The sequence below is a fragment of the Carcharodon carcharias genome, chromosome 15 (genome assembly GCF_017639515.1).
Source record: "Carcharodon carcharias isolate sCarCar2 chromosome 15, sCarCar2.pri, whole genome shotgun sequence".
NCBI classification, from domain to species: domain Eukaryota; kingdom Metazoa; phylum Chordata; class Chondrichthyes; order Lamniformes; family Lamnidae; genus Carcharodon; species Carcharodon carcharias.
The window spans coordinates 12029472-12173650 of NC_054481.1; the positions used below are offsets into that span (position 1 = coordinate 12029472).

Consider the following 144179-nt stretch of genomic DNA (forward strand, 5'->3'; position numbering starts at 1 on the left):
ATTCAACTTTTTTAGACTTATTAAAGTAGATTATCTGGTCACTTAGGAACACAAGAAATAGAAGCAAGTGTTATGACCATTGTATAAGAACATGGTCAATCTTCTTCTACAGCCCCATTTTCCCTCCCAATCCCCATATTCCTTGATTCCCAAAAATATATCAATTTCGGCCTTGAATGTGTGTGTAAACCACAGCCCTCTGATGCAGACAATTCCAAAGATTCACACATTACTTCTCATTTCAATCCTATTCAACCTACCCCTTATCCTGAGGCTATGAACTCTAGTTCTAGACTCTTTAGCCAGGGGAAACAGCAGCTACCCTGTCAAGCCCTCATAAGAATTTTGACATCTCATTGACATAACCTCTCATTCTTCTAAGCTCTAGAGAATATAGACCCACTCCACTCAATCTCTCCTCATAGGACACCTCTCTCATACCAGCAATCACTCTAGTGAATCTCCATGGCATTCTCCCTAAGGCAAATATATCCTTCCTTGGTTATAGACCAATCTATACACAGTACTCCAGGTGTGGTCTCACCAAAGTCTTGCAGCAAGACTTCCTTATTCTCATACTCTTATTCCTTATTACAAGGGAATTACTTGCTTTCCTAATTGCTTGCTTGATATTTTTTTTATTCATTCATGGGATGTGGGCTTCGTTCACCATCCTGACTTAGAAATATATCGTTCTTCCTTCACCGACGCTGGGTCAAAATCCTGGAACTCCCTTCCTAATAGCACTGTGGGTGTACCTACACCACATGGACTGCAGCAGTTCAAGGCGGCAGCTCACCACCAGCTTCTCAAGGGCAACTAGGGTTGGGCAATAAATTCTGGCCCAGCCAGCAAAGCCCACATCCCACGGATGAATTTTTAAAAATTCCTCCAGAACATTTTTTTCCTTCCTACCAATCACTTAAAAGTTTCTCGCTGTCATTCGATGCATACTTCCTGTATGTTTTTTGTGTCTTCTACTTGAAGATGGATACAAAATCTCTGCCATTTTCTTAGTTCTCTTCCTGCCTCTGGCTCAACATTAACTTTCACTAATCTTTTATTTACATACTTGCAATTTGTTTTTATATTTCCTCTTCGTTTATTCACATTGGTTTCTCCTTTATGTTAATGCTCTTTGGGAGAGCTTGTGTGTAAGTTAGCCGTTGTGTTTCCCTTACTTTACAATCGTGACTACATTTCCAAGCACTTAAATGGTTGTGAAACACTTTGGTACATCCTGAGTTCATGGCATAAATGCAAATTCTCTCTTTCAATAACATTTTTATTTGAAAATTTGATCTCTCCTAACAGTCTGGGCTCAAACGTGATATTTTTGACCAAAAGTTGTGCTTCTTTGAGCTGAAGGTTGATGCTGCCGTCTGAGTATGTACAGTGTCAAGTTTCCCAGGCTATAACAGTAGCATTTAGTTTAGCAAATTTTGAGATATTTCTCTTCAATCTCTACTTAATTTATTGTACTTTAAGACTGGAAGAAAAGTGAAAGGGCAGGTTTCAGATAAAGTTTTTTTTTAAAAAAAAAGAGGCAGCAGACACTTGGGAACACCACTGCTTGGAGGATCCCCTCCAAGCCATTCACTATCGAGACTTGGAAATATATTGTCGCTCCTTCACAGTCTCTAGGTCAAAACCCTAAAACTCCCTCCCTAACAGCACTGTGGATGGTTCAAGAAGATAACTCACCACAATCTTCTCAAGGGCCCTTGGGGATGGGCAATAAATGCTGGTCTAGCCGGTGATGCTCACATCCCAAGATCAAATAACTTAAAAAGAAAATGTTCATGAGGGAAGAATAAAAAGCATGCCAGATTGCACTGATTACACACGTAGCACTTGGTTATGTGTTAGAAAAATGTTGGCATAGTATTTGCAAATACTAACAAAAGCTCCAGTAACAGAGACAGGCAGTAGAACAGATTTTTTTTTTAATTTCTCTAATATAAATAAACAGATCCCTTTCAATTATTCTATTCCCTGAAAGAAAAGATACCATAAATGCAAGTTATAGTACACCGAAATGTTGTTCTTACAAAAAGGACTACAAAAATTGCTTGTCACTTCCATTCTCTGTGATGGGGTTATTTTTAAAGCAGAGTTAGACCACAATATTTCATCCCTTGGAAAATGAAATTCAGGTTTGAGGCCTTCCAATCAAACTCACTTATTCATATATTCTTGTTCTGCTGCATTCTCCCATATGAAAGCATCTTTGATTCCTAAAACAGAATGAATAAATTTGCTCAAGTTTTTTTGTTCCCCATTTGGTTTTTGGGTCTTGCAGACTCGGCTCATCATTGTTAAATTCTTTAATTTCTTGTGGGCAAAAACAAACCTCTTTTGGAAACGAAAAGCGGTGTTTGTTTCTCTTCGGTGTCCAATACAACATATTGTGTAAAAGGGTTTTCTGGGGTGGAGCATCATGTCATAAAATCTCTTTTCTAGATTTGCTTTAACTTTCTTAATAAGCTTAGCGCAAAAGTTAAAGGCCTCAAAAGTCCTGGAGCAGAAAATGGAAAAACTTGATATCGGCCGAGTGGGGAGTCGGAGTTTAGGGTGGAATCTGCCTCTGATGAAATTCTGCCCTGGCTTTTGAAATTCCACTGGGGGTAGCACCACGGGTAAATCTTCTGCCTGGTCCCCGTTATATCAATGGTTTCCTCAACGAATTCTCTTCCCAGCCTTGAAAAGCCTCGGTGGAGCTCACACCCATGAAGGTCTTCCGAAAGGCCCTGATGCTTTACCAGACTATAGTAACTGACCTTCAGACTGGATGAGACCAATAACCCTGCCTGAAAGCTAAGTGACTCCTTTGGGAGCTGAAAACTGTAGATGAATCATTTCTTCAGCTCCATTGCTCCTTGGGGGAACCACAAGGCTGGATCCAGTCAGGCCTGGCTAGGGCAGTGCAGCTCGTACACAAGCGATTAGAAGCCCACCCCAGCAATGAAAACTGAAGAAACTCCTTCCAAGCATTAGGTGGGGTGGATAGGGACTTCACACCAGCAAATGCATGCGCAGAACAGGGACCAACTTGTGTGTAATATTTGCCAACAAGGTTCAACTGTGACATGGGCCAATTTAATTTCTTCTTTTTACATACGTTAGCTGCATTTAATACACCTACAGCAAAAAATTAGAAAGAAATGTCCTTTACGATATAAAAGCTTCTGGAAAAAAAATTGAAATAGTAGTAATAGCTGCTTACATTAACATTGGCATAAATTCAGGTAGCTTGCCCCCAACCCAAATAAATTCAACTTGTTTCATCCAATAGTTCCAATGCAGTGTTCTTCTGTTTTCGAGTGGGTCCATATGTTGATAGCTGTAGTTGATTGTGCTCTGGCCTTTGCTTGAAGGAAAAGGGATTAGGAAGACCTGGAGGAGACAGGTAGCAGCGGCAGCCCAGTTTGCTGGTCAACAATGGATATATCCAAAGCTTCCTTGTAGTTAATGTGATGTTTGCTAATCGGATCCACCAGATCTTTAGGATAAGAGCTCTCATCTTTGAGTTTTTGGGCCATACTTTCATCTATTAGACCAGATGATTTTGCTCTTGTTAGTGAAGTTTTCTCAGATGTTTCAGGATCAATCAGACCTCCGGTTAGGTATTGTGCTTCCAAATACCGCTCTGCAGCCTCGGGGTAAAGCCAGCCACGTTCTGCTGCCTTCGCAGCTGAAAGCAGTTTCTTGGTTTTAGGATCCTCAATACCTTTGTAAGCGCCCTCGGCATTGGATAGCTTCTGTACAAGTGCACCATCGATCAGGCCAAGCTCTGCAGCCTTCTTCACATCATATTTACTGCCATCATCCAGGTAGATAATTCCCCCAGTTGCAGCTTGGGCTTCGAGAAGCCTCAGAGTGGTGTCTGTGTCAATGAGATTTCGGTTAGCTGCATTGGTGATGGACATTTTCCGATCTGTGTCTACGTCAAATATACCTCCAATTGGCTGCTGTTTTGGTTCAGTCGAAGAGAAGGAATGTTGTTGGCTAGAGCTGGTGGAAGTATTTGGATGATAATTATCTGCTTTACTGATGTTGTTGAACACTGCTGGAGATGGCGAATGTGTCTCTTCAGATTTTCCTGACACCAGGACTGCAAATTCATGGATGGGAATTTCCTTATTGATGTACTGTTTAAACTGTTTGTCGGTAATCTTTCCCTTCTGTAAAGCCTTATCAATGGAATACTTCTCCCCAGATTTTCTGTCATGGAGAACTGAGGAAGTTCCAGAAGGACCTTTCACTGTTATCTCCTCCCAGTCACATTCCTGACTTTGAAGATTGATAAACATGTTCCAGTCGATGAGGCCAAGCCTATAGGCCTCTTGTGGGGACATTTCTTTGCCAGTATCTGGATCTATTACTACGATGTGACGCTTTAAACTGTTCTCCCGCTGTTCTCTCTTTGTTTTCATTGCCGCTAATTGCTTCTCCAATTTTGAAATTTCATTATCCTTGGATGTTGTTGTCCGTTTTAGATCATCCAACTCCCTTTGTAGGGATGCTAACTGTGACTCCATAATGCCTGAGTTACCAGCAGGTGACATTGACTTTTCTGATTTGACTTCTTGGGTTTGTTGAATGGTTACCTGGATGTCAGATTGCAGTCGTCTGCATTCATTTACCAGATTTTGGTTTTCCCTCTGTAGTTTGTTATTCTCCTCTCTCAAATGCTCCAAGTCCTTCTGACCCCTTGTGTCCTTGAATTCAGAGTCTGACAGTTTAGCGTTCAGGTGGTCAAGTTCATTCTGCAGCTCATGCTTCAGTTTTCCCTCTTCCTCCAAATTTTTCCGAAGGCGTTCAACTTCCAACTCTGTCTCAGGGTCTCTCTCTACTTGGACTTTCTCTGTAACAATATTTTTTTCTTTGACTTTCGTTGTTTCAAGTTCTATCTGTCTAAGTTTTAGGGCCTGGAGGTTATTTTCAAGTGCATTTCGATTTATTTTTTCATCTTCCACATGCAATTTGAGCAGCGAAACTTCTTTCTCTTGCATAGGATCTTGCTGCAGAACCACCTTTTGCTTTACTGTCACTTTATCTCGGACCTCCTTCTCTTTCTTCTCAAGGTCAGTGAGCTTTATTCTTAATCTCTTGACCTCCAGCTCAGCATTTCGCCGAGACTGCCTCTCTGCCTCAAGCTCTTGCAGCTGTTCCTCCAAGTCAGATTTTCGAAGTTGCAACGTATGGATCTGGGCTTTCAAATTTTCCTTCTGCCTCCTTTCCTGCTCAATTTCGCTTGCCAATGTACCACATTCTGCCTTTAAGGCTGGATCTTGTTCTACCTTCACCACCTCTTGGTGCACCACTTTCTCTCTTACTTCTGCCAGATCTTTCTTCTTCAGCTGGATGTTTTCCTCATGTAATGTTCTTTCTCTCTCTTGCTCCAGTTGTTTTTTCTGTTCTTCTGTTAGTTTGGCCTTAAGGAATGTCACTTCCTCTTTGGTCTTTGGATTTTCACGGTACTGAAGGACCTCATTGACAACTTCCTTTGTTTGAACTTGAGGTTTACTATTCTTCAACATCACAATCTCTTTTTCTAACTGACTTATTTCTACCTCAGCTCTTTCCACTTGTCGTGATTTGTCCACTACCTCGTCTCTTAGTCTCTCCAATTCCTGCTCAGTTTCAGGATCTGGTTTGTACTTTGTGACTTCTTTTATGTTGTCCTTTATCTCAACTTCTGGACCTTTGTCTTTTAAATGTGTGATTTCATCATGGATACTCTTCAGCTGCTGTTCAGCATCTTTGTATCTTCTCTGCTGCTCAATCAGATCGGTCCTCAGGTTAGCCACCTGAGTTTCAGCATTCGGATCAGGTCGGACAATCTCGCGCACCTTCTCTTGAACAACAGGTTTTGCCTTTTCTTCTTCAAGAATCTTGATCCTTTTCACAAGATCAGTAATCTCTCGATCATGGGAACGTTTTTTGGCCATTTCATCTTCATGTTGGAGTCGAAGATTATTAACCTCTCTCTCCAAATTCACATCTTTCTCCATCTTCAGCACTTCCTTCACTGTCACTTTCTCCTCCTCCTTGGCTTTTTCCGTTTCCAGTCGCAGCAGCTTTTCCTGAAGCACACTTAACTCCTCCTCTTTCTGCTGCCGTAAGAGGTTTTCATGTTGCTTGTTATCCTGGAGGTGTTTAAACTCTGTCTCTAACCGTGGATCATTTTTTACTTTGAACACCTCCTTTTCTGTGATCTTTTCATGCTCCTTGCTTTTCTCTTCGGTCAAAACGTGGAGACGTTTCTGAAGCAGCAAAATTTCACTTTGCTTTGTCGCCTTTTGCCTTTTGATCCCTTCAAGCTCTTCCTTCAGTCTCAGTATCTCATTTTCCTGATCCTTGTCTTGCTCAATTCGAAGAACCTCCTTGACCACGTATTGCTTGGCAGGGTCTTTCTTTCCTTGCTCCAGAGAAAGTAGCTTACGGCGCAAGACCTCCAGCTCATTGTCTAAGGATTTGCTTTGCAACTGTTCATCTGCTAATGCCACCTCAACCCTATGCATCTCCTCATCTAGCTGCGGGTCAGCAATCTTTTTGACGACCTCTTTCTTGACCAATGACCCCTTGAGCTTTTGACCTTCCAGGGCTGCAATTTCTTGCTGTACTTTCTTAACTTCATTCTCCATTTCTTGCCTGCGTTGCATCTCATCTTTCAATTGCTTATCATGCCTGAAGGAATCATTAGGCGCCGCAGCATAGTTTCTTGATTGAACCTGTTGCTGGACCTGTTCCATTTCTGGTTGCTACAAAGGAAAGAAAAGGTCAGCTATGGTTTTTAAACTACAGAAATGTTAAGAAGTAATTTTTTTTTTTTAATTTAATATAATGAGCTCAAGGCATATTTTATACTGACTCCAATTGTGTATTTCATGGAATATTAGACACTAGTGCCTTTTTGATGGATGATGATTCTGGAGGACATTTTTGGCAAACTCTTCAGTCTAATATCAACTTTAGTAATCAATGTAGGAAGTTGTGGATTTTTGCACCATCAATTTTCATTCATCTTTTTCATGTATTAACAAGAACTGTTACCTGTTTCAACAAGCCTTGTGCAAACTCTAAGTTCCGCATGCGTTGATCGTTCACAGATTTCACTGCTATAAATTTGGTGGCTAAGGCAGTTTCCTGTGGATTGACAACACAACATTTTCTTAGTAGTCAGATATACAAACAGTCAGACACTTTCTTAGTTATAAGAAACAGCTCTGCTGATATAATACAGGCTGCATTCTAGAAGAAGGCTGGCATGAATGCTAACTTATAAAATGTCATATCAGAACATAAGTAGGAGGAGCTGGAGTAATCCAGTCAGTCCCAGGAGCCAGTTCCGCCATTCAACAAGATCATGGCTGATCTTCCAACTCAACTCCACCTTCCTGTACTATCCCATATCTCTTAATTCCCTTTGTTTCCAAAAATCTATCGACCGCTGTCTTGAATATATTCATCTGAGCATCCACAGCTCCCTGGGTTCGGAATTTCCTGAGATTCATAACCACTTGAGTGAAGAAATCTTTCATTCCAATGTTTGACTCTGTGTTCTAAATTCCCCAGCTATATGAAGTATATTTTAAAATACTGAGTTCATTACAATACATTGTTTTTAAAAAGTTACTTCCTGTTGGTTTCTTCAGACTTGGAGCTGGGGGAATTCAGAAGCTCCTCCCAGTCTGTAGCTAACCTATTTGTAGCAATCTGTGGCGTTAAGTGACAGGCCAAGATAAACACAGCTACATCTTACCAGCAACATAATACATTGTGCATTAAATAGCATTACAATTCAGTATGAGCAACACCATAAGAAGCTCCCCAACTTCAACAATCTCTTTTGCTCCAAGGAGAACAAGCCCAGCTTTTCCAACCTAACCTTTTAACTAAACCCCCCCCATTCTGGGAACCATTCTGGTAAATCTCTTCTGCACAATCTCAGGCACCCTCACATCGTTCCTAAAGCGTGGTGACCAGAACAGGACATAAAAAAAGAGTTCAGCTAGAGCCAAACCAGGGCTCTACAAAGGTTCAGCCTAACTTTTCATCTTTTATACTCAACGCTTCTAATTATGAAGCTCAAGATCCCATATGCTTTGCTAATCACTCTCTCAAAATGTTCTGCAACCTTCAAAGATCGACGTACGTGCACCTGCAGGTCTCTCTGTTCTTGCACACTCTTCAGGATTTTGTCATTAAGTCTATACTACCTCTCCCCATCCCTTCCACAAAAATGCATCGCCTCACAACTTTTCTATATTAAATTCCATCTGCCACTTGCCTGCCCATTCTGCTAGCCTATCTATGTCATGTTGCAGGTGATTTGTATCATCCTTACTATTTACTATTCCTCCAAGTTTAGAATCATTGGCAAATTTTGAAATTCTACTCTGTATTCCAAGATCGAAGTCTTTTATATATAACAAAAAAAAAGCAGTGGTCCTGGCAGTGACCCTGGGGGAACTCCAATGTCTACCAACCTCCTGTCTGAAAAACAAACACTTACAACTCGCTATTTTCTGTCCTTTAGTCAACTTTATATCCAATTGGACATTGACCCTTCTATTCCAAGAACCTCAATTTTGTTAATCAACCTTTTATTTGACCTTTGTCAAATGCTTTCTTAAAATCCACATAGGCAACATCCACTGCATTCCCTTCATTAACCTTCTCTGTTGCTTCATCAAAAAATTCAATGGCCCAGATCTTCTGGTCTCTGGATCATTGGAGACCAGATGGACAACCCTGGGTTCGTGTTGGGACTCTGCAGAAGTCCTGACACGCTGAGCTCCATGGAAATTTCCTGGGAAGCTTGAACTTCTGAAGGGCAATTCCTCTGCTTCCCTAAACCCTCAGCGAATGTTTGTGATTCTGAGTTAGAGTCAAAGACTACAGATAGTTCCATGGTACTTACCTGGATAGTTACCCAGGAAGTGTTAGACAGATTAAAATCTAGTGTAACTCCTGGATAAGTACAGAATTGACCCCCCCCCAAAACACTCAAACTGGCCCTCCGACTACCCCTCTGACACCCCGCCAACCCCAAATGCCCCCCCCACCACTTGTCTAACCCACTGACCTGACCCGACTAGCCCCCAATCTGACTATCCCTCCCAAACTGACCCAAGTACCCCTCAACCCATCGGCCACCCTACCTTGCTGCCACCCTACCCTCCTGTCATCTCACCCACCTACCCATTCACATATTCATCCACTCACGCGTTCACTAACATTCACAATGGGCCTTTAAACTTACCATTCGGCAGCTAGTGCAGTGAAAAAGGGGGCATGAGCTGTCTTGGCCCCCGATGCTACTGCGTTGGGATGGAATCCTCCCAGGGACACGGTGGTCCACATTTTGGAGAAGCCGGGCTTGGAAAACCCAGTAAGAAATGCAGAGCAGCGTCCGGGCATGGATACGTTGGGGCAGAGTGGCAGCCTGACCTTGGCTGCTGCTCCACGGAAGACCCAGGCCAATTAGTTTAGTCGAGTACGATCTGCCTTTTACAAATCCATGCTGGGTTAATTAATTAAGCTTAATTAAACTCCTTAAGTAAACTCAAACCTCTCCAAGTGCCTGTCGATTTTTTCTGTTGCAGTTTTTTTTTGTGACCACAAAACACAATTTTCTACTGATGCTTTTCATTTCCAGAAATAACTCACTATAAAACTGTAGGACTGTAGCTATGAGGATAGGTTGGAGGGGTTGGGACTGTTTTCCTTGGAGAAAAGGCGGCTCAGAGGAGACTTGATAGAGGTATTCATGATCCTGAGGGCTATGGACAGGGTAAATAGTGAGAAACTGTTCCCGCTCAAGAGAACATCAAGAACTAGAGGGCACACATTCATTCAAAATAATTGGCAAAAGGAGTAAATGAGGAAAATATTTTTCACCCAGAGGGCGGTTGGAGCCTGGAACAAACTTCCTGAAAAGGGTAGTGGAGGCAGATTCGATCGAGGTATTCAAAAGGGAATTGGATTGCTACCTGAAAAGAGAGAATGTGCAAGGTTACGAGGATAAAGCAGGGGAGTGGGACTAGGTGGAATGCTCTTTCAGAGGGCCAGGTGCAGACTCAGTGGGCTGAATGGCCTCCTCCTGCAGTGTAAAGATGTTGTGATACTGTGATACTAAACACAGCTTAATGCATAAGCACTAACCAATTTAAAATACCTTCAGTTGCCATACCTGAGAATAAACTGTCTATTCCGTTTCTATCTCCAATTATTAAATATACAATTTAAGCAATTCAATCAATACAGTTTGCATCAGGGTTTCCACATGAAGTATATTTTTGATACACAGGCAATATCCTAAAATAATTACCTCGTCTTTAATCTTGTTAGCTGGTGATGTGAATTTTGGTTTTTTGGAGGTCACTTGTGCATCATCTGGGTTGATCAGTGATTTAAACATCTCAGCCTCAAGTTCGTAATCCTGTGATCAGAGACCAAGACAGAAATTTTAGAAAGGGGGAAGAAAAAAGTGTGCGAATGATATTCCTTCTTGCATTTGTTAATTGTGAAGAATTGAATAACCCTCCCAGAAAATTATGAAGCCATTATGAATCAAATGTCCATGGCCTAGAAATTTGGGAGTACCCATGATTGGATCACCCCATATTGAAGAGAGCTGCACCCCTCTTTCACAAAGACTGCACACTCCCTGCCCACCGCATTGAGGGCTTGAAACTACTTAAGTCCAAAATAAGATGGTGTGTGAGCAAATTTCTAGACCAATAAATCAATTCTCCCCCTGCAGCTTTTTTTTTTAAATTCATTCCTAGGACATAGGCATCACTGGCTGGGCCAGCATTTATTGCCCATCCCTAATTACTCTTGCTCAGCAGGCATTTAAAAGTCAACCACATTGATGGGGCCTGGAGTCACAGGACGGAAGATTTCCTTCCCTATTAGTGAACCAGATGGGTTTTTACGACAACCAGCAATGGTTTCATGGTCATCATTAGACTTTTAATTCCAGATTTTTACTGAATTCAAATTTCACCATCTGCTGTGGTGGAATTTGAACCCTGGTCCCCAGAGCATTATCCTGGGTCTCTGGAACACTAGTTCAGTGATAATACCACTATACCACCACCTCCCCCATCTGTATCCTATGTTCTGGAAACCATCAAATGGAAAGTCTGGATTAAACCCATGATCCCACCCACTGCCTCAGCCATATCCTGACCCTCGTCTAGTTTCAGACTCGGGGAAAAGATAATGCGCGTTGTGCATAATCTACTGACGATAAGAAGTAACTAAGATTCCAAACAACAGGCCCAATATTTGCAGCCATCAAACATCAGTTTTCTATTTATTTTCATACCTTAGCTGCCTGTTGATATTGCTGTGCATTATTGGATACTTTTGCAAGTTCGGGCTCCTTGTTGGTAATATCCGTTAAAACACGCTGTTAAAAAGGGGAGAATAAAATTAAGGTTAACACAAAGAATAATACAACTCACTGGACACCAACTATAAATTATTGCCTTCATTAACTGAGAGACTTAATAAGCTGTGTGCTAGGATTTGTTTTCAAAATAAACTGTGTGTGAAAGAGGAAACCCCTCAAATCAGAGTCTCTGATGTTCCATTCCCCTTCTGATCAAATTTTCCAACTAAGTTTCTCCAAAACATATGTTGTGAAATCATTAAGAATCCAATTCTATATAACAACTTCCTGGTCTTTAAATGCTTCAATATTTGAATGTACAACTACAGGAATTGTACCCGGAGCCATCAAGCCGAATTGTTTTTGCATTTCTCTTACAATTGAAATAGAAACTGAAGTGAATAAAGATTCTGAAATATTTTCACTATCCAACATTGATATTAGTTGAAAATTATTCAAGTATATGTGCAGTTACACACTGATCCAGCTCTGTACCATTTGATTCTTCAGTTTATTGTCAATAGTTTTAGCACTATCCGTTTCCCGAGGTTCGTAGTTAGGTACATTGGAGAGCCAGCTGTCTAAAGCATCACTGCCACTCCGGAAATCCGTGTATGCGTTCTTGGCCTTCTGTAGACTTTCAGACCTGTTTAATGGAGAACAAGAACATGAAGGGATCACAATACACTATTAACTATATTTATTTCTTCTGAATTAACTCATTAAAGAAGTAATGAGAAAATGGCACTTAAAGTAAAGTTTTAAAACCAGATCTGTCAACTACTCCACGTAATAAGAACACAAGAGATTGGAGTCGGATTAGGCCATTCGGCCCCTCAAGCCTGCCCCACCATTCAATAAGATCGTGGCTGATCTGATCGTGGGTTCAAATCCACTCTCCTCCCTACCCCCCACCAGCCTCCAACCACCTCCGGCCCCACCCATCCCATGATGAAGCTCCGTCATTAAGTTTACATTTGAAAAAAGTGTAGTCAGCAGAAATGTTAGTCATGGTGCTACAAAAATAATTTGCCAAATACAGGCTGGGTCCTGCATGCAACTTCCTCTAAGGATGCAAAATGAAGAGGAAGAGGGAGAGGTGACAACAAAATAACAATGGTCTCTGTCCTTAGCTGTTAATTGGCATTTGACTATATTGCAGCCCATGACAGTAATGGGATTAAAATGTTCCCTCATGTCCAATCATCCCAATTAAAGTATACTTAAGTATAGAAATCTGTCCAGATTTGCTAAGTATTTTTTTAAAGCACACATTGCCATTAACAGGATGTTCACCACTTGGTACTGACTGCTTCTATTAAGGAGCACATAATGTATGCTGACACTCCAGTGCAGTACTGAGGGAGTGCTGCATCATCAGAGATGCTATATTTTGATGAAACACTGGACCAACATACTGTCCATAATGGATCCCATGGCGCTATTTCAAAGAAGAGCAGGGAAATTATCCCCAGTGCCCTGGCCATTACTTATCCCTCAAAGAAACAGATTATCTGGCCATTTTCACATGGCTGTTCATGGGATCTTGCTTTGCACAAACTGGCTGCTGAGTTTCCTACAATACCAGAGTGGTTACACTTCAGAAATACTTTGTGGGCAGCAAAGGTCTTAGTGGTGTGCTGAGGTCGCGATCGGTGCTGTTTCTGCACTTTGTTCAAGCCTCAGATCAATTGCCAGCAAGCCTGATTATTGAGATACAACAGTGCAGGGGGGAAAACTGGAGACCAACCGGATGTCCAGTTGCTTGTTGAGGTTGTCATAGCGTTGGTTGAGCTTCTTGACCTCGGCAGCCTGTCGCTCGACATCTGGGCAATGCTCCTGAAAATTGTCAGTCAGCACATTGCAGGTTCTCTTCACAGTATTCAAATTCTGCTCAGCCTCCTGTAGAATTGGTTTCTTGGATTTGAGCTCTGAGCGCATGGCCTATTAGAAAAGAAAAATACTGGATTATATAAAAGAACCAAAGTACAATGATAGGTCAGGAAATGTTTTTCCTACCTGTGACACCGCTCCCATTCCTTAACCCTAGTTTAAACCTGAAGTGTTGACATAATTACGCAGCATTAAGTCTCGTATAGCAGAAGCCAGCCAGTCTCCAAGTAATTAGTCTGGATTAATTTTGGAAGGGAAATTAAGTTCTTGGTGCGTGTACAATAAGGAAACTGAAAGCTTGAAACATGACAAACGGGACAAGAGGCTGAAAATGAAAATAAAATATTAGGAACAAAAACAAAAATACCTGGAAAAACTCAGGTCTGGCAGCATCTGCAGAGAGGAGCACAGTTAACGTTTCAAATCCGTATGACCCTTCAGCAGAACTAAGTAAAAATAGAAAAGAGGTGAAATATAAACTGGTTTAAGGGGTGTAGGACAAGTAGAGCTGGATAAAGGGCCAGTGATAGGTGGAGATTGCCAAAAGATGTCACAGACAAAAGGACAAAGAGGTGTTGAAGGTGGTGATATTATCTAAAGGAATGTGCTAATTAAGGATAGAAAGCAGGACAAGCAAGGTACAGATAGCCCTGGTGGGGGTGGGGTGGGGTGAAGGAATCAAAAAAGGCCGAAAGGTAGAGATAAAATGACCTTTTAGCCTTTTTCAATTCCTTCCCCCCACCCCACCCCCACCAGGGCTATCTGTACCTTCCTCGTCCTGCTTTCTACCCTTAATTAGCACATTCCTTAGATAATATCACCACCTTCAACACCTCTTTGTCCTTTTGTCTGTGACATCTTTTGGTTATCTCCACCTATCACTGGCCCTTAATCCAGCTCTACTTGTCCCACACCCCTTAAACCAGTTTATATTTCACCTCTTTTATAATTTTACTTAGTTCTGTTGAAGGGTCATTCGGACTTGAAACGTTAACTGTGCTTCTCTCAGCAGATGATGCCAGACCTGCTGAGCTTTTCCAGGTACTTTTGTTCCCGTTTTGGATTTCCAGCATCCGCAATTTTTTGCTTTTATAAAATATTAGGATGTGGGAAAGCAATAAAGGAAAAATTGCAGATCAAAATCAGTCAGTGTATTTATATTAACGCCCAAATTACCCTCCTCCAGCTACCATGCCCTAACAGGACATTGACTTCCATTGGACTGGTTGATGATTATGTTCAGCAAAGTACTGCAGTGGTTTGCTGTTGCCTTCTGCAGCCTGGCTGACCAAGAAACTCTCTCTGCCTGCCATCGGGCATATTGGAAGGATTTACAGGCTGATAAATCAGCTTGCTGGGCCATGTTATGAATGCACCTTCCTTGGCCGTCAGGTCATGAAGTGGGACTTGAACCAGGAGCTTCTGGCCCAGAGGTAGGGTCGCTACCCACTGAGCCACAAGACCTCCCCATCCAGGGCAAAAGGAAATTAAATTGGGAGCTAGAATCATTGATGAAAGCAGACAGTGATAGCATAACAGCAGTAACTGAAACATGCTGCAGCTGGATCAGGGTCGACAAATGTACCTTTTTAAACCTTAAAACATTCTCAGGAAGGATAGAGAAGGTAGAAGGGAGGACAACAATTAGTGGCATTAATTAGAAGCACTAAAACACAAGGATTTAAATTGAGATGGGTGCCAAACAGAGTGCTTTTGGATTGATTTGAGGGATGGCAATAAAGAGATTGGTCATATTACAGGTGACTAAAAGGGGGTTAGAAAGGCTCTTTCCTGGGTTTAAACTCCTTTGCAGAGCAGCCCATCAGGGGCTATGTTGTATTTGAGCATTGTACTTTAGGAGATAGCACTCACTTCAAGCTCCTGCTTCTTGGTATCCAGTCCCCAGGTACTATCCGGAACAGTCTGATCCTTTAGCAATTTGTTTTCATATTCTGACAAAGTGTTTCTGGCTTTCTGGAGGGTGTTCTCCAACTTGTTAGCAGCCTGAGCCCTGGGGAGATTTGCATATGTTAGTGTGCCTGTCAGTCATTGAATCTGGGGCAAAGGCTCACATAACAAAAGCAAAAACCAGCATCAAGTACAAAGGTAAGCGAAAAGCTAAGCATGCAGTACATATCTGGATGAATTCACCAATTTCACCCTCTCAGCAGGAGCATTGCTCAACGGGATCATACGTTTGAGACAGGGCTGCAGCACTATCGCCCAGACCCTGCAACCTGGGATCCTTCTGTGCTGTAACCCTTCTATGATTCTAAGATACAAGCAGGATATTGGCGAATTGATCCTGCAGATGTGAGCGACAACACTGGTTCAAATATAAGCAGGTATACATACTAAATGAACATGTTTGATTGTACCAAATGCAGAAGAAGTTAACTTCAGCCAACCTATAATACAGTAACGTACCATTTTTTTTTTAAGGGAGGGGAAAAAGGCTGGGAGGTACTTTGCAATTTTTATCATGATTTCAATGAGAAAGGAAACTGAGCGGGTGCACAGTGGGCTGCAGACTTGTTATTGCCTGTTTTACACCCAGTGTGTCCTTGTAAACAAATTTAAAAAAAAGGTTAGTTAGACGGAATCCTTTTCGTAACTGCCCTAGAGCCCACAGTATCCAGATTTGGCAGGGCCTGAAAATTTTCACTTGGGTTATTCCTACCCAACATGGAGCTCTCTCTCCCCGGATTTCCCTGAAGAGAGATTATGTTATGCAATCATCCTCGGGCTCTAACTAACTCTGAGGTTGTGCTTCAGGGTCTGTCCCCTATGCTATGAAAATTCCCACAATGTAAAAGGTTAATGTTACTTACTTCTCCTCAGAGCAGTTGAGCAGGAGGCTGACCTGGTCAAACTTGTTGTTTGTGTCGTCCAGTTTGGTGCGAAGCTGAGGTGCACCAGCGACTTGTGGGTACTGTGAAAGAAAACCCTGGCATTCTCTTTCCTTCGACATCTTTGCTATTTCAATTTGGCTGATGGAACCACTGATGTTCTAGGCAGGAAAAAGATTTTAAAAAGAGCAGGTTCAATATTATTTGCATTTCAAAAAAAAAAGTGTTTGTCCGTTTAAAATGACCTATTCTTTCCAACAACAGCAGCAATAAAAAACAAACTTCTAAAATCCATCTAACTTTCACCAAAACTACTTAGCACACAGCAGGTTTCCTTTTAGCAGGGAGGTAGGCTGGCCTAGGTCAATGAGGGGTCACTAACGCCCATCGATGATGCTGTAACACTCAAGGATTTGTGAAGATAGTACAGTGAGCTAACTGTCCATTCAACAGTGAGCCACCAAACAATCAGAGAGCTTTCTAATAGACCAACAAACTAGGGAGTCAAAGGTTATCAGGGGTAGGTGGGAATGTGGAGTTGAGGCCACAATCAGATCAGCCATGATCTTATTGAATGGCAGAGCAGGCTCGAGGAGTAGAATGGCCTACTCCTGTTCCTAATTCGTATGTTTGTATGTAACAACTTGCACAGCACTTGGTCAAGAGGTGTCTCCTCTACTGAATCATCAAGTTTAACGTGATGGCAAACACAAGATAACTTGTCCAAGCATTCAGCAATATGACCAGACCAGCATAAAATATCTACAAGATTTTTAAAATAAGTAACTAAAATTGGATTTTGTATTTGTAAACCACAATATTTTTCTTTATAATTTGAGTTTAAATGCACCAAGTGATCCAGTGATCACTATTTCTAAACAATCAAGAAGCTCGACATCATCCAGGACAAAGCAGCCCGCTTGATTGGCACCCTCTCTACAAATCTTCACTCCCTCCACCAATGCACAGTGGCAGCAGTGTGCACCATACACAAGATGCACTGCAGGAATTCACCAAGGCTCCTTAGACTGCACCTTCCAAACCCATGACCTCTACCATCTAGAAGGAGGGGGGCAGCAGACACATGGGAACACCACCACCTGGAAGTTCCCCTCCAAGTCCCTCACCATCCTGACTTGGAAATATATCGGCCATTTCTTCACTGTCGCTGGGTCAAAATCCTGGAACTCCCTCCCTAACAGCACGGTGGCTGTACCTACATCACATGGACTGCAGCTGTTCAAGAAGGCGGCTCACCGCCACCTTCTCAAGGGCAATTGGGGATGGGCAATAAATGCTGGCCCAGCCAGCGACACGACACCCACATCCCATGAATGAATTTTTAAAAAAGTTTAGGAAGTGACTGAACCTTTTCCCGCCCCACCTTAAAAATTGGTTGTATGATATTGGCATCAGAACATTAATGGCTGTGAGTATCTCAACGGCACTCATCCCTGACAATTCATGTTGACGAGAAGAAACGGTCATTGATTTACACCTAGGGCGGGATTTCCCGACCCCGTCCGCCAATGGGGTTGTCCGGTTCCGCCAAAAGTCCCATGGTGGGTTCTGCCACGATGGGGCTGGAAAAAATCCCGGCCCTAGTCCCACACATCCCAACAGAACGCATAATTTATGCGAATCAGCTTTGGCTCAGTGGTAGCAGTCTTGCCTCTGAGTCAGAAGATTGTAAGTTCAAGCTTTACTCTATGATTTAAGTGCATGATCCAGGCAGATCATTCAGTGTTACATTATTGCAAGGTGTTGTCTTTTGAGTAATATATGTCCGCCCTCTCACAAGATCACATCGCAATATTTGAGTGCTTCTTGTGTGCTTGCCAACATTTATCCCTCAACTAACAACACCAAAACAGACGATCTCGTCAATTATCCCAATTCCATTATGCAAACTGGCTGCTGCTTTTTCTACAATACTACATTGTGAAAGTAGTTTGTTAGCTATGTTTCTGGCCATCCTGGGGGTTATGAAAAATTGCTATAAATATGCAAGTTCTCTCTTTATCGTTAATTCCAACAACTGAGTTTACCTTTAGGTCCTGAATGCGCTCTTTGCTGTCCTGGATAGGCTTTTTGTGCTCCAGTGGCGGCCGTGTACAGGACTGAATTGCCTTCTCCTGTTTGGTCACACTGTTCTGAATTTTATCCAAGTCTGACAGCAGTTTCAGGCATAGGGTATCTTGGGAATCTGACCACGTGTAACGAAATACAGTTAGAATGTTAAACTTAGAGATTTGCCGCATCAATCTCTCTGTTACTTCCCCACTTTCTGAATATGATGCAACCCACTTCAAACCATCTCAATTTTTACAGTCTCAGCTCAGTTGGTTAATGCCAGTTCTTCTCTGGCGGTTTTGCTCATTAATACCAGTTTCTTCCCAATAATCTAGTCCATTAAGATTTCACCTACTTCATTCTGTCTTTGACCTCAACAGGTAAGGTGCATCAAAACATTATAGGATGTCAGTGTTTTTGTGGGAGGGGGAAGAAACCTTGTGGCAAACACCTGGAGAACATTTAATCCCATTCATCAAAGGAACTAAAGTGAAGCTAAAGCAAATTCAAATATGATTGACAATACTCAGCTTCGATAGTCCTGAATCTGTAGTTCACACAGTTGATATGTGGCTCTAGTCTATAGAAGGGGATTTGGATCACTTCCCAATCTTTTCCATTTGGCCAAAGGAAGAAATTCCTAAGTGACCACTGAATCACTGGTAAATTATAATCAGTACCTTTAATACTAACTAAAGCTGATACTTACATAATGCCCATTAAAACACTGTTACTTCCCAATACCTCATAAAGGATTAGAATAGAGAATGTGTTGGCACAGCTACCACATTCATTTTGTAACTAGTGCTGTAGGAAAATGGTTTACTCTGAAGGCCCATTCTTTTCGTTAAAACTACATTTGAATTTAACAATGATGCATTTCTTTACTTTACAAAAGACCCTTGTAGTTTGTATAGATTAAGTTTTGATTTTACCTGAGATGACAGGTGAATCAATTCACTCACATTTAAGGCTTGCTGCCCCATCCTTTAAATCATTCACAACCTGAAGTCATACTTCAACCAGAAGGAGCAGAATATTTTGGGTCATAACATCGGCAACACCCTAAAAATCTGGAAGGAATCTAAGCTCAACTGGGTTGAGATAAATTTCATTTTCGTCAATCGACCAGATTTACCAAAAACCAATCATTTCAAGAAATCACTCGGTACATAGTTTGTGATAAATGGTTACCCAGACATGAATAAATTGTAAGATAAAAGCAAAACACTGCAGATGCTGAATAAATTGAGAGACTATCTTCTCGAAACAGTAAGCATTTATAAAAATGTGAATCATAATTTCCTTTCAATTAAACATTGGGAAGATCATGGCTATTGTTTTCAGCTACTGCCATGAAACAATTTCACTTGTCCCTGAATCTATCCCCCTCTCTAGCCACTGTCTCAGGTTGAACCAGAATGCTTGCAAACATATAGTGTTTGACCCTGAGCTGAATTTCTGACCCCTGTGTTCTCTTCATCACAATGACCATCTATTTCCAGCTCCATAACACTGTCTATCTCTGCCTCTGCCTCAAGCCCATCTGTTGTTGAATCCCTTGTGCATGCTTTTATTATTTCCATTTTACATTGTTCGAATACTCTTCTGGCCACCCTTCCATCTTTCAATTTCCACACTGAATTCAGCCAGAACTCCCACCCATACCACTCACCCATCATCCCTGTGCTCCATGACCTTTGTTTACTCCTGGTCAACTGTACTCCTCAATTTCAATCTCACCCTCCAATCACTCCATGGCCTCACCTTTCATTAACTCTGTAACTTCCAGCTCAATAATCCTCCAAGAACTATGTGATCCTCAAACACCCATCCCTTGTGCATCCCCACTCCATTCTCCTCACCACTGTCAGCAGTGCCTTCAACTATCTAGGCCCTAAGTTCTGGAATCCCCTCCATAAACCTCCTCATCTCTCTATCCTCCTTAAAGACTCTCCTTACATCCCACCTCCACTTCCAAGCTTTTAGTCACCATCTCAATGTCTCCATCTTTGACTTGGTGCCAATATTTGTTCAGCTACATTCCTGTGAAGCACCTTGATACGGTTTCCTGTGATAAAAGGTGCTGCATAATTGCAAGTCGTTGTTATTAAGATAAATCTAAAGTGCAAAAGTCAAAAAACTGCACTGTGTATTGTCCACTGGTGTAATGAGAAAATATTACTTACTTGACACGGGCACCTGGGGGATCTTCACCGCTGTGAAGAAACAAGAAGAAAAATAACTAAATCAATTGAATTAGTGAGCGAGCCAAGTCAATGCCATCTACAGTCAGCCTGAAATACTCCAGACCTTACCCAGAACCAGCAAATGTTGGTATGCAGAGGAATTTGGTGATTCTGGTACACAATGCACAGAAAGTTAACAGGCAGGTGCAGCAAGCAATTAGGAAGGCAAATGAAATGTTAGATTTTATTGCAAGGGGTTTGAATATAAGAGTAATGAAGTCTTACTGTAATTATACAAGGCTTTGGGATACCACACCTGGAGCGCTGTATATAGTTTTTGGACTCTTTACCTAAGGAGGGGTATAATTCCCTTAGAGACAATCCACTAGATTGATTCATGGGAAGAGAGGGCTGACCTGTGAGGAGAGATCGAGTAGAATGGGCCTATTTTTTCTTATTCGTTCTTTCATGGGATGTGAGTGTCACTGGCATGGCCAGCATTTGGTGCCCGTCTCTAATTTCCCTTGAGAAACTGGTGGTGATCCACCTACTTGAGCCAATCCACCTGCTGCATGTACACTGCTGTTAGGAAGGGATTCTCTGGAGTTTAGAAAAATGAGAGAAGGGATCTCAATGAAACATATACAATTCTTTGAGGGCTCGACAGGTTAGATGCTGAGAGGCTGTTTCCCTTGGATGGAGAGTCTAGAACGAGGGGTCATGGTCTCAGGATAAGGGGGCAGGCCATTTAGAACAGAGAGAAATTTCTTCACTCAAAGGGTTGTGAACCTTTGGAAGTGTCTGCCACAGAGTTGTAAATGCTCAGTCATTGAGCACACTCAGGACTGAGGTCAATGGATTTTTGGATACTAAAGGGAGTTAAGGGATATGAGGATTGGCCGGGAAGGCGGTTGATATAGAACTTCAGCCATGACCATTCTGAATAGCGGAGCAGGCTAAAGGGGTCGTTAAGGTCTACCCTTGCTCTTATTTCTTATGTTCTTACAAACCTGCAGATTTGAGCAAACACTGATGTGCATTGAAAGTAACCATTTTAATAATATTTGTAGTTCAATATGATCATGGAGAATTTCCAGTGACCCTCCTATTCTACGGTCAGTGTTTGAGTCTCAGTGTTAGTGAATGCTTTAACACCATTGCTACAAATGCTATTCCTGCAGCTGTAAGACAGGCAGCCAAACTGCTGTAATAAAAACAAAAAAGCTAGAAAGTGAACAGCAGGACAATTAGTATTCAGGATAGAAAGGCAGGTTAGTCTTCAAGCGGGACCCAACATGTTCCCTCTTCATTTCAGAATTCCAACGTTCAACATTTTTTTTTAAAATGCTCTGATATTCAGTTTTAATTTGCAACACTCAATCTTAAGCATTCACAGGGACTGTTGTCTCCCATTGTCCTGGACACTCCCCCTTACCTCCTTGTGTTGGTGGAGATAATCAAGGCCTGCACAGCATCCAGCTTCTTAGGTTAGGATTGCCAGTGCACCGACCTCCTCCCACCCCACTAAACCCCAGATGAAATTCCAATCTGTTTTTTTCAAAAAAGGTATAAAAAAGTCTTTTCCAAAAAAAAGTGAGGAAGGGCCTTTTTTTTGGGAAAAAAAAAGAGCAAAAGTATGTTATGCAGAAGAGATGAGTAGTTTTAGAAAGAAACTTCATACATTTAGACCAGGGGTGGGGACACTACAGCCCCTGGGCCAAATCAAGCCCATTGCTCAATTTCATCTGGCCTGCAGCAAGATTTCTAAAAATATAGACCTATGACAGTAGCGTCTTCAAAATAGCATTTATCATCAGGGTTATGAATTTGCTTTGGATAAAAAAGTGTCAGCTAATTTACTATAATAACACTTAACAAGATAATATTCAAATTCAGCCATCGCATTAAAACAGCGGGTGAGTCGAACGTTTCTGTATTCTCTCTCTAAAAGAAAAATTACTTTAAGTTGATGTGTGAGAGTGTGAGAACGAGTGAGAGCAAGTGTGAGCGAGTGTGTGTGTGGCCCACGAATGATTTTGTCTACGTGTGAGCGGCCCCCGGATAAGAAAAAGGTTCCCTGCCCCTAATTTAGAGAAACTAATCCAAGTGGAGACAGCTTGGCTGCCTGTCTAACCTGAGATTACTTGACGCTGAAACCGATGCAAAGAGGAAAAGCTGTTTAATTGTCCAGTGCCCTTTGAAAATTGCTTCTCTTTACCCGCAGTGGATTAAAACACAAACCTGGCTTGTTAGGTTGCTTCATCTCATTGTAGTGTTTCTGGAGCACATTCTTGGTGGTGCTGCTCTTCTGCTTGACGCTATTGTACTGATTGCTGATGCTGGGGGGGTAGATGTAACATAGGCAAGTACATGAACCACCGAACACAAGTAAGGACATTGCTCAATTTAAAACTCCCTGGAAGGAAAAACCAGGGTAAAAAAAAACTTGGGAAATGGCTGGTACTGGCCTGAACTGGAGGAGTTCCATTTAAGGCATACAAGACCAGTTCGGACCAGTACCAGGTCATTTCCCAAGCTTTACTAGCGAATATACCAACTCACTACCAGAAAGAGTGATCAGAAAATTGGCGGATTGCTGAGTACGGATTGATCCGGCAGGAGAGAGCAATTAATCAACTTGAGACAACCTTCCTTGCCCTGTCACTTTCGGTCATCTCTTCCTTTTTGCTTTTACTCATGTGAGCCCCAGAACGACAAAATAGTAAAAACTGGGAAATAGGAATGCTGGTCCAAACTGGTCTTGCATGTCTTAAAATGGAACACCAGTTAAAAAAGTTGGGAAATTGGGAAGTACCATCTCAGTCAGGAAACAGGCGACCGACTGGAGAGAGAAATCTAGCTGAGATCGCCACCTTGAGGTGCATGTCAGTACCATCATTATTCAGCACCAGTGGTGAGCAGCCATTGTACTAACTAATGTACATTGTACCATGGGGGCTGGATTATTCCAGAGACGCGGGCGTCCCACCCATCGGTTGCAGAAGTGGCGGGAACCCCGCCTTGCTTCCAGTGGGGAGACCCAACGCCATTAAGTGCCCAGCAGCCACTTAATTGGCCAGTGTCAGGGCCTCCCCCCCCCCCACCCCGAGACTTAGGATCTTAGAGGCAGAAATCCCGCTCCACAGAACTGCCAGCCAATCAAACGCAGGCAGCTCCGCCGCACTGGCAGTACCACTGGGAGTGGTGACTGCTGTTGATAATGCTCTGAAGCCTAGTCTCCAAGACACAGGTGACTGAGGGCTGGATTTGGGTCGCCGGAAAGGGCAGGATTAGGGTCGCCGGAGAGGGCAGGATTAGGGTCGCCGGAGAAGGGTGGGGGCAGCAAGGGGCAGCGGGGGGCCAGAGGCAATGGTAAGGGGTTAACTTTCAGCAACCACCCCCCACCCCCTTCCCGACGCTGGGTTCCCCCAGTCAGCATCTGACAACGAGGGACCCCCCCCCCCACCTCCCCCATGTGGTCACAGGCAAACTCAGGTTTGCTGGTCAGCCTTTGGGAGGCACCAGAAAGAGCCGTGTGGGTCCCACTTAATCCCCCGGCGGCTCTGTGCCTCAGAGAGATTTTCAAGCGCATGCACGAAGTTCGTGCTCGCTCTCCTCTCCCCCCTCCCACCCCCCCCCCCAAACACAGACAGCAACTTGTGTTTCACACTCCGCCAGCGTGAAATTGTGGTCTGGCCCCAATCGTGGGCGGTGGTCGGCTTCCCCTGACCCCCGCCCAACAAGGGCAAAATTCTGCCCACGGGTTCCATTGAGCTTAATAGAATAACTCCATTCACCGTCTTCTCTGAAAGCTGACCTCTCCTGGAATAGACTGGGGCTGCCAACATTCAAACACATTTTGCAGATAAAGAACGAGTTAGGTTCCTTTTTCCAAACCTTTAGGATATGCACCAGGAGGACAGTTTTCAGACTTACTCGTCTCCAATTGCCACTGCCTCAGGATCAGTCGGAGGGATTATAAAACAAACAGCGGGAGCCTTCTGCTTGTGACCGGCTGTATCAGACACCTCCCAGTGAGTTCCATTGATGTTCTTATTCAGTGTGTACCTCTCCCCTCGCTGGATATGTGTCTGTCAGATGGGAAGAGAAAAGATTTGCTAACACATTCACTTTCCAGGCCAATTAACATTTCACAGGGGCAATGCTTTTGCCTCCCTGTTCTCCACACTGCATGGAATTTATCAGTCAAAACGCTGGGACACAATCTGAGGCTTCCAATGGCAAATCTGTCACACAAAAATATAAATGGCTGAAAAAAAAAAAGTGACAGCCATTCGCTGACTCATTCCTCAGTGAAATGCCATGACCAATCAGGGTCAAGCTTCCTGGTTTAAATTTCAAACAATGCTTGGCAGTTAACTGTCAGTCACCATCACTGCTGCATTCTCCATGGCAATGCAACTTGCCAACCAATCAGTACTCTCTTCACATACAGTATAAATTGTTGGTTTTCCCCTTATTCTTGCTGAAGTGTCCTGATGAGTGCAAGACACAAAACTTCAACCTGTCTCTATTTTCAGCCTGAACTACCAAACAACTGAAAACGTAAATCTTTAAGCATGAAATTGATAGATTTTGCTACACATGCGTATTAAAGAATATGGAACTGAGACAGGTGGATGGAGCTAAGACAGGCCTGACGTGGTCTCACTGAATGGCGGAACAGGCTTGAGGTGCTGAATGGCCAACTCTAAAATTCTCCTACAAGACGCACTGAATATCTCTAATGCTGAAGTCTAGGTGATTCTCTCTGGTGGCATATTCCTGCCTTTTGCAACTTAGTTCTGCTCACCAACAGACTGGCCTCGTGGTCTGCCTGCACCATGAGTTTTTAGCATGGCTGCTCCCATACAGCCTTGACTGGAACTCCCATTCCTGTCTTCTTGCAAATTTCCTGTTTGTCCATTCCTGCCAAGTCCACATCGCTGTTTAAACAGGGCAGATTTGACACCAATGGAATACAGACTTCATTTTATGAACCATTTCCAATTACAGTTGCTCCTGTAATACCAAGAGAGCCACATATCTCACCCTGATGGTCAGCCGACTGGGTTTTTCAGGTTCATAGCCTAACAAACAAAATACGCAATTTGGTGTTCAGAGTTCCTGCCTGGCATTCTATGACTATAATTACACTAGGTGGTGCAGCTTTTGACAGTAATGAGTTCCACCTTGGAAAGCGGATGTGAAAGGCCACGCCCAGAACTTCCTGCCAGATGATTGCATAACCTCCTTTGTTCAGAACGCCACTGTCAACTCACAACCAGGGTCACATCAAATGAAGGGATATAGTTGAAATTGAGTATATTCCAGTAGAAGCAGTAATTTCCACCCATTAGAAGTAAAACTGCAGAATTTATTTATTCTTTCATGGGATGTGGGTTTCGCTGGCTGGGTCAGCCTTTTTTTGGCCCATCCCTAATTGCCCTCGCAAAGGTGGTGGTGAGTCACCTTCTTTTGAACGCTGCACTCCATGTGGTGTAGGTACACCCACTGTGCTGTTTGGGAGGAAGTTCCAGGATTTTGACCCAGCGACAGTGAAGGAACGGCGATATATTTCCAAGTCAGGGTGGTGAATGACTTCGAGGGAAAACATCCAGGTGGTGATGGTGATGTTCCCATCTATCTGCTGCCCCTTGTCCTTCAAGGTGGCAGTGGTCGTGGGTTTGGAAGGCGCTGTCTAAGGAGCCTTGGTGAGTTCCTGCAGTGCATCTTGTAGATGGCACACACTGCTGCCACTGTGCATCAGTGGTGGAGCAAGTGAATGTTTGTGGATGGGGTGCCACTCAAGTGGGCTGCTTTGTCCCTGGATGGTGTCAAGCTTCTTGAATGTTGTGGGAGATGCACTCACCCAGGCAAGTGGAGAGTATTCTATCACACTCCTGACTTGTGCCTTGTAGATGGTGGACAGGATTTGGGGAAATCAGGAGGTGAGTTACTCACTGCAGGATTCCCAGTTTCTGACCTGTTCTTGTAGCCACAGTATTCATATGGCTGGTCCAATTCAGTTTCTGGCCAATGGTAACCCCCCAGGATGTTGATAGGGAATAGCAAAAAAACAACAATGGAGAACACCACAGTTAGGCTCATTTAGGATGATCACAGTGAACCTTCATCTATGCAACCATGTTAATTCAGTTTGTAATGTGGGCAGAGGGTGAAGTTACGGGCATTCCATGCCAGGACATACAACAGCTGCATCCACACAGAAACATTCTGCAACAGCAGGTTGTAGTTAAAAGTGTGCTCTTATGCAATTACATTTCCACCTGAACTCAAGTGACTATGGTTTTCAGCTGAACCCAGATAAGCCTATATTTGATAAGGCAAAGAAACATCAACATTCTTTGGAGGTTAACTGTACATTCAGATGAAAACTCTATCAGGGAGAGTGTGTTCAAAATGATAGCTATGTAAATCTATTATTTTCCTCAATCGGGTAAACTTTTGAATACAAGAGTGTCGCTAACCTACACACAAATAAGTCAGTTAGTACATCTGCCATTCAGCTGATATTAAACTATTTTCTGAATTATTTTGGGTACTCACTTCTGAACGCTTGCCTTAACCGGTCAATTTATTTATTTCGAGTCCAAAATAAGGAAATCAGGCAGCAAAACCAAACTATTTACTAAGATGGCAACAGATAAATGTTTGGCAAAAGCAAAGATAAACTACTGCGGATGCTGAAAATCTGAAATAAAAACAGAAAGCGCTGGGGAAAAACTCAGCAGGTCTGGCAGCGTCTGTGAAGAGAGAAACAGAGTTAATGTTTCAGGTCCATATGACTCTTCTTCAGACCTCAAATCATGTTTGGTTGGATATGATTACATGCCTGATTTATAAGATAGATAAAAAAAAAACACTGTGGCTCGAATAGGAGTGAGCTCAACCATCAGTTAGCGCAGCAGGATATCGTTTGCCTTCACCATGTCAGTCAGCGTAAACGCACACTGTTTTAGTGTGGGGAGGTTTTAAGTGGTCACACAAACTCAAGCGAGTTTCTTACTTCTTCTGCGTCAAAGTCACAAAGCGCTTCCACTGGGACGGGCTTGGCAGGGTTTGCACGGCGATATTTGAGAGGCAGCACCTGCTGGCTGCGTTTCTTCAGGGTTTTCACCGCATCATCGTACTTGTCCAGAGCCCGGTCCTGGTCCTGCAGAGGGTGAAGCAGAAGCCATCATTAACATGGATAAGATTTGAAGTGCTAACAATGTCCTGAGCGTGGCTGTGAAGTGGCTTCTGCTTTAGGCTAATATGAAAGTTGTTAACGGGCCCGATTTTAACCCAGTGGAAGTGGTTATGTAATTGTACAGCAAATACTGTATTTCTGTGTCCGCGATATTAACTTACACTTGCACAACACACTGAATGAGCCTGAACTGCGAGGAGTCGTCATTTAAAGGAGTTTCCTTACAGCCTCTTGTGGCTTCCTGGATACACTGACTCATGAAGCAAATCAGTGGAAGTGAGCTTTGAGTGAGTTGAAATCTTGCCCATTTTTGTTAATGGGGTGCTGGAAAATTGAATTGATCACCATAGACGTGACTTTTTAAATCCTCAGTATCTCTACTGGCTTCAGACTCTCAATGTCAATCACAGCCTGCTGCAGCGGAGACACAGCTTGCTGCAGCTCAGGCTCAATGTAGGTAGATCTACCAGGCCCCAGAATGTTAACGCCAAAAAAGAACCCCCAATTGTTTGCACTCCTGGTGATAAAGTAACAATTTTAAACGAAATAAAATAAACGGCAATTTTCGTTGTGTACGCATTGCAATGTCACAACGTCGCTGCCAAATAAGTCACGAGGGGACACAAGTTCAAGGTGAGGGGCAGGAGGTTTAGGGGGGGATGTGAGGAAAAACTTTTTTACCCAGAGGGTGGTGAGGGTCTGGAATGCGCTGCCTGGGAGGGTGGTGGAGGCGGGTTGCCTCACATCCTTTAAAAAGTACCTGGATGAGCACTTGGCACATCATAACATTCAAGGCTATGGGCCAAGTGCTGGTAAATGGGATTAGGTAGGTAGGTCAGGTGTTTCTCACGTGTCGGTGCAGGCTCGATGGGCCGAAGGGCCTCTTCTGCACTGTGTGATTCTGTGACATGAGAAAAATTGGCTTTACGCCTTTTATTGTAGTGTTGAATCCCAAAAAACAGTGCACACTTTTGACTGCTGCCTTAAATCAATTCATACAGGGGTCGGTGTAATGGTAACATTGCTAGACTAGTAAACCAGAGGCCCAGGCTAATACACTAGGGTCATGGGTTCAAATCCCATCATAGCAGTTGAGAGGCTTTAAATTCAGTAAATTCTATTGATTAATTAAAATACCTTGAGTTAAATATAATGGTATCATGAAACTATTATCAATTGGGGAAATGGGAAAACACTGGCCTTGCCAGAGGTGGCCACACCCCATGAAAAAAACATAGAAATAAAAGCACCAGCCATCCCACATTCCTGAAACCAAAGGGCATCGTGTCACTACAAAAAACGTCTGTATGGACACACCACTGAAGTTCTGCTTCTGTAGGTTCACCGTGTCTCTCAGAGTAAAAATAATTGTGTTTAACAGTTTCTGTTTGGCTCTGATGGTGTGTCTGTGGTTGATAAAATGTGGGTCACCCATTGTCAGGTCCCGGCACTTTGCAACAATAGAGACAGTTCCACTTACTTCGAGGTCACGGAGCATGGTTTGAAGCTGGAATTCATCCTTAAATTCTGGATTGTACTTATGATCCAGATCATCGTCAACTTTCTTGAGGAGATCCTGCATATCCTTTGAATCTTTGTAAAACTAGCGGATTGAGAAAAAAAAGGATAAAGATGTTAATTTACACAGTTGTATGTGTCAGATTCAGATAGGATAGCTTCAGCATTTTATTGGCTAGAAAGCACGAGATTTTAGGCATTAATACTATATAAAGTAATAACTTATGGCATCTCAGTTAACACTGGTGTTCTTCCTCTCAACTCTGTCTCAGTGCATAGGGCACTCTCACCCTCCACTCCATTAGTTCATGCTGGCAGTCGCCTATCTCCTCGATTCCCAAAGCACCACTCCCGGCTTCTGCCCCCTTCATCACCTCCATTTCAGCCTTTTCTCTCCTCCCTTTCGTGCCATCTATTTTCTTCCTTTTCTCTTTCCCTCCTCCTTGCCCTCGACTGCCAGGAACAGGCACCCGTCACCTCATGGCTGCTCGCCCAGTGCTGCCACTAGTGGAGTTGGGCTCCACTTTGAGGACTCTAGATGGAGTGTCCTCTTTCCCTACTGCCAGTGGGGGAGAAGCACAACCTGTGGTTTAGAGGAGCTGGAAAGTAGGCATACGTTTCTCTCCCGAAATTGAAATTGGGTATACGGCACATCTCCATCATATAAACAGACGGGAGACAGCTGCACTAACATGTTGTACATAGGAACTTCAGAGCAGCAGTGGGCCCTTCAGCCAACCGAGCTGCTCCGCCATTCAATTAGATCATGGCTGATCATCTACCTCAGTGCCAATTGCTCGCGCTATCTCCATTTCCCTTGATGTCATTAGTCTCCAGAAATCTATTGATTTCAGTTTTGAAACATGCTCAATGACTGAGCCTCCACAGCCCTCTGCGGTAGAGAATTCCAAAGATTCCCCTTCCTCTGTGCGAAGAAATCCCTCCTGTTGTAGCTACCTGCATGGGACTTACTTGTTTGCCGCGTATGTACCTTCTCTGTTATTCAGGTCACTGGCCTGATACGCTAACTGTGTGTGTCTCTCTCTCTCTCTACAGATGCTGCCTGACTTGCCAGCATGTTCTTTACTTACTTCAGATTTCCAGGGTCTGCTGTGCTTTGCTTTTGTATCGTATTACACTTGTTTGCAAGTGTTCCTTTACCAGGGTACTGGACCATTGTGCTATCCAGCAAAACTGATCTGCTGAAGGATTCAAAGGGAGTGGAACTGGCAGCTATAAAACTAAACTTCAAGTGGCAAACATCAAAAGAGGACAGGTACTTTTTTTTTTATTGTTAATACCCGGCCCAATTTTCCAGTCATTTCTCGAACCTGACACCACAGCAATGGGGTTTTGCCAGGTTGTAATGCAACCCTGGCAACAGAGGAGCCGTGTGTTTAATAATCGTATTAACTGCTGACCCAGAATTTTCTCGTTCCTTGTTGAGGTCTAGTTGTTATAGTCAGACGGCAGGTGTAGACTGGACGGTGTGGTCGCTTTTACCTCTGGGACCTGAGCTGCAACCCAGTCCAGGTAAAGGACACTAAAGGCTCTTCTTTCCGATAGGTAGAACAATCCCAGTTTAAAATAGGTTTGCACATTGTCTCAGCCCTGTTGGGTGCGGGTTCAAGGTACAAAGTCACACAAATTGCACCTGGCCAAAAAAAATAAAGTACAATGGCTACATTTACCTTACCACAGTGCTATCAACTCCCAAAGTCGAAAGAACTGACCTCGATACACATTAGCAGTGATCACTTGATCTGCCAGTGGGATTAAGATGTCAGCTCAGCACACTTAGTGTTCCCGCATCATGATGCACTGCTGCTTGGGAGCAGCTCTGCATCAAGTTCCTTTCTTCACCCCCTGGTATAAGTGGCATTCTTTACCTTTGCGCACAACGTCAGATAATTGCCATTTTGATGAAGCTCAGAATGTGCCTCTTTGTTTGGATTAATTGAAGGGAAAAAATAGAATCTTTTGCAATTTAAATTACATCTCAGCAAATATTATTCCAAACTGTTCCACCTTCTCTGAGAACACTCTGAGGCTTGGAAATATATCGGCCATTCCTTCACTGTCACCGGGTCAAAATCCTGGAAATCCCTCCCTAACAGCGCTGTGGGTGTACCTACACTACCTTATACCCGCCTCCACCCCCATACCTCCTCCACGCACCCTTATATCTCCCATGCCTCCAGTCAATCAAGTAACTGTTGCTGATTCCCGAACATCTTCTCAAGTCAGGTTACTTGTCACAAAGACAGTACAAGATAAAAATAAGAGCCTACCTCAGGAATTTTTTAATATATTATTCATTCATGGGATGTGGGCTTCGCTGGCTGGGCTGCAGCGGTTCAAGAAGGCAGCTCACCACCACCTTCTCAAGGACAACTAGGGTTGGGCAATAAATGCTGGCCCAGCCAGCGAAGCCCACATCCCATGAATGATTAATATATTAAAAAATTCTCGAGCTAGGCTCTTATTTTTATTTTGAACTGTCTATGTGACAAGTAACCTGATTTGAGAAGATGTTCTGGAATCAGCAACAGTTACTTGATTAACTGGAGGCATGGGGGATATAAGGGTGCATGGAGGGGATATGGGAGGATATAAGGGTCTATGGAGGGGGTATGGGGGTGGAGGCAGGTATAAGGGTGTATGGAGGAAGTATGGGGGCGGATGGGGGATTTAAGGGTGCATGGAGGTGGGGGGGGATATAAGGGTGTATGGGTGATGAGAGGTGAAGTTTAGTGGGTATATAAAACAATGTTGGGAGCTGGGCTGTTAACCCCAAGAACCGAGGCAGACCTTCTAATCAACTGACCTCAGCACCCGCAGTCATCCCACACTCCACTGCGGTTCACTAAACCCAACCCCTGTCCATACAAGTCTCTCAGGGACAAAGAAGTATAGTGGGAGTGGGACTTGGAGGAGGTGGGGAGCTGCAAATAAAGCACAATTCGTTTTTGTAATCCCCGAGAGGAAAATCCGGGCCAATGTCTTTACCTCCTAGGTAGAATAACACTTATGGCGTTCAGTTTTTTGAGAGTTTTTTCTCCTCAGAGCTGGAGATCCCTTTTACCTTGTGGTAGTCGTCCATATTTTTGAGATGGTTCTCCTCACAGATCAGCAGGTTGAGGTATTCCTTCCAGTCGGCATGTACAGCTTCCATGTGTGCCTGAGGAACAGAGTTAAAATAATGTAATTGGCACCCATATTACTGTTGAGCAAGACCTCAAAATCCAATCCTAGTTTTTCTGATCCCTCTGGAATTAGGATTATGAATTAGGAACAAAGGAACAGGTGAAGATCAAATCAGCCCCTCGAGCCTGTTCTACCATTCAACAAGATCATGGCTGTTTATTTACCTCAACCCCATTTTCCCTGTGCTGTCCCCATATTCCTTGATGCCATTAACATCTAGAAATCTATTGATCTCTGTCTTGAGCATACTCAATGGTTGAGTTTCCACCATCCTTTGGGGTAGATAATTCCAAAGATTTACCATCCCCTGAGTGAAGAGATTCCTCTTCATCTCAGTCCTAGATGGCCTGCCCCTTATTCTGAGACTGTGTCCCCTGGTTCTGGACCCCCCCCACCCCCACCCCTCCCAGCCAGGGGAACCATCCTTTCTGCATCTATCCAGTCTAGCCCCTTAGGAATTTTCTAAGTTTCAATGAGATCACCTCTCATTCTTCTAAACTCTTGAGAACACAGGCTCAGACTCCTCAATCTCTCCTCAAAGGACAGTCCCACCATCCCAGGAATTAGTCCGATGAACCAGAAGTAATGTAAGTTCACAAGAATTTTTTTTTTTTAAAAGTAACTCTTATTAAACAAAGAAAAAGAGAGCATTACAACAATAAAAATATTGATCTTTCACTTAACCCATCTAAGAAATAGTTTAACATTCTTAGTGACATTTAATGGCTCATTGCATAACGCATCGTACGGAAGTTATTATTTCAGAAACATTTCTAGTCTGTTGTACAACACAATATCAGGGCTGCCCTACTGACTTTGTAAAGCTGGGTAGCTGATCAGTCACAAACATAGTTTTAAGAGTATCACTGAGGCTCCCCCCAATTACCTCAATCGCGTTCCTTCCCGGGTGATTTGCCTGTAACAGTTTGTTACCATCATCATGAAGCTTGTTAATGGCAGCTTCCTTAGCCTCCAAATGTCGGTTCACAAAGCTCTGTAACACACAAGCAAAGGGTCGGGCTGGTTATCTTTTATGCCAAGCTTCTCCCTTACCCTTCTAGTAGTGCTGATTCTTACAGAGGTACGATTCCACTCTTACTGAATTAACGGAACTGTACTTCTGCGTTACGGGCTGAAATTTTACCCACCCCGTCACCGTCCCCCTACTTCCTCCGCCAGGCGGGAGGGACATAAAACCGGGTGCCATGCCCGCCGCTTACCTGCCCCACTTCCACCCCCAACAGCAGGCTCGCCCACCCGCCAATTGAGGCCTTATTAATGGCCACATAAAGGACTCCTCCCACCCACCACCAGGATTTTACCCATGGCAAAGGAGGCCAACGCCAAGCTCGCCAGGTGAAATCTGGCGGACTGGTGGCCAGGCAGGGTGAAGTGTCTCCTCTTCAGGCATCCTGTGCCCTTTCGGAGGTCACACCCACCCCCTCTCCGGGTTTCCTCTCCTCCGCAACCTGGTGATTCTGGCCCTCCGCCCACCTCACTGGGGCCTGCCGGCCTATCCCCAGGAAGACTCTGGACTTAACTGAAAGTCTGGGCTCCATCAGCGTCTCCTCTTTGGGAGTGCCTTCAATCCCAGCTGTGGCCACCACTCCTGGTGGCGCTGCTGGAACAAGAGAGAGAGTTGCCGGCCCTCTGAATGGTCAGCATTTCTGAGGCGCAACCTCCTCGCCGATGGAAGTGAAAGGTCCACCTTGAGCCAATTAGTGGCCAACAGCCGTAAAATGGCTGCAGGTTGAGCTAGCCAGGAGCAGACGGGCTTGCCACCTACTGTTATGTTGCGGGCCAAGATGCCAGAGTAAAATTCAGCCCTCGGCTCCTGGAGCGCTGGAAGTGATCTATCATCTTCCTGGAATTGTTCATTTTTCATGTCTGGCCCTGAACTGAGAGTGTTATGAAGCTGTTAAACCATGAAGAACATTACAGCAGGGAATGAGCCTGTTTTCACATCTACATGCTTGTCCATTGCCACCTGACTCAGTTCAAATTGATCAGAAGTGAAGTGGAAACCTTGGCCGACTTTCTCTCGGGGGGTCCTGAGGCCAATTCAGGTATCCAACTGGTTTGCACCCTGGGGTCCAGTAACTCACGTACAAACTGGAGAATCTAAAGTTTGACTGAAACTTAAATATCTGTCTGGATTAGAACGCTATTGCTTTGAGTTTTGTATCTTTTCTATTCTGCTCTTCAAGGTGGTGGTTAAATCACAATACTGTATCAGTAATTCTACCACCAATATATTAATTAAATTTAAACCCTACTGCAACTGATGCCGGCAATCCGTCACGTAGTGAGTTACCTGCCTCACTATTTCTCCGCGGAGACACACAAAGATGAGGCCAGTGCTTTCCACAGAGTGGGAGGAACATTATAAAATGAACATCCCAGGCCGCTCTCAGTAACTGGTCAGCTTCAGACCAGTACTGGTCAATGCATGTGAGCAGCTCGCTTTATGACCTCTCAGCCAAGGGAAGGGATGTGACCTACAGATATTGAAGAGAGGGACGGAGGAGATAAAATAAATTTGAGTAATTAAAGGTTTTGAACCTAGTTATGGTAACTGTTTTTAACGTGTTTAGATTAAGCTGCTTTTGGCACCCACCTGTTGCCTTCCCATATTTTATAGGTTGTCCCACAGTTGTTAGCTGAGCTAACCTTGAGAGAGATCTATTAATCTGAGCTAAGTCAAAACAACCCTTAACAAGTTTAAGACTGAAAAGTATTGGACAGTCTTCACAGATAAGCTGCAATAATAAATTACAATCCATTTGTGTCAGCTATTTACTTACTGAGTGTTCTCTACAATCACTTGTCACTGAATAGAGGGATAGAGTTTTAGCTCAGCACTTCAGTATCAGATTAGTAAATAAATAAATATATTGACTGCAGCAACTCGTCAAGGTTCCTTTAACAGTACCTTCCAAACCCTTAGGCCAGGATTTTCCAGCCCAGCCCTGCCACTGGGATGGTGCGGTCCTGCCGAAAGTCAATGGGCTTTTGACTGGGCCACCGAATGTCCCGTGGCAGGTCCTGCTACGATGGGGCCAGAAAACCCGGCCTTGATCTCCACTGCCTAGAAGGACAAGGGCAGCAGGCATATGGGAACACCACCACCTCCAAAGTTCCAAGTCATACACCATCCTGACTAGGAAGTACATCACCATTACTTCAGCATCGCTTGGTCAAAATCCTGGGAAACTCTCTTTAAAGAGCACTGTGGGTGCATCTTCACCACAGGGACTGCAGCGGTTCGAGAAGGTGGCTCACCACCACCTTCTCAAGGGGCAATTAGGGATGGGGTTTGGCCTTTCCAGCAATGACCGCGTCCCAAGAATAAATTTGTAAAAATACTCTGTAGTCATGGTTACCTCATACTGACGGTGGCGGCTTTTGTAGTCTAAGTTCTGGTCACTCCAGTCATTACGTATGCGGTCTTCCTCCTGGGTGTCCATCCAGTACAGCTCATTGGTGCAATTCTGCATGTAGTCACGGAGGCTTCCCAAGTCCTTCTGCCGCTGCTGCGACCCTTTCTGTAGAACAAATGAATTCCTTACAACCAGTGTCTCGTAATGATAAGAATTGTAACGACTGTGTATGCTATCAGTTTCATTTTGTAAAAAAAAAACAAGCTCTTTACATTATTAAGAAAAATGGTTAAAGATGTGAGACTCTCTCCGGATGTTAAAATCACAGCTGAGATATCACCTTCTTACTTCTTGATAATATGGTGATTTGCAATCTTATGCAATTATAAAGCACGAGGGATATGTGGGCTGAGACAACTTAGAACACGTTTGCCATTCTCATACTCACCAATAGTTTGTTGTACTTCAGCTGGATGTTGCTGATATATTCCTGTTGAAATTAGAAAGGAAAGCATTTAAAGAGATAAGTGTACTTTCTGGGAGAGGGACCTCATTTGCAAATATGCCATTTCCCCAATAAAAGCTTTAAATGGGGAGGCATTCTATTGTGAATAATTACACAATTTAAGGGTGGAGAACATATCTGGGTATTTGGCACTGCGAGAGTAAAGCTCACGCAATATAACCACCGGCTGAACCCCCGAGGTGAGATTACTTTTCTTGAAACGAATCCTGAAACAGTGACTCAATTTCTCTCTCCATAGATACTGCCTGACCAGCTCTATGCTTGCAATATTTTCTGTTTTTATTTCAGATTTTGTGGTCTTTTGTTCCTGTTTTAAATTTTATTTCATGTTATTTTAAATAACATTACAAAACAACCCTGAAGGATCACTCTCGATGCATATGAGGGCTCGGTCTGTTTCAGCAGACCAGGAACATCTTTTTAAAAATTTGTTCTGAGGGATGCGGACATGATTGGCAAGGCCAGCATTTATTGTCCATCCCTAATCGATCTTGAACAGGTGGTGATGTGCCACCTACAACCAAGTGGCTTGTTAGGCTATATAAGGGCAGTTAAGAGCCAATCATATTGCTGTGGGTCTGCAGAGCAGATTTCCTCCCCTGTGTTAATGTTGCAAATCTTGTTACAGTTAAGCACATGTGCTAGTTGAGCATTCCATTCCAGGTTTACTAATTAATTGAATTTAAATTGCTCCAGCTTCTGTGGTGGGATTTGAACTCATATCTCTAGAGCATTCATCCAGGCCTCTGGGTTACTGGTCCAGCTCTGCTCCCATCCATTTATACTGCTGTCCACATGAATATTTACTTTACAATGTGACACCTTATGGATTATCAAACACGCTGGATGTCCTGTAACGACATACAGTAAGAGATTTCCACTGCACCAATGCCTTTCACCTGCTGAATGCCGGCTTTACCTGGTCTTCATTCTTGTTGATATGATCCCCAATTGTTTCAACCTCTTTAGTGAAGAGCTTGTGGTGTTCCAATTGCTGATCGACAAATGGCAGCTCATTGCCAAAGCCTTGGTTGTTCAGTTCTGCCTGAAGGAGTAAATGGACATAGGTAAGAAGGGAAGGGAGTTCCATTTCTACAAAGTTACAGGGACTGAGCAGGAGGACGCCCAAGGGAATCCATCACCACTGAGTACATTTCAATATGAACTCACTTTTCTCTACTCCATGCTCCTGCACATATGAAACCTCTTGGATAGGCATCTGAGAAACAACTTCCAATACTCACTGTGTGTACATAGTACGCTTCCAGTTTACATTGTGACAGTACAGCAGCAATTTCAGAATGGGAAGCTAGCAACCTTCCCAACACCACCCTCCAACTACAACGTTGTGGCCTTCATGTTCCATACATAGGATAGGACATGAGAACTTGGGGCAATGTTAACCTAACCAACCTATTGGGAAACTGAAGGGGTCAGGTACAGTGCTGCTTTTAAACCTTGTTCTCACTGGTGAGTAATGTTGGACCGAGTGTAAAACTGGCATTCCACCAGATGCAGTGTGTTCCCCACACATCAATTGTCTCCAGAAATACTCAAAAACATGTACAAGATCCACAACCTAGGAATTAGGTCAAAATGTTCTTCTTTAAACCTTAGGAAATCCATCTGATTCTAATCCCCAATAACAATAGGTGCTACTCTTGGAAACAAACCAGTTTAGATTCACGGAGATTCTGCAATCTGTGTTTATCCTGCTCCAAACAATAACACACGTTACTCACAATGCTTCTAACACCCACTTTTATGATGAAATCTTAACAAGAGGGAGTCTAGAGATGTATGAGAGATGATTTTTGTGCCTACTTGTTTCTCCTCGATCATTTTGACCCAGTTAATAGTAGGAATTCCATCTGTTCGGGTGAGGTTGTAGACCTTATTATGTTCGCCTCGCAGCTTATTTATTCTTTCTTTCAACTGCTTGATACTGAAAAGAAACAAACAGTCTTTTTTACTGAGAGTTCACAACCCAAGGAGACATTGCCCTGTGCTCCACTTTCATTTTCTCAAATGGTAGAAATCAGCATTCCTCAATGATTGAAACTATTTAAGTAAAGTGTGTTTTAGCTCCCCTAATAACTTCGTATAGCAACAGGTTATATTGGCCAAATGCTGCTGGATATTAGTCTAGATGCATTGTAGCATCCAAAAGTAATCCAAAAGTGAGAATCAGCGAGGATTCCTGTTTCTATGACAAATTTGCTGTCCAGGCTTATATCAAGTTTTTTTTTTTATTCATTCATGGGATGTGGGTGTTGCTTGGCCAGCATTTATTGTTCCTATTTCCAGTATCCGCAGTTTTTTTGTTTTTGTCTCTGGATTTATTGTTCATCCCTAATTGCCTTTGAGAAGGTGGTGGTGAGCTGCCTTCTTGAACCGCTGCAGTCCATGTGGTGTAGGTACACCCACAGTACTGTTAGGGATTTTGACCCAGCGACAGTGAAGGAACGGCGATATATTTCCAAGTCAGGATAGTGTGTAGCTTAGAGGGGAACTTGAGGGTGATGGTGTTCCCATGCATCTTCTGCCCTAGTCCTGCTAGATGGCAGAGACTGTGGGTTTGGAAGATGCTGTCTCAGGAGCATTGGTGAATTCCTGCAATATGTCACGTAGATGGTACACACTGATGCCACTGTGCATCAGTGGTGGAAGGAGTGAATGTTTGTTGGTGGGGTGCCAATCAAGCAGGCTGCTTTGTCCTGGGTGGCATGCAGCTTCTTGAATAATGCACTCATCCAGGCAAGTGGAGAATATTCCATTACACTCCTGACTTGTGCCTTGTAGATAGTGGACCGGCTTTAAGGAGTCCTGGCAGTTGTGGAGTCGTGCCTCAGCAAGAACTGCCCCCTTCAGGAAAATAAGTCCAATAAGGAACTCAGGAGAAACTTTGCCTTATGGAGTAGTTGAAGTGAACAGCAGAGATGCATTTAAGGGGAAACTAGATACGTTAATGAGGGGGAAGGAACAGACTGAGATGTCGATAGGGCACGATGAAACAGATTGGGAGGAGTCTTGTGTGGAGCATAAATACTGGCACAGACCTTTTGGTCAGAATGGCCTGTCTCTGTGCTGTAACTCTGATGTAATTCTACATAATTAAGGAAGAAACCAATGTAAGGAACAATGGTCTACATTCACTTGAGTTGAATTTGTATGATCGATTTATGCCTTTACCTCTAATGTGAATTGACCATAACAATAATGGATGCACTTACTCTTCAACAATCATGTCAGACTGTGGATGTTTCTCAGCAACCGCTGTTTGTGCATCACCCTGAAGGTCCGCTAGTATTGTATCTGAATCATCCATTAACTTGGTAGTTTCCTCACGGAATATGAAGTCCTTCCCTTCCTCTATCCGCCTGACATCCTAGAAGGATAAATAAAAGAGCAAGGCAATAAATCTAAAACAAAAACAAAAATTGCTGGAAAAACTCAGATCTGACAGCATCTGTGGAGAGAAAGACAGAGTTAATGTTTCGAGTCCGTATGACTCTTCATCTTTGCTTTTATTTTAAGGAAATAAATCTATTCAAGGTAAGGCTTCTAATTCTCAAAAATAGATTCTTCATCAAGAGAGAAGTGAATCACATTTGGGAATATCTTTCTGTCAAGGATACTTAATTCTGCAATCTTCTTTCATGAGAAAATGGCTAATTTCAACAAAAACCTTTTGTAGTTTGTGCACAAACAGCTGCTGCAATCAGCTTTCTCTTTTGCGATCCTTAACAGAATTTCTTATTCTGGTCTTCAATCAATTGAGTAAAGACTAGTTTGAATAAATTTGAGACTTTTTTTTGCTTCAAACACAGGAAGGTGCGTCCACCAGTGCACTGCCAGGATTATGGGTAATGAACTATGACCTTTTCAAATGTACTCCATGATTGGTCATTGGGAGATCCACAAACCAATAATCAAGGTGCACCGTCATGGCCTAAAAAAAACACCGAGGTGTGATGAAAAGACTAAGGCTTTCTAAAAGCAAATTAAGATTTTCATCAAGGTAAAGGAAGGGCCACCATGAGATTTAGAAGGCCAGTTTGTAGTAAGAGAGTAAGGTGATAGCAAAGAGTAGCAATTTACTTCAGTTTTCCTAGATGAAGTGGTGATTGAGATTGAGATTATACAGACACCGGAAATGGATGGAGAAGAGTTGGTGAAAGTTTTTGACCAGTTTAAAGGAATTACTCAAATGTAAAAGAATCACTGGGGCCTAATGCTTTGGGTCAAATGGTTTTCATCCAAAGATCCTGCAGGAAACTAGGGAAGAAATAGTGAAAGCTCTAACTATAATTGTCCAATATTCTGTTCAAGGAAAATTGTGTTACCAAAGAGGAAAAGACAGTAAAAACTGGGAAATAAGTGTACTGGCCCGAACAGGTCTTGCATACCTTAAAACGGAACACCAGTAAAACTGGGAAATACGAGAGTACTGTTCCGAACTGTTTCTTTCCTTCTGGGCAGAGGATTGATGGCTGGCAAACGTGATCCCACACTCCAAAAAACAGCCACAGGGATAAACCAGGAAATGATATATGTCAGTAAACTGCTAGAATTTATTATACAGTTCAAATTACTATTGGGGTGGTTGAAGCAGTTAGTATTGTTGCATTTAAGGGGAGGCTTGATGCACGCATGAGGGAGAAGAGAATTGAGGTATATGGGGGACAGGGTAGGAAGGAGGGCCATGTGGAGTATAAACATTGGCATAGACCAGTTGGGCCAAATGGAATCTAAGCATAGAATCATATTACGTGGCCTGTTCTTATGTAATCTCTTTGGTTTTGGCAAAGGGTCTGCCCGTACTTAATGTTAACTCATCAATTCTCTCTGCAGGTGCTGCCTGGTCCATTGAATGTTTTCAGCACTTTTTTTTGTGTAAGTTCAATATTCTTTGGCCCAGTTAAGCCACTATGTTATATTCACCTGTAATTAAGTGCCTTTTAAAAGATTCCTTAACCCATTTAAAATAATGGACATTAAAAATAGCAACAAAAGAATTGTACCCAAATGTGCTTCCAAAGAGAATGAGTCTCCGCCCACGTAGGTTCTGAAGAATCATATCATTGTGAAATGGTTGAAATGTGTGTTTCAGTTACTCCCCAAAGAATTACTGGAATTACGTTGGGGTTAACTTTAAATCTGCACATGCATCATATACAGATTATTGGCTGACTCATTTTTAATTTATGAAACTGACCTGATTGGAACAAGCAATTGGTTGATAAGAGCTAAAGCTACCAAACCAATAACTCAAGTCCTCTCTGAATGCCTCACCGTGCTAGAATTAACACAATGCAGGGTGGGGCTTCATATATACAACAAGATAATGAGTGAAAGAAAAACATAGGCACACACACACACAAACCTACCCCCATGCCAACTAACACAAAGCTTTAAAACCTGGGTGTAACTTATGAAAACTGTAGACAGCAAAAATATGGTTTCGGAAGGAAGCCACATCATCATTCAAGCAATTGCTAATTGCAACCATTTCAAACTTACTTGAAGCAGACATTCCTCAACCTTGTAGATATTCTTCTCCACATTATCTGCATTCTTCTGCAGTCGTTCAATCAGCTGTGTGAGCTTCGAGGACACCTTTCTGTGACAGATGAAGGGAATTATATCATTACGTCGGAAACAACAGGTTTTTATTTTCTAGGCACATTGTAAGGCAGCTGCTCGTGGTGCATTTCTGCAGTATTGTTACTTTGCAATTTGTTTCCTCCCCTCCCCATGGTGGTGAAGAACAAGGCCTGATATTTTCCATCAATCAAGGATGGCTGGCACAGTGAACCAGGGTGCCAACACATCATTTCACTTCTAATTCTACTTTCTCCAGAAAACAGCAACTTGCATTTTGTAAAATGTCCCAAGGTGCTCGCTCCACAGGACTAGTTATCATTCAACATTTGACGCTGTGCCACATATCATGACAGGGTCCAAAAGCTTGGTTAAAAAGACTAGCATTTATATAGCACTTTTCATAACTACTGCACATCTAAAAGCACTTTACAGCTAATAAAGTACTTTTGAAATAGGGCCATCGTTGTAATGTAGGAAATATGGCAGCCAATTTGCACACAGCAAACTCCCACAAATAGCATTGTGATAACGACCAGGTAACCTGTTTATGATGTTGATTGATGGATGAATATTGACCAGAACACCAGGGATAACTCCCCTGCTCTTCTTCAAAATAATGCCATGGGATCTTTTACATCATGGGGAGGGGAGGGTGAGGGGAATAAAATGAGAAAGGTAATTCACCCCATTACTCTTATAGATCTGCTGCTGACTAGATTCAAGGTGGCACTGGCAGTTTCTTTTCAATCACTAACCGTCACACCCAAGCATCACAAGAAGCAATTCAAAATCTGAAACCTATTCCCCAGCAAAACCACTTTCAAATAATGACATTTTTGGCAACTTATTTTCATTTGGAAATAAAGGGGAAAATATGTTTTACAACCAGAAAATAATGAGATTGTGAATATTATACAATTGATATGTGAAGTTCTTGGGACAGAAACAGTTATATATTCAGCCAGAGGCATTTAGAATTAGAACTGCACAAGCTGTTCAACATGGATCCTTTATTATCTTTTCCTAGCACACTCCCTCTGCTGGTACATGTATGTATGGAAGACTCAAGGACAAAACGCACAATGCAATTTCCCTTACATTATATGCTGGAGCCCTCACGTACAAGTTCTAACCCATTCCTGCATTTTCTCAACTTCTAAAAGTTATCACAAGTATTAGTGCTAGGCTTGTGTAGGTGCTTCTTGGAAGATAATTGTGTTAAACTAGTAGTTATTTGACATCAATGTGGCAGACTTCCTAACCACTGTGCTGCTAAGCTGCACACGTGTTTGTATAATCTGTTACCATCTCCCATTAGTAAATGTATTGACTGATGGTTGTTACTTAACACAAATGTTATGATCATTGTCCAGAGCCTCAGGTTGTTGATGATATCCAGTTAGGGACCAATAACATATTGTTTAAAGGAGACAAAGTTTGAGATTCAAGACACTAAGTGAATGAAGCCACAAGATTGATGAAACTTTACTATGCAAGGTCATAAAGAAATAACAATTTACAATATGTATTGTATACTCTAATATTCAGGGCAAATGAGGTAGACAAACCGTGATTGAACAGACCACAGACGACGATAAATGACACACACACACACACACACACACACACACACACACACACACACACACACACACACACACACACACACACACACACACACACACACACACACACACACACACACACACACACACACACACACACACACACACACACACACACACACACACACACACACACACACACACACACACACACACACACACACACACACACACACACACACACACACACACACACACACACACACACACACACACACACACACACACACACACAGACACACACACACACACACACACACACACACACACACACACCAATCTTCACCTTTGAAGATCTCACCTTGGAATTCTCTCCAAGTCACTCCAACTCAGGCAGCCTCAACAATGGCCCCACCTCGCAGGGTTTCAATTGCCTCTTTCCAGATTTCGTTCCCCTGGATTGTCAAGTCCACACTCCAGCACTGACTCACAAGCAGCTTTTTGGCCATGCTAAGCAGAACACCACTGCTCCAAAGGGTAACTTTGCTGCAGTGGCTCGAAGCATGGAGTCACCAACCTTCAGCTGCCATCTTAGATCTTCAGGGCTTTCCCCTGAGCCCACTTCACTTGAAGTCCGTTCCCCGAGGCCCATTTCTTATTTGGAGGCTGTTTCTCTGCTTCTCTCTTTTTAAACTGAACTGGGATCTTTCCCTGTCCCTGTCCCCTCTCTGGGGCTCTTCTTTTGGGACTTCCCCCCCCCACCCCCTCCATCCCTTCTCCCTTTGGGATCTCCCCCTGTCCCCTGCCTGGGACTTTTCTTCTCAATGGCTTCTCTGCTCTGGTCACCTGACCGCAGTTTTCATGCCATTTCTCTTCTCTCCGCTGGCACGCTGAGCCTATCCTCGACCCAAAGAGCTTACACTGCCAAACTGCACATGGACAGCTCGCTCCCGGTCTGCACATGCACGGAAAGTTGAGGCTTGTCAGGAGTTGAAGTGCCCGACCTCCACTCTCCACGAGGTCAGTATAGTTTTCATAACATAAGTAACACACGTATTCCTCAGAAATGACCAAACTCACCTGGAATCCCACAATGTAACCCCAGTCCCAGATTAGAACACTAAAATCAAGGCTCACACTCCACTGCAGGGCTGACTGGGGCATGCTACACTGTCTTTCGGGTGCAACATTAAACTGAGGCCCTGTCTGCCCTCTCGAGTGGATGTAAAAGATCCCTTTCCGAAGAAAAGCAGGGAGGTTATCCAATATTTATCTCTCAATCAACATCACAAAAACAGGGTGCCTGGTCATTATTGTATTTCTTTTAGTGAGAGCTTGTTGTGCGCTAATTGTCACATTTCTTATATTACAACAGTGACTATGCATCAGAAATACTATAAAGCACTTTTGGACATCTGGTGGTCATGAGAGGTTCTATACAAATGCAAGTCTTTCTGTAAATGCAGCACTGGACTGCATATTACCCTGAGTCCCGGAATCACAATCCTGAACGATTTAGTTTCAAATGCATTGATCCCTGACTGGTTACTTTCCACGATTCTCAAACTACCTAAAACTATGAATGTGCATATTCAAAATTGAAATTTCATGCAGCAGTAATCATAAGCATTTAAAAAAGGAAGGAAATCAGCAAGTTTCTTGGTTTCTTAGTGCACCTGCAGGGCGGATGTCCAGGATAACTATCTGACTGGGCAATAATTCAGCGCTGTCTGTTTACTGGATTTGAATGCAGGGAAGGTTTGGAAATTTTACGAAGGTTAATCAGGACAGCACATTATCAAATGGAAAATACAGCCACATAAGTGGCAACATTTGCACAAAATCTGGGCTCTGAATCAAAGATTCTTCAAAAGGGGAGATACACGGCCTGCAGATCTCCTGATTCAGGAGATTTGAGAAGGCCACATCCATCCCTCCACTGCCTAACGCTGTGTTATTAGTAGCTCCTTTTGTTTCATTCAGGCTTCTCACATTCTAACCAACCACCTCTTTATCTTTAATGTCCCTATTCTTAGCCCTTCTTTAAATCTAATATCAAATATCTAACATCTCCTTATGGCTCGATGCCATACTTTGTTTTGTAACTCTTTCGAGTACAAACACGTTTTCCATCTGTTCCTATTCAGATGAAGTTACATTGTTTCATAGCTTGCCATTGTGAGATTTGAACTCTTGATAATCTTTTAAAATGAAAACAATTAAACTAAATCAACAAAATTGGGATAAATCAGGCACAGCCCCTAATTCAGGTCAGCTGTAAAACCAAGGACAAAGTTTAAAGGAACCTTACAAACTTTAAATCAAAATGTGATTAAAGGGGTCAACAAAACACCCCAGTCCCCCACTGAGCACGGAAGGCCTCGAGCGTGTCAGCAGACACCGCGTGCTCCCTCTCCAGGGACATCCAGCAGCGAACGTAGCCGCGGAAGAGGGACAATCAGGCGGGACTCCCCCGTCGATCGCCCGCTGCCTGGACCTGTTAATGGCCAACTTGGCCATGCCCAGGAGCAGGTTCACGAGGAAGTCCTCCTCCTTCCCGACCCCCTTCCGCACCGGGTGCCAATAGATCAGGAGCGTGGGGCTGAAAATGCAATTTCCGCTGCACCCTTCTGGATCTTTTGCCCTGCCCAGATGAAATTACATTATTTCATAATTTGCCATGGTGAGATTTGAACTCTTGATCTTGTGGTTACAAGCCCAGTACCATAACCACTTGGCTATTTAGGCCAAGCTCTACTTTGTTTTGTAACTCTTTCAAGTACAAACCCGTTTCCATCTGTTTCAGATGAAGTTATATTGTTTCATAGTTTTGCTATTGTGAGATTTGAACTCTTGATACTCTTTTTGAGTAAACCTGTTTCCATCTGTTTCAGATGAAGTTACATTATTTCATAGTTTGCCATTGTGAGATTTGAACTCTTGATACTCTTTTTTTTGAGTAAACCTGTTTCCATCTGTTTCAGATGAAGTTACATTGTTTCATAGTTTGCCATTGTGAGATTTGAACTCTTGATCTTAGGGTTACAAACCCAGTACCATAACCACTTGGCTATTTAGGCCAAGCCCTAAGATGTAACTCTTTCGAGTACAAACACGTTTCCATTTGTTCCTATTCAGATGAAGTTACATTGTTTCATAGTTTGCCATTGTGAGATTTGAACTCTTGATACTCTTTTGAGTAAACCTGTTTCCATCTGTTTCAGATGAAGTTACATTGTTTCATAGTTTGCCATTGTGAGATTTGAACTCTTGATCTCTTAATCTTAGGGTTACAAGCCCAGTACCATAACCACTTGGCTATTTAGGCCAAGCTCTACTTTGTTTTGTAATTGTTAATTGTACCAGTTGAGGTTAACTATCTACAGGTGGAGGGCATTATTGGGGATGGTTACTTGAGCACACATAAAGAGACACTTAGCTTTCGGTTCTGGGATTTTGAGATCCTTGTTAACATGAGAGCTAAGTGGCGGAAGAAGCGTATGCGCAGGCTGAAGCGTAAAAGATGAAAGATGAGGCAGAGGTCCAGGTGAACAACTGCTGAAGATGCAGTACTGATCAGTCTTTGTTGAATCTTACATGGCAAATGGACTCTGCGCTTCTGTTTATACATCTTTTTCTAAGACCAACAATTTAGAGGCACTTCAGATGCTGGTCATGAGAAGATCTTGTACATTGGTCTGTTGTGGTACTGTGCCTTCATGTACAGTAGTTGCGAAATAAAAAAAGAGATACTTACTGACATCAGGTTTGAGTCAAGCTATAACTGTAATAGCTCACTTTGTGGATAAATATATACCAAGACAAGATTTGGTTCTGGTTTCTTCCTTTACCGACTGGCTTCCAGGAGGATAACAATAATGGTCCTGTGAAGCACCTTGGAATGTTTTCATTACATTACATTACAGGTGCTATATAAATTGCATAAGCTCTGTTTCTTTATCTATCACAAGTCTTGACATCACAATGACCTCCGACCTCAACCAGACCTCTCAAAATTCCTTCATTTTAAAGGCTGCCTCCAAAAAACTGTTTCCACCATTGTACCGCCTATTACCTCAACAACTCTTAAGTGGCAGTGGCTTCAGATGATCCTTGCAAATTAGTGAGGAGTAGCAGGGTGGGGAGCAACAGAGTCTAATAAAGAAACCAAAGATTTATGGAAGTTAAGAGCAAAATCTTACACATTACGACAAAAAATTAGGTCATGCACTTAATGAATGATGCTGAGTGAAAGGGCTGAAAGAGGTCTGGCAGATTTGATGGATTCAACACTGACAATACCCAATCCTGGCAGAGCAGAAACTAAAGCAAACAGAATGCAAATTTATTGGCAAATCAAGAGAGCATAAGTCCTTGTTTGTCATGCTGCAGCTATTAAACACTCAGGTGAAGACACACCTTGGGGGTTATGTTCACAGAGGCATAAGGGAAATATCTAAACTTGGGAACCAGCGAAGAGAAATGATGCTAATCTCTTAGTGTTGGAGAACTGAATTATGAGAAAAGGTTAAAAATGCTAACTCTTCACTTTTGAAAAGGAGCAATTTCTTTTTATTATTTGTTCTCGGCATGTACATGAATATCACTGGCAAGACCAGCATTTATTGCCCATCCCTGATGAGGGGAGACCGTATACATTTAGACAAGTTACTAAGTGAAATAGAAAAGATTGATCCTGAACACACGCTTAAGTTAAACCATGACAGCAGGGACATAGGAAGATAGGTCTTCACCAAGGCATCGCCTGACTCTGTCCTGCCTCAAAGCCTTTGCTGCTGAAACCCTCAGCCATGCCTTCACTCTAGATTTGACGATCTAATGGAGACCCCTGCTCAGTATCCCACTTTGGCTGAGCTGAAAAATTTGAAGTCAACCAAAGCTCTGTTATCAGTGTCCCACCTTACTCACCCATCACCCCTATGCTCACAAACCTACAATGATTCCTGACTATAAGCACTGCCTCGATTTTAAAATTCTCATCCTTGTTTTCAAATCCCTCCATGGCCTCGTTCCCTCCTTATCTCTGTAATCTCCTCCAGCCCTAGAATCCCCCAAGGTATTTGCGCTCTACCGTTGTGGCTCCTTGTGCATCAGCTCCACAATATAATGGCCATGCCTCCAACTGCTAAGGCCCTCAGCTGTAGAATTCCCTCCCTTAAATCTCTCCGCCTCTCCAGCTCTTTCCTCCTTTAATACACTCCTTAAAAACTTATGTCCAAAAGTTTGGTCAAAGATATATGGCCTAACAGTTCCTAATGTTCCTCGATACCAAATCTTTTTGATAATGCTTCTTTGAAGCACCTTATTTTACTAAAACCAAAGGTGCTATGTAAATATAAGTTGTTGTACAAACTGGTGAAAGGACTGGCATCAGGAAGCTTTTCTTCAGTGATTAATATCCGGCATATCCTCCGGTACTGGAGGCAAAAGTATTAGCGCCATTCAAAAAAACAGTTTGAAGCTATGATGGGGGGCAAAAAATAGGCTTCTATAGAAGGATGAGTTAGCTGGGCAAGGTGGCCTCCATTACCTTTGTGAGCTCTAAAGCTCCAGCCTGACCAGGATTTGAACACTCATTTCCTATCTTGAGGGCTCTTATTAAAGAGTATGCTAGGTTCCGTTCTGGGTAGAGGATTTCCCCTTCCCCTGTAAAGCCTCTCTCTCTTCAATACTGTTAGATTTTCTGAACTTCTTGCACTCAGTTTTTCTAAGTTCCAACAAAAGCCTTCTTCTTTCCCACAATCCCTGCACTGCACCAAAATCAGGATTCCTCACAACCCTCTTGCTCAATTCGGCCTTTCTTGTAACGTCAGCGATATAGGACATTTATTTCCCTCAGTCTCTCTCCAGTGATAATAAGAACAACAAAAAAAAAAATGCCGGGAATACTCAGCAGGTCAGGCAGCATCCGTGGAGAGAAACGGTTAACGTTTCAGGTCGGTGACCTTTCCTTAGAACTGAAGGATGATTGAAATGTAAGGGTCTTTCAAGCAGTGGAAGCGGGGAGGGGCAGGAAGAACAAATGAGATGCTCTGCGATAGGGTGGAGGGCAGGGGAGATTAAATAACAAAAAGATTTCATGATGCAACAGCCAAAGGATAGAGGTAATAGGTATAGTAAAGGAACAAAGGTAGTGTCCAAATGACTTGTGAATTGCTACATAAAAACCGTGAAGGGATAAAGAGAGAAACAAGATGAAGACCAACCCAACAAAACAAAAGGAGAAAAAAAAATCACATAGAAGAAGTGGAGGTATGGTTTATGATTTAAAGTTGTTGAACTCAATGTTGAGTTCAGAAGGTTGTAGAATGCTAAATTGAAAGATGAGATGCTGTTCCTCAAGCTTGTGCTGAGTTTCATTAGAACACCATAGTCAGCCATGGACAGAAAGGTTACAGTGGGAACAAGGGTGGAGAATTAAAATGACAAGTGACAGAAAGCTTGGGGTCATGTTTGTGGAGGTGTTCCACAAAATGGGTTGCCCAATCTACATTTGGTCTCCCTAGTAGAGGAGACAACATCATGAACAGTGAATGTCATATACGCAAGTGAAAGAAGAACAAGTAAATTGTGGTCTCACTTGGAAGGAGTGTTTGGGGCCTTGGGCAGCGAGTAGAGGGGAGGTGAAAGGACAGGCGTTGCATCTCCACCACTTGCATGGAAAGGTGCCGTAGGGAAGGGAGAGGGTGTTGGGGTAACTGAGGAGTGGACTAATGTGTCATGGAGGGAATACTGAAAGGAGGGGGCAGGGGAAGACGTCTTGGTGGTTGCATCACGTTGGAGCTGCTGAAAATGGCAGCTCTCTCCAACGGTGCTCAGAGTGAAGTTTGATGTCATTCATTCATTACTTTCTGATTTAACTTGTCTTTTGTCAATGTTGCTGTAACCTGGGAGATATTGCAATATTGCCCTTGATCCTTCGCTTTGGAATTCCCTGGAATAAACCTGTTCAGACAATTTTAGAATATTTTTGGAAAACTCAGCGCCCCTGTATTTAGCAGGTGAATTCACACAATCTGGATGGTCCAAATTAAGCACAAACCTCTGGCAAGAAGGGAGTTCCATATACATATCCAGATACACATGTATGTCCCTTAAAACTCTAACAATATTCTGTCAGTTTAATTTAACTCTATTAAAATAAAAATATCGAGAGGGTATAATTGCATCACTGTGGCTGTGGATTTTAATTCTAAGAAAACTGAAGCTTTAAAAGACAGCCTAAACTTCAGGAGACTTCATTGTTAGTTAGTCGAGGTCCTGTGGGGTGGTAGAAAAAGCTCTGTATCAGGGAAAAAAAAAGTACTTAAGAGAAGTTAAGCCTGTGCTACTTGTAGATCCTACATAACCATGATGACTTGGATGGTGGCAATTAGAGGGGAAAAGAAAAAAGACTACGCGCCTGTAGAATTTCTTTCCAGGATGGTAATTCATACCAAAGTGCCATTGAGCAAGATGATTCTATTAACTGTAAACTAGATTGATGCCCTAAATAAAAAAGATTTTCAATATAATATTATACCTTCATTATTCGAGTTCTTGATGCTTCACTCATCATTACAAGGCCGAAAGCGATGAGCCATTTGGCTTCTCCTTTGTGAACATTATCATGTCAACGTCAATAATGTTTGCACAGTCTGTTGTTGTAAGAATTGCATAATACACACAGGTTGTTCATTTAAATCCTCCTTTTGTTACCATGTCCACTGTAATATAAACAAAGGTAAACCACAGGGATTGCAGTGGTTCAAGAAGGCAGCTCACCACCACCTTCTCAAGGGGCAATTAGGGAAGGGCAATAAATGCTGGGCCCAGCCAGCAAAGCCCACATCCCATGAATGAACTAAAAAAAAAAACTCCTAGGGAAATCTATTGATAGATAGGTAGATAGATAGATGGACAGAGAGGGAGAAAGAGACAGACAGACAGACAGATAGAGAGATAAATCGTTGAAACTGCCGGCCTCAGTGTAGTGAGAAACAAACCAGATTATTGAAAGGTAGCAAGGTTTTTCACTTCACATGAGAGAAAAATTCCAACATCACTTCCTGTCAAAGTGAGACTGCAAATTGAGGCGTGTCCCTTAAAGAAAACTGGTAAAATGAAGTTTTCCTTAACTCGAGCATAATGGCCCAGAGTTTCATGGAAAGTTTTGGCATCACCTAAAATTTTTGAGACCTACCCTGTCCCGACCCTGTGTGCTTGGGTGCAGTAAGCAGGTGGAATGGTCTTCCCCATGAGCGTACCCACCCCTCCCTCTTTGTGTTGTTATCCACAAAGAGGAAGAGGTGCAGCAAAGCGAAAAGGCTTGACGAGTGAGGCACCAAGGTAGAAAGCAGCTGTGCTCTCGCTAATACCCCAATTGATTGTGCTGTATTTACATCATTTTCTTTTAGGTTCCAGCAAATGAGCCCCACAGGAAATTTTGGAGTAAGTTTCCATTGGCAAAAATCAGTGAAGAACTGCCATAAATATATTCCAGATAACTCAAAACAAATGTATGGTTATGAGAAATAAATATTTAATAAAGAAATACAAGTGAAGAGTCAAATCAGATTATCAGTCCTGCACTTGCCTGGATGAGTGCAGCTCCCACCACTCAAGAAGCTTGACACTGTCCAGGATAAAGCAGCCCGCTTGATTGGCACCCCATCCACAAATATTCACTCCCTCCACCACCGACACAGTGACTGCAGGAATTCACCAAGACTCCTTAGACAGCACCTTTCTAACCCATGGCTGCTACCATTCAGTAGGACAAGGGCAGTAGGCAGATGGGAACACCACCACCTCGAAGTTCCCCTCCAAGTCACTCACCATCCTGACTTGGAAATATATCGTCGTTCCTTCACTGTCGCTGGGTCAAAATCCTGGAATTCCCTGACACCACATGGACTGCAGCGGTTCAACAAGGCAGCTCTCCATCACCTTCTCAAGGATTAGAGATGGACAATAAGTGCTGGCCGAGCCAGCAACGCCCAAATCCCATGAATGATTTTTAAGAATGGTTTGATAATTTCATAAACCAAATGTTCGACCCCTCTTGGTATCTCATTACTCCTTATGTTCCCGCTTCATCTGATGGTAGTTTTGCCAACACTCAAGGATTGTCCTGGCCTCTCCACAGAATTAAAGATTAATTTCCTAGACACTATACCGGGGAAACATCTTAGAAAAGAACTGTGTGGTTTCTGCAATTTCTTTAAACATTTTGCATTAAAAAAATATTGGATGGGAGGTGTGGGGGGGGGGGGGCGGGGGAGAGAAAAGATTATTTGACTGACAATCAGGGATTATCCAATCGGGTAATGCAGAGACTGTTGCTCTTCAACTGGAGTGACAGGTGAGGCAGCACAATGATGGACGTGTCAAGCAACCAATGGTGAGACAGTGGGGGTGGGGGGATGTGACCAGATGTCAGTGTAATGAAACCAGAGTTGTCAACCTCACCTGATGGGGCAGGTAAGAAAGGCATGCATGTTTTTTTCACTGCTTTTAATAGAATGCCTTCTGCGCTGGCAATGGTGGGATGTTTTGCAGTCCGCCCGTTGGAAGATTGTTCTAGCACATGCCCTCACTTGCCTGGATGAGTGCAGCTCCAGCAACACTCAATAAGCTCAACACCATCCAGGGCAAAGCAGCCCGCTTGATTGGCACCCCATTCACAAACATTCACTCCACCGACGCACAGTGGCAATAGTGTGTATCATCTACAAGATGCACTGCACCTTGTAAATCTCACCAAAGCTCCTTCGACAGCACCTTCCAAACCCACGATCTCCACCATATAGAAGGTGAAGGGCAGCAGACACATGGGAACACCGCCACCTGGAAGTTCCCCTCCAAGCCACTCACCATCCTGACTTGGAAATATCTCACCGTTCCTTCACTGTGACTGGGTCAAAATCCTGGAACTCCATCTCTAACAGCACTGTGGGTGTACCTACACCACATGGACTGCAGTTGTTCAACAAGGCAGCTCACCACCACCTTCTCAAGGGCAACTAGTGATGGGCAAGAAATGTTGGCCTCGCCAGTGATGCCCACATCCCATGAATGAATTTTTTTTTTAAAATGCTTGTTGCGCTCTGGGTGATTTACAGCATTTAAAAAAAAAAACTACATTATGTTGCTGCTGTTGTAACAAACAAGCTTCCTTTGTGTTACTTCCAAGGAGTTGCAATAGTAGGTGGTGATGCACATGCTAAAAAGCAGTGTTACACAGTTTGTTATTGCCGAAGGGGCCCATCATGCCAGTTAAACTACTCTTGGGTCACAAATCTGTACCAAGTTTGCATTTACAGATCCAATCTGCTTTGTATGAGTAACTAAAACATCCATTGTTAATACAAGTCTGAACTCCAGCTCTGGCACTGTTTTAAACAATAATTAAACCTATATCTGGTTAGAGGCATTTTAATGTAACCTCAACAGTGTATCAGTTACTGCGCATCCTGTCTCATAATGTCAATCCCAGACTTCACTGTAGTACATAATTGTTAATCGCTACGGCAACCAAACATTTAATTAGTGACTCCCAGCAATTAGAGCCAAATGTGGTTAGACAACTTTTCCACCCAATGTTTTGGATAGTAAATACATTCCACAGATCTGGTAAAATCTTCAGTTCTAGCTGTGTATAGTGAAGCTACATTAAAATGGTGTGAATATCTAGTTCATAATTCATGTACTTTAGGGTATAACTTTTAGTTTTAGAAATTACAGGGTTAAATGTAAGTGGAAACACTTGGTTAAGAAACTGGTATGCATCAAATGTATATGCAAATCAAACAAGCCTGAGTTAATTAGAGTTCAAAAGCTAACCTGTGTTTATCTTACAAGATCAGAGCTTATAGTGGAAAAAACTGAAACAATGAGTGAACCATCACTAAGCTTGTAATGGAGCCTGAAGGTATACCCTTGCCTCAGTAAAAGATTTAAGTTGTTTATGTAGTTCCTAGATAAAAGCTAAAAGCGAGGGCAATTATATCCCATTAGACTTATAAACTATTCATTTGGAGTCACAGAATCAAAAAGCTTTGCTTTGAAGGCTAAAGATGGTTAATTTGTATTTCTGCTTGAATCATCCCAATCATACCGTGTTGTCATGGAGATGGGCTGTGGGGGTTAGAAGGTTCCTTTGATTAAGTTATCTTTGTTTTCCTTACAGAAGGCAGATTTGGTCTTATGTAGGCTGCAGTTCACTGAGTTGGGAGAGCAAAAGGAGATGTTAGCCTGGCCTGCACCTTAAGCAGAGAAAATACTAACTTAATCATTCACCACACAGAATGTGGGTGGGGGCTCAAGCTCAGTTTGGAATTCATGAGGGGGAAAGCTGGAAGATTTGCCTAGTTTGGAGCTAGAGGAAGATGTTTACAGTGGTCCTCATAGAACCTTGTGGCAAAAAGCAGTTAGCAGAGTTAGTTTGGAAGGCTGTGAGAAGGCAGTTGCACACCTGCCAGCAGCCAAGATAAGGAGCTGAGGAGTCCAGTGACGAGTAAAGGAAAATTGGAGGGTTGTTTAGCCAAAAGCTAATGGAATAATTCCCATAAGTCTTTACCTTGGTGAAAGCTAGGATACTGAGGAGTATTAAAATAAATTCTGGAGGGCTGTGGCACACTGAGTTGGTCCCAGAAGAAAAGAATGAACATTCATGATTCTTGGAACACATGAGGGAACTCTTGGAGGAAAGTACAAAGTTAAGTTGAGTTCACAGTATATAGTATAAACTATAGTGTTAAGTTAGTGGCACTTGCTTTGTTTAATTTTCTTTATATGTACAGTAAAATTTGTTTTTTGTTTGAAAACATGAAATTTTATGGTACAATTCAGTCGGTTAATCATGGAGTGTTCAGATTTCTCTCTCAATGTTAACAGTCTCTAACAGGATTGTAACACTAGAAACAAGAGTAGGCCTTAAGCCTGTGTTGCTATCTTGTGAACCATGGCAGCTAATCCTAATAATTTCTTCAAATTCCTCAATACTTTTACATAATTGTAGTAATATTTTTCTAAGCTAGGCTATCATCCCATTAGATTTTTAGAGTGGTTTTTGCACCCATGAGTTAACTTTTACTGATTTATGTGCATGGACATTTAAATCCCTATCTCATTGACCCCCCCACCCCATCTACCCCACCCCCCCCAATTTAAAATGTACTACTATCCTTCCTATCTGACACTTTAAAATATGTTTTAACTGGGCGCAGCGCCCTGTAGCAACAACAATTTGAGACCTGGGCTATTTCAATTTATTTCAATTCCCGAGCCTCATTTATATTTCACCATCTCTGCCCACCAGCTGAAACCCAGGGGCTAGAAGGAAGGTGGTGAGGGTGGTAAATGGAAGTTTCAAGTGGGCGTGAACTCAGGGCAGCAGAGGCTGAGGCTCTCCTTACATGCACAGGTGCTCCTCCTGCCTCCCCCCTGCCTGCTCCCATAGTAATGTTTAACATGTACCTTTTGTGGCCTCCATTGTCTTATTCAGAGCAGTTTTTGCTGGGAAGGGCAGCTGTAGCAGGTGTCCAGCTCAGACTGCCATTGGAATTCTTCTGACGCAATTGGACCCCGATACGCATTCTCATATGGGGCTCTAGCCTGATTTAGGCAGATGCTTCATGCACCAGCAAAAAGAGCAACATTATATTCCCCACAGAGTGGAAATGGAATTGATTATTGACTCCTTTTTAAATGCCCTTTGCCTGATTTCTGATGGCTTACACACTAAACTGCCACTTGTTTTCATGAAGAAACCTGGTAGAGGTTTAATCATTCCAGCTACATCTGGAGCACCCTGTGCCACCTTCACAGGTTAAATGTTAGAAACTATTGTGGAACATCTAAGCTAAGACAGGAGGTTTGTTTTGTGCTAGGAGATTGCACTCGTCATCTAACCCACTGTAGGAAAATATTTCTCTCAGAGAACTTGGCAACTCTTCAGAGCTAAAGATGCTATAAAGATTTGCATGACTAAATATGTTTTAAACTCAGTTTTTTCAAGAAATGGACAGTAGATTAGCTGAGGCTCCTTTGACCATTAGGAACTGGGCTTGAATTCTGCCCAGGCACACAGGAGAAAGCCTCCTCATTGTGTAAGAGTTATCTTTTACAGGAGCTCTGAAAGGATGAGATCACACACACCAAGCTGTCTGATGTCACAGACGGTAAAAATAGTGCTTAATAACACTTGATGAGGGCAATTTTAACTGAACTTGCTGAGCAGGAAATGGCTAGAACCCCACCCAATATTACTCTCCACAGAGCTCAATGGAGGGGAATATCAGGCAGGATATTAAAACAACATTCCACCCGGGTTCAACAGTTTTTCCAATGGTCACGTTAGTTAAAATCGGCCCCGATATTTGTACTTATCTCTCTTGAACCGATCCTGCCTCCCCCCAACCCTCCCCCACACGCCACCCAGAGTTATTTTTAAACAACTCTGGTGGTACCCAGTCAATTGGCTCTTAAAGATTACCTCTGCTCATTGTTGTAAGATGTTGGGCATAGCTCAGTAGGTCTTAAGGCATTCATAATTGTAGGCAGTTCAGTACTAAGTACTTATTAGCTACTAGAAACAATATACATAGGTACAGTAAAGGTTTAAGCTGGGAGCTATCTCCATGCTTGCTTCCATATACAGCTCTGTCCAACACTACACTGAACCCTAGATGCAAGTCGTGTGTTCTCTTACTTCACTGAGGGCAGTACTATACTCATGCCTTTATGTGCCAGACCCTTATACTACACTCATTATTGCATTGCTGTTTGTGGGAGTTTGCTGTGCACAAATTGGCTGCTGCGTTTCTTACGTATAACACAGTGACTACACATCAGGAAGTACTTCACTGGCTATAAACCATCCTGAGGTCATGAAAAGCACTATATAAATACAGAACTTCCTTTTGTATATTAATGAGTGTGTTTGATAACTTAACCCTCCAGAAAACCTAATTAGATGGCCTGGTTGGGAAAAGAAATAGACAAAAAGAAAAATCCTGTTGAAAATTAAAAAGCTTTTAAGACTCTTCCCAATACTAGATTTAATTGCTTCAAACAATCTTACTTGCAGCGTACATGGTCAGATATTGGTACATAAGAAACATATTTGAAATGCTCATGAATTCTTCCATCTTTTGAGGAACATAAAGCTTCCACCATAACTTGAACATAAAATTTATCATACACAAGACCAAATCGACCTTTAATACACTACCTTAATCTATTGTGTGTACACACACTGGAGATTTTATTGTCGTCAATTTTCTCCCGCACATTCCCCAACCCTCCCTTTCTTCTGAATGCACTTGACTGTTACGATACGGTGTCAGTAGACGATCATTACCTTGTCCAAGTTTCTGTTCTTCCTGCAGGAGCCTGATCATTGAGTGTTGGTGATCATAGAGACCATTCCAAACCCAGTCCTAATCTTCCCCAGTGTCAACATTCATAAGTACTGTCCAGCTTGGGTCACTGCAGTACAATTGGATGAGGGAACTAATACTATTATTTTTCCTCCCCGGGTCAGCCCACAGCCATTGAGGCTAAACAGAGCCACCAGTTGGTCCCCTCCAAGATAAGCTAACTCAGCAGAGATCCTGAATCAATGTGAATTTTCTAAACTTTCATCTGATGAATCATATGGGTTTGAGGCAAATACAACTGACATCCATGCCACGTGATTTGTCTGCCTCTATAGCACAAAGCTTGGGGTCTCCGTTTACCCAACATTTGAGATGTGCCATCGTTATGGGTCACAGGAGCTGTCTCTGTAAATGCTTTGGGTCCTGGTTAGTAGTGGTGACAAGAACATGGGTACATAAGGAGAGTGGTTCACAAGGGTTTGGGCGGTCTATATTCATGAGTAACTTTCTCAGGCTCCCTACTGAAACATTCAAAAACACCTTTTATGATAAACTTGACCTTTCTATCAATGGAGATTCGATCAAACAAACAAATAAAATTTATGCTTTTGCTCCATGACTCCTGGATCCAGGATGGTTGTAGGACAACATTCATGAGGGTGGACAGTGAAATAGATACAAAATATTGGAAAAGGCAGTTACCATTTTGACCATGACCTATTCAAGCCAGGACTTCTTATATTGCCACAGAAACAAAAATACCTGGAAAAACTCAGCAGGTCTGGCAGCATCGGCGGAGAAGAGTACAGTTTACCTTTCGAGTCCTCACGACCCTTCAACAGAACTCAAAGTTCTGAACTTTGAGTTCTGTTGAAGGGTCATGAGGACTTGAAACGTCAACTGTACTCTTCTCCGCCGATGCTGCCAGACCTGCTGAGTTTTCCCAGGTATTTTTGTTTCTGTTTTTGGATTTCCAGCATCCGCAGTTTTTTGTTTTTATTACTTCTTATATTGCACTGGGAGCCTCTGAAGCTGCTGCAGAGATTCAGAATTGATCAGGAACCAGCCAAGTATTATTAAATTAATAACTTGATGGAATTAAAGACTCTGTGCAGCTCACTTTTAAATGGCCACAATTATTAAATTTACGGACATGTGTCAGAGATTCAATTAAAACACGGGCGAGATTTAGGCCTTTATGATTAGAGGTATAGAAGATTATATCAACTTAACACTCTCACTCCACTCCTCACCTTGTTGAAACAATCAAAGGCTTGCACTCAGCTTTCACTATAGGCATGCAGCTATTTCAATCTAACAGGTGCTGGTATTTTTGACCACACAGTCGAGCAGTCATTGGCGATTCTTTCCCTGTGGTATACTTGAAATTCCAGTTCTCAAAGAGTTAAGCAACATACAGCAGTTAGACTGGTTTCAACTCTGGTTTTAGTATGGTGCGGTGGACACACCCAGTGCATTCCTGGCATAGTTGAAAGGCCTGACTCCTCCCCTATAAAAAGGACTATATACACTGCATTTGAATCTTCGGTACATGAAATCATCAGATTATAGTTTACTACAAGATGTTACAACAGGAGCAAGGGATACTTCAAGTTCCCCTTAACCAGCAACGATTGGAGAATTTTTTTGCAAACATTGTTATTTGGTTGTCAAGGGACAAAAATTACAAAAGCAAAAGCCTGTGGATGTTGGAAATTTGAACCAAGAACGAAATTGAAAAACTCAGCACTTGTGGAAAGAAACAGAATTAACATTTCAGGTCGACGACCTCTAATTGTGCAATTTTTATTTTCATTCATGGAATATTTATTGCCCATCCCTAATTACCCTTGAGAAGGGGGTGGTGAGCCACCTTCTTGAGCTGCTGCAGTCCCTGTGGTACAGGTAGACCTGCGTTGCTGTTAGGGAGGGAGTGCCCAGGCTTTTGACCCAGTGACAATGAAGGAACCGTGATACAGTTCCAAGTCAGGATGGCTTGGAGGGGAACATGCAGGTGGTGATGTTTCCATGCATCTGCTACCCTTGTCCTGCTAGGTGGTAGCGGTTGCAGGTTTGGAAGGTTCTGACTAAATCCATTCTGAAAAAAAATGGCATTTCTTAGCATTACTTTTTATTTTCCCTCATGTACTGTGGTTTTGGGACGGCTATGAACCACTACAGAATTGATATAAAAAAAGATACAGTACAAGATAAAGGTTTATGATTTGGTTGAACCTCAGACAGCCCAGCTACAGGGAATAAGCGTGGTAGATTACAGCTTCCCCAGAAATGTTGTGCCCAAAAGAAGTAACCTGCCTTCAACTATGTGGTTTCAAAAACGTCGACATGTCACAGGGATGTACAACCCTGCGACAGAGACACTTGCATTGATAATCCTCGAGTGAGGAAATCAGCCTCTTCAAAACTTGCTGGCCATTGCGGGCCTTCAAGTCCCTGGAAGTTAATGAAAGTCTGTGGCAGTTGACAAGTCCGCTACTGCTATAGATATCGGAGGCAAAGAAGGCACGAGTTTCCAAAGAGGTAAAAAGACTTAAGACTAATGCTTGTTTTTTTTTTTGTCTAGCCAATCACAAACACGTAATCCATTCACGGGTCTAGCCAGTCGCAAACACGTAATCCATTCACGGGTCTAGCCAGTCGCAAACACGTAATCCATTCACGGGTCTAGCCAGTCGCAAACACGTAATCCATTCACGGGTCTAGCCAGTCGCAAACAGGTAATCCATTCACGGGTCTAGCCAGTCGCAAACACGTAATCCATTCACGGGTCTAGCCAGTCGCAAACACGTAATCCATTCACGGGTCTAGCCAGTCGCAAACACGTAATCCATTCACGGGTCTAGCCAGTCGCAAACACGTAATCCATTCACGGGTCTAGCCAGTCGCAAACAAGTAATCCATTTACTGGTCTGGCCTTTCCTATCCCGCTGGCTCCACGGTGACCTGTAAAACTGAAGCTTGCAGATGGAACTCACTTGCACCTGTACTCCCGAGACTGAGTGCGGGGGGGTGGGGGTGATTTCGGTTTTAGAAGCTGTCATGCACGAAGCTCCAAGAACTGGGAGGGCAGCCAAGTGTGGGTGTGAAGGAGGTACACCAGCCCGTTGCACAAGTACAGAGAAGTCACAGAATCGTTAAGGTGCAGAAAGAAGGCCACGTGGCTCCATCTACACTGAGGCTTGGCCTAAATAGCCAAGTGGTTATGGCACTGGGTTTGTAACCCCAAGATCAAGAGTTCAAATCTCACCGTGGCAAACTACGAAACAATGTAATCTCGTCTGAATAGGAACAGATGGAAAACGTGTTTGTACTCGCAAGAGTTACAATACCCTCCATCTGCACTGAGCTGCACATCTCTCTTCAGTTCTCTCTCTGGCGTTGCTCACTGCAGTTCATTACCAAAAACGCCAACAAAACCTCTGTTGAACAGGGTCAGCGTTGAGGCTGGGAAACAACAGCAATCTGCATTTATAGAGCGCCTTTAGAACTACGTTGAAGGGCATTTCACAGGAGTGATTATCAAATAAAATTTGACACCGGAGTCCCTTAAAAAAAAGGCGTTAGGACACATGGGCCAGAATTTTACACCCCGCCCTGCACCCCAGCGGGTTCTGAGGCGGGGGCGGCGCGCGTGAAATTGCACGGACGGGATTCCCGCCCCGCCCTGGTCGCGATTTTACGCTGGGGCAGGGGCCTCGGACAGGAAGCCTGCCCTTGCTCCAATTATAAAAGACCCTTAAATGGCCACGAAGGGCCTTTCCCCGCCTAGTCTCAATTTTTAGGCTGGCGGGACGACGACGACGACGACGACACTCAGTGGGGTAAATGGGATCTCGGGCGGGAACCGGGAGGGGGGGGCACCGCCGTCAGAAGCCCCCCTTCTGACTGGGCACGTCCTCCCTTTCAAAAGGCACGGTGACCTCTGCACCTCCGTTCCCCCCCCCGCCCCCACCACCACCACCACCACCACCCCAGCCTCGATCTGCTCCCCGTGACCCCGATCGCCCTCCTGGCAGCCAACCCCAGGCCTTCCCTCACCTCCCGCCCTGACACCTGGTCCTCCGCTTCCCGCCTCGGCGTGCCAGGCAGCTCCCTGCAGTGCCTCTTCCGGCCACTTGCAGCGCTGTGCCTGGGGTGGGGGAGGGGGGTGGGGGGAGAGAGAGAGAGAGAGAGAGAGAGAGAGAGCGGCGAGCTGCCGGCCCGCCTGATTGGCTGGCCGGCCGCTCTCCGAGGCGGGACTTCCTGCCGAGTGAGGGGCGGAAGTCCCGCCTCGTGCCAACCGAGGCTCGCTCGAGCGGGTTGTGACAGCGGGGAGTGCTTGGAGTTGGCTGGGATGTGTTCCCTGCCAACTCTTTGGATGAAAATTCAGGCCATGATGTAGGCTTTAAGCAGCATCTTAAAGAAGGAGGGGTGGAGATACAGAAAGGTTTAGGGAGGGAACTCTGGGAGCTTAGGGCCTAGGTGTCTGAAGGAGAACAATGTGTGATTTTTTTTTTCCTCTTCCATGGGATTTGGGCGTCACTGGCAAGGCCAGAATTTGTTGCCCATCCCTAATTGCCCTTGAACCGAGTGAATTGCAAGGCCAATTCAGGGCAATGAAGAGTCGACCACGTTGTGGGTCTGGAGTCACATGTAGACCAGACCAGGGAAGGAGGACAGATTCCTTCCCTAAAAGACATTAGTGAGCCAGATGGCCTCCTTTTTTTTTATATTTACAACATCTAATGATAGTTATCTCAGTCACTATTACTGAGACTAGCTCCATATTTCACACTTATTAATTGAACTTTTAAATTCTAATCGGCTACCATGTTGAGGTTTGAACCCATGACCCCAGAGCATTAACTTGGATCTCTGGGTTACTAGTCCAGTGACAGCACTGCACCACCATCCCTAGGTGCATTGATTCCACTGTTAAAGATTGAGCATGTAAAAGTAGACAAGAAGCGGCTAGGCCAATAAAACAGGTCTACAACAAATTTGTAACTAAGTTCAGGTGATATTCATTCATAGTAGGCTCCCTTATAGGCAGGTTCGAGCAGAATCATTACAGTTGAAGCTGCTTTTAGGTTATCCAGTTCAATGTATTTGCTCTGTAGTGATCGCATAATAAGTGCCTAGACCATGGGGAATGGCAATGCCACTTGCCAACCAACCAGCAGTTTCTTCACATACAGCACAAATTGTTATTTTCCCCTTATATTGGTATTCTTGGAAGGTGTCCTGATGAGTGCAAGACTAAAAACCTTAGACATGTCTTTTTTCAGCAATACTCAAGTTCCGTACTACCAAACGACTATTTGAAGTACCTAGACTTTTAGGCAAAATTCTTGAAGCCCATTTCTTCCAAACAACAAGTGTCAACCAGTAATGCAGATTCCTGGTCATAGAGGGGGGCCATTATAGCTTTGTCTAAATTCAGGACAGCTCGCCTCTTAAAAAAAAAGCTGTAGCTTTTGATAAAAAAAGCCTTAATTTAGCTGTAATCAGTGGCTAAAGAATTTTTATTTTAAAATTGATTGTTATGCAGATATGTCGGAAGGTAACCCAATAGATTTGTGACCTCTAAAACCAATACTCATGCAACCTGTGTTTTTTTTACTTGTGAGAAGTGAATATTTCTATAAGTCTCAGTGATAGCAGTTTAGGGGTTTAGTCGCACCATTTAAATCTTTGTTGATGAATGCACTGTCTTCCAGTTTCTGACCACATACAAAACCAACGTGTTTCAATGGTCCAGAAATTCGCCATTGCCTCCAATGTGCCAGCTCAGCCTACAGCCGGCTGAAGGAGAGAGTATTTAAGGACCAGGAACTCAAACACAAGACTAAGATCATGGATTACCGGGCAACAGTGATCCCTGTGGTCCTATGTGCTTCAGAGATTTGGACAGCCTACAGCAGGCAGCTGAAAGCACTGGAGAAGTCCCACCAGCGGTGCCTTCGCAAGCCCTCCAATTTCAGTGGCAAGAAAGGTGGTCCCACAGCAGCATCCTCTCCCAAGCCAACATGCCCAGCCTCAGGGCACTGATCACTCAAAACCAGCTGTGCCAGGCAGGACATGTCGCTTGTGGGCCTGACACCAAACTCCCAAAATGACTGCTCTACCCAGAACCGGTCATGACAGCAAACTCCCAAGAGGACATCGGAAACGCCTCAGGGGTGTCCTCAAAGCATTCCTGAAGAGGTCAAACATACCACCGACTCATGGGAGACCTGGCTTGTGACCAATCAAAAATGGAGAAAAGAAGCTTCTTCAGGAAGGTACCGAACACAATGAGAGACTTCACTGGGAAAATGCAGAGGCGAAGTCGAGGCATTGGAGGGAGCACACAAACCTCCAAATCACCCATCTACCCAGCCCCTGAAGCACCACTCGCCCTGCATGTAGCAGAGCCTGCTGATTGCGCATTGGGTTCTGAGATGGCTAATAAATCCATCGAACTGGAGTGGAAGCAAGCCATCCTCGATCTCAAGGGACTGCCTAAGGACAAGAAGGGTCCGCAAGCAATTAAATTAGGACAATAGGGAAGGCGTCTATAACTGGTATGCTCTCATTCGAATGTTCATTTAATATTAATACTTAAATAAATTGTTTAAGGTGCCTTTTGGAATTTAAAGGTGCTGTGTAACCACGCTGTGTCTTTTCCAGAAATGTGGTTCCAAACAGTGTGCACAGTCAATTGGGATGCAAACCCATTGCTAAAAATCAGGAACACTTTTAATCCATCGATGCAGTTAAAGTGAAAAAGAAACTATTGAGAAGTATCTATAATTTGGAAGGGAGAGTTTTGTTAATTCCATATGTAAATATCAATGGCTGTATGTCTTTGTGGGGGCCCATAATTGACCATAGTTCAGATTTTACGAAGTGGATCCTATCCATACGACACTGCACTACTCCAGAGAGATAATAGTCCAGAGTGAGTTACTGCCAGCCTCATGATTCCCAATGGAGCTTTCAAGCTGGAAAAAGTAAATGGTGTGGTGATGTTACTTCTTCACCACTAGATGCTGTGTGGATTCTGGCACCGATTCCTTTTTACTTGATTAACAGGTTCTAACAGGTGCTGCTATGTTTCCAAGTTGTAGCACATGTTCACTACATGATTTGCTTCAACCAATTTTCTGATTTTTAGAAATCTCTAAAGCCCCCAGTGCCAGTGAATCGGAAAGGTTTTCCTTCACAATCAATCTTCAGTTCAGGAGCAGATACTTACCATTGCTTAGCCTTTTAAAAACAGAGTAAAAGACTACCTCATTCCTCCAGTGTAAGCCATCAGCTCCTCTCCTGTAAACAGTCAGTATTATCCAGTCAGTATTATTGTTTGGAATTCAGTGAACTCCATATCTAAAGACACTTTACCTTTGCTACATCACAACAATGACAAGACTTCAAAGGCTGTGGACGCCAAGTCTCTGAATGTATTTAAGAAGGAAATGGATAGATTTCTGGACTCTAAAGGTGTCAACGGGTATGGGGAGAGAGAGCGGGAGTATGGCGTTGAGATAGAGGATCAGCCATGATCATACCGAATAGCAGAGCAGGCTCGAAGGGCCGAATGACCTACTCCTGCTCCTATTCTCTATGTTTCTATGTTTCAAAAATACTTCATTGACCATAATGTGCTTTTAGATGTCCCGAGGTCATGAAAGGTGCTATACGGAAGCAATAATTTTGAAGATTATTCAGAAAGAATCATCCCCCAACTCAAAACAGAGTTTAGCAGAAAGAAATAAGTTAGATGTCTCATTACTATTGTAATGGCAGAATTTTCCCAGCAAATTCTAAGTCCTGATAACATCAGCGTAAAACAATGTGAACTTTGACATATTTTTAAACTTATAAATAGTTATATCACCAAATCCTTCACCAACTCCGTACCACTTGGTATCAGTGAACTTTCATGAGCAACAGCCCAGCTGACCAGCAGCCAAAGATCCCATTTCTTGTGTCATTAATGATAAACAGGGTGGAATTTGACTGTCAGGGATTGCACATAATAATAAACACTAAATTCTTTAAACGCTGTTAGAATTTAACTAACCACGCATTCGAACTAATTTGCTGGAAATAAACAACTGCAATGCTGACATTCTTTTCTTTGAAAACTTCTTTTCCACTCTGCTTCTTCTGAATCTGATGTTAGAATGTCAAGTCTCACCACAGCCACTTAAAGTTTGAGGAAATCACATGCAAAATGCACTTCGTCTATCCAAATAATGGGTGTGGCTCACTGTTGTGATGCCTACTACAACAGGAGTGGAAAGACCAGATCAGAAGTTTGCATGGTGACATTACTTTCTTTAATTGCAATAGGCCTTGGCTTAAAGGGAATGTTTTGCATCAGTTTCAATGCTTCAGGTGCTGAGATAGAATGTTGTCCAACCTGCAGAGTTGGAGACGCCTGCTAACATTCTCTAATACATTACAGCCTTTGTATCCCATGTGCTGCCTCCATTTTCATGAAATGGGCAAGGCCCCTAGATTTTGGCTTTGCCAGAAGGACAGCATCCCCTCCTTGAAACACCAGTTGAAAATCCAATGGAATCATAACAGAACTTTTTCCAGTCACATTGGCCTTGCCATCAGGTGACTTTGGCATTATCAAAACTACTATGAACCTATATATTTACTGTCCCCCGAAACATGCTAATAGATGTTTGTGCGTCAAGTCGCAATGGACTGTTGTACATTTCAATTTGTGAGAATTTATCATAAGAAATTATACACAGTAACTGATGGTTCAAGCAGTAGAATGCTATTGGTGCATCTACCTTACCCATCCAAATCTCCCATAAGATTCCTTACTATGATCTAGAGTCAGTAGCTCTGCATCCGTTCTCCTATTAGAAATTCAGACAGACATTTTATAAATTGGGTCATGATTTCCTATGCTGCCTCTCCTGTTTTTTACAAAGTTTTTTCTTGGGGTATTAGCATCACTGGCAAGGCCAGCATTTATTGCCCACCCATAGTTGCTGTTGACACTGTGATGTCGAGCCAGTGTCTTGAACTGCTGTTCTCTGTATGGTGAAGCTGCTCCAACTATTCTGTTGGGGAGGGAATGCCAGGATTTTGACCCATGACAACGAAGGAATGGCGATATATGTCTAATTCATACAAGTAATCTGTTCCACAGTTCTATCAACCTTTTCTTAAAGAAAATGTTATCTAAATTTCCAAGTCACCCTTTTGTCATTTAGTCCTCAGTTCTGGTGCCTGACTGAAGAACTAATTTCTGTACACACTTGAAAATCTTAAAAGACATCAAGCAATTATCTCCCCTTCCTTCTATTCTCCAGAGAGTGAGGTCCAAGTGATCCAAGATATCTCAAAACTCAATACTTAATTTCAGGAATCATCCTCATATCACTACATAGAACTCCCTCTACAATGTTTCTACAATAACAACTAAAAATCAACATTGTGCTCCAAAGGCAGTCTCACCAAAGCCAGATGTAACTTCAACATCACCTTCTTTGACTTATAAGTCACAGCCTACCTGCAAAAACTGATTCAAAGATTTTATCAACCAATCCAAAACAAAACCCCAGCTTGTCCTTCCTGCTGTTACTACAAGAACATAACCCTGGAATGTTTGCACCATGTTTTAATGTTTCATGCCAAACCTCTGAATTCAACACAGATAAGTGTAAAATTATATCTGCTTATGTCTTTCTACCCAGCTACCAAGCCTATCTAGGTTCCTCTGTATTATGGCACATTGGTTAACATCTGGCTACTGTACCCAATTTGGTGCCATCCACAAAGTTAGAGTCACTAAACTTGTCATTTCTAATAGTAATAAATAGCAGTCCCAACGTCATGGGACACCACTAGTAACAGGGAGTCCAATCTGACATTGTCAATTAGTCCCAACCATCACTATCCCATGCATCAGTTTGGGCTAATATGTTATTACCTATCCCGTGACCAATCATCTTTTGAATCAGCCAGTCCTTGGGGCGCAATGTCAAATACATTCCTGAAATCTAAACAGATAATAGCCACTGTCTCAGCTTCATCCATTAGATATATAATCACCAGTAGAAGGTCCTGTAAGTCACTTAGACACAATCTATCCATTATATATCCTTGTTAGCTGGCTTTCCATTTTCTTCCTTTGGTTAACAACAACTTGCAATTAAAAGGGCAGTTTAAATGTAGTTCCATCCCAAAGCACTTAAATTCAAACACTAATACCATTTCTCAAGATCTTGGCAGGTTTTTACTATGTGATATATTCCCCTATTAGATTAACCGAGGAATTTATTAATTGCTCTAACTTGATGCCAAGAAAATCTCCCACATTTATGATAGTTTAATTCCCAAGTGACACCACCAATATTTCACATTTAACCACAGAGGGGCTGTTTTTGATCACAAAGCAACTAAAGTTTCTGCTCTGAACAGTGAAATATTGCACTGTTTCAACCTCAAAGCTGCAGAATTCATGATGAAATATCAAAACAAAAACAGAACATGGCGGAAATACTGTACAGTGTTTTTGGCAACATTTAAATGAGATTCTTCACTTCAGTTCTAATGTAAGGTCCCACCCAAAGCACTAAACTGAAAATTTCTTTCCGATACAGACAGATTCCTTTCCAGCATTTTGTTTTAAGTTTCATAGTCATGGAGTCAGAGTTATACAGCACAGAAACAGGCCCTTTGGCCCATCATGTCCATGCTGGCTATCAAGCACCTATTTCAATTCTAATTTTCCAGCACTTGGCACGTAGCCCTGTATGCTATGGCATTTCAAATGCTCATCTAAATACTTCTTAAATGTTGTGAGGGTTCCTGCCTCTACCACGCCCTCAGGCAGTGTGTTCCAGATTCCAACCACCCTCTGGGTGAAAAAATATCTTTCCTCAAATCCCCTCTAAACCTCCTGCCCTTGCCTTAAATCTATGCCCCCTGGTTATTGACACCTCTGCTAAGGGGAAAAGTTTCTTCCTATCTACCTTCATAATTTTGTATATCTCTATCAGGTCCCCTCTCAGCCTTCTCTGCTCTAAGAAAAACAACCCCAGCCTATCCAGTCTCTCTTCATAGCTGAAATACTCCAGCCCAGGCAACATCCTGGTGCATCTCCTCTGCACCCTCTCCAGTGCAATCAAATATCTAGCACTTATATTTTTGCCCCCTTTCTTTAAAACACAAACGTTTGCTAAAAGATGAAGTAATTCAACATATGCACTTCAACTGCTACCCTGGGGCACATTTTATATTTCATGCTTTCTTCCAGGTCATCTATCTGGACCGTGTAAGGAAGCTGTTTTTGTTTAACAAAACATCAGCACACCAATAGGGATAGAGGTCCTCAACAACTTGGAGTAGTAGCATCAGTATCCGAATTCACAGGGTCTTCAGCTCATTGGTTTTGAACAAGCTGGCCTTGCTGATTCCAGTATCTGCAGTGTGAAATGGGAATTCCCTTCACTTTTACAAGGTGGGACATGGAATCTGATCACTGAACTGGCCACAGAGATAGTGGTTTCAGTGTAGCACTGGATAGGCTTCATTCTATAATCAAACATCGTATTTCAACTCTTTCTTGGACTCGAACTCAAGTTCTGTCGAAGGGTCATGAGGACTCGAAACGTCAACTCTTTTCTTCTCCGCCGATGCTGCCAGACCTGCTGAGTTTTTCCAGGTAATGCTGTTTTTGTATTTCCAGCATCCGCAGCAGTTTTTTTGTTTTTTTTGTTTTTATATTGATAATGCATGTGTTGAGAATTAATCATTTGCTATGGGTTGACCAGTGGACTGAACTCCACCCATTTCAATGCAGGAAGACACTGGGATTCTGCAATACTGATTAGGATATGCAAGAGATTTTTTTGTGTAATAACTAATAAAGGTCAAAATAAGTAATCAAAATAAGCAAATAAGATCATCTGTATGTCTGCTAACTGGTACTTCATATACACCAACTGGACAGTGGATTAGTGGATAAGCTCAGTATTCATCCTTTTTAAGCAAATACTTTGGTACATCCTTTATCCATTCGCACTGGAGGTTAAAGCAAGTCAAGACAATGTTGATGGTCATTAAATCTCAACATCACAGCCTTTCATGTTGCTCATTCCTGCTTTAATCAGACTTCTTAAAGTTGCCTCTGTGGCCACACCCTCTGCTGTTGAATTTGAAGGGTGTTTTGAAAACATTTTTAAATTAGGAAAGCCTCAGGCAATTTAAAGATATTTTTAAAACTTAGTGGGGGGGGGGGGGGGGGGAGAAACTTACTGAATTCCTAATCAGACAGACAGGAAAAGGGCTTTAAAAACATAAAATATTCAGTTAACAATAACTAAAATGCACACGTCCAAATAAATAGGGCAGCACTTACTTGGTTTTGGGGGGAGTTATATTCTTGGATTTCTTTTTAAACATCTTGGCTGTCCCTGAAAGTTGGGTTTCACAGGGAGGTGTTACGATAAATCCTTATCCTCCACAGTCACTGCGATGAGTGTTTTTTTCCCCAAAGAGAGAGCTCTGCTTTTTTTTTCCCCTGCTTGTAGCCCAGCGATGTGTCAAGTGAGAGAGAGCTGACGAGCTCACCTGTTGCCTGCTCCTCCGCCTCTCGACAATTTACCTGCGAGCGCCAGCTGTGATTGATAGGCGTGGCTGCCCAGGACCCGCCCACCGCTTCGCCCCATTGGCCGGCCCCGCCGCCCCCTTACTTTCCTATTGGCCGTCCCTCGGTCCCCTTCCACGGTTGCGCGGCGACCTGCCTTGATTGACACCCTGCCAGGCCCGCCTCTTGCTCTATTTGGGGGGGTGCGTGCGCCTGTTGGAGGTTGGAGGTTGGAGGCAGGAGGCAGGAGGGGTGGTGGTGTTCTGCCCATCCCAGCTGTCAGCCTGGATTCAGGAGAAGCAATTCCTCATTCCACAGGTAAAATCAGCCCCAAACACCCTTGAGAATGCACAAGGAGACAATAGGAATTCTCACTTTAAATATTTGACATAACTCATGCTCCTCATGGGGGAAGCTACAACTTTTAAATATTCTTTTAATGGGGTGTGGGCATCACTGGCAAGGCCAGCATTGGGTTGCTCTGAAGAAGAGTCAGACGGACTCCAAACTTTCACAAAAAACGAAAAACTGCGGATGCTGGAAATCCAAAACAAAAACAGAATTACCTGGAAAAACTCAGCAGGTCTGGCAGCATCGGCGGAGAAGGAAAGAGTTGACGTTTCGAGTCCTCATGATCCTTCGACGGAACTGTTCTGTTTGAGTTCTGTCGAAGGGTGATGAGGACTCGAAACGTCAACTCTTTTCTTCTCCGCCGATGCTGCCAGACCTGCTGAGTTTTTCCAGGTAATTCTGTTTTTGTTTTCCAAACTTTCACTCTGTTTCTCTCTCCGCAGATACCAGACCTACTGAGTTTTTCCAGCACTCTCTGCTTTTATTTCCAGTTTCCAGCGTCTGCAGTATTTTGCTTTTATCTATTGGTTGCCCATCCCTAATTGCCCTTGAACTGAGTGGCTTGCTAGGCCATTTCAGACAAGAGTCAACCACATTGCTGTGGGTCTGGAGTTACATGTGGCCCAGACTAAGTAAGGATGGCAGATTCCCTTCCTTAAAGGACATTAGTGAACCAGATGGGTTTTTACAACAATCGATGATCATTGTCATGGTCACCAATACTAAGATTAGCTTTCAACTCCAGCTTTTTTTATTTTAATCAATTAAAGTTTAAGTTCTACCAGCAGGCATGGTGGGATTCAAACCTATGGCCCCAGGCTATCTGCCTGAACCTCTGGATTAGTAGTCCAGTAATAGTACCACTACACCACCATCACCCCCAACAAGTTGGGGCAGGGAGAGGGAGGGGTGGTGGAAATGGGGATTGGGCAACAATTCTCCCTAGGGGGCACAGTTCCGAAATAAGAAGTCTCCCATTTCAGACAGAGATGAGATGGAATTTCATTTCTCAGTAATCTTTGGAATTCACTACCCCTGAGGGCATGGGAGGCTGGGTCATTTAATATATTCAGGATTGAGTTAGACAGATTTTTGACAAGGGAGTCAAGGGGTATGGGGATACAGACAGGAAAACGGAATTAAGGCACAATCAAATCAGCCATGATCTTATTGAATGGCGGAGCGGGCTGGAGTGGCCAAATGGTCAACTTCCATTCCTACTTAGGGTCATAGAAAGTTTATGGCACAGAAAGAGGGCACTTGGCCCATTGTATCTGCACTGGCAGAAAAACCAGCCACCCAGCCCAATCCCACATTCCAGCATTTGGTCTGTAGCCCGGCAGGTTACTGCACTTGAGGTGCATATCCAGAGAACATTTAAATGAGTTGAGGGTTTCTACCTCTACTACTCTTTCAGCAAGTGAGTTCCAGACCCCCTACAGCCTTCTGGGTGAAAAATATTTTCCTCACCTCCCCTATAACCCTTCTACCAATCACTTTAGAGTTATGGCCCCTGGTCACTGACCTCTCTGCTGAAGTAAATAGACCCTTCCCATCCACTCTATCAAGGCCCCTCACAATTTTATACACCTCTATCAAATCTCTCCTCAGCCTCCTCTGTTCCAAGGAGAACAACCCCATCCCGTTTTTAAAAGCGGAAACTCAACAAGTTGTATTTCTATCTAGCTAGTGTCTTTCACATCCTCACAAGGGGAGGTGGTGGTGGTGGCATACTGGTATTGTCACTGGACTGGTAATCTAGAGAGCCAGGGTAATTCTCTGGGGACCTGGGTTTGAATCCCACCATAACAGATGGAATTTGAATCTAATAAATATCTGGAATTAAAAGTCTACTGATGACTATGAAGCCATTGTTGATTGTTATAAAAACCCATCTGGTTCATTAATGTCCTTTAGGGAAGGAAATCTCCTGTCCTAGCCTATATGTGACTCCAGATCCACAGAATTGACTCATAAAATAAATGCTGGCCTAGCCAGTGATGCCCACATCCCACAAATTAATAACAAAAAAATCTAAAAGTGACCTTACATCGCTGATGATGTAGACTACATATTCAACACTAACTCTTTATACTACAGTTAGAACAACTCCAAATATGTCTACAACATTGGAAAAACTCTCCCCGAAGTGGCTTTGGAACTTCCAATTAGCCTTCCATTCACCACAAAACCTCCACGGCTCCACTTTGGGATGTTTTTGTATATTATATAAATGTTGAATTTTGTTGTTGAACCTGTACACTGACATCAGATTATAATTCACCGTGCAAATGGTTTGCATTTCTAGAACATTATTTGCATGTAGCTGAAGGTATGGTAGAAAGAAATGGGAGACGGAGCAGTAATTTAGCCCAAAAAATGCTTATAATGTTACCTAGCGTCGTCTAACTTTCTCTCCTGTGGTTAACGAAATGTACCTGTTGCACGGGAAAGAACTATTGAATGTGCAACGCTAAGGCCAGAATTCTAATGTGCGCAGGTGGGAGCGCACCCGACCATGAAATGGCACGAGGTGATGCCGGGCAAGCATCCCGACGTCATCGGGCACACGTGCGCTATATCTCTCGACGGGCAAGCGCAGCAGTCGGAAGTGCCCCTGCCGACGATTAAGCCCATCAATAATGCAATCAACAGCGATTTTACGTGGCCCATCCACATATATGGTTGGCTGGTGGGCCACTCTCCCAGGCGGCCTTCACAGTTTTGCTCAAACCTCGATCCAGGGCAGGATGAAATCTCCGTTGTGGGGGGGGGGGAATAAAATAAAAAGAGATATCTGGGGACTGTTTTTTTTTAATGAGGTAATGCTTTCAGGTGCTTGATTGTGCCGCGTGGACATAATTTACGGCACTTCCGTCATTTCCTTTATTCCGTGGAGGTCGGCAGTTCCCTGGGGCAGCCGTCTACCTTCAGGGAGTTCACGAGAAGCCCCCACCCTCGCCCTCAGTCAGGTCGGCGCCTGCCCTCTTCCCGCTCCCACCCAGGTAGCGCTGTGCATTTCTCAGCGCCCGTTTCACACTGGCTGGCCGTTGATTGCCCATTTCCCAGCTGCTTCCAGGCCCCACCCGCCGATCACGCATGTCTGATGAGCGAAAAATTCAGGCCCAAGTTTGCGGAACCATTTTCATGCTTGTCCAAGTGATAATCAGGTCAATGCCTGGGCCTAGATTAAATCAGCCTCAATTTGGTGTTGGTTTGCAGAAGTCCCTGTTACAATTTATAGATCTGGTTCTTCTGCATTCACGTCCAACATCTCGTTATCAATATAACACCGCTTTTCTATTAATTATTAAAGGTCAGGTTTCTAATGGTGACAGCATTGTCTAAGATGTTCAGCACCCTGAGGGAGCAATCCCTTTTGTCTATAGGCATAAAGGAGTTGCAGTAATATTGGACTTGTCAGCCCTTCAGGGCGCCAGATTTTCATCCTCGCTTGGTGGAGAGTTTTCATCCCATTAACTTCTCGCATCTATCCCTTTCCCAGAAGATGTTAGAAAAAAGAGGCGGAACCCGCCAGGATTTGTCTTGTCTAGTCTCTGTTATGTCAATGTGGTGCTGGCAGCCGCGGGAAGTGTGGTGGTATTGGGAGCTGCAGTGTTCCCCAGGGCTGCCCACTGTGAGTAAATGTATTCCTGGAGGTTTCATCACATGACTTGACCCCACGCTCCAGCCATTAGTCGGCCAACACATCCATCCTTGTGACGCACGGCCTTCCTACACCAACTGGAAAGCAAAAAGACTCATTAGCCAATTGGATGTTGCTTGACTCTCAGCCAAACAACCCTTTTCTCCCCATTATCAATATTGTTATATCTGGTGAAGGGAATAGCTCAAAGAAAGTGATGGAAAAAGCAATATATTTTAATGTCCTGATGATTTTTCTCCGGGATTGCCCACATCAGTGTCCTGGAGATTGATCTTCAATTCCTGGACACTCCAAGCCAATTCTGGAGGGTTGGCAACCCTAGTGTTCCCCAGCCTCTGGGGATGAACAGTGACAGGTTTGGTCTTTCTGAATTTGGTAATCTCTACTTTAATCACAATGACAGTACCAAAGGGTGCAACTATACAGTATTTTCAAAGTGATGGAAGTGAGATCCACCGCTTTCAAAAAGCATTGTTTTTTTGCATTAGCTGGTCAAAGGCAATTGATGTTGCAAGACAAGTAACCTTTCTGAAAAATCATTCTATTTACTACTGGATCTCCTGGAAATCACTCCCAGCAGCTGGTCAGTAGCACAATTTCCATGAACATACCTAGCCCTGTGAACCGCTGCAGTCGTGTGGAATAGGTACACCCGCAGTGCTCATTTTTCCTGTGGCGGTTATGCTATAACTGAGAGCAGTTAAGAGTCAACCACATGTCTCCTTCAAAACTTCAAAGAGGTATTCTCTGAGTGAGATGAAGTCGAGTGGCAGTCATTGTTTAAACCTGACCCATTTCCTTTATAAGGAACAAAGAAAACATTGAAGGAATTTGAATGGCATGTGCAGGGCATAGACTGAGAGGTGTTACTTGTCAGTGGAAAACTCCCAATCTGGACTCTCAATCTTTATAGGGTGTTCAGCATCTGGTGCAATTTTGACACACTGGTTAGCGCTTAGCTCTTTGGGGTGGAGCAGCAATGAGACACATTCACATACATGTAAAGTAACCCTAACATAAGCTCTATTACTTTCCCACTTATGCTGAACTCACTTAATACCTTACTTCTTCCTACTGTAGTGCTATTTGTTTCTCCCAATATTCTGTGCACCTTGGCATTCCTCTCTAATATTACCCCCTGGTTCCTGCACACCAGCCATGTTAGTTTAGACTCTCCTCAACAGCAGTAACAGATCAACTCGCTCAGAATATGGTCCCAGCTCTGTTTTGGTGCAACCAGTCTTCCTTGTAAAGGTCCCATCTCCCTCAGAACTGGTTCCAATGTCTCAGGAATTGGAAGCCCTCCCTCCTACACCATCGTTCCAGTCTTGCCCTGCTTTATCCTTCTATTTCTATACACACTTGCATCTGGTATTGGGAGTAACCCCAAAATTACTAATTTTGAGGTCCTGCTTGCTAATCTCCCAATTAGCTCCCTAAATTTTGACTGCAGGACCACATGTTATTCATACCAATGTGAACCACAGCTACTGGCTGTTTAACCTCCCCTTTCAGGGTGCTCAGCACCTGTTCAGTGACATCCTTGACCTTGGCATCAGGGAGGTAACATACTATCCTGGATTCATGTCTGCGACCACAGAAAGGTCTGTCTGTTCTCCTATCTACTGAATCTCCTATTGCTATTGGACTTCCTGATGCCCTTTGTACATTTCCCAGATGAACCATCCTTTTCATCAGTATTCCAAGCTGAATACTGATTGGAGAGGGAGATGTACTCAGGCAATGTCTGAACGACCTGCCTAATTCTTCTTGACTGCCTGCTGGTCACCCATTCCCTTTCTCCCAGCATATTCTTAAACTATGGGGTGACCACATCGATAAACATGCTATTCACGAAGCTCTCAACCTCACGGATGTGCTGCAGTGATGCCAGCTGCTGCTCAAGTTCCAAAACCTGAAGCTGCTGCAGCTGACAACATTTCCTGCATCTATGGTTATCTAGGACATAGAGTTCCCACATGGAACAGGATGCACATACCAGAGGATGGATCTGCCCTGCCATTCCTCTATCTATTAGATAATTAAACTTAAGGAAGAAAGGCTGACCAGCTACTCACTCTCCTTCTGCTGATGTCACTTAAGTATAGGGAAGTTAACTGAAGCATTTTACTCCTGCAGGACGTCACTTCAGGAGTTCCTCAGGGTAGTGTCCCAGGCCAACCATTTTCAGTTGCTTCATCAATGACCTTCCTTCCATCATAAGGTCAGAATTGGGGATGTTTGCTGATGATTGCACAATGTTCACTATTCGCGACTCCTCAGATACTGAAGCAGTCCATGTCCAAATGCAGCAAGACCTAGACATTATCCAGGCTTGGGCTGACAAGTGGCAAATAACATTCATGCTACAAAAGTGCCAGGCAATGACCATCTCCAACAGGAGAGAATTTAACCATTGCCCCTTGACATTCAATGGTATGACCATCACTGAATCCCCCACTATCAACATCTTGGGAGGTTACCATTGACCAGAAACTGAACTGGACTAGCCATATAAATACTGTGGCTACAAGAGCAGGTCAGAGGCTAGGAATCCTGTGACAAGTAACTCATCTTCTGACTCCCCAAAGCCTGTCTACCTTCTATAAGGCACAGGTCAGGAGTGTGATGGAATACTCCCACTTGCCTGGATGAGTGTGGCTCCAATGACACTCAAATTGCTTGATGCCATCCAGGACAAAGCAGCCCGCTTGATTGGCACCACATCCACAAACATTCACTCCCTCCACCACCAACACACAGTAGCAGCAGTGTATACCATCTACAGGACGCACTCCAGGAATTCACCAAGGCTCTTTAGATATCACCTTCCAAACCCACAACTACGACCATCTAGATGGACAAGGGCAGTAGATAGATGGGAACACCACCACCTGGAAGATCCCCTCCAAGTCACTAACCATCCTGATTTGGAAATGTATCGCTGTTCCTTCACTGTCGCTGGGTCAAAATCTTGGAACTCCCTCCCTAACAGCACTGTGGGTGCACTTACACCACAGGGACTGCAACAGCTCAAGAGAGCAACTCACCACCAGCTTCTCAAGGGTAATTAGGGATGGGCAATAAATGCTGGCCCAGCCAGCGAAACCTACATGGGTGAACATGAAAAAAATATTTTGAATCTCACTAAGTGGCAAACCTTCCAGTTGTGCTCTCAACTACTATTTTGGACTTTCCATTAAAAACATCATTTTTTGGGGGTGGTTATCAGGCAGCCTGCAAGTAACTTCTGGCCCTAAAAATAGCTGCCAAGTTTTTCCCTCCCATGGCCCTGAATTCAATTTACCAGCTGCTTGTAAATGTCCATCAGAAGCCAATTTCTCATTTTTTTCATGGGATGTGGGCATTGCTGCCAAGGCCAGCATTTGTTGTCCATCCCTAATTGCCCTTAAGAAGGTGGTGGGGTGACACTTCTTGAACCCGCATTGCTGTTTCTATTTAGGAAGGGATTTCTAGGATTTTGATCCAGCGACAGTGGAGGAGCGGTGATAGAGTTCCAAGTCAGGATGGTGAGTGGCTTGGAGGGGAACTTGCCTGAGGTATATTGCCCAAGATATGGGCAATCCTCACATCCTTTAAAAAGTACCTTGGCACGTCATAACATTCAAGTCTATGGGCCAAGTGTTGCTAAATGGGATTAGGTAGGTAGGTCAGGTGTTTCTCACATGTTGGTGCAGACTCGATAGCTGAAGGGCCTCTTCTGCACTGTGTGATTCTGTGATTCTCTAGTATGAGGCTACCAGATGGAAAATGCAGTTAATGTGCGACAAGATCATATGAATGGGTGGACATCCTGCCATCTGCACCTACAGCTATTTTACTGATGACGTCAAGAAAATTCAGGCCTTGTAAGCCTATCAAAGCGGTAACAGCTCCACTTGCCTGAAGGTAGTTCCACTCAGCTAAGGGCACCTTTGGATCGTCACTTTGGGAAAGAGCCAAGAGAAGGGCTTAGAAAAGAATTTTTAGAAAATGTGTTGTGGCATATTATTTTTCAACATTGAACTGCTTAGGGAGATATATTTAGATTTTTTTTTTTGCCCAGATTTGCTTTGTATCACAATTGTCAGCAAAGTGTGATGCAGTGGGATGTCGAATTGCCTAAGCACATTGACTCTACATAAGTTTCAGACATCAGTTTAATTTGACTTTTTAATGCCTCTGATTTTCACCCATATGGGGAACAGGAAATGGCAGATAAAGATCCAGGCAGCATTGTTAAATGCTCTGCTTGAAAGCAGAGGTGAAAATCCTTTCAGAATCTCGCGGAGATCTGCTGCTGGCAACGCTACAAGTTTTCAAAGGCTGTGGTAGAAGTCGGGCTGACACCAATAAGGCTGAAGAAAGCTCTGATGAAAGGTCATATAGACCTGAAACGTTAGTTCTGTCTTTTTCTGCACAGGTGCTGCCAGACCTGCTGAATATTTCTGGTATTTTCTGTTGCAGGAAAAGGAGGTCTTGTTTGGCATTGGCTTGCACCCAGGCACAAAGAAAGGAGGTGGTCAGTGTAACCACTGCTCTCGACATGAACCCATGAATAGCAGTTCAGCACCACAAGAAATTTAATGCCCTTACCAGCGCACTAAAAGCTGATCCAGGCATCTAAAGCATGCCTTTGGATTCTAATTGGGCCCTCTGGTGCAAGAATCATACATGTCAAGATAAAACACTCAGTAAGGCTGATGCACTACTTTGAAACAAGCGCAGCCCCAAAAAGCCAACTGTGCAAAAAAAAATTACAAGCGTAAAGTAGGATTACAAAAAGGCTTAAGACAAAGGATGCTGAACCGAGGCAACTGAATAAGTTAAATTGTACTTTAATACACTGGGTTTTGGGATTTTTTTATTTGCGTTTGGGGATCACATTACACAATTCCATTTTTTATTCTGTGCAAGCTGAAATCCAATGCCCTTGCGTGACTTATGAAGAGAATTAGTTACAAGACCACAGTGGGTTAGGAACCTGCCAAGACTTAAGATGAAGCTTTAACCATGTTTTTCTAATTGCTTTATGGGAAAAGAAGTTGAAGTGCACTAAAGTATAATTTTTGCAGTGGTAGCCTAGGGGAAACTAAGCTATTACTGCAAATGTTTTCTCTCAAGGGGTCTGAGGCATGCAATCCCAGGACATTTTGATATTTTGTAGACACTCCTGGTATATATGTTACAGATTTTGAAGTGTGTGAATCTTAGAAACCTTCTGTGCATTTTGTGCTTCCAGGTCCCACTCTTTCAACTCATGTACAATGTAACTGGACTTGAAAAAGTCCAATTAGAAAACTCAAATCCAATCCTAGTAGTGTATGTCCGAATTGAAGCAAGTTAACACGCAAAATTGTGTCAAGAGAAAGGTACAGTACTATTGCGCAAATTATTTTCTGTATATCATGTTACAATTCCCATAGAGACCGATAACTTTTAAGAGATATGAATTTCCCAGGGACCAAAAGAAAGAATCACATGAAAGGATTTCATGTTTTAAGACTTTTACTATAACAAACAAACTAAAATCAACTTAGATTAAACATTACTTAATAGGCAAATAATACACCAAACTGCAGAAAATATACTTCCCCATTAACGAATTAACTTAACTGAAAGCATTTGAGAACCTATTTGTACATTACACCACACCCTCAGCAGATATTTAGCCTTGTAGATTAAGTCCCACATTCTTCCCGGCTTTTCCTGACAACCCAGGGTGAGTCTTCCAGTATCCTTTCAAAGTCACTTCTCTCAGTCTCCTGAGTAACACCAAATGGACTTCCAGCAGCAAGGCCTACTCTGCCAACTCCTTGGTCCTTAAATCTCCACAAGTCCCATTCTTTTGAACAGAAAATCAGTTCTCCTCTGCATTCTACTTGGTGGCTAATGCAAAACAGTCCTTTCCTCTGCTTTGCACAGCAGCAGCTGTTTTGCTTTCTCTCTCCTGTTTCTGGTTCTGGGAGTCTGTGTTCAGAAAGACCAGCTGCCCCTGTTTGGTCTCAAGGTCTGAAAACTGGTACCTGGTTTCTATAGGTTTTGGCCTGGGTCTCTGTCTCCATAACAACCAAATTACGTGGGCTTGTCTCCGACTGAATTAAGTATGATTTCACCATCCCCCATTTCATGACATTCTGTTTTACCTTAAATTAAAGGAGACAATTTAAAACAGCCTTATAAAGTCTCACATTCATAATAATTAGGTTAACCATTAACCATCTGTGGTTTTCATTAGGGCAACACCTTGAATGCTTGCAGAAAGCAGAGGTTGATTTCAGCACAGAAGACAACTTTGCTGATAGTATTGAAAGTGGGAGCGGCTCTCGCCATATGTGCTTCTGGTACATTTCAAGCCCATGTACTCTTCCTGCAAACCTTAGCCAGTCATCCATTTTTGCATCAGCTGGGTGACAATTAGTTTGCTGAGGCCATTGTGCCTATTCTCCCCACATAAGGAAGCAACATCGATATAAATACATTAATTATCTCATGTACACAGCAGAGAAACATCTGTTGAGAAAAGTTAACAGCTGTCTCAGAAACATCAGCACCAGGTAAGAGTGACTGCCCTTAACACCACATGTGACCGAGTGTGATATTCAGGCCCCCTAGCAAAATCGGGGGGGGAAACTCTCCATTGGTTGGAGTCATATGTAGTACAAAGAGATATGGTTCTGTTTGGTTGAGGTCAATCATTTCAACCCCAGGACATCATTGCAGGAGTTCCTCAGAGTAATGTCCTAGGCCCAACTATCTTCAACTGATTCATCAATGGTTTTGCCTCCAACATAAGGTCAGAAGTGGGCTTGTTTGCTGATGATTGCACCATTCGCAACTCCTCAGATACTGAAGCAGTCCTTGCCCAAACAGCAAGGCCTGTACAATATGCAGGCTTGAGCTGATTAGTGCCAAGTGACATTTGCTCCACACATGTGCTATCTCCAACAAGAGAAAATCTAACCATCACCCCTTGACATTCAATGGCATTATCCTTGCTGAATCCCCCAGCATCAACATCCTGGGGGTTAACATTGACCAGAAACTTTAACTGGGCCAGAAATAATGTGGTGGCAAGAATAGATCAGAGGCTGGGAATCCTGTGGCGATTAACTTGCCTCCTGACTCCCCAAAGTCTGTCCACCATCTACAAGGCACAAGTCAGGAATGCGATGGAATGCTCCCCACTTGCCTGGATAAGTGCAGCTCCCACAACACTCAAGAAGCTCGACACCATCCAGGGAAAAGCAGCCCACTTGATCAGCACCCCATCCAGCACCTTCAACATTCACTCCCTCCCCCACTGATGCACAGTAGCAGCAGTGTGTACCATCCACAAGAGGTGCTGCAACCACTTAAAAAGGCTCCTTATGCAGCAACTTCCAAACCCACGACCACTACCTTCTAGAAGGACAAGGGCAGCAGATAGATGGGAACACCACCACCTGGGAAGTTCCCTTCCAAGTCACTCACCATCTTGACTTGGAATTATATCGCCGTTCCCTCATTGTCACTGGGTCAAAATCCTGGAACTCCCTCCCTAACAGCACCGTGGCTGTACCTACACCACATGGAGTGAAGCTGTTCAAGAAGGCAGCTCACCACCACCTTCTCAAGGACAGATAGGAATGGGAAATAATGCTGGCCTAGCCAGTGACATTCATGTCTCAAGAATGAATTTAAGAAACCCCATTGCAAAGGACACCCTTCGCAGCTCATTTCTTCGACAGGTTTTTGGTGGAATTTGTTATAGCTCATTTCCCAATGCCTTGAGATGCAGTTTGATGTGACATTGAAAGCCTTGGCGATCTGTGAGCAACCAGATGCCTGGAATGCATGCTGCACCCATCACTATGTATCTTCTAGGCTCTTGTGAAGAAGTGTTTGTTCTGATCTAGATATCTTACACAATCATCATTGGGTTTCAAAGTGACTCACTGTAATTGGAGCATTTGAGACATTTCTGAGATGTGAAAGGGCACTATAAATGGAAGCCCTTCTTTTGTCAGGCAGTTTGGGCGAGCTGGTTGACAGCCTGATGGCCTGGTTACTTTTAATTGCCCTTCCTTCAAAATGCAAGGCAATTTTCTTGAAAGGGATTTGTTCTGGCTCTGCATGGGTGGTGAATCAAACCATAATCATCGGCTCCACTGTTTTGTCTCCAGTTCTCGCAAATAAAAGCTGCGGTGAGACTTACCGGGCGTCAAAGCAGAAGTGAGGCTGGTCCTACGATACACCTATGGAAGTTTACCGGATTTTCAAAAGCACCTTTCTTGACAAGTCATGCACTGTGCAAGTGTCCTTTCCCTTTTCTTGGGAGTATTTATATTCCTTTTACATGTGAGACTTATCTGTTGCTTTGTTCTGCTTTTATCTCTTGTGAATCAACCTTCATCAAGCTGGGCGTGAGAGTGGAGCTGTTCCCACAGCATAAAGCATATCCCTAGGTGTTAAGGCTTTCCTGCTCTCACTCCCTCTCTAGTGAGGATAGAAATAAAAGGACATTAAATTCACAATTTCGAAAGGACATTAAATAATGGCACTCCCATGTCATCCTGTATAAACACTGCACATTGTTTTCCTGTCGGAGGGCTGATCTGACCATACTCTGGATTGTACTGAAGACTTATGTGCGAAAGGTAAATAAAACCTGTATTTATACAGTGCTTTTCATGACCTCAGGATGTCCCAAAGCATTTTACAGCCAGCTAAGAATTTTTTGGAGTGTTGTACTGTTCAGAATGCAGCAACCAATTTCTGCACAGCGAGCTCCCACAAACAGCAATGTGACAATAACCAGGTCATCTGTTTTTTGACAGACAGGCCAACATTTTCCGTTTGGCGGGCAGGCAGGCGGAGCAGGTGTGGACAAGGGCAGGCGCCCGCGATCGAGGCCGTGCCGCCATTTTGCACGGGTGGGCCAATTAAGGGCCGCCCAGTACATTTGTGACTCCTGTGGAGAGCGGGAGTGTGAAGGTTGCGGTGGGCGTGCGCAGACCGCCAGGTCCAATGGCGACCCGGCAGTCTGTTCAAAAGAAGGCCTGGCAGCCTCCTGTAGGCTGTTCACTAAGGCCGCTGGAGATCCAGCCGCAGGGGGTCTGCTCAGCAGGGCACTCTGGAGGGAAGGGCAGAGCAGGAGGCCAGGCTGCAGGGTCTGCCAGCGGATGGGGGCCAATGTGCCCCTCGTTTTTCTGATGAGTATCTCGCTGCCCTCCTCGAGGAGGTGGCAGCACGGCAGGAGGTGTTGGTTCCCCAGGACAGGAGGAGGAGGCCCCCCCCAACATGACGAAACATGCCTGGGAGGAAGTGCCGGAGGTGATGAGCTCCCGTGATGTGGTGTGGTGCACCTGGATCCAGTGCCGTAAGCGCTTCAACGATTTGTTGCTTTCTGGAGGGGTGAGCACCATGTTGGTGTTGGGCATTTAACGCAACAGGTAGCCTTGGCCTTTGAGGGCACTCCCCCTTGTCCCCCCCAAATCTTACTGTCGTGACTGCATTGAATCACATTGGGGCATTTCTTGTATGCTGGGTGGCCAAGCAGATAGTGCCCGTGCTTACATCAGCCTCAGTGGTTCATGAGGAGATGGGTTCTCCCTGCACCATGTGTTGCTCTTAGTCACACATGACTAGTCTGGGGGCAACCTGCAGAAGATGCATCTAGGCGCATACTCAGAACTCCAACACATGTCCTATTCATGGTGATGAGATGGTGGAAGGGGAGCCTCAAGGTCTCATGGCCAAGAGCCATCTGCAGCCCTCGACGCTGCATGTAGTTGCGCCTCCTTGTCATGGGAGCTAAGACCGTGTGTTTCCTAAAGTGATGGACGCAGAATGTGTCCAAGGTGGCCATTGTGTGGGGGGGTTGGGAGCAGGCATACTATCTTCTTGTGACTGATCAGCAGTTGCAGGGAGAGGAGGCACTGGAGGCCTGATATAGGCCACTGTGGTTGGGATGCGGCGTGCGCGTGCAGAGTACATGTGAGATTAGCCGCAAAGAATGATCTTCTCTGCTTTTCAGGAGAAAATTGCTAACAATGCCTCTGAGCATTTGCGGACTGGAGGCAGTCAGGCCCAGCTGATGATTTTGAGCCATTTTGAGCAGGAGGCCCTGGAGCTTGAGAGGCATCATGCACCCAGGTCCACAGGTGTCGGTGAGGCTGGGGTGGAGCGGGCAGGCATTTGAGGGCCACAGTGATATCCGCTCTGTCTTCCCACCATCCATAGCACTGATGATTGTTTGAATCGTTAATGCAGCAACATTGCTCATTCACAGACTGATAGAGTCAGAGGTGTGGGTCATAGACAAAGGTCCCTCGGCCCTTCGAAGATGCATGTGTCCAGCACCTTCCAAAGTCACCTTATCCCATTTCTGACCACTATCCCCCATGGCTGTGTGTGCCAGGGCATCGCAACTGCACATCCAAATACTTATTACATCTTAGGAGGGTTTCTGCCTCCACCACCCTTTCAGCCAGTGCGCCCACATTACTGTGTGCAAAAGTTCCTCATCACCTCACCTGTCAACCTCATGCCCCTTACCTTAAATCTATGCCACCAAGTTAGTCACCCCTCCACCAAGGGGAAAAGTTCCTTTCTGTCAACCCTATCTATGCCCCTCATAGTGTTAGAAACCTCAATAATGTCACCTCTCAATTTCCTCTGCTCCAGGGCAAATATCCCCGGTCTATGCTATGTGTCCTCATAATTCCAACTCTCCAGCCAAGCCAGCATCCTGGTCAGCGACCTCTGCACTCTCTCCACTCCAATCACGTCCCTCCCGTGAAGCGTTGATCACAACTGAATGTAGAAGTGTAACTGTGGTATCGGCAGCGTTTTCTGCACTTGCAACATGACCTCCCTCTTTCTACATTCTATTCCTTGGCTAATAAAGGCAAGTCTGGCATTTACCTTCTTGAATGCCTTACGTTCCTGTCCGGCTACCTTAACGGGCCTTTCGACATGCCCAGCAAGGTCCCTCTGATCCTCCTAACTTCCCACGGTCCTAGCATTCCTTGTGTATTCCTGTACCTTGTTTCTCCTGCCCAAGTGCATCACCTCACACTAATCCACATAACGTTCCATTTGGCATTCCTTAGGCCATCTGACCAGCCTGTCTGTATCCACCTGTAATGTTTGGGCCTCCTCCTGACCATTTGCCACCCCACCAATATTTGTCTCCATAGGTTCTGGAAGGTTGAGCACATAATGAGCCAGGGAGAAAGGGATGAAATGTGTCACTGTGTGGACGCTAACTGATCCACTGTCCTTGTTGTTCATTTCAGCATCATCAGAGCCTGTCCGCCAGGAGCAATTCCAGATGCCCCCTCTCACACCTGAGGGCCCTCAGCTGTTACCTGCATCACACCATTTCTGCGAGGCAGGCACCAACGCCGACACTAGCACCTCGGTGGGCATTGCAACATCGGCTAGTGTCCCGGGGCACTGTGGGGAGGGCACCTCACAATCGCTGGAGGAATTGGCAGAGACAGAGTGTGCCGATGGCACCAGCAGTCGGAGGACTGCAGGGAACCAGGCACATGCTGCTGCAGGAAATGTGGCCGGGTGTGCAGGAGCATCTGGGAGTGATGCATGAGACTATGCTTCGCTTGTTGTCTGTGGAGGAGTCCACACAGAGCATGAGTGATGCCATGAGCCTCATGTCAGAGCGTCATTCTTCCTCCATGGAGACAGAGGCGACTCTCATGGAGAGGGGCTTCCAGGAGAACAAGCAGCTTCTCCTGGGGATATCCTCGGAGCTGCAAGCCCTCACAGCGCCAGTGGCCATGGGAGATGGTGTGGGCTTCAAGCTTCCCAGCTTGTTGCCCGTCCATCGACGGTGAGCAGGGAGGTCCAGGGTGACCTCACATTGGCGGAGCAGCTGCCTATCATATCTGTGAGCTCCTCTTACGGCGCTCTGGATGAGGGCACCAGCCTCTCCGCCCCTCTCCCAGTGATCGCTTCATTGGGTGAGGCTGTGATGACTGGGGAGATGCCAACTGTGGACCTAGCAGATCCCTCCCAGGCGGGGCCAGCACAGTCTCCACAGGCCAGAGGACAGCTGCCAAGGTCATCAAGGCCAACAGGACAGCAGAGTCAGCAGGCTGGCTCAGATACCACTCTGGGGCGGCACCAAGACGTAGCACCTGTAAACGTAAGCATAAGGCACCCTTAGGCACACCACGGGTTTCTCACTGGTGCTTTTGTGTTGGCCCGAGATTAGGGAATTATTATTTCTTGCTGTTTGAAAACGTTTTGGTTTCATTTTGTTTGACCATATGATGGATATAATTAAATCGAGATAGATGTGTTACCATGGCTGAGGGTGGCTCCTTTGTGCTGTATTTGTATGTTTTACAGACATGTCATGAGTGTTTGAGTGGACATTGAGGTTTATGTCCAAAGCCCTTAGTTGCAGCTGATGAAGTGGCAGATTTAGCACTTAAGTGCCGAGTATGGAAGCGCCAAGCAAGGCTGGTCTTCCAGATCCATTTGTGTGGAGTTAGCTGAAGGTTCATTGGATTAAAGTCTCCCGGGTGTCCCTGCCACCTTGGTGTAGTGCTGGGTCAGCATTCAGCCCCTCATCATCGCCCTGTGCTTCCTCATCCTCCGAATCAGTGCTGGAGTCATCGTGTGCAGCTGCATCCACTGTGTCAATGTCTTCATCATCCACTGCATTCCCCCCTTTCCAGCGCAAGATTGTGGAGAGTGCAACACGCAACCACTATCACCGAGACACAATCTGGGGGCTACTGGAGTGCACCCCCTGGGCGGTCCAGGCATCGGAAGCGCATCTTGAGAAGACCAATGGGTCTCTCCACCACAGCCCTTGTGGAGACTTGGCTCCTATTGTACTGCTGCTCAGCTTCTGTTCTTGGATAGCGGAGAGGCGTCATGAGCCACCTTCTGAGGGGATAGCCCTTGTCACCCAGCAGCCATCCATCCAGCCGGTCTGGAGCACTGAAGAGCCTCGGCACCTGGGAGTGTCTGAGGATGCAGGCATCGTGGGAGCTGCCTGGGTACCTTGCACAGACTTGTAGAATCTGCATCCTGTGGTCACACACTATCTGCACATTCATGGAGTGGAAGCCCTTCCTGTTGACGAAGGCACTGGGCTCACCTGCTGGCACCTTGATGGCCACATGTGTACAGTCTATAGCACCCTGCACACAGGGGAAGCCAGCAATGGCTGCGAAGCCTCTGTCTCGCTGTGTCTGACTCGCCTGGTCCCAGCAGAAGTGAATGAAGGTCAATGCACGTCTGAACAGAACGTCTGTAACCTGCTTGACACAACTGTGGACAGCTGATTGGGAGACACCGCAAAGATCACCCACCGAAACCTGGAAGGAGCCAGAGGCATAGATGTTGCGGGCAGCTGTGACCTTCAGAGCCACTGCCATGGGGTGTCCGCCCACACAGTTAGGGGAGATCTCAGGCCCTATCATCTGACAGATATAGTTGACTGTTTCCCTTGAAAGACAGAGCCTCCTTCGGCACAGCACCTCAGTCATACTGAGGTAGCCGCTCCTCCACCTCTATACCCTGGCAGCAGGATAGTGGCATCTTCTGTGGCCCCTTCCACCATGGACAACCTCTTGGCCCTGCGCCCCTTGTGCCTGCACCTGGCCTCCCAAAGGTGGCTCCCCTGGAGGCTGATTGTCCACTCCTGGCCTCCTCCTTATTCTATCCCTCCCTTCCTCCTCAGAGGAGCTGCCTCCAGTGGAGATGTCAGAACCCTCCCCCAGGCTAAGGGGAGGCCTCTGGAAAGCTGCAGGCCCGATAAAGATTCCTGACTGAATAGTGCTGAGCTGAAGGTTCAACGTACACAGACAGCTGCTGGAATTTGTTCTGAACTGCTACAGATCACACATGCCAGTTTAAAACACTTTCTGCAATAAATATTCACAGACCAGATTGACAACCACACTGAGCCCTCTTATCCCGCCCGTGGATGGGTTTTATTAAGAAGCCGCTTACCCGCCTGCCCGTTGTGCCTGTGTGCCAAGCCGAAGATTGCACGGGCGCCTGGAAATCAGCGTCGATTGCCGATTTAAGGGCCTTAACTAGCCCGTTAATTAATGGCACCCCCCGCACGTCAAGCAGAAAATTCTGCCCGTAAGTATTGGCCCGGACACTGGGGATAACTCCCCTGCTCTTCTTCCAAGTGGTGCCGCAATGATCTTTTAGAGGGGACAGACAGGACCTCAATTTAACATTGCATCAGAAAGGGAGAGCCCCTGACAGTACAGCACTCCCACAGTACTGCACTGAAGTATCAGCCTCGATTTTATGACTCAAGTCCTGGGGCGGAATTTTACAGCGCCTCCCGCTGGCGGGATTTTCTGATCCCGCCAAAGTCAATAGAGTTTTGAATGGCTGGCCACATTTTACCACCCCACCCCTGCCAAAACAGGGCTGTAAAACTCTGCCCCCAAAGTGGGACTTGAGCCCATGACCCTTCTGCTGCAGAGCCAAACATGCTACCCCCTAAGCCACAAGTGAAAAACACTCTGGCCCACGAATCACTGGAAGTACATCCATGGAGATTCGGCAACCGCAATGTTTTCCCCAGGTGCTAAAGTTATGCGGCCAAACCATCTTAAAGAAAGACTTGCATTTATATAGCACACTTCACAACCACCAGACGGCTGAAAATGCTTCACAGCCAATCAAGCGCTTTTTGAAGCGTAGTCACGCTCTCTTGTCATATGGGAAATGTGGCACTAATTTGTCCTCAGCAAACTCGCACAAACCAGATAATCTGCTCTTTTCTGATGTTAATTGAGGGATAAATATTGGTCAGGGCACCAGCTACAACTCACCTGTTCTTCTTTACAATAGCAGTGTTGAGATCTTTCACATTCATCCAAATGGGGCCTCACATCTCACCCTAAAGACAGCTCCTCCGACAGTGCAGTGCTCCCACAGTTCTGCACTAGAATGTCAGCCTTGATTTTTGTGGCAAGCGTTCAGTGGGCTGAGAGAAGCAGATGTGATACCTATGTGATACCAATCTACAAATGTGTAGGGTCCATGGAGAGCAGTTCATTGAAGAAAAGGCCATTATACAAAGATTCAAACGTTTTCAACTCCTTAGGGTGAGCTCTGGCGAGAATAACAAAGAAGTTTATTTTAATAGATTTGAGCTAGAAGCCTGTACAAATGAGATTACATGGTACATAGGGACCCATAATGTGACTAGGTAAGAAGCTTCTGTGTTAACTACCTAGCATTTACTGCACACTTCTTAATTCTTTCACGGGATGCATTTATTTCCCATCCCTAATTGCCCTTGAGAAGGTGGTGGTGAGCTGCCTTCTTGAATCGCTGCAGCCCCTGTGGTGTAGGTACAGCCACAGTGCTGTTGGGGAGGGAGTTGCAGGATTTTGACCCAGCTGTTACACCATGTAAACTATGTACAGCGGGAGTGCAGTATCTATTATAGATGTTGCTAAGGATTGCGATCCATGAATAACTCCTCAGTGGCTGCCACTCCTTTTTCTCCAAAAGATTCCTCTGTTTCTCATCAGGAACGCAATCCCTCCAGCTTAAGGGTCGGAAACTATTAAGTCTATCAAAATGGACGGTTATAGGAACCTGCAGTTCCATAGGGTGGAAATATTACTGGCCTGAACTGGCCTTATGTACCTTGTAGTGGAACACCAGTAAAAAACTGGGAAATAAGAGTACTGGTCCAAACTGTTTCTCCCTTCTGGGTTTATGATGACTCCCACTTCATTTTACAGAGACAAACATAACATGGACTAATTCTGACTAAATTGCTCGTGGTAGCTGAGCGATCGCTTTTCCATCGACCTATGAGAAAAGGGTTCAGGCCGGATTACCTTGAAGGAGCTGCGCACTGGGCCAATACGACAGGCTGCAGCTAATCCCCTACGGTGTGCTGATGACCTTGAACTTGTCGCAGGAACGAACTTTCTGGTTGGTGGGCGGGGATGGGCCCGACACCCTGATGCGTGAAATGGCGTGCGATGTCGTCGGGCATGTGCCCTGACATCATCGCGCGCCACCGTGGCATTTCGATTGGTGGGCGTGAGCCAGAGTCGGCCGCGCGCCCACCGAAACGTCAACGGCCTATTAAGGGCGTCAAGAGATTAATTAAACCAGTGAATGACCCTGCCCGTCCAACCTTGAGGTCGTCGGGCAGGCGAAAAGCCCGAGCGGCCTTGGCGTTTTTCGGGAAACCTCATCCACGGGCGGGCTGGAGGTTTCCTGAAGCTTTTATAAAATAAAATAATACATTTTCCCACCTTTACAAACATGTCCCAACTCACGTGACACTGTCACACAATAATTTTTTTACCTCACTTCTTAACCCGTTTCATTATCCATTCAATCTCCCCGAGGCAGCTCCGTGCCTCGGGGAGATGGCTGCACTCTTTGGTGCACGTGTTGGAAAGAGCGCTGGCCCCGACTCTCCCTCCTCCACCCCCACCCCCCACCTGCACAGGGAGCGCCGAGCGCTACTGGGTGCACGTCTCGCTGGTCGGGCCTTGATTGGCCCACCCGCGTAAAATGGCGGCGCGCAGCCGATTGTGGGCAGCGATCGGCTCCACCCACCCCCCCACCCCCCAACCCCCAACCCACCTCCGACCGGCCCAGCCGACATAGGTAAATATCCCGGCTGTGACTTCAGTTGCCCTGATGCCCAATATTTCGCCATTTGTATTGACGGAGAAACAGCGAAGCTGAGAAAAGTGCAATTTTTGCAGTCGTGGACTTGGACATTTTTAAGAAGACGATGCAGCATCTGTTACAGAGGGCGGGACATCTGCGAACGCGGCCCCTCTGACCGACTATGTGGATCCCAAAATAAAAATTCTGGAATTATACATCCAGCAGCGGATCTGAAAGGAAGTGGGAACAGTCGGCGGGAGGGTGGGGGGGGATGGGGATAAATTAAGGCCCAGGCTCGGGGCCTATCACTTACCTGGAGGGGGAGTCAGTAGCAGATTTGGACCTGGACTTGCTCAAGTTTGAATGTGAGGGGGAAAAAAATCAAACTGTGATGCCACAGGAAGGCCATGAGTTGATTGGCTCTGAGTTTTGTAGTTTTATTTCCCTTTCTCCACAGTTAGGGAGTTAATCTAAGAAGCCGGGAGATTAGAAAATATCATTTTTTTTTGAGATAAGGGTTAAGTTTTTTTTATTCATTCGCGAGATGTGGGCTTCACTGGCTGGGCCCGGCATTTATTGCCCATCCCTAGTTGTCCCTTGAGAAGCTGGTAGTGAGCCGCCTCTTTGAACCGTGGCAGCACCTGCGGTGTAGCTGCACTCAGGGTGTAGGTCGGGTGCCAATCGAGCGGGCTGCTTTGCCCTGGATGATTTGTAGCAATGGATCCATCAAATCCATCGCACGGACACTCGGGGCAGAATTCTAACCCCCCTTGGCTTCGGCCAGAACGCCAAAACCCCACTGCCGTAAAATTCTGCCCTCGAGGTTGGCACTCCCCGACTGGGTGAGGCTGAGAGCATGAACTAACTAGTGTGAACTAGCGTGAACTAACTTGTGTGTTACTTAAGAGCGTTCATGATCCCAATTCCATCTCTGATCTGCTTGTGACGAATGCGAAGTAGGTCTCTGCAGTGCCGGTAAAATAGTTGGAAAACAAATCACTAAGAAAAGAACAGCTTATCACCAGTAATATTCGATAAGCTCCATCCTCCTGTTCAACATTTTGCTGTTGGAATTTTTCTCTTCCGTTCAAAGTTTCCCTGAATTGCAAAGCGATAGTCCAGTCAAAAAAACTGCTGCGCTGGTCCAAATATTTATTAAAGATAAAGGAGGCAACAGGCCAAAAATATTGAAGCAAAACTCTGCTTCAACGACTCCCGTATCCTGCAGAGAAACAGAACATGCTAGAAACACCCAGCTGTCCTGGCTGTATCGGTGCGGAGAGAAACAGAGTTAATGGGCGGAATTGTCCCTGAATTGAACTAAGTGCGGTAGCGGGCGTGGCTGCAGTGGTGGGTTTTTGTGCTGAATCGTACTCATCCCGCCTCATAAATTATGTATCCACGTAAAACCCACTGGATCGCTGGCGGGCAGCCTCCAGTTCCAATTTGACCTCACCGCTTCCTCACTCCGGGCGCCATATTTAAACAGCCACAGTGCGCACTGTTCTCAATGCTTGCAGACCAGGGCAGCTCCGTTGAAGAGATGACCCCAAAACCTAAGAAGAGTGTTGCTCCCAGGTTTAGTGATCTCTCACTTCAGCACCAGCTATTCAGCTGTGGACGCCCGCCACGATGTTCTCTACCCCTACTCTGGCCGCTGGAGGGGCAGCAACATCACCAATCCTACCCGGGAGGTGGTGGCAGCAACGGTGCTCAGTGCAGACGATGCCCAGAGGATGTTGGCCATCCAGTGCAGAAAGAGGTTGAATGACCTCATCTTGTTCTGCCAGGATAAGTCAACCATCTAGTCACTCTCAACTCACACACTCAGAAGGCCATCATGCATCCACAGGGATCTAACTCACTGCCAGCTCACCGCTCATTCTCCCAGACACACCCTCACACCTCCACATAACCTCATCCCCTCTGCTGATCTCACCCTCATTCCATCCATGGTGACACAAACTACCCACAAATGCCAGCCATTCTTCTCATCTGCCCTGCCCGGTGTATTGCTTCCACCCTCTCCATTGGTCTTTCTGCAGGGTTAGATCATGGACATCCCAGACCTGGGATGGTGTGCCGGAACACTCAAGGTGCTCCGTGACTTTAGGATCAGAGCCATCCTGCCAGCCGGAGACTATGTTGGCTGTTCCTGCGGTGACGGTGAGGTCAGCGTAACATGAGGACCCTGCACCAGAACATCCCTCTGTTAACACCTCTGCGTGTTACTCGGCTGCTTGCACCAATAATCTCCATTTTCTCTCCTAGGCACATCTGCCACATGCCCGACACCCTCGGGCAACAAGGACACCGCCTCCAGCCCCAAGTCCACCTCGGATGAGGACCCTGAGGTAAGCACCTTAGAAGACCCATCACAGCGCTCACCCTCAACCCCCCACTCAATCCCAGCAGCGCAGCGACACACACTTTGGTGGGACCTAGATCTAGAGCAGTTTCCGGATCACAGTCTGGTGAGCACAGCACACAATCTGGTCCACAGCAGGCAGAGGTAGGGACATCAGAAGTCAACGACACTCGGAGGTCTGCTGGAGGCCACAGTTCTGCTGAGTCTGAGTCAGATGATGAGTCTCCAGACTCTGTCCTCAATCAGTTGATGGAGCTTTAGCAACAAGCACAGGAACATCAGGAAGGGATGTCAGCTCACTTCTCAGATTGCAAGGGATGATGGAGGAGTCCATTCGCCTTCAGACTGAGGTGATAGCGCCAGCATTGCCAACGCACTGTGTTCAATACTGGCAGGATGGATGGAGACCTTGGTCCAGGACATCAGTCCTGAATTGCTGCGTGTGCTGAACTTTATCGCTGAAGCCATAGCTGGCCTCCAGCAGTGTGTACACAGGAGTGGTGTGGGGCAGTTTGATCTCACTCCAGCTTCCCCTCCTCCTCAAGGAGTCAGCCAGGCTCCCTCGGGCACCCATAGGGAGGAGGATCAGCAGCTGAATACCCCCGGGACCTCCCACCCAGTTGACTCCAGGAGTGTCCCGCCAATCCAACTCCCCTCTTCCTGTGACCCCATCGGCTCCAGCTCCACAGGCCAAGGAGGGTGCACCTGCCCCACAGCAGAGCACCTGAAGCTGGCCGGAGTCCTCCAGGTCTCTGCCCTTCAGAGGACGCCCGCCAAGGTCATCACAGGGCATAGCAGACAGCAGGCTGCCTCCACCTCCACTGTGGGTGTCAGGGAAGCACCAAGACATAGCGGTAGGGTTAGGAACAGTAAGAAATATTAGGAGCACAACGGCGGCATGGGTGTTTACAACAAGCATATAATGTGCACAATTGTAAGTAGAATATGATCCATTCCGCATCCCTTGTGTTTGCCTCCTTCTTGTAAGAGCTGTGTTGCAGTCAGTCAGGTGACACACCATGGTCCCTCCCCCCACTTATTGCAGATGTCACTATCATGGGCATGTTGTTTGTGTAGTCTGCTTATATTTCACTGCAGTGTCTGGCCTGATCAATTCCGACATCAGTGACGTCTCATCCATAACGTTATCTGCGCTTGTGGGAAGGCATGTCGTTCACATGGGTGGTCTCATTTTCACTCTTGGCTGTGTGACATAGAGGCAGAGGTGTTCCCCCGTGCCATCTACGTGATTGAAAGGTGAAGGTGTAGTTTAGAAGTCAGGACTGGTCTGAAATACTGATCTTTCTGTCAATGACTCGTGAACGATTGTGGGTTCACGGCACAACTACTCGGTGCAGGAACGATCTATAATGCAGGGTGTGTACCAAGGTGCTCCCCCTCACTAATCATGAGCAACTGCTCTGAGATTGCTTTGGCCAGGTGCCTGGATGTGCCACTTTCAGCCCAGGCATCCTCATCCAGTGTTTGGAACATACATGAGCATCAATGTTTAAACAGGCTATGCAATATGTAAAGGGCAGCCTGAGGCTTGGCTTCTGGGAACTGTCCGGTGCCACTATTGCAACACGCTCCAAAAGCTTATCCAGGTGCCCAGTTGCACTTAACTTCATCTTCACTCTGTGGAAATGACGTGCTGTGAGCAAGGGGTCAAACGCAGGAGATCGATCACTGCCACGTTGTGTGATTAGTGTCGCTTGAATGCACATCATCGCTTCGCTTTAGTGATTCGCTGCAATGTCATTGAGAGACCGCTAACGTCTCTCAGCTGTGCCTGTCTGCTCAGTTCAGGTGGGTGACCCTTCAATCGCCCCCCACCCACCCCACCCCCCCACAACCACCCTGCACCCAGTGCAGTCATCTAGCATCCAAAGTGCCTGCAGAGCCCCCAGCAGTAGGGTTGGTTCTCATTATGCTTTTTATCTGTGCAGTCACGCCAGGTAGGAAGATGGTGGTGGTGGTGGTGAGCTCCCACTGCCAAACCAGCTTGGACCCTCCCTGTACGAGTATGGAAACCCACCCCCACCCCCCACCTTTGTCAGCGAGGAAGTGAATGTTAAGATTACCCTCCCACACTGACCTCTCACTCCTCCTCCTGTATCCCTTGATCTCATTGTTCTTGTGGTGCATATCCATTATTTAGCCCGTGGACATTCTGAGATGGAGGTCCCTATGCCCCATGTCCACTTCAGCCCTCAACATCGTGAGGCCACTTAGACTGTTAAACACGTACCCCCACACACACTCTGGGATTCCCTGCACCCGCCTCCCCTTCCCCAAGCAAGCTCTCGCCCTGCAGTCGTTGAAAAGACACCCCCACTTTACTGTTGGCCTGGTGGGTTGAGACTTTCATGTTAGACCCGCCTGTAACCAATGCGGTGCTGCCAGTGAAGCCTGGCATTGAATACCATGAGCATTGCCCGGAACAAGCTAGGCAAATGGTCATTGAATTGAGGAGTGAAGTGCGGGTTGCCAGATGCACATTGTTTATATACGGTTGTGAAACACATTGGCATGATTGAACGCCAACATGGCCTCATGATCCAACAAGGGGGGATCATTCCGGCTAGCGGGGTTATCCAAACATACAAAATAGGAGCAGATGTAGGCCAAAGTGAAAGGAACCTCACTTCGAATTTGTAAGGTGAAAATGCTTTGCCTGGTGTGTGGTTAAGTCTATGGGTTGCTGTTACCTTAATGGAGATTAGTTTGGGAATTTGTTAAAAGTTATGATAGTAGTAATTTGTAGCCATGTGTATATATTTAACTTGTGTAAATTAATAAAATGTTTTATTTAGTTTAATATAAAATCTCTGGAGAACTGGTGGTCTGATTCCTGAATTTAGAGTTGCATCTCAAACATACCACTAAAGAATATAGGTTATGACAGTTGCTTAAAGTTTCCCTCTGGGATTTTAACATTTTACTGAAAGTCTGTCTCATAACACTGCAGTACTCTGAGGAGCCATCTCATTCACAAATATCCAAAATGGAAAAGCAGTTGGAGAGCGAGATATCCTCAGGGGATTCCTGCACTACCTGCCTTTTTCTCTTAGATACTCTGGCAGTCACCTATTCCCGCTCTGCCTGTGTACGTCTTAACTGGAAAATGACCACCTCTCTAAACGTGCTATCCATGTAATCCTCAGCCTTGCAGATGCACCACAGTGACTCCAGCTGCCACTCAAGTTCCGCAACCCAGAACTCAGGTTTCTGGAGCTGGTGACACGTCCTGCAGATGTAGTCATTGAGGGCACCTTGTGCCTGCACGACTTCCCACATCCCACAGGATGCACATTCCACATGGCTAAGCTGCACTGACGCACCTTAAACTTTATATAAAGTATTTACTCACCTGTCACTCACCAATCATCCCCCCTCTTCCTCTCACACTCTTTATGAAGTCTCGCTGCTCTCTCCCTCTCATGCTTTTTATGAAGTCTGGCTGCTCTCTCCCTCTCGCACCTCTTTATGAAGTCTCGTTCTTTTTAAAATGAAGTTTCACCACTCTCCAAGCTCTTTATAAATGAAGTCTCCACCACTCTCCATGCTCTTTTTAAAATGAAGTCTCCCTGCTCTCCGTGCTCTTTATGAAATTAAGTCTACCCGCTCTCCACGCTCTTTTTAAAATGAAGTCTCCCCACTTTCTGTGCTCTTTATAAAATGAAGTCTACTCGCTCTCTGTGCTCTTTTTAAAATGAAGTCTACTCGCTCCCTGCGCCCTTATTTAGAATAAAGTCTACCCACTCTTCACACTTTTTAAAATGAAGTCTACCAACTCTCCACGCTCTTATTTAAAATGAAGTCTATCTGCTCTCTGTACTGGTGAAGGGGAAAGATAGAATAAATAAATCTAGAACACCCTGGATGATGAGAGAGATAGAGGTGAAGATGAAAAGGAAGAAGTATGCATATGACAGTTGTCAAGTAGAAAATACAATGGAGAATCAGCTGAAGGATCAGAGGGCAAGTGAAAAAACTAATCAGAAAATCAAGGAGGGAGCATGAAAAAAGGCTGGCAGCTAACATAAAAGGGAATCCCATGACCTTCTATAAGCAAATAAATAATAAAAAGGTGGTAAAAGAAAGGGTAGGGCCAATTAAGGATAAAAGGGGAGACGTGCATGTGGAGGCAGGAGAAGTAGCAGAGATGTTAAACGAGTACTTTGCATTTGTCATTACGAAGGAAGAGAATGCTACCCAGGCTGAGGTGAGAGAGGAGGTAACTGGTACACTCGAGGAATTTACAATTGAGAAGGAGGAGGTATTAGAAAGACTATCTTTACTTAAAATTGATAAGGTACCAGGACCAAATGAGATGCATCTGAGGATGCTGAAGGAGGTGAGAGTGGAAATTTCAGAGACACTGGTGATAATCTTCCGGTCTTCCTTAGAGACAGGGGCGGTGCCAAAGGACTGGAGAATTGCAAATGTCATTGTTCAAAAAGGGTGCAAGGATAAAGCCAGCAGCTACAGACCAGTCAGTTTGACTTCAATGGTTGGGAAACTTCAGGAAACTATAGTTCGGGACAAAATTGATAGACAGATTCAGGATAATTAAGGAAAGCCAGCATGGATTCATTAAAGGAAAGTCATGTTTAACTAACTAACTTGCTGGAGGTAACTAACTTTTTGAGGAGGTAACAGAAAAGGTTGATAAGGACAATGCTATTGATGTGGCGTGTATGGATTTTCAAAAGGCATTTGACACAGTGCCACACAACATACTTGTGAGCAAAATTCTAGCTCATGGAATAAAAGGGAAAGTAGGCTCTTGGATAAGAAAGTGGCTGAGTGACAGGAAACAGAGAGTGGTGATAAATGTTTGTTTTTCAGATTGGGAGAAGGTCTGTAGTGGAGTTCTCCAGTGGTCAGAGTTGGGACCCTTGCTCTTCTTGATATATATTAATGAGCTAGACTGTGGTGTGCATGCATGATTTCAAAATTTGCGGATGATATGAAGATTGGAAGCATAGTCAGCTGTGATGAGGATAGTCTTGAACTTCAAAAGGACATAGATACGTTGGTGGATTGGGCAGACAAATGGCAGATGAAGTTCAATGCAGAGATGTGTGAGGTGATTAATTTTGACAGGAAGAATGTGGAGAGACAGTATAAAATAAACTCTGAAGGAAGTGCAGGAACAAAGGGACCTCGGTGTATATGTTCATAAGTCATTGAAGGTGGCAGGGCATGTTGAGAGCAGTTAATAAAGCATATGATATTCTTGGTTTTATTAATAGGGGCATTGAGTACAAGAATAAGGAGATCATGTCAAACTTGCATTATACACTAGTTAGGCATCATTTAGAGTACTGCATCCAGTTTTAGGGACCATACTTGAGGAAGGCTATGAAGGCATTGTAGAGAGTACAGAGGAGATTCACAAGAATGATTCCAGGGGATAAAGAACAGTAGCTATGAGGATAAATTGGAAAGGTTGGGTATGTTTTCCTTGGAGAAAAGAAGGCTGAGAGGAGACTTGATAGAGGTATTCATGATCCTCAAGGTACAGGGTAAATAGTGAGAAACTGTTCCCACTCAAGAGTTCATCAAGAACTAGAGGGCATAGATTCAAAATGATGGGCAAAAAGAGTAGAAGTGATGTAAGGAAAACTTTTTTCTCCCAATGGGTGGTTGGAGTCTGGAACAAACTTTGTAAAAGGGTGATGGAGGCAGGTTCAATCCAGGTATTCAAAAGGAAATTGGATTGTTACCTGAAAAGGAAGAATGTGCAGGATAACAGGGATAAGGCAGGGGAATGGGATTAGAATGTTCTTTCAGCAAGCAAATGCAGACTTTATGGGCTGAATGGCCTCCTTCTGCATTGTAAAGCTTCTGTGATTCTGTGAACACCTGGGTCCCTCTGCACCTCAGAATTCTGCAGCCATTCTCCCTTTAAGTAATACTCCGTTTTTTAAATTTTTCCTGCCAAAGTGAACACCTTCACATTTTCCTACTTTATACACCACCTGCCAGATTTTTGCTCACTCACTCAACCTATCTACATCTGTCTGCAACCTCCTTATATCCTTTTCACAACATACTTTCCCACATATCTTTGTGTCATCCACAAATTTAGCTACCTTGCCTTCACTCCCCTCACCTAAGTCATTGATATAAATTGTAAAAGTTGAGGTCCCAGCACAGACCTCTGTGGGGTTCCACTCGTCGCATTCTGCCAATCCGAAAAAGACCCATTTATGCATACTCTCTGTTTTCTGCCAGCCAGCCAATCTTCTATCCATGCTAATATGTTACCCCCTACACAATGAGCTTTTATTTTGTGCAATAACCTTGGATGTGGCACCTTATCAAATGCCTTCTGGAAATCCAAGTGCAGCTTGTCTACAGGCTCCCTTATATGCAAATCTATGGAAATGACGTTCCTGTTGCTCAGCGGCAGGAAACATGACCCGCCATTGACAGCAGGAGCGGACGATTGCAAACTGGTTTTACGATGGCGTAAGACCGATTTATGCGATCTCGCGGGATTTTCACTCCCACCCACCATGACACCCGGTGCAAGCGGGAGCGGAAAGCCCCAGGCAATCTTTCAGGCCTGCTACCCTTCCGCGACCATGAAGTGCTGTTAGCCCATATTCAGAATACTATTCCCTTTGAAAGTAAAATTTTTAAATTTGGTTAGGTTCCTTGGATAAGCAGAGTGACAACAGGTTCTTAAATGTACTAAATAAGACAGTAAAAGGGATTGAACCCAGTGCTCATTACTGTTGGTGGCACTTTGCAGATTGGTTCCCCACTGTCTCCTCACACTATATAAGTATAAATTCCTTCCTTTTAGTGCACTGTACACATCGTGCACACAGTGGGATTAGATGGGTGGAGATGGACCAGATAGGTTGGAAGCAAATACGCAACTCTGCAATCATGTTTGGGTGTTCCCATTCAGTTCCATAATTCTGTATGCATGTCATTTTGTTAGAAGAACCAGTATAACAGGTTAAAGCTGCTTAGCCTACAATTAATAGGAAGCAGTCAGTGCGCTTTAGAAAAGGTAGGATGAGCTTGCTTAAACTGAACATTCAACATTATTAAAACGCGAAAGAATGGTTCGTTGAGAGTTCTTTCATGAGGTGTTTGAGAGGACCAAAGGACTTGATAGGGTAAAAAAAAAATTATTCATTCAAGGGATGTGGGTGTCGCTGGCTAGGCCAGCATTTAGTGCCAATCCTTAATTGCCCTTGAGAAGGTAGTGGTGAGCTGCCTTCGAGAGAAACGAATTCTTGTGTTAAAGAAATCCAGACTCGGGGGCAATTACCTTTAAAATAGTGCTAGGCCAGTCAGGAATGTCAGGAAACACTTATACAGACAAAAGATCGCAGAAACCTGCAGCACCCTTCTCCCATAATGCCAGGTCAATTGAAAATTTCAAAATTGGAACTGATTTACTTTTATTAAGGAGGATGTATTTAAAGTTATGGAACCAAGGCAGGTACACAGTTTCGTATTTGATAGCCTTTAGTTTTTGGGGCATTGCCAGCGGTAACGTGGGCAGTGATTGCGTTTCATGTATGATGTTTGCACAAGGAGCTGAATGTAAATGTGACCTTAATGCTGGGGTAGAAATATGCTTTGGCAGTTGCATCAAATATCAGCCATCTATATGCCCCACTTGATCATCAGTTTGATAGAAGTCAATGGAATGATACTACATGTTTCACCCTGCTGCCCAGACTACCCTTTACTGTTTGTTTTCATTTTTAAAGTCCCAACTACTTGGGATTTATTCAAAATAAACAATTCAGAGTGTGATATAACACTTAGACAGTGGATATTAACTCATGCCAGAAGACTGTCGTGACAAAAGCAAAATACTGAGGATGCTGGAAATCTGAAATAAAAGCAGAAAATGCTGGAAAACTTCAGTAGGTTTGACGGCATCTGTAAAGAGAGAAACAGAGTTAACGTATTGAGTCAAAAATGATTCTTCTTCAGTTCTTCTTGAGAATTGAAGGGTCTTATTGGACTCAAGGATGCTGCCAGACCTGCCAAGTATTTCAAGGCTATTGGTCAATTTGTTAGTGATTTCCACTTTGTTTTTGATTTGCCTTTCTCTTTCCTTTACCATTGTGCTTCCTGATAAAACAAATGTCCCTCAGGAAGTTGGGATCAAACTCTTGCAGAGGGCTGATATCGATAAGGCTTAGGCTTCTTGATTCTCGCTCTGTGCCACTTGCTGGTCTGATTTTTTGTGGTTGGTGTGGTTCTTGGACACAACCATGATTCAATTCACCCCCTCAACTCTTACTGTCTTCATTGCTGTGGGCCATTTTTAACACACCCACACAAATACACACAAGGCACAAACTAAGGCTGGGCAGAGTGTGAGGGCTGATGATCTGTTCCCAGATGACTGGTCATAATACTTTGAGTCACTGAGCGACAGAGGAGAATGCTCCTAGATAATTTACTACTCGCTGCTATGCCGCATTCCATTTTGGAAAACATTTGTTCTTCACTCAGTATCAATTGCTACCCATTACCTAGTGGCACAGTTAAGGTTGAGCATCCAGCAAATGGACACTCTCACATAAGAATCCTAATCATGGTGACAAGGGTGTTGGTGGATCACCACACTTTCTGACTCTGAATAAATCAATACTCATTAATAACACAATCCTGTTCAATATTGTGCAGGTGCAGTACTTCTCCTCCTCCTCACCATTATATCCGTTTGAGTCATTCAATGTCAAACTAAGAAAACAGAAGGATATAAAAGATATGATTAAATCTTTCCATTTGGTTCGTAGTGTTCTATTTTAGATAGCCAGGTGGTGAAGACTGGAGCCTAATCTTTACGCACTTGCAAGCTTTAATTTACAGAGACACACATTACAAGTATGTGCCTCCAATTCCAACAACCACAGCTTCAGTCTGCTCCATCGTATAGGAGCACAATTGAATCACCAGTTAATGCCCACCACCAGAATACAATCAAACACTCAACTACCATGCAATTAAGAGTTAGAAAAGGACTGATAGTGAAACACTTGGACATGTTTTGAAATGTTCCACCAAATCCTCTGTGGGATTCCAACCTGGCAAGTCAGTTTAAAATTACCACCACTATTTTCTTCTCCTTGGGCTTGAGAGGCAGTGCTTAGGTCTATGTCTTTCCTGAGACCAGAAAGTCTAACTCCCTATACTGGAGAGCTGTTTATGGCTGGCATACAAACCAGGTTAAAACGCCAACACTGAGAAATTGGATTGTTAAATGTATTTTGCTGCATAATCAAGATTAAGCAGTAGCCAATGAACAATGGCTCATTCAAGGTATGAAATGGCTCCTGTAAAGTATAAAGGGAGAAATTTTTGAGATCTATGTATCAACATACACTGCAAAGGCATCATCGCCAACACTGAGATAATTTGTATCATGAAGCTATTATTCTGTTCCTTGTGAGACCAAGACATTGCATAATGTTGGGAATAAAGATTGGTTCTTTCAAAACATTTTAATTACCAATATTTAGACAATTTCCCTAAGAGATGTTTTACCAGTGTGTTTAACTAACTAGAAATTACTACGATAAAAGCAAAGAACTGCGGAGCTGGAAATCCAAAACTAAAATAAAAATACCTGGAAAAACTCAGCAAGTCTGACAGCACCTGTGGAGAGGAACACAGTTAACGTTTCGAGTCCGGATGACTCTTCAACAAAACTAAGGTAAAATAGAAAAGAGGTGAAATATAAGCTGCTTTAAGGGGGGGTGGGGGTGTGGGGGGGGGGGGGTGCGGGGGGTAGGACAGGTAGAGCTGGATGGAGGGCCAGTGATAGGTGGAGATAGCCAAAAGATGTCAGAGACAAAAGGATAAAGAGGTGTTGAAGGTGGTGATATTATCTAAGGAATGTGCTAATAGGTGACATTAAGTGTAGAAAGCAGGATGAGCAAGGTACAGATAGCCCTAGTGGGGGTGGGGTGGGGGGAAGGGATCGAAATAGGCTAAAAGGTAGAGATAAAACAATGGATGGAAAAACATTTAAAAATAATGGAAATAGGTGGGAAAAGAAAAATCTATATAAACTATTGGAAAAAGAAGGGGGATCGGAAAGAGAGTGGGGATGGGGGAGAGAGTTTGTGATTTAAAATTGTTGAACTCAATGTTAAGTCTGGAAGGCTGTAAAATGCCTAGTCGGAAGATGAGGTGCTGTTCCTCCAGTTTGAGTTGAGCTTCACTGGAACAATGCAGCAGGCCAAGGATGGACATGTGGGCATGAGAACAGGGTGGAGTGTTGAAATGGCAAGCGACAGGGAGGTCTGGACCATGCTTCTAGACAGACTGAAGGTGTTCAGTGTTCAGCAAAGCAGTCACCCATTCTGAGTTTGGTCTCTAAATTACTATTGTGTTCTTAGCTGTGTCTATAGCCAAAGATTTAATGTCATGGACACTTTTTTTAAAAAAAGGTATGTCTATTAGTGTAAAATAAAAGAAAAATACTGCAGATGCTGGAAATCTGAAATCCTGGAAATACTCAACAGCATCTGTGGAGTGAGAAACAGCATCCTCCAAGTCGATGAAAGGTCATTAATTCTGATCTTCTCGTGCAACACATGAGGCTTCCTGACTTCTGCCGCAAATTCTAAGTCTTTGTTATGGTACCGAATTGGGTCTGATGATAGCACTCAAAGTACCATTTCAAGAAAGCTTTATAATTTCACAAAAGGAACTGCGCGTTTTATTAACTGAAAGCAATACGGCCGAGAAACTTAATGCTTTTTTGATGTAAAATGGGTGCCTTAGAATCCAATATGCCAGGCGGGACACTTTTTACATGCTGGATGTCTTCTATCTGCCAATGAGGTAAAGGCGGAAATTGAGGCCTCAGTGCCCATATCTGAAACAGGCATTAGGCCTACTGCTTGCAAACCACAAGCTATTCATTTTGCCTTGTTGACAGGGCAGAAAAAGGTGGCGTTTGCAGATGTAAAGCATAGCTAGGTGTAGTTCATGACTCATTTTAAAATATATTTCTAGATGAACGTTTCTGATAAATCTAACTGACAATCCTAATAAATCAAAATACACGCCTCTCGTTCTACAGTAAACAATAGTATAGCCAGTGCTCATTGCTACCTTTGTGCTTAGGTGTGTATAGCCACCCTGAGAGTGCAGGTTTAGAAAATAAAGCTCAAGTCAACCTAGCATTGCCTGGGCTATACAGTAGTTCAAGAATTCAAGGGTCACTTGCATCCCAGTGTACTCTCTATAATGTGTCCCTCCTGCTCTGTGATGGAGGAACCTTTGTAAAGGTCTGGACTTAATGCAGCCCAACACAGGAGGAAGAATGACAACTAGGCTCACTTAACCGTAGGAGAGCCCCCGCGTCAGTGTCCCAGCAGTGGGAAAACCTCAGCCAACTCAGGCAGAGGGCAGAACGAGCTCTTGTGGGATTCCCAGTGGCACGATGTCAAATTAGGTTCATTAATGAGTCAAATGACACCCATTATCCCCAAGACCACTGGAATTTAGCAGTACCTCAGGGATTTAATGGGAGCCACATGGCTTCCCCACACCCTTAGGAGACCACCCAGCAAACTAATTCGGTTTGCCAGTGACTTCCCGGGGGAGGGTGGAATGAGCAGGTCCCTCTTTACCAGGTGGGTTACGCCTGATCAGCGGACTTGGCATCAGGAAGTGAGGGGGTGGGGGTGTGGGGTACACTGAGAGCCACTCCTCTGCCCTTGCCTCCAATCCCCCTCCCCTCCCCTCCCAGGACCCCCACCCCGTGACCCACTTCCTGCTCTCGCTCACCTCTGGTCTGGAGTCTCACAACATCCCTGGGCCTCCGGTGGGCGCAGTGCCGCTAACAGCCACCACTGACAGTGGCGGCATGAGGAACTGCCTGGCCTTCTGACTGGCTGGCAGCTCTCAGCGGGCGGGACTCCTGCCACCAGGGTCCTCAGTTTCGTGTGGGGAGTTGTGGGGGGGGAGGTGGGTGCTGCTGATGATGGCCACACAAGTGCCTGAAGGGCACTTGACTCTGTCAGTCACCTAACTGATGGGGTTCCCCGCCAGTTCTCCAACCGGTGAGCGAGACCCCACCTCCCCACCCCTGCCCCACCCCACCCCAGACTGGCCCCACAAAATCCAGCCCACAGTTTCTACATAGTTGGTGTTTATTAACAGCCAACAGGGAACCTCCCTGTCCTGTTGAGTTTTGATAAGAATGCATGGGCTTCCTACTAAAAAGACAAAGGAGATAGCAGAGTGGGTTACAATATATTAACGAATCACTCTGCCTCCAGCCCATGTCCCTCATCTCATGCTTTGTCGCCCAAGCTGAATTGATTAGAAAACACGATCAGATAAAAACAAAGGAGACACAGAATCCACCCCACCCCCCCACCCACCCCCCCGTGCCATATGGTAAGTCAATTTGATATATTGTCCTGGTAGCAATTACAAGCAACAATCAGGCTTGTCTGAGCAAGCTTCTCCCTCTGCACTTAAGTCAATTTGAATCAACAAGTGCTCTTTACAGACAGGCAGGGGAGCTTAGCAACTCAATATGATGCCAGAACGTAAAATGGCTCGAACTTCACACTCCTGGCAGGCAGTGCAATCCCTCCTCCCACCCTCTACCTCACCATGAGCTACCGCTGCAAATCGGCCCTGTAATATCTAAATATAGATTTGAGTATTAGCCATTCATTTAGGCAGCCGATCGAGGTGCAGGTGACTAATCGCTCCAGATCAGAACAAAGGGTCTCTAAACTGGGGCCTCTGTGCAATGGCCATCACAGACTTCGCTGCTGGGTGTCAGATATGAATAATGGCTGTTCAGGTGGTCGCTGGGTTCACCCGATGGAGCTCAAAAATCTTCAGAAAAGGAGTGAAGATTGGTGGAAAAGGAACCAAGATTACCCATTTAACTTTAGGTGGTGGGAGGTAGCAGACTGTAGGGGATCGCTAGGACATTCAGTATACATCCTGTCTGATTATCCTTTACAATAACGGGCAACTGATCCTGCCCATTCCAGCCACTGCCCAAGGCTAACTTTACTCCAGACCTTAACAGCAAAACAGGCAAGCATTATTGTACCAATAATACTTTTGTGTGAACCCCACCCTGCAGAAAACTGTGTGAATCCAATATTCCTTCATACCCATAAGACAATAGTCAGTCAGTATACATGTATAGACTGGGAGGGATTCTATATAGTGGCATTCTACTAATGTGGTTGTTATGTGGATGATTTTAAAATGAGTGCAATGTGGAATGTTACCATGGGGATTTAATATGACAATTTACAATTAGAGTGGGTCAGAATGAACTAATGCACATAGTTCAGATACCTAACACTAAAGTGAAAATAGATCACAATGAATAATGAGGGCTGGAGTTTGGGAGTCCAGAAGGGATATGTGGCCGATACTTGAAAGAACATGAGTGAGTTTTGCAGAATGGCCCAAAAGCAGACAAAGCATCATATAAACCTTGCTACTGATGGCTTCTAGCTTTATATAACTGACTTTCAGAATGCTCAAGTTTTTTATTATCTAAAGTCACTTGGTAGTACAGGATTTGACTGTTGCTGAAAAGAGAGAAATGTTGCTGAAGTTTTCCAACTTGCACTCATCAGGACAAATGCAAGAGCGCCAAATTTCAAACCATCACAGCAATCTATACTACGGGAGAAAAGGGTGCTGATCGGTTGGCATGTTGGCTCTGATTAGTCGAGGCATTGCCATGGAGAAAGCAACAGGGAACTACAGACTCCCCAAGCTCTGCAAACAAAAGAAATATGTTCAAGCCATGCACATTTTTTGAATGACCCATGCCACAACGTGCTCCCCACCCTCCCCCTGCTTAGGACCTCAATTGGCACCTGAGCTGGACAAATTGTGTTCTTCCTGGAACCAGCGAGCTGCCTCTGACTGTTGCCCCCAGTGCACTGGTAATAAATAAATGAAGCTGGTAGAGCAATTTTGCGTGCTTCTGCTACCAGCCTCATTGGACACAAGCAACACACGCTGCACTGGGATTGGATGCATCCATTATTTAGGCCTGGTGTCTATGCATTTCCAGTTCATTGAGGGTGGAACATGGGTGGCAGGAATGGTTGCTTAGCAACTAAGAGTTCCAGCTACTTAAAGAGGGTATGAACAAGTCAATGATTCATGTCAATAAATGAGGAAGAGATGTGTGAAAGGACAAGTCTTCGCTGCCATTATAAAATATTTAAAAAGTGAGGGGGTCTAGGATTCTTTGGGCTGTAGCAGGATCCCCCACTGTTGCCCTTCAGCACTCACCCCACTGGAGTTTCTGGGTTTGGTGGATGAGTGCCTCATTTGTAATGGGTAGGTGGGTACAAGCAACACTGAAGGCACAGTTCTGCTGCCCGCTTGCCATGTGCCCAAGGAAAGTTCCACGATGGCCTGCCCTATGGGAATGTGTTGCCCAAGCCCCACCCGGTGCTGTCAACGGTCTCCTGGACCTCTTGTTCCAGGTGGCTGATCTGCCTATGTTTGAAGAATGTTCAAATTCAGACCTCTTGCCAGCAGATCAGGAGTGAGAACTCCTGGTCCAGGGAATACCTATCACTGGTCCTACCTTCTGCCCATTGGTAAAAGAAGGATGGAAGTTCTGACCCTTACTAGACATCAAGGAGACTTTTGGAAATGGTGTCAACCCATCATTTAGGTCCCCTGGGGTTTTCTGCTATTACTGCAGGAGACAGAACCCTTGTGGAATTTTACGCTTGTCCTGCCATGTTATCTAGCTCCCTGCTCACCCACATATCAAGGTATTGTTGATATTGGCACAGTCCATAATATATAACAGCCCAGTTATTTGACATGAAATCTCGTCTCTATTGACCAAGTTATGTAATTGAACTGCGAGTTTTGAATTGACACCAATGTAAACAAGTCATCTGGGCAAGTCTGGTTGAGTGTTGATTTGCAGATACCAATCCTGGCCAGTATAAATCCCCAACGCACATCTCCTTTTACCACTAAGACTCACCATCCTCATACCAGAGCACTCCTTTCCAAAGTGGTTTACCACTTGAAGCTACCTAAATCCACACACGTGCATTTAAACACTGCACTCAGACTATGGGATCACATCTCATTACAAATGAAGGGCAAGTCTTTTTCCCATGCGCATATCGTTCAGAATTAATGCTGTAAAACCACAGGATTAAATAAATAAATATGTCTGCACACGAAGTTGTACCTTTTATCATCACAGCCTACTTGAATGCTTTGCAGGAATCTTATCATTAATTTGGCATTGATGCTACTTGCACTGTTGGAACCAAAGATCACTGGAAAATGGTGGTGACCTTTGACCTTTTTTGGCTTTGAGTTTAGTCTTGAGAGAGGGATGAAAATTCTCCTTTTTCTGATGGTGACATTTTAAACGCCTGATCCCGTCCCTCGTAAGTGTCACCAAACTGCACCAAAATCAGCCCGCGATTTCGCACACGAGCAGGAAGTGCAGGAGGTGTGGGAAACATCAGGATGGCACTGGTGCAGTCATGGATTCTTATCTGATATTTGTGTTTAGGAGCAGTGCAGAAAGAATTGCTCTGGTTGCTATGGTTAAATGTGTTGGTCTAGAAATTTGGCCGTGCAGCAGCCTTATTCTAGGCACCAAACAGTCTGCAGTATTTTGGCAGGATCAAGTTCAGGTCGAGACAGGGTGTGCTCTGCTCGCCGTATTGGGAAAGGCCAAAAACAAGGTCAGTGTGCAGTTCCCACACCCACGAGAGGCTTTTGGCCCTTTGCTGCTGTTGCTTGGAGCTACAAGGTCTGCTGTCCTGGGATGTCATGCTCGTCTGTCTTGTGCCACCCTCACACATCCACTGTAGCTCATCTCAAACCGCTCTGTGATGTCTGTCATCCAGCTACATCTCGTTTGACCCCTTTTTGCCGCCCTCCACCCTGACCTCGGGAAGAGATCTCTGTAAAGCGTTTCAGCTCTCCTCAAATGGCTAAGATACTTATTAGGCCCTTTAAGTGTGCAAATAAGATGCCAAAGGTCTAGTTGAGGCCCCCACTGCTGATTGGTTTGCCCTGAGGGTGCCAGCACAAATTGCACTCAGGATGATCAAGTCTGCATGCTCAGACCACAATCAACAAATTAAGATCTTAAAACGTACTTAGCTGAATGTGGAGCCTAGGGCGGCAGCAGGAATGTTCCTCCTCACAACATTCCGAGAATGTGGGCTGCTGCTGGCCAACATTCCCCCCATAACCGATCACCATGGTTACCTCCCCCGGTCACAGCTTCCTCCCCCAGTCACAGCTACCTCCCCCAGTCACAGCTACCTCCCCTGATCACAGCTATCTCCCCCAGTCACAGCTACCTCCCGCAGTCACAGCTACCGCCCCTGATCACAGCTACCTCCCCCAGTCACAGCTACCTCCCCCAGTCACAGCGACCTCCCCTGATCACAGCTACCTCACCCAGTCACAGCTACCACACCCAGTCACAGCTACCTCCCCCAGTCACAGATACCTCCCCTGATCAGAGCTACCTCCCTGATCACAGCTACCTCCGCCAGTCACAACTACCTTCCCCAGTCACAGCTACCTCCCCTGATCACAGCAACCTCCCCCAGTCACAGCCACCTCCCCCAGTTACAGCTACCTCCCCCAGTCACAGCTACCTCCACTGATCACAGCTACATCCCCCAGTCACAGCTACCTCCCCTGATCACAGCTACCACCCACAGTCACAGCTACCTCCCCCAGTCACAGCTACCTCCCCCGGTCACAGCTACCTCCCCCGGTCACAGCTACCTCCCCCAGTCACAGCTACCTCCCCTGATCACAGCTACCTCCCCCAGTCACAGCTACCTCCCCGATCACAGTTACCTCCCCCAGTCACAGCTACCTCCCCCAGTCACAGCTAACTCCCCTGATGACAGCTACCTCCCCCAGTCACACTACCTCCCCCAATCACCGCTACCTCCCCCAGACACAGCTACCTCCCCTGATCACATCTACCTCCCCCAGTCACAGCTACCTCCCCCAGTCACAGCTACCTCCCCTGATCACAGCTACCTCCCCTGATCACAGCTACCTCCACCAGTCACAGCTACCTCCCCCCGACACAGCTAGCTCCGCTGATCACAGCTACCTCCCCCAGTCACAGCTACCTCCCCCACACAGCTACCTCCCCTAATCACAGCTACCACCCCTGATCACATCTACCTCCCCCAGTCTAATCTACCTCCCCCAGTCACAGCTACCTCCCCCAGTCACAACTACCTCCCCTGATCACAGCAACCTCCCCCAGTCACAGCTACCTCCCCTGATCACAGCTACCTCCCCCAGTCACAGCTACCTCCCCCAGTCACAGCTACCTCCCCTGTTCACAGCTACCTCCCCCAGTCACAGGTACCTCCCCCAGTCACAGCTTCCTCCCCTGTTCACAGCTACCTCCCCAAGTCACAGCTACCTCCCCCAGTCACAGCTACCTCCCCTGATCACAGCTACCTCCCCCAGTCACAGCTACCTCCCCCAGTCACAGCTAGATTCCCCAGTCACAGCTACCTCCCTCAGTCACAGCTACCTCCCCCTTTTCACAGCTAACTCCCCCAGTCACAGCTACCTCCCCAAGACGCAGCTACCACCCCTGATCACAGCTACCTCCCCCAGTCACAGCTATATCTCCCAGTCACAGCTACCTCCCCTGATCACAGCTACCTCCCCCAGTCACAGCTACCGCCCCCAGTCACAGCTACCTCCCCTTATCACATCTACCTGCCCCAGTCACATCTACCTCCCCTGATCACAGCGACCTCCCCCAGTAACAACTACCTCCCCCAATCACCGCTACTTCCCCCAGACACAGCTACCTACCCTGATCACATCTACCTCCCCCAGTCACAGCTACCTCCCCCAGTCACAGCTACCTCCCCTGATCACAGCTACCTCCCCTGATCAAAGCTACCTCCCCCAGTCACAGCTACCTCCCCCACACAGCTACCTCCCCTGATCACAGCTACCTCCCCTGATCACATCTACCTCCCCCAGTCTAAGCTACCTCCCCCAGTCACAGCTACCTCCCCCAGTCACAGCTACCTCCCCTGATCACAGCAACCTCCCCCAGTCACAGCTACCTCCCCTGATCACCGCTAGCTCACCCAGTCACAGCTACCTCCCCCAGTCACAGCTACCTCCCCTGTTCACAGCTACCTCCCCCAGTCACAGCTACCTCCCCCAGTCACAGCTACCTCCCCTGAACACAGCTACCTCCCCCAGTCACAGCTACCTCCCCAAGTCACAGCAACCTCCCCTGATCACAGCTACCTCCCCCAGTCACAGCTACCTCCCGCAGTCACAGCTACATCCCCCAGTCACAGCTACCTCCCTCAGTCACAGCTACCTCCCCCTTTTCACAGCTAACTCCCCCAGTCACAGCTACCTCCCCAAGACGCAGCTACCTCCCCTGATCACAGCTACCTCCCCCAGTCACAACTACCTCTCCCAGTCACAGCTACCTCCCCTGATCACAGCTACCTCCCACAGTCACAGCTACCGCCCCCAGTCACAGCTACCTCCCCCAGTCACAGCTACCTCCCCTGATCACAACTTCCTCCCCCAGTCACAGCTGCCTCCCCAAGTCACAGCGACCCCCCCCCGTCACAGGTACCTCCCCTGATCACAGCTACCTCCCCCAGTCACATCTACCTCCCTCAGTCACAGCTACCTCCCCTGATCACATCTACCTCCCCCAGTCACATCTACCTCCCCTGATCACAGCTACCTCCCCCAGTCACAGCTACCTCCCCCAGTCACAGCTACCTCTCCTGATCACAGCTACCTCCCCCAGTCACAGCTACCTCCCCCAGTCACAGCTACCTCCCCCAGTCACAGCTACCTCCCCTGATCACAGCTACCTCCCCCACTCACAGCTACCTTCCCTGATCAGAGCTACCTCCCCCAGTCACAGCAACCTCCCCCAGTCACAGCTACCTCCCCTGATCACAGCTACCTCCCCTGATCACAGCTCCCTCACCAGTCACAGCTACCTCCCCTGATCACAGCTACCTCCCCCAGTCACAGCTACCTCCCCTGATCACAGCTACCTCTCCTGATCACAGCTACATCCCCCAGTAACAGCTACCTCCCCTTATCACATCTACCTGCCCCAGTCACATCTACCTCCCCTGATCACAGCGACCTCCCCCAGTAACAACTACCTCCCCCAATCACCGCTACCTCCCCCAGACACAGCTACCTACCCTGATCACATCTACCTCCCCCAGTCACAGCTACCTCCCCCAGTCACAGCTACCTCCCCTGATCACAGCTACCTCCCCTGATCAAAGCTACCTCCCCCAGTCACAGCTACCTCCCACCGACACAGCTACGTCCCCTGATCACAGCTACCTCCCCCAGTCACAGCTACCTCCCCCACACAGCTACCTCCCCTGATCACAGCTACCTCCCCTGATCACATCTACCTCCCCCAGTCTAAGCTACCTCCCCCAGTCACAGCTACCTCCCCCAGTCACAGCTACCTCCCCTGATCACAGCAACCTCCCCCAGTCACAGCTACCTCCCCTGATCACCGCTACCTCACCCAGTCACAGCTACCTCCCCCAGTCACAGCTACCTCCCCTGTTCACAGCTACCTCCCCCAGTCACAGCTACCTCCCCCAGTCACAGCTACCTCCCCTGAACACAGCTACCTCCCCCAGTCACAGCTACCTCCCCAAGTCACAGCAACCTCCCCTGATCACAGCTACCTCCCCCAGTCACAGCTACCTCCCGCAGTCACAGCTAAATCCCCCAGTCACAGCTACCTCCCTCAGTCACAGCTACCTCCCCCTTTTCACAGCTAACTCCCCCAGTCACAGCTACCTCCCCAAGACGCAGCTACCTCCCCTTATCACAGCTACCTCCCCCAGTCACAGCTACCTCTCCCAGTCACAGCTACCTCCCCTGATCACAGCTACCTCCCCGATCACAGCTCCCTCACCAGTCACAGCTACCTCCCCTGATCACAGCTACCTCCCCCAGTCACAGCTACCTCCCCCAGTCACAGCTACATCCCCCCAGTCACTGCTACCTCGCTCAGTCACAGCTACCTCCCCCTTTTCACAGCTAACTCCCCCAGTCACAGCTACCTCCCCGAGACGCAGCTACCTCCCCTGATCACAGCTACCTCCCCCAGTCACATCTACCTCCCTCAGTCACAGCTACCTCCCCCAGTCACAGCTACCTCCCCTGATCACAGCTACCTCCCCCAGTCACATCTACCTCCCCAATCACAGCTACCTCCCCCAGTCACAGCTACCTCCCCCAGTCACAGCTACCTCCCCTGATCACAGTTACCTCCACAAGTCACAGCTACCTCCCCCAGTCACAGCTACCTCCCCCAGTCACAGCTACCTCCCCTGATCACAGCTACCTCCCCACTCACAGCTACCTCCCCTGATCAGAGCTACCTCCCCCAGTCACAACTACCTCCCCCAGTAACAGCAACCTCCTCCAGTCACAGCTACCTCCCCTGATCACAGCTACCTCCCCTGATCACAGCTCCCTCCCCAGTCACAGCTACCTCCCCTGATCACAGCTACCTCCCCCAGTCACAGCTACCTCCCCTGATCACAGCTACCTCTCCTGATCACAGCTACATCCGCCAGTAACAGCTACCACCCCCTGTCACTGCTACCTCCCCCAGTCACAGCTACCTCCCCTGATCACAGCTACCTCCCCCAGTCACAGCTACCACCTCAGTCACAGCTACCTCCAGTGATCACAGCTACCTCCCCAGTCACAGCTACCTCCCCTGGTCACAACTACCTCCCCCAGTCACAGCTACCTCCCCCAGTCACAGCTACATCCCCCAGTCACAGCTACCTCCCCTGATCACAGCTACCTCCCCCAGTCACAGCTACCTCCCCCAGTCACAGCTACCTCCCCGAGTCACAGCTACCACGCCCAGTCACAGCTACCTCCCCCTGTCACAGCTACCTCCCCCAGTCACAGCTTCCTCCCCTGATCACAGCTACCTCCCCCAGTCACAGCTACCTCCCCTGATCACAGCTACCTCCCCCAGTCACAGGTACCTCCCCCAGTCACAGCTACCCCCCCCTGATCACAGCTACCACCCACAGTCACAGCTACCTCCCACAGTCACAGCTACCTCCCCCGGTCACAGCTACCTCCCCTGATCACAGCTACCTCCCCTGATCACAGCTACCTCCCCCAGTCACAGCTACCTCCCCTGATCACAGTTACCACCCCCAGTCACAGCTACCTCCCCCAGTCACAGCTACCTCCCCCAGTCACAGCTACCTCCCCCAGTCAGAGCTACCTCCCCAGTCATAGCTACCTCCCCTGTTAACAGCTACCTCCCCCAGTCACATCTACCTTCCCCAGTCACAGCTACCTCCCCCAGTCGCAGCTACCGCCCCTGACGACAGCTACCACCCCCTGTCACAGCTACCTCCCCCAGTCACAGCTACCTCCCCTGATCACAGCTACCTCCCCCAGTCACAGCTACCTCCCCCAGTCACAGCTACATACCCCAGTCACAGCTACCTCCCCTGATCACAGCTACCTCCCCCAGTCACAGCTACCTCCCCCAGTCACAGCTACCTCCCCCAGTCACAGCTACCACGCCCAGTCACAGCTAACTCTCCCTGTCACAGCTACCTCCCCCAGTCACAGCTACCTCCCCCAGTCACAGCTACCTCCACTGATCACAGCTACATCCCCCAGTCACAGCTACCTCCCCTGATCACAGCTACCACCCACAGTCACAGCTACCTCCCCCAGTCACAGCTACCTCCCCCGGTCACAGCTACCTCCCCCGGTCACAGCTACCTCCCCCAGTCACAGCTACCTCCCCTGATCACAGCTACCTCCCCCAGTCACAGCTACCTCCCCGATCACAGTTACCTCCCCCAGTCACAGCTACCTCCCCCAGTCACAGCTAACTCCCCTGATGACAGCTACCTCCCCCAGTCACACTACCTCCCCCAATCACCGCTACCTCCCCCAGACACAGCTACCTCCCCTGATCACATCTACCTCCCCCTGTCACAGCTACCTCCCCCAGTCACAGCTACCTCCCCTGATCACAGCTACCTCCCCTGATCACAGCTACCTCCCCCAGTCACAGCTACCTCCCCCCGACACAGCTACCTCCCCTGATCACAGCTACCTCCCCCAGTCACAGCTACCTCCCCCACACAGCTACCTCCCCTAATCACAGCTACCACCCCTGATCACATCTACCTCCCCCAGTCTAATCTACCTCCCCCAGTCACAGCTACCTCCCCCAGTCACAACTACCTCCCCTGATCAGAGCTACCTCCCCCAGTCACAGCAACCTACCCCAGTCACAGCTACCTCCCCTGATCACAGCTACCTCCCCTGATCACAGCTCCCTCACCAGTCACAGCTACCTCCCCTGATCACAGCTACCTCCCCCAGTCACAGCTACCTCCCCTGATCACAGCTACCTCTCCTGATCACAGCTACATCCCCCAGTAACAGCTACCTCCCCTTATCACATCTACCTGCCCCAGTCACATCTACCTCCCCTGATCACAGCGACCTCCCCCAGTAACAACTACCTCCCCCAATCACCGCTACCTCCCCCAGACACAGCTACCTACCCTGATCACATCTACCTCCCCCAGTCACAGCTACCTCCCCCAGTCACAGCTACCTCCCCTGATCACAGCTACCTCCCCTGATCAAAGCTACCTCCCCCAGTCACAGCTACCTCCCACCGACACAGCTACGTCCCCTGATCACAGCTACCTCCCCCAGTCACAGCTACCTCCCCCACACAGCTACCTCCCCTGATCACAGCTACCTCCCCTGATCACATCTACCTCCCCCAGTCTAAGCTACCTCCCCCAGTCACAGCTACCTCCCCCAGTCACAGCTACCTCCCCTGATCACAGCAACCTCCCCCAGTCACAGCTACCTCCCCTGATCACCGCTACCTCACCCAGTCACAGCTACCTCCCCCAGTCACAGCTACCTCCCCTGTTCACAGCTACCTCCCCCAGTCACAGCTACCTCCCCCAGTCACAGCTACCTCCCCTGAACACAGCTACCTCCCCCAGTCACAGCTACCTCCCCAAGTCACAGCAACCTCCCCTGATCACAGCTACCTCCCCCAGTCACAGCTACCTCCCGCAGTCACAGCTAAATCCCCCAGTCACAGCTACCTCCCTCAGTCACAGCTACCTCCCCCTTTTCACAGCTAACTCCCCCAGTCACAGCTACCTCCCCAAGACGCAGCTACCTCCCCTTATCACAGCTACCTCCCCCAGTCACAGCTACCTCTCCCAGTCACAGCTACCTCCCCTGATCACAGCTACCTCCCCTGATCACAGCTCCCTCACCAGTCACAGCTACCTCCCCTGATCACAGCTACCTCCCCCAGTCACAGCTACCTCCCCCAGTCACAGCTACATCCCCCCAGTCACTGCTACCTCGCTCAGTCACAGCTACCTCCCCCTTTTCACAGCTAACTCCCCCAGTCACAGCTACCTCCCCGAGACGCAGCTACCTCCCCTGATCACAGCTACCTCCCCCAGTCACATCTACCTCCCTCAGTCACAGCTACCTCCCCCAGTCACAGCTACCTCCCCTGATCACAGCTACCTCCCCCAGTCACATCTACCTCCCCAATCACAGCTACCTCCCCCAGTCACAGCTACCTCCCCCAGTCACAGCTACCTCCCCTGATCACAGTTACCTCCACAAGTCACAGCTACCTCCCCCAGTCACAGCTACCTCCCCCAGTCACAGCTACCTCCCCTGATCACAGCTACCTCCCCACTCACAGCTACCTCCCCTGATCAGAGCTACCTCCCCCAGTCACAACTACCTCCCCCAGTAACAGCAACCTCCTCCAGTCACAGCTACCTCCCCTGATCACAGCTACCTCCCCTGATCACAGCTCCCTCCCCAGTCACAGCTACCTCCCCTGATCACAGCTACCTCCCCCAGTCACAGCTACCTCCCCTGATCACAGCTACCTCTCCTGATCACAGCTACATCCGCCAGTAACAGCTACCACCCCCTGTCACTGCTACCTCCCCCAGTCACAGCTACCTCCCCTGATCACAGCTACCTCCCCCAGTCACAGCTACCACCTCAGTCACAGCTACCTCCAGTGATCACAGCTACCTCCCCAGTCACAGCTACCTCCCCTGGTCACAACTACCTCCCCCAGTCACAGCTACCTCCCCCAGTCACAGCTACATCCCCCAGTCACAGCTACCTCCCCTGATCACAGCTACCTCCCCCAGTCACAGCTACCTCCCCCAGTCACAGCTACCTCCCCGAGTCACAGCTACCACGCCCAGTCACAGCTACCTCCCCCTGTCACAGCTACCTCCCCCAGTCACAGCTTCCTCCCCTGATCACAGCTACCTCCCCCAGTCACAGCTACCTCCCCTGATCACAGCTACCTCCCCCAGTCACAGCTACCTCCCCCAGTCACAGCTACCCCCCCCTGATCACAGCTACCACCCACAGTCACAGCTACCTCCCACAGTCACAGCTACCTCCCCCGGTCACAGCTACCTCCCCTGATCACAGCTACCTCCCCTGATCACAGCTACCTCCCCCAGTCACAGCTACCTCCCCTGATCACAGTTACCACCCCCAGTCACAGCTACCTCCCCCAGTCACAGCTACCTCCCCCAGTCACAGCTACCTCCCCCAGTCAGAGCTACCTCCCCAGTCATAGCTACCTCCCCTGTTAACAGCTACCTCCCCCAGTCACATCTACCTTCCCCAGTCACAGCTACCTCCCCCAGTCACAGCTACCGCCCCTGACGACAGCTACCACCCCCTGTCACAGCTACCTCCCCCAGTCACAGCTACCTCCCCTGATCACAGCTACCTCCCCCAGTCACAGCTACCTCCCCCAGTCACAGCTACATACCCCAGTCACAGCTACCTCCCCTGATCACAGCTACCTCCCCCAGTCACAGCTACCTCCCCCAGTCACAGCTACCTCCCCCAGTCACAGCTACCACGCCCAGTCACAGCTAACTCTCCCTGTCACAGCTACCTCCCCCAGTCACAGCTACCTCCCCCAGTCACAGCTACCTCCACTGATCACAGCTACATCCCCCAGTCACAGCTACCTCCCCTGATCACAGCTACCACCCACAGTCACAGCTACCTCCCCCAGTCACAGCTACCTCCCCCGGTCACAGCTACCTCCCCCGGTCACAGCTACCTCCCCCAGTCACAGCTACCTCCCCTGATCACAGCTACCTCCCCCAGTCACAGCTACCTCCCCGATCACAGTTACCTCCCCCAGTCACAGCTACCTCCCCCAGTCACAGCTAACTCCCCTGATGACAGCTACCTCCCCCAGTCACACTACCTCCCCCAATCACCGCTACCTCCCCCAGACACAGCTACCTCCCCTGATCACATCTACCTCCCCCAGTCACAGCTACCTCCCCCAGTCACAGCTACCTCCCCTGATCACAGCTACCTCCCCTGATCACAGCTACCTCCCCCAGTCACAGCTACCTCCCCCCGACACAGCTACCTCCCCTGATCACAGCTACCTCCCCCAGTCACAGCTACCTCCCCCACACAGCTACCTCCCCTAATCACAGCTACCACCCCTGATCACATCTACCTCCCCCAGTCTAATCTACCTCCCCCAGTCACAGCTACCTCCCCCAGTCACAACTACCTCCCCTGATCACAGCAACCTCCCCCAGTCACAGCTACCTCCCCTGATCGCAGCTACCTCCCCCAGTCACAGCTACCTCCCCCAGTCACAGCTACCTCCCCTGTTCACAGCTACCTCCCCCAGTCACAGCTACCTCCCCCAGTCACAGCTACCTCCCCAAGTCACAGCTACCTCCCCCAGTCACAGCTACCTCCCCTGATCACAGCTACCTCCCCCAGTCACAGCTACCTCCCCCAGTCACAGCTAGATTCCCCAGTCACAGCTACCTCCCTCAGTCACAGCTACCTCCCCCTTTTCACAGCTAACTCCCCCAGTCACAGCTACCTCCCCAAGACGCAGCTACCTCCCCTGATCACAGCTACCTCCCCCAGTCACAGCTATATCTCCCAGTCACAGCTACCTCCCCTGATCACAGCTACCTCCCCCAGTCACAGCTACCGCCCCCAGTCACAGCTACCTCCCCTTATCACATCTACCTGCCACAGTCACATCTACCTCCCCTGATCACAGCGACCTCCCCCAGTAACAGGTAACTCCCCCAGTCACAGCTACCTCTCCTGATCACAGCTACCTCCCCCAGTCACAGCTACCTCCCCCAGTCACAGCTACCTCCCCTTATCACATCTACCTCCCCCAGTCACATCTACCTCCCCTGATCACAGCGACCTCCCCCAGTAACAGCTAACTCCCCCAGTCACAGCTACCTCTCCTGATCACAGCTACCTCCCCCAGTCACAGCTACCTCCCCCAGTCACAGCTACCACGCCCAGTCACAGCTACCTCCCCCTGTCACAGCTACCTCCCCCAGTCACAGCTTCCTCCCCTGATCACAGCTACCTACCCCAGTCACAGCTACCTCCCCTGATCACAGCTACCTCCCCCAGTCACAGCTACCTCCCCCAGTCACAGCTACCTCCCCTGATCACAGCTACCACCCACAGTCACAGCTACCTCCCCCAGTCACAGCTACCTCCCCCAGTCACAGCTACCTCCCATGATCACAGCTACCTCACCTGATCACAGCTACCTGCCCCAGTCACAGCTACCTCCCCTGATCACAGTTACTCCCCCAGTCACAGCTACCTCCCCCAGTCACAGCTACCTCCCCCAGTCACAGCTACCTCCCCCAGTCAGAGCTACCTCCCCAGTCACAGCTACCTCCCCTGTTAACAGCTACCTCCCCCAGTCACATCTACCTTCCCCAGTCACAGCTACCTCCCTCAGTCACAGCTACCGCCCCTGACCACAGCTACCTCCCCCAGTCACAGCTACCTCCCCCAGTCACAGCTACCTCCCCTGATCACAGCTACCTCCCCCAGTCACAGCTACCTCCTCCAGTCACAGCTACATCCCCCAATCACAGCTACCTCCCCCAGTCACAGCTACCTCCCCCAGTCACAGCTACCTCCCCCAGTCACAGCTACCACGCCCAGTCACAGCTAACTCTCCCTGTCACAGCTACCTCCCCCAGTCACAGCTACCTCCCCTGATCACAGCTACCTCCCCCAGTCACAGCTACCTCCACTGATCACAGCTACCTCCCCCAGTCACAGCTACCTCCCCCAGTCACAGCTACCTCCCCTGATCACAGCTACCACCCACAGTCACAGCTACCTCCCCCAGTCACAGCTACCTCCCCCGGTCACAGCTACCTCCCCCGGTCACAGCTACCTCCCCCAGTCACAGATACCTCCCCTGATCACAGCTACCTTCCCCAGTTACAGCTACCTCCCCGATCACAGTTACCTCCCCCAGTCACAGCTACCTCCCCCAGTCACAGCTACCTCCCCTGATCACAGCTACCTCCCCCAGTCACAGCTACCTCCCCTGATCACAGCTACCTCCCCCAGTCACAGCTACCTCCCCCAGTCACAGCTACCTCCCCTGATCACAGCTACCACCCACAGTCACAGCTACCTCCCCCAGTCACAGCTACCTCCCCCAGTCACAGCTACCTCCCATGATCACAGCTACCTCACCTGATCACAGCTACCAGCCCCAGTCACAGCTACCACCCCTGATCACATCTACCTCCCCCAGTCTAATCTACCTCCCCCAGTCACAGCTACCTCCCCCAGTCACAACTACCTCCCCTGATCACAGCAACCTCCCCCAGTCACAGCTACCTCCCCTGATCACAGCTACCTCCCCCAGTCACAGCTACCTCCCCCAGTCACAGCTACCTCCCCTGTTCACAGCTACCTCCCACAGTCACAGCTACCTCCCCCAGTCACAGCTACCTCCCCAAGTCACAGCTACCTCCCCCAGTCACAGCTACCTCCCCTGATCACAGCTACCTCCCCCAGTCACAGCTACCTCCCCCAGTCACAGCTAGATTCCCCAGTCACAGCTACCTCCCTCAGTCACAGCTACCTCCCCCTTTTCACAGCTAACTCCCCCAGTCACAGCTACCTCCCCAAGACGCAGCTACCTCCCCTGATCACAGCTACCTCCCCCAGTCACAGCTACCTCCCCCCGACACAGCTACCTCCCCTGATCACAGCTACCTCCCCCAGTCACAGCTACCTCCCCCACACAGCTACCTCCCCTAATCACAGCTACCACCCCTGATCACATCTACCTCCCCCAGTCTAATCTACCTCCCCCAGTCACAGCTACCTCCCCCAGTCACAACTACCTCCCCTGATCACAGCAACCTCCCCCAGTCACAGCTACCTCCCCTGATCACAGCTACCTCCCCCAGTCACAGCTACCTCCCCCAGTCACAGCTACCTCCCCTGTTCACAGCTACCTCCCCCAGTCACAGCTACCTCCCCCAGTCACAGCTACCTCCCCAAGTCACAGCTACCTCCCCCAGTCACAGCTACCTCCCCTGATCACAGCTACCTCCCCCAGTCACAGCTACCTCCCCCAGTCACAGCTAGATTCCCCAGTCACAGCTACCTCCCTCAGTCACAGCCACCTCCCCATTTTCACAGCTAACTCCCCCAGTCACAGCTACCTCCCCAAGACGCAGCTACCTCCCCTGATCACAGCTACCTCCCCCAGTCACAGCTATATCTCCCAGTCACAGCTACCTCCCCTGATCACAGCTACCTCCCCCAGTCACAGCTACCGCCCCCAGTCACAGCTGCCTCCCCTTATCACATCTACCTGCCCCAGTCACATCTACCTCCCCTGATCACAGCGACCTCCCCCAGTAACAGGTAACTCCCCCAGTCACAGCTACCTCTCCTGATCACAGCTACCTCCCCCAGTCACAGCTACCTCCCCCAGTCACAGCTACCTCCCCTTATCACATCTACCTCCCCCAGTCACATCTACCTCCCCTGATCACAGCGACCTCCCCCAGTAACAGCTAACTCCCCCAGTCACAGCTACCTCTCCTGATCACAGCTACCTCCCCCAGTCACAGCTACCTCCCCCAGTCACAGCTACCACGCCCAGTCACAGCTACCTCCCCCTGTCACAGCTACCTCCCCCAGTCACAGCTTCCTCCCCTGATCACAGCTACCTCCCCCAGTCACAGCTACCTCCCCTGATCACAGCTACCTCCCCCAGTCACAGCTACCTCCCCCAGTCACAGCTACCTCCCCTGATCACAGCTACCACCCACAGTCACAGCTACCTCCCCCAGTCACAGCTACCTCCCCCAGTCACAGCTACCTCCCATGATCACAGCTACCTCACCTGATCACAGCTACCTGCCCCAGTCACAGCTACCTCCCCTGATCACAATTACTCCCCCAGTCACAGCTACCTACCCCAGTCACAGCTACCTCCCCCAGTCACAGCTACCTCCCCCAGTCAGAGCTACCTCCCCAGTCACAGCTACCTCCCCTGTTAACAGCTACCTCCCCCAGTCACATCTACCTTCCCCAGTCACATCTACCTCCCTCAGTCACAGCTACCGCCCCTGACCACAGCTACCTCCCCCAGTCACAGCTACCTCCCCCAGTCACAGCTACCTCCCCTGATCACAGCTACCTCCCCCAGTCACAGCTACCTCCTCCAGTCACAGCTACATCCCCCAATCACAGCTACCTCCCCCAGTCACAGCTACCTCCCCCAGTCACAGCTACCTCCCCCAGTCACAGCTACCACGCCCAGTCACAGCTAACTCTCCCTGTCACAGCTACCTCCCCCAGTCACAGCTACCTCCCCTGATCACAGCTACCTCCCCCAGTCACAGCTACCTCCACTGATCACAGCTACCTCCCCCAGTCACAGCTACCTCCCCCAGTCACAGCTACCTCCCCCAGTCACAGCTTCCTCCCCTGATCACAGCTACCTCCCCCAGTCACAGCTACCTCCCCTGATCACAGCTACCTCCCCCAGTCACAGGTACCTCCCCCAGTCACAGCTACCCCCCCCTGATCACAGCTACCACCCACAGTCACAGCTACCTCCCACAGTCACAGCTACCTCCGCCGGTCACAGCTACCTCCCCTGATCACAGCTACCTCCCCTGATCACAGCTACCTCCCCCAGTCACAGCTACCTCCCCTGATCACAGTTACCACCCCCAGTCACAGCTACCTCCCCCAGTCACAGCTACCTCCCCCAGTCACAGCTACCTCCCCCAGTCAGAGCTACCTCCCCAGTCATAGCTACCTCCCCTGTTAACAGCTACCTCCCCCAGTCACATCTACCTTCCCCAGTCACAGCTACCTCCCCCAGTCACAGCTACCGCCCCTGACGACAGCTACCACCCCCTGTCACAGCTACCTCCCCCAGTCACAGCTACCTCCCCTGATCACAGCTACCTCCCCCAGTCACAGCTACCTCCCCCAGTCACAGCTACATACCCCAGTCACAGCTACCTCCCCTGATCACAGCTACCTCCCCCAGTCACAGCTACCTCCCCCAGTCACAGCTACCTCCCCCAGTCACAGCTACCACGCCCAGTCACAGCTAACTCTCCCTGTCACAGCTACCTCCCCCAGTCACAGCTACCTCCCCCAGTCACAGCTACCTCCACTGATCACAGCTACATCCCCCAGTCACAGCTACCTCCCCTGATCACAGCTACCACCCACAGGCACAGCTACCTCCCCCAGTCACAGCTACCTCCCCCGGTCACAGCTACCTCCCCCGGTCACAGCTACCTCCCCCAGTCACAGCTACCTCCCCTGATCACAGCTACCTCCCCCAGTCACAGCTACCTCCCCGATCACAGTTACCTCCCCCAGTCACAGCTACCTCCCCCAGTCACAGCTAACTCCCCTGATGACAGCTACCTCCCCCAGTCACACTACCTCCCCCAATCACCGCTACCTCCCCCAGACACAGCTACCTCCCCTGATCACATCTACCTCCCCCAGTCACAGCTACCTCCCCCAGTCACAGCTACCTCCCCTGATCACAGCTACCTCCCCTGATCACAGCTACCTCCCCCAGTCACAGCTACCTCCCCCCGACACAGCTACCTCCCCTGATCACAGCTACCTCCCCCAGTCACAGCTACCTCCCCCACACAGCTACCTCCCCTAATCACAGCTACCACCCCTGATCACATCTACCTCCCCCAGTCTAATCTACCTCCCCCAGTCACAGCTACCTCCCCCAGTCACAACTACCTCCCCTGATCACAGCAACCTCCCCCAGTCACAGCTACCTCCCCTGATCGCAGCTACCTCCCCCAGTCACAGCTACCTCCCCCAGTCACAGCTACCTCCCCTGTTCACAGCTACCTCCCCCAGTCACAGCTACCTCCCCCAGTCACAGCTACCTCCCCAAGTCACAGCTACCTCCCCCAGTCACAGCTACCTCCCCTGATCACAGCTACCTCCCCCAGTCACAGCTACCTCCCCCAGTCACAGCTAGATTCCCCAGTCACAGCTACCTCCCTCAGTCACAGCTACCTCCCCCTTTTCACAGCTAACTCCCCCAGTCACAGCTACCTCCCCAAGACGCAGCTACCTCCCCTGATCACAGCTACCTCCCCCAGTCACAGCTATATCTCCCAGTCACAGCTACCTCCCCTGATCACAGCTACCTCCCCCAGTCACAGCTACCGCCCCCAGTCACAGCTACCTCCCCTTATCACATCTACCTGCCCCAGTCACATCTACCTCCCCTGATCACAGCGACCTCCCCCAGTAACAGGTAACTCCCCCAGTCACAGCTACCTCTCCTGATCACAGCTACCTCCCCCAGTCACAGCTACCTCCCCCAGTCACAGCTACCTCCCCTTATCACATCTACCTCCCCCAGTCACATCTACCTCCCCTGATCACAGCGACCTCCCCCAGTAACAGCTAACTCCCCCAGTCACAGCTACCTCTCCTGATCACAGCTACCTCCCCCAGTCACAGCTACCTCCCCCAGTCACAGCTACCACGCCCAGTCACAGCTACCTCCCCCTGTCACAGCTACCTCCCCCAGTCACAGCTTCCTCCCCTGATCACAGCTACCTCCCCCAGTCACAGCTACCTCCCCTGATCACAGCTACCTCCCCCAGTCACAGCTACCTCCCCCAGTCACAGCTACCTCCCCTGATCACAGCTACCACCCACAGTCACAGCTACCTCCCCCAGTCACAGCTACCTCCCCCAGTCACAGCTACCTCCCATGATCACAGCTACCTCACCTGATCACAGCTACCTGCCCCAGTCACAGCTACCTCCCCTGATCACAGTTACTCCCCCAGTCACAGCTACCTCCCCCAGTCACAGCTACCTCCCCCAGTCACAGCTACCTCCCCCAGTCAGAGCTACCTCCCCAGTCACAGCTACCTCCCCTGTTAACAGCTACCTCCCCCAGTCACATCTACCTTCCCCAGTCACAGCTACCTCCCTCAGTCACAGCTACCGCCCCTGACCACAGCTACCTCCCCCAGTCACAGCTACCTCCCCCAGTCACAGCTACCTCCCCTGATCACAGCTACCTCCCCCAGTCACAGCTACCTCCTCCAGTCACAGCTACATCCCCCAATCACAGCTACCTCCCCCAGTCACAGCTACCTCCCCCAGTCACAGCTACCTCCCCCAGTCACAGCTACCACGCCCAGTCACAGCTAACTCTCCCTGTCACAGCTACCTCCCCCAGTCACAGCTACCTCCCCTGATCACAGCTACCTCCCCCAGTCACAGCTACCTCCACTGATCACAGCTACCTCCCCCAGTCACAGCTACCTCCCCCAGTCACAGCTACCTCCCCTGATCACAGCTACCACCCACAGTCACAGCTACCTCCCCCAGTCACAGCTACCTCCCCCGGTCACAGCTACCTCCACCGGTCACAGCTACCTCCCCCAGTCACAGCTACCTCCCCTGATCACAGCTACCTTCCCCAGTTACAGCTACCTCCCCGATCACAGTTACCTCCCCCAGTCACAGCTACCTCCCCCAGTCACAGCTACCTCCCCTGATCACAGCTACCTCCCCCAGTCACAGCTACCTCCCCTGATCACAGCTACCTCCCCCAGTCACAGCTACCTCCCCCAGTCACAGCTACCTCCCCTGATCACAGCTACCACCCACAGTCACAGCTACCTCCCCCAGTCACAGCTACCTCCCCCAGTCACAGCTACCTCCCATGATCACAGCAACCTCACCTGATCACAGCTACCAGCCCCAGTCACAGCTACCACCCCTGATCACATCTACCTCCCCCAGTCTAATCTACCTCCCCCAGTCACAGCTACCTCCCCCAGTCACAACTACCTCCCCTGATCACAGCAACCTCCCCCAGTCACAGCTACCTCCCCTGATCACAGCTACCTCCCCCAGTCACAGCTACCTCCCCCAGTCACAGCTACCTCCCCTGTTCACAGCTACCTCCCACAGTCACAGCTACCTCCCCCAGTCACAGCTACCTCCCCAAGTCACAGCTACCTCCCCCAGTCACAGCTACCTCCCCTGATCACAGCTACCTCCCCCAGTCACAGCTACCTCCCCAAGTCACAGCTAGATTCCCCAGTCACAGCTACCTCCCTCAGTCACAGCTACCTCCCCCTTTTCACAGCTAACTCCCCCAGTCACAGCTACCTCCCCAAGACGCAGCTACCTCCCCTGATCACAGCTACCTCCCCCAGTCACAGCTACCTCCCCCCGACACAGCTACCTCCCCTGATCACAGCTACCTCCCCCAGTCACAGCTACCTCCCCCACACAGCTACCTCCCCTAATCACAGCTACCACCCCTGATCACATCTACCTCCCCCAGTCTAATCTACCTCCCCCAGTCACAGCTACCTCCCCCAGTCACAACTACCTCCCCTGATCACAGCAACCTCCCCCAGTCACAGCTACCTCCCCTGATCACAGCTACCTCCCCCAGTCACAGCTACCTCCCCCAGTCACAGCTACTTCCCCTGTTCACAGCTACCTCCCCCAGTCACAGCTACCTCCCCCAGTCACAGCTACCTCCCCAAGTCACAGCTACCTCCCCCAGTCACAGCTACCTCCCCTGATCACAGCTACCTCCCCCAGTCACAGCTACCTCCCCCAGTCACAGCTAGATTCCCCAGTCACAGCTACCTCCCTCAGTCACAGCCACCTCCCCCTTTTCACAGCTAACTCCCCCAGTCACAGCTACCTCCCCAAGACGCAGCTACCTCCCCTGATCACAGCTACCTCCCCCAGTCACAGCTATATCTCCCAGTCACAGCTACCTCCCCTGATCACAGCTACCTCCCCCAGTCACAGCTACCGCCCCCAGTCACAGCTACCTCCCCTTATCACATCTACCTGCCCCAGTCACATCTACCTCCCCTGATCACAGCGACCTCCCCCAGTAACAGGTAACTCCCCCAGTCACAGCTACCTCTCCTGATCACAGCTACCTCCCCCAGTCACAGCTACCTCCCCCAGTCACAGCTACCTCCCCTTATCACATCTACCTCCCCCAGTCACATCTACCTCCCCTGATCACAGCGACCTCCCCCAGTAACAGCTAACTCCCCCAGTCACAGCTACCTCTCCTGATCACAGCTACCTCCCCCAGTCACAGCTACCTCCCCCAGTCACAGCTACCACGCCCAGTCACAGCTACCTCCCCCTGTCACAGCTACCTCCCCCAGTCACAGCTTCCTCCCCTGATCACAGCTACCTCCCCCAGTCACAGCTACCTCCCCTGATCACAGCTACCTCCCCCAGTCACAGCTACCTCCCCCAGTCACAGCTACCTCCCCTGATCACAGCTACCACCCACAGTCACAGCTACCTCCCCCAGTCACAGCTACCTCCCCCAGTCACAGCTACCTCCCATGATCACAGCTACCTCACCTGATCACAGCTACCTGCCCCAGTCACAGCTACCTCCCCTGATCACAGTTACTCCCCCAGTCACAGCTACCTCCCCCAGTCACAGCTACCTCCCCCAGTCACAGCTACCTCCCCCAGTCAGAGCTACCTCCCCAGTCACAGCTACCTCCCCTGTTAACAGCTACCTCCCCCAGTCACATCTACCTTCCCCAGTCACAGCTACCTCCCTCAGTCACAGCTACCGCCCCTGACCACAGCTACCTCCCCCAGTCACAGCTACCTCCCCCAGTCACAGCTACCTCCCCTGATCACAGCTACCTCCCCCAGTCACAGCTACCTCCTCCAGTCACAGCTACATCCCCCAATCACAGCTACCTCCCCCAGTCACAGCTACCTCCCCCAGTCACAGCTACCTCCCCCAGTCACAGCTACCACGCCCAGTCACAGCTAACTCTCCCTGTCACAGCTACCTCCCCCAGTCACAGCTACCTCCCCTGATCACAGCTACCTCCCCCAGTCACAGCTACCTCCACTGATCACAGCTACCTCCCCCAGTCACAGCTACCTCCCCCAGTCACAGCTACCTCCCCTGATCACAGCTACCACCTACAGTCACAGCTACCTCCCCCAGTCACAGCTACCTCCCCCGGTCACAGCTACCTCCCCCGGTCACAGCTACCTCCCCCAGTCACAGCTACCTCCCCTGATCACAGCTACCTTCCCCAGTTACAGCTACCTCCCCGATCACAGTTACCTCCCCCAGTCACAGCTACCTCCCCCAGTCACAGCTACCTCCCCTGATCACAGCTACCTCCCCCAGTCACAGCTACCTCCCCTGATCACAGCTACCTCCCCCAGTCACAGCTACCTCCCCCAGTCACAGCTACCTCCCCTGATCACAGCTACCACCCACAGTCACAGCTACCTCCCCCAGTCACAGCTACCTCCCCCAGTCACAGCTACCTCCCATGATCACAGCTACCTCACCTGATCACAGCTACCAGCCCCAGTCACAGCTACCACCCCTGATCACATCTACCTCCCCCAGTCTAATCTACCTCCCCTAGTCACAGCTACCTCCCCCAGTCACAACTACCTCCCCTGATCACAGCAACCTCCCCCAGTCACAGCTACCTCCCCTGATCACAGCTACCTCCCCCAGTCACAGCTACCTCCCCCAGTCACAGCTACCTCCCCTGTTCACAGCTACCTCCCACCGTCACAGCTACCTCCCCCAGTCACAGCTACCTCCCCAAGTCACAGCTACCTCCCCCAGTCACAGCTACCTCCCCTGATCACAGCTACCTCCCCCAGTCACAGCTACCTCCCCCAGTCACAGCTAGATTCCCCAGTCACAGCTACCTCCCTCAGTCACAGCTACCTCCCCCTTTTCACAGCTAACTCCCCCAGTCACAGCTACCTCCCCAAGACGCAGCTACCTCCCCTGATCACAGCTACCTCCCCCAGTCACAGCTATATCTCCCAGTCACAGCTACCTCCCCTGATCACAGCTACCTCCCCCAGTCACAGCTACCGCCCCCAGTCACAGCTACCTCCCCTTATCACATCTACCTGCCCCAGTCACATCTACCTCCCCTGATCACAGCGACCTCCCCCAGTAACAGGTAACTCCCCCAGTCACAGCTACCTCTCCTGATCACAGCTACCTCCCCCAGTCACAGCTACCTCCCCCAGTCACAGCTACCTCCCCTTATCACATCTACCTCCCCCAGTCACATCTACCTCCCCTGATCACAGCGACCTCCCCCAGTAACAGCTAACTCCCCCAGTCACAGCTACCTCTCCTGATCACAGCTACCTCCCCCAGTCACAGCTACCTCCCCCAGTCACAGCTACCACGCCCAGTCACAGCTACCTCCCCCTGTCACAGCTACCTCCCCCAGTCACAGCTTCCTCCCCTGATCACAGCTACCTCCCCCAGTCACAGCTAACTCCCCTGATCACAGCTACCTCCCCCAGTCACAGCTACCTCCCCCAGTCACAGCTACCTCCCCTGATCACAGCTACCACCCACAGTCACAGCTACCTCCCCCAGTCACAGCTACCTCCCCCAGTCACAGCTACCTCCCATGATCACAGCTACCTCACCTGATCACAGCTACCTGCCCCAGTCACAGCTACCTCCCCTGATCACAGTTACTCCCCCAGTCACAGCTACCTCCCCCAGTCACAGCTACCTCCCCCAGTCACAGCTACCTCCCCCAGTCAGAGCTACCTCCCCAGTCACAGCTACCTCCCCTGTTAACAGCTACCTCCCCCAGTCACATCTACCTTCCCCAGTCACAGCTACCTCCCTCAGTCACAGCTACCGCCCCTGACCACAGCTACCTCCCCCAGTCACAGCTACCTCCCCCAGTCACAGCTACCTCCCCTGATCACAGCTACCTCCCCCAGTCACAGCTACCTCCTCCAGTCACAGCTACATCCCCCAATCACAGCTACCTCCCCCAGTCACAGATACCTCCCCCAGTCACAGCTACCTCCCCCAGTCACAGCTACCACGCCCAGTCACAGCTAACTCTCCCTGTCACAGCTACCTCCCCCAGTCACAGCTACCTCCCCCACACAGCTACCTCCCCTGATCACAGCTACCTCCCCTGATCACATCTACCTCCCCCAGTCTAAGCTACCTCCCCCAGTCACAGCTACCTCCCCCAGTCACAGCTACCTCCCCTGATCACAGCAACCTCCCCCAGTCACAGCTACCTCCCCTGATCACCGCTACCTCACCCAGTCACAGCTACCTCCCCCAGTCACAGCTACCTCCCCTGTTCACAGCTACCTCCCCCAGTCACAGCTACCTCCCCCAGTCACAGCTACCTCCCCTGAACACAGCTACCTCCCCCAGTCACAGCTACCTCCCCAAGTCACAGCAACCTCCCCTGATCACAGCTACCTCCCCCAGTCACAGCTACCTCCCGCAGTCACAGCTAAATCCCCCAGTCACAGCTACCTCCCTCAGTCACAGCTACCTCCCCCTTTTCACAGCTAACTCCCCCAGTCACAGCTACCTCCCCAAGACGCAGCTACCTCCCCTTATCACAGCTACCTCCCCCAGTCACAGCTACCTCTCCCAGTCACAGCTACCTCCCCTGATCACAGCTACCTCCCCTGATCACAGCTCCCTCACCAGTCACAGCTACCTCCCCTGATCACAGCTACCTCCCCCAGTCACAGCTACCTCCCCCAGTCACAGCTACATCCCCCCAGTCACTGCTACCTCGCTCAGTCACAGCTACCTCCCCCTTTTCACAGCTAACTCCCCCAGTCACAGCTACCTCCCCGAGACGCAGCTACCTCCCCTGATCACAGCTACCTCCCCCAGTCACATCTACCTCCCTCAGTCACAGCTACCTCCCCCAGTCACAGCTACCTCCCCTGATCACAGCTACCTCCCCCAGTCACATCTACCTCCCAATCACAGCTACCTCCCCCAGTCACAGCTACCTCCCCCAGTCACAGCTACCTCCCCTGATCACAGTTACCTCCACAAGTCACAGCTACCTCCCCCAGTCACAGCTACCTCCCCCAGTCACAGCTACCTCCCCTGATCACAGCTACCTCCCCACTCACAGCTACCTCCCCTGATCAGAGCTACCTCCCCCAGTCACAACTACCTCCCCCAGTAACAGCAACCTCCTCCAGTCACAGCTACCTCCCCTGATCACAGCTACCTCCCCTGATCACAGCTCCCTCCCCAGTCACAGCTACCTCCCCTGATCACAGCTACCTCCCCCAGTCACAGCTACCTCCCCTGATCACAGCTACCTCTCCTGATCACAGCTACATCCGCCAGTAACAGCTACCACCCCCTGTCACTGCTACCTCCCCCAGTCACAGCTACCTCCCCTGATCACAGCTACCTCCCCCAGTCACAGCTACCACCTCAGTCACAGCTACCTCCAGTGATCACAGCTACCTCCCCAGTCACAGCTACCTCCCCTGGTCACAACTACCTCCCCCAGTCACAGCTACCTCCCCCAGTCACAGCTACATCCCCCAGTCACAGCTACCTCCCCTGATCACAGCTACCTCCCCCAGTCACAGCTACCTCCCATGATCACAGCTACCTCACCTGATCACAGCTACCTGCCCCAGTCACAGCTACCTCCCCTGATCACAGTTACTCCCCCAGTCACAGCTACCTCCCCCAGTCACAGCTACCTCCCCCAGTCACAGCTACCTCCCCCAGTCAGAGCTACCTCCCCAGTCACAGCTACCTCCCCTGTTAACAGCTACCTCCCCCAGTCACATCTACCTTCCCCAGTCACAGCTACCTCCCTCAGTCACAGCTACCGCCCCTGACCACAGCTACCTCCCCCAGTCACAGCTACCTCCCCCAGTCACAGGTACCTCCCCTGATCACAGCTACCTCCCCCAGTCACAGCTACCTCCTCCAGTCACAGCTACATCCCCCAATCACAGCTACCTCCCCCAGTCACAGATACCTCCCCCAGTCACAGCTACCTCCCCCAGTCACAGCTACCACGCCCAGTCACAGCTAACTCTCCCTGTCACAGCTACCTCCCCCAGTCACAGCTACCTCCCCCACACAGCTACCTCCCCTGATCACAGCTACCTCCCCTGATCACATCTACCTCCCCCAGTCTAAGCTACCTCCCCCAGTCACAGCTACCTCCCCCAGTCACAGCTACCTCCCCTGATCACAGCAACCTCCCCCAGTCACAGCTACCTCCCCTGATCACCGCTACCTCACCCAGTCACAGCTACCTCCCCCAGTCACAGCTACCTCCCATGTTCACAGCTACCTCCCCCAGTCACAGCTACCTCCCCCAGTCACAGCTACCTCCCCCAGTCACAGCTACCTCCCCCAGTCACAGCTACCTCCCCCAGTCACAGCTACCTCCCCCAGTCACAGCTACCTCCCCTGAACACAGCTACCTCCCCCAGTCACAGCTACCTCCCCCAGTCACAGCTACCTCCCCTGAACACAGCTACCTCCCCCAGTCACAGCTACCTCCCCCAGTCACAGCTACCTCCCCCAGTCACAGCTACCTCCCCTGAACACAGCTACCTCCCCCAGTCACAGCTACCTCCCCAAGTCACAGCAACCTCCCCTGATCACAGCTACCTCCCCCAGTCACAGCTACCTCCCGCAGTCACAGCTAAATCCCCCAGTCACAGCTACCTCCCTCAGTCACAGCTACCTCCCCCTTTTCACAGCTAACTCCCCCAGTCACAGCTACCTCCCCAAGACGCAGCTACCTCCCCTTATCACAGCTACCTCCCCCAGTCACAGCTACCTCTCCCAGTCACAGCTACCTCCCCTGATCACAGCTACCTCCCCTGATCACAGCTCCCTCACCAGTCACAGCTACCTCCCCTGATCACAGCTACCTCCCCCAGTCACAGCTACCTCCCCCAGTCACAGCTACATCCCCCCAGTCACTGCTACCTCGCTCAGTCACAGCTACCTCCCCCTTTTCACAGCTAACTCCCCCAGTCACAGCTACCTCCCCGAGACGCAGCTACCTCCCCTGATCACAGCTACCTCCCCCAGTCACATCTACCTCCCTCAGTCACAGCTACCTCCCCCAGTCACAGCTACCTCCCCTGATCACAGCTACCTCCCCCAGTCACATCTACCTCCCCAATCACAGCTACCTCCCCCAGTCACAGCTACCTCCCCCAGTCACAGCTACCTCCCCTGATCACAGTTACCTCCACAAGTCACAGCTACCTCCCCCAGTCACAGCTACCTCCCCCAGTCACAGCTACCTCCCCTGATCACAGCTACCTCCCCACTCACAGCTACCTCCCCTGATCAGAGCTACCTCCCCCAGTCACAACTACCTCCCCCAGTAGCAGCAACCTCCTCCAGTCACAGCTACCTCCCCTGATCACAGCTACCTCCCCTGATCACAGCTCCCTCCCCAGTCACAGCTACCTCCCCTGATCACAGCTACCTCCCCCAGTCACAGCTACCTCCCCCAGTCACAGCTACATACCCCAGTCACAGCTACCTCCCCTGATCACAGCTACCTCCCCCAGTCACAGCTACCTCCCCCAGTCACAGCTACCTCCCCCAGTCACAGCTACCACGCCCAGTCACAGCTACCTCCCCCTGTCACAGCTACCTCCCCCAGTCACAGCTTCCTCCCCTGATCACAGCTACCTCCCCCAGTCACAGCTACCTCCCCTGATCACAGCTACCTCCCCCAGTCACAGGTACCTCCCCCAGTCACAGCTACCCCCCCCTGATCACAGCTACCACCCACAGTCACAGCTACCTCCCACAGTCACAGCTACCTCCCCCGGTCACAGCTACCTCCCCTGATCACAGCTACCTCCCCTGATCACAGCTACCTCCCCCAGTCACAGCTACCTCCCCTGATCACAGTTACCACCCCCAGTCACAGCTACCTCCCCCAGTCACAGCTACCTCCCCCAGTCACAGCTACCTCCCCCAGTCAGAGCTACCTCCCCAGTCATAGCTAACTCCCCTGTTAACAGCTGCCTCCCCCAGTCACATCTACCTTCCCCAGTCACAGCTACCTCCCCCAGTCACAGCTACCGCCCCTGACGACAGCTACCACCCCCTGTCACAGCTACCTCCCCCAGTCACAGCTACCTCCCCTGATCACAGCTACCTCCCCCAGTCACAGCTACCTCCCCCAGTCACAGCTACATACCCCAGTCACAGCTACCTCCCCTGATCACAGCTACCTCCCCCAGTCACAGCTACCTCCCCCAGTCACAGCTACCTCCCCCAGTCACAGCTACCACGCCCAGTCACAGCTAACTCTCCCTGTCACAGCTACCTCCCCCAGTCACAGCTACCTCCCCCAGTCACAGCTACCTCCACTGATCACAGCTACATCCCCCAGTCACAGCTACCTCCCCTGATCACAGCTACCACCCACAGTCACAGCTACCTCCCCCAGTCACAGCTACCTCCCCCGGTCACAGCTACCTCCCCCGGTCACAGCTACCTCCCCCAGTCACAGCTACCTCCCCTGATCACAGCTACCTCCCCCAGTCACAGCTACCTCCCCGATCACAGTTACCTCCCCCAGTCACAGCTACCTCCCCCAGTCACAGCTAACTCCCCTGATGACAGCTACTTCCCCCAGTCACACTACCTCCCCCAATCACCGCTACCTCCCCCAGACACAGCTACCTCCCCTGATCACATCTACCTCCCCCAGTCACAGCTACCTCCCCCAGTCACAGCTACCTCCCCTGATCACAGCTACCTCCCCCAGTCACAGCTACCGCCCCCAGTCACAGCTACCTCCCCTTATCACATCTACCTGCCCCAGTCACATCTACCTCCCCTGATCACAGCGACCTCCCCCAGTAACAGGTAACTCCCCCAGTCACAGCTACCTCTCCTGATCACAGCTACCTCCCCCAGTCACAGCTACCTCCCCCAGTCACAGCTACCTCCCCTTATCACATCTACCTCCCCCAGTCACATCTACCTCCCCTGATCACAGCGACCTCCCCCAGTAACAGCTAACTCCCCCAGTCACAGCTACCTCTCCTGATCACAGCTACCTCCCCCAGTCACAGCTACCTCCCCCAGTCACAGCTACCACGCCCAGTCACAGCTACCTCCCCCTGTCACAGCTACCTCCCCCAGTCACAGCTTCCTCCCCTGATCACAGCTACCTCCCCCAGTCACAGCTACCTCCCCTGATCACAGCTACCTCCCCCAGTCACAGCTACCTCCCCCAGTCACAGCTACCTCCCCTGATCACAGCTACCACCCACAGTCACAGCTACCTCCCCCAGTCACAGCTACCTCCCCCAGTCACAGCTACCTCCCATGATCACAGCTACCTCACCTGATCACAGCTACCTGCCCCAGTCACAGCTACCTCCCCTGATCACAGTTACTCCCCCAGTCACAGCTACCTCCCCCAGTCACAGCTACCTCCCCCAGTCACAGCTACCTCCCCCAGTCAGAGCTACCTCCCCAGTCACAGCTACCTCCCCTGTTAACAGCTACCTCCCCCAGTCACATCTACCTTCCCCAGTCACAGCTACCTCCCTCAGTCACAGCTACCGCCCCTGACCACAGCTACCTCCCCCAGTCACAGCTACCTCCCCCAGTCACAGCTACCTCCCCTGATCACAGCTACCTCCCGCAGTCACAGCTACCTCCTCCAGTCACAGCTACATCCCCCAATCACAGCTACCTCCCCCAGTCACAGCTACCTCCCCCAGTCACAGCTACCTCCCCCAGTCACAGCTACCACGCCCAGTCACAGCTAACTCTCCCTGTCACAGCTACCTCCCCCAGTCACAGCTACCTCCCCTGATCACAGCTACCTCCCCCAGTCACAGCTACCTCCACTGATCACAGCTACCTCCCCCAGTCACAGCTACCTCCCCCAGTCACAGCTACCTCCCCTGATCACAGCTACCACCCACAGTCACAGCTACCTCCCCCAGTCACAGCTACCTCCCCCGGTCACAGCTACCTCCACCGGTCACAGCTACCTCCCCTGATCACAGCTACCTTCCCCAGTTACAGCTACCTCCCCGATCACAGTTACCTCCCCCAGTCACAGCTACCTCCCCCAGTCACAGCTACCTCCCCTGATCACAGCTACCTCCCCCAGTCACAGCTACCTCCCCTGATCACAGCTACCTCCCCCAGTCACAGCTACCTCCCCCAGTCACAGCTACCTCCCCTGATCACAGCTACCACCCACAGTCACAGCTACCTCCCCCAGTCACAGCTACCTCCCCCAGTCACAGCTACCTCCCATGATCACAGCTACCTCACCTGATCACAGCTACCAGCCCCAGTCACAGCTACCACCCCTGATCACATCTACCTCCCCCAGTCTAATCTACCTCCCCCAGTCACAGCTACCTCCCCCAGTCACAACTACCTCCCCTGATCACAGCAACCTCCCCCAGTCACAGCTACCTCCCCTGATCACAGCTACCTCCCCCAGTCACAGCTACCTCCCCCAGTCACAGAAACCTCCCCTGTTCACAGCTACCTCCCACAGTCACAGCTACCTCCCCCAGTCACAGCTACCTCCCCAAGTCACAGCTACCTCCCCCAGTCACAGCTACCTCCCCTGATCACAGCTACCTCCCCCAGTCACAGCTACCTCCCCAAGTCACAGCTAGATTCCCCAGTCACAGCTACCTCCCTCAGTCACAGCTACCACCCCCTTTTCACAGCTAACTCCCCCAGTCACAGCTACCTCCCCAAGACGCAGCTACCTCCCCTGATCACAGCTACCTCCCCCAGTCACAGCTACCTCCCCCCGACACAGCTACCTCCCCTGATCACAGCTACCTCCCCCAGTCACAGCTACCTCCCCCACACAGCTACCTCCCCTAATCACAGCTACCACCCCTGATCACATCTACCTCCCCCAGTCTAATCTACCTCCCCCAGTCACAGCTACCTCCCCCAGTCACAACTACCTCCCCTGATCACAGCAACCTCCCCCAGTCACAGCTACCTCCCCTGATCACAGCTACCTCCCCCAGTCACAGCTACCTCCCCCAGTCACAGCTACCTCCCCTGTTCACAGCTACCTCCCCCAGTCACAGCTACCTCCCCCAGTCACAGCTACCTCCCCCAGTCACAGCTACCTCCCCCAGTCACAGCTACCTCCCCTGATCACAGCTACCTCCCCCAGTCACAGCTACCTCCCCCAGTCACAGCTAGATTCCCCAGTCACAGCTACCTCCCTCAGTCACAGCCACCTCCCCCTTTTCACAGCTAACTCCCCCAGTCACAGCTACCTCCCCAAGACGCAGCTACCTCCCCTGATCACAGCTACCTCCCCCAGTCACAGCTATATCTCCCAGTCACAGCTACCTCCCCTGATCACAGCTACCTCCCCCAGTCACAGCTACCGCCCCCAGTCACAGCTACCTCCCCTTATCACATCTACCTGCCCCAGTCACATCTACCTCCCCTGATCACAGCGACCTCCCCCAGTAACAGGTAACTCCCCCAGTCACAGCTACCTCTCCTGATCACAGCTACCTCCCCCAGTCACAGCTACCTCCCCCAGTCACAGCTACCTCCCCTTATCACATCTACCTCCCCCAGTCACATCTACCTCCCCTGATCACAGCGACCTCCCCCAGTAACAGCTAACTCCCCCAGTCACAGCTACCTCTCCTGATCACAGCTACCTCCCCCAGTCACAGCTACCTCCCCCAGTCACAGCTACCACGCCCAGTCACAGCTACCTCCCCCTGTCACAGCTACCTCCCCCAGTCACAGCTTCCTCCCCTGATCACAGCTACCTCCCCCAGTCACAGCTACCTCCCCTGATCACAGCTACCTCCCCCAGTCACAGCTACCTCCCCCAGTCACAGCTACCTCCCCTGATCACAGCTACCACCCACAGTCACAGCTACCTCCCCCAGTCACAGCTACCTCCCCCAGTCACAGCTACCTCCCATGATCACAGCTACCTCACCTGATCACAGCTACCTGCCCCAGTCACAGCTACCTCCCCTGATCACAGTTACTCCCCCAGTCACAGCTACCTCCCCCAGTCACAGCTACCTCCCCCAGTCACAGCTACCTCCCCCAGTCAGAGCTACCTCCCCAGTCACAGCTACCTCCCCTGTTAACAGCTACCTCCCCCAGTCACATCTACCTTCCCCAGTCACAGCTACCTCCCTCAGTCACAGCTACCGCCCCTGACCACAGCTACCTCCCCCAGTCACAGCTACCTCCCCCAGTCACAGCTACCTCCCCTGATCACAGCTACCTCCCCCAGTCACAGCTACCTCCTCCAGTCACAGCTACATCCCCCAATCACAGCTACCTCCCCCAGTCACAGCTACCTCCCCCAGTCACAGCTACCTCCCCCAGTCACAGCTACCACGCCCAGTCACAGCTAACTCTCCCTGTCACAGCTACCTCCCCCAGTCACAGCTACCTCCCCTGATCACAGCTACCTCCCCCAGTCACAGCTACCTCCACTGATCACAGCTACCTCCCCCAGTCACAGCTACCTCCCCCAGTCACAGCTACCTCCCCTGATCACAGCTACCACCCACAGTCACAGCTACCTCCCCCAGTCACAGCTACCTCCCCCGGTCACAGCTACCTCCCCCGGTCACAGCTACCTCCCCCAGTCACAGCTACCTCCCCTGATCACAGCTACCTTCCCCAGTTACAGCTACCTCCCCGATCACAGTTACCTCCCCCAGTCACAGCTACCTCCCCCAGTCACAGCTACCTCCCCTGATCACAGCTACCTCCCCCAGTCACAGCTACCTCCCCTGATCACAGCTACCTCCCCCAGTCACAGCTACCTCCCCCAGTCACAGCTACCTCCCCTGATCACAGCTACCACCCACAGTCACAGCTACCTCCCCCAGTCACAGCTACCTCCCCCAGTCACAGCTACCTCCCATGATCACAGCTACCTCACCTGATCACAGCTACCAGCCCCAGTCACAGCTACCACCCCTGATCACATCTACCTCCCCCAGTCTAATCTACCTCCCCTAGTCACAGCTACCTCCCCCAGTCACAACTACCTCCCCTGATCACAGCAACCTCCCCCAGTCACAGCTACCTCCCCTGATCACAGCTACCTCCCCCAGTCACAGCTACCTCCCCCAGTCACAGCTACCTCCCCTGTTCACAGCTACCTCCCACAGTCACAGCTACCTCCCCCAGTCACAGCTACCTCCCCAAGTCACAGCTACCTCCCCCAGTCACAGCTACCTCCCCTGATCACAGCTACCTCCCCCAGTCACAGCTACCTCCCCCAGTCACAGCTAGATTCCCCAGTCACAGCTACCTCCCTCAGTCACAGCTACCTACCCCTTTTCACAGCTAACTCCCCCAGTCACAGCTACCTCCCCAAGACGCAGCTACCTCCCCTGATCACAGCTACCTCCCCCAGTCACAGCTATATCTCCCAGTCACAGCTACCTCCCCTGATCACAGCTACCTCCCCCAGTCACAGCTACCGCCCCCAGTCACAGCTACCTCCCCTTATCACATCTACCTGCCCCAGTCACATCTACCTCCCCTGATCACAGCGACCTCCCCCAGTAACAGGTAACTCCCCCAGTCACAGCTACCTCTCCTGATCACAGCTACCTCCCCCAGTCACAGCTACCTCCCCCAGTCACAGCTACCTCCCCTTATCACATCTACCTCCCCCAGTCACATCTACCTCCCCTGATCACAGCGACCTCCCCCAGTAACAGCTAACTCCCCCAGTCACAGCTACCTCTCCTGATCACAGCTACCTCCCCCAGTCACAGCTACCTCCCCCAGTCACAGCTACCACGCCCAGTCACAGCTACCTCCCCCTGTCACAGCTACCTCCCCCAGTCACAGCTTCCTCCCCTGATCACAGCTACCTCCCCCAGTCACAGCTACCTCCCCTGATCACAGCTACCTCCCCCAGTCACAGCTACCTCCCCCAGTCACAGCTACCTCCCCTGATCACAGCTACCACCCACAGTCACAGCTACCTCCCCCAGTCACAGCTACCTCCCCCAGTCACAGCTACCTCCCATGATCACAGCTACCTCACCTGATCACAGCTACCTGCCCCAGTCACAGCTACCTCCCCTGATCACAGTTACTCCCCCAGTCACAGCTACCTCCCCCAGTCACAGCTACCTCCCCCAGTCACAGCTACCTCCCCCAGTCAGAGCTACCTCCCCAGTCACAGCTACCTCCCCTGTTAACAGCTACCTCCCCCAGTCACATCTACCTTCCCCAGTCACAGCTACCTCCCTCAGTCACAGCTACCGCCCCTGACCACAGCTACCTCCCCCAGTCACAGCTACCTCCCCCAGTCACAGCTACCTCCCCTGATCACAGCTACCTCCCCCAGTCACAGCTACCTCCTCCAGTCACAGCTACATCCCCCAATCACAGCTACCTCCCCCAGTCACAGATACCTCCCCCAGTCACAGCTACCTCCCCCAGTCACAGCTACCACGCCCAGTCACAGCTAACTCTCCCTGTCACAGCTACCTCCCCCAGTCACAGCTACCTCCCCCACACAGCTACCTCCCCTGATCACAGCTACCTCCCCTGATCACATCTACCTCCCCCAGTCTAAGCTACCTCCCCCAGTCACAGCTACCTCCCCCAGTCACAGCTACCTCCCCTGATCACAGCAACCTCCCCCAGTCACAGCTACCTCCCCTGATCACCGCTACCTCACCCAGTCACAGCTACCTCCCCCAGTCACAGCTACCTCCCCTGTTCACAGCTACCTCCCCCAGTCACAGCTACCTCCCCCAGTCACAGCTACCTCCCCTGAACACAGCTACCTCCCCCAGTCACAGCTACCTCCCCAAGTCACAGCAACCTCCCCTGATCACAGCTACCTCCCCCAGTCACAGCTACCTCCCGCAGTCACAGCTAAATCCCCCAGTCACAGCTACCTCCCTCAGTCACAGCTACCTCCCCCTTTTCACAGCTAACTCCCCCAGTCACAGCTACCTCCCCAAGACGCAGCTACCTCCCCTTATCACAGCTACCTCCCCCAGTCACAGCTACCTCTCCCAGTCACAGCTACCTCCCCTGATCACAGCTACCTCCCCTGATCACAGCTCCCTCACCAGTCACAGCTACCTCCCCTGATCACAGCTACCTCCCCCAGTCACAGCTACCTCCCCCAGTCACAGCTACATCCCCCCAGTCACTGCTACCTCGCTCAGTCACAGCTACCTCCCCCTTTTCACAGCTAACTCCCCCAGTCACAGCTACCTCCCCGAGACGCAGCTACCTCCCCTGATCACAGCTACCTCCCCCAGTCACATCTACCTCCCTCAGTCACAGCTACCTCCCCCAGTCACAGCTACCTCCCCTGATCACAGCTACCTCCCCCAGTCACATCTACCTCCCCAATCACAGCTACCTCCCCCAGTCACAGCTACCTCCCCCAGTCACAGCTACCTCCCCTGATCACAGTTACCTCCACAAGTCACAGCTACCTCCCCCAGTCACAGCTACCTCCCCCAGTCACAGCTACCTCCCCTGATCACAGCTACCTCCCCACTCACAGCTACCTCCCCTGATCAGAGCTACCTCCCCCAGTCACAACTACCTCCCCCAGTAACAGCAACCTCCTCCAGTCACAGCTACCTCCCCTGATCACAGCTACCTCCCCTGATCACAGCTCCCTCCCCAGTCACAGCTACCTCCCCTGATCACAGCTACCTCCCCCAGTCACAGCTACCTCCCCTGATCACAGCTACCTCTCCTGATCACAGCTACATCCGCCAGTAACAGCTACCACCCCCTGTCACTGCTACCTGCCCCAGTCACAGCTACCTCCCCTGATCACAGCTACCTCCCCCAGTCACAGCTACCACCTCAGTCACAGCTACCTCCAGTGATCACAGCTACCTCCCCAGTCACAGCTACCTCCCCTGGTCACAACTACCTCCCCCAGTCACAGCTACCTCCCCCAGTCACAGCTACCTCCCCCAGTCACAGCTACCTCCCCTGATCACAGCTACCTCCCCCAGTCACAGCTACCTCCCCCAGTCACAGCTACCTCCCCGAGTCACAGCTACCACGCCCAGTCACAGCTACCTCCCCCTGTCACAGCTACCTCCCCCAGTCACAGCTTCCTCCCCTGATCACAGCTACCTCCCCCAGTCACAGCTACCTCCCCTGATCACAGCTACCTCCCCCAGTCACAGGTACCTGCACCAGTCACAGCTACCCCCCCCTGATCACAGCTACCACCCACAGTCACAGCTACCTCCCACAGTCACAGCTACCTCCCCCGGTCACAGCTACCTCCCCTGATCACAGCTACCTCCCCTGATCACAGCTACCTCCCCCAGTCACAGCTACCTCCCCTGATCACAGTTACCACCCCCAGTCACAGCTACCTCCCCCAGTCACAGCTACCTCCCCCAGTCACAGCTACCTCCCCCAGTCAGAGCTACCTCCCCAGTCATAGCTACCTCCCCTGTTAACAGCTACCTCCCCCAGTCACATCTACCTTCCCCAGTCACAGCTACCTCCCCCAGTCACAGCTACCGCCCCTGACGACAGCTACCACCCCCTGTCACAGCTACCTCCCCCAGTCACAGCTACCTCCCCTGATCACAGCTACCTCCCCCAGTCACAGCTACCTCCCCCAGTCACAGCTACATACCCCAGTCACAGCTACCTCCCCTGATCACAGCTACCTCCCCCAGTCACAGCTACCTCCCCCAGTCACAGCTACCTCCCCCAGTCACAGCTACCACGCCCAGTCACAGCTACCTCCCCCTGTCACAGCTACCTCCCCCAGTCACAGCTTCCTCCCCTGATCACAGCTACCTCCCCCAGTCACAGCTACCTCCCCTGATCACAGCTACCTCCCCCAGTCACAGGTACCTCCCCCAGTCACAGCTACCCCCCCCTGATCACAGCTACCACCCACAGTCACAGCTACCTCCCACAGTCACAGCTACCTCCCCCGGTCACAGCTACCTCCCCTGATCACAGCTACCTCCCCTGATCACAGCTACCTCCCCCAGTCACAGCTACCTCCCCTGATCACAGTTACCACCCCCAGTCACAGCTACCTCCCCCAGTCACAGCTACCTCCCCCAGTCACAGCTACCTCCCCCAGTCAGAGCTACCTCCCCAGTCATAGCTACCTCCCCTGTTAACAGCTGCCTCCCCCAGTCACATCTACCTTCCCCAGTCACAGCTACCTCCCCCAGTCACAGCTACCGCCCCTGACGACAGCTACCACCCCCTGTCACAGCTACCTCCCCCAGTCACAGCTACCTCCCCTGATCACAGCTACCTCCCCCAGTCACAGCTACCTCCCCCAGTCACAGCTACATACCCCAGTCACAGCTACCTCCCCTGATCACAGCTACCTCCCCCAGTCAC

General features: G+C 48.1%; 1 protein-coding gene across 1 annotated transcript; it reads right to left on the bottom strand.

The window, feature by feature from the left end:
* Positions 1–1929: 1929 nt before the first annotated feature.
* ppl (periplakin) lies at positions 1930–70417 on the bottom strand. The gene is made up of 23 exons (XM_041206243.1): positions 70194–70417; positions 41782–41881; positions 39492–39646; positions 38083–38203; positions 37178–37303; positions 36181–36222; positions 35736–35897; positions 33239–33346; positions 32231–32326; positions 29108–29230; positions 27445–27591; positions 24351–24505; positions 22656–22753; positions 20415–20444; positions 18201–18358; positions 16135–16313; positions 15176–15314; positions 13161–13354; positions 11906–12056; positions 11345–11428; positions 10340–10450; positions 7060–7152; positions 1930–6767 (listed from the first exon to the last, which is right to left on the bottom strand). The coding sequence occupies exons 1-23, from the start codon at positions 70235–70237 to the stop codon at positions 3387–3389; spliced, it is 5997 nt and encodes a 1998-aa protein (XP_041062177.1). The 5' UTR covers positions 70238–70417; the 3' UTR covers positions 1930–3386.
* Between the last annotated feature and the right edge of the window lie 73762 nt (positions 70418–144179).

Excerpts from the sequence above, each read along its gene's own strand:
- ppl (XM_041206243.1), bottom strand. The coding sequence starts at position 70,237 with ATGTTTAAAAAGAAATCCAAGAATATAACTCCCCCCAAAACCAA. Across the intron at positions 20,445-22,655 it reads GAAGCAACCTAACAAGCCAG|CGGTGAAGATCCCCCAGGTG; the intron begins GTTTGTGTTTTA and ends GTTTCTTCACAG. Across the intron at positions 11,429-11,905 it reads ATAAACTGAAGAATCAAATG|CGTGTTTTAACGGATATTAC; the intron begins GTACAGAGCTGG and ends CCTTTTTAACAG.